General features: G+C 42.8%; 6 protein-coding genes, 1 long non-coding RNA gene and 1 pseudogene across 9 annotated transcripts in view; 4 read left to right on the top strand and 4 right to left on the bottom strand.

Annotated features, from left to right (window-relative positions):
• LOC115149146 (protocadherin alpha-C2) overlaps positions 1 to 5,485 on the bottom strand; it is a 9,083-nt gene extending 3,598 nt beyond the window's left edge. The window contains exons 1-2 of one of the 2 annotated variants that reach the window (XM_029691702.1): positions 2,677 to 5,485; positions 797 to 833 (exon numbers count right to left, since the gene is read on the bottom strand). In XM_029691702.1, the coding sequence (XP_029547562.1) occupies positions 822 to 833; positions 2,677 to 5,130 (2,466 nt within the window). In that variant the 5' untranslated portion in view covers positions 5,131 to 5,485 and the 3' untranslated portion in view covers positions 797 to 821. The remainder of the gene's footprint in view (positions 1 to 796; positions 834 to 2,676) is intronic. The other variant, XM_029691701.1, reaches the window with a different exon arrangement.
• On the top strand, positions 4,420 to 7,651 carry LOC115149147 (uncharacterized). Its single transcript, XR_003866807.1, has 3 exons — positions 4,420 to 4,492; positions 7,007 to 7,111; positions 7,310 to 7,651. It is a non-coding gene; the product is annotated as an uncharacterized LOC115149147 (long non-coding RNA).
• A 30,145-nt stretch (positions 7,652 to 37,796) lies between these two features.
• LOC115149144 (F-box/WD repeat-containing protein 11) lies at positions 37,797 to 89,180 on the bottom strand. 2 transcript variants are annotated; one of them, XM_029691699.1, is made up of 13 exons: positions 89,071 to 89,180; positions 75,209 to 75,268; positions 74,492 to 74,714; positions 68,939 to 69,125; positions 68,647 to 68,737; positions 68,398 to 68,535; positions 68,099 to 68,217; positions 67,703 to 67,952; positions 59,286 to 59,404; positions 59,023 to 59,133; positions 55,781 to 55,859; positions 55,525 to 55,689; positions 37,797 to 37,814 (listed from the first exon to the last, which is right to left on the bottom strand). In XM_029691699.1, exons 1-12 carry the CDS (start codon positions 89,107 to 89,109, stop codon positions 55,528 to 55,530), a joined length of 1,578 nt encoding a protein of 525 aa, XP_029547559.1. In that variant the 5' UTR covers positions 89,110 to 89,180; the 3' UTR covers positions 37,797 to 37,814; positions 55,525 to 55,527. The 2 variants fall into 2 exon arrangements, with proteins under 2 accessions (XP_029547559.1, XP_029547558.1); XM_029691698.1 differs by lacking the exon at positions 37,797 to 37,814 and adding an exon at positions 53,694 to 54,649.
• LOC115149145 (fibroblast growth factor 18-like) lies at positions 45,435 to 50,579 on the top strand (annotated as a pseudogene).
• Positions 89,181 to 91,898: 2,718 nt separating the features above from the next.
• On the bottom strand, positions 91,899 to 99,765 carry LOC115149143 (eukaryotic peptide chain release factor subunit 1-like). Its single transcript, XM_029691697.1, has 11 exons — positions 99,609 to 99,765; positions 99,163 to 99,271; positions 96,565 to 96,740; positions 96,224 to 96,363; positions 95,792 to 95,930; positions 95,515 to 95,705; positions 95,257 to 95,386; positions 94,929 to 95,111; positions 94,748 to 94,812; positions 94,368 to 94,515; positions 91,899 to 93,513 (listed from the first exon to the last, which is right to left on the bottom strand). The coding sequence occupies exons 2-11, from the start codon at positions 99,246 to 99,248 to the stop codon at positions 93,431 to 93,433; spliced, it is 1,341 nt and encodes a 446-aa protein (XP_029547557.1). The 5' UTR covers positions 99,249 to 99,271; positions 99,609 to 99,765; the 3' UTR covers positions 91,899 to 93,430.
• A 10,993-nt stretch (positions 99,766 to 110,758) lies between these two features.
• LOC115149140 (short transient receptor potential channel 7) lies at positions 110,759 to 128,053 on the bottom strand. The gene is made up of 12 exons (XM_029691695.1): positions 127,918 to 128,053; positions 117,943 to 118,705; positions 115,197 to 115,379; positions 114,642 to 114,806; positions 113,883 to 114,099; positions 113,456 to 113,698; positions 112,929 to 113,193; positions 112,511 to 112,706; positions 112,000 to 112,221; positions 111,799 to 111,885; positions 111,616 to 111,691; positions 110,759 to 111,470 (listed from the first exon to the last, which is right to left on the bottom strand). The coding sequence occupies exons 2-12, from the start codon at positions 118,693 to 118,695 to the stop codon at positions 111,331 to 111,333; spliced, it is 2,547 nt and encodes an 848-aa protein (XP_029547555.1). The 5' UTR covers positions 118,696 to 118,705; positions 127,918 to 128,053; the 3' UTR covers positions 110,759 to 111,330.
• Positions 128,054 to 132,780: 4,727 nt separating this feature from the next.
• On the top strand, positions 132,781 to 133,974 carry LOC115149141 (avidin-related protein 3). Its single transcript, XM_029691696.1, has 4 exons — positions 132,781 to 132,888; positions 133,073 to 133,283; positions 133,467 to 133,587; positions 133,771 to 133,974. The coding sequence occupies exons 1-4, from the start codon at positions 132,823 to 132,825 to the stop codon at positions 133,802 to 133,804; spliced, it is 432 nt and encodes a 143-aa protein (XP_029547556.1). The 5' UTR covers positions 132,781 to 132,822; the 3' UTR covers positions 133,805 to 133,974.
• Positions 133,975 to 142,175: 8,201 nt separating this feature from the next.
• Positions 142,176 to 143,408, top strand: LOC115148246 (avidin-related protein 3-like). Its single transcript, XM_029690204.1, has 4 exons — positions 142,176 to 142,283; positions 142,468 to 142,678; positions 142,861 to 142,981; positions 143,165 to 143,408. The coding sequence occupies exons 1-4, from the start codon at positions 142,218 to 142,220 to the stop codon at positions 143,196 to 143,198; spliced, it is 432 nt and encodes a 143-aa protein (XP_029546064.1). The 5' UTR covers positions 142,176 to 142,217; the 3' UTR covers positions 143,199 to 143,408.
• Positions 143,409 to 144,179: the final 771 nt, after the last annotated feature.

Genomic DNA, 144,179 nt, shown 5'->3' with positions numbered 1-144,179 from the left:
GTGTGTGTGTGTGTGTGTGTGTGTACGTGCAGGGCTAAAGGTAATATGTCTATGGAGGCCACAGTTAGTCTGTGTTAGACAGTGGCCGACAGGCATTGAGCAGCTCATCATTTCATTATTTCTCCCTGTATTGGGCCAATGATAAGATGTGGCTGCTGGGGAGCAGGGGCAGAGCCAAAATATGCAGGGATGTGTGTGGGTGTGACACAGGGGCTGGATGCAGCCGCTGCTCTGAAGGTGGTGTGCACACTGAGCTTTGGACCAAGACAGTGCATACCTTAATCCTATCCTTTATCTGTGCTAGCTAGCACTTTACCCTGAGTCTCTGCCAAACAAACCACATATTGTCATTACTGCTCTGACGTGGCAGCCACTTTGGGCCTAATCTCAGCTGTCAGTGATTGGTATCCCGCTTTAGAGAGATTTCCCAATCTAATCACAGATGCATCACAATGAAGGTCAATGGGAAGAAGAGTGTGCAGTGTGTGTCGGGGAGGGGGACAGAAAACAAATTGGGAAAGGGATAGAGAAAGAGACCAGGAATTCAACCCTCTCTCTGCATATCAATGTATGTCGGCTTTTTGCTGACATTTTATAATCCATGCCCCCTTTTACAAAGGAGACTGGACTCTGCCCACATAGAGTCAAACCCACATTAGGGGTGATAAAGTGACAATTAGACCTATCATTAGAGCAGGACAGGGACACTTGCACACAAAAAAGTGAGAAACACAATTCTAGATTGAGCTACACCAATCACAGTGCTCCTACATCATGTTACCAGCAACCAGCATACCTCCAGCTGTAGAATGGGCTTCCTTTCATTTTGAGTACTTTAGAACAGAAAAAGAGACAGGTTCAATGGTCAGAGTCCAACACACACACACACACACACACACACACACACACACACACACACACTTTTCCAAAACACAAGATCCACTAATCCAATCCAAATCTCTTGTTAGTTTTCATGTCATGTCAGTACAATAGAGAGGAGACTGTCTTGTCCCTAAGTCAGAGCTAAAATTAAAACAGTACTTCAGTTATACAAGGTTAGCCTCTTATTGGACCTGGAAAAGAAAATGCACACAGACAAACACATCAACACAAAAGTAATTAGAATAAACTAACAATGTCATACAATGTTTAGTCTACACTGGCATTCCCATTATACTGTATAGAGCTCACATCAGTCCATTATTTTCCCCCAGGTTAGTTTTATTATTACACAAACCCCCGTCCTGGTTTTTGCAATTCAACTCAGAGAGTTGTAGTGTCTGAGACAACAGCAGACAGACGTTCTTGGAAAGCTATTTTTTGTTATTAAAATTGCATGAACTGCAAGCAAAGAATGAAAGGAAGTGGCACTAACATCACTTGGGAATTAGCATGGCTCAATGACTTAAATAAGCAAACGGAGCCAAACCCCAGTAGAGTGAATGACTGCAGGGCAAATTGAAAGCAAATACGTTTTTCTGTTATGTCTGCATAACACTTATACAGTAATAGCCTAGCTGTGTTCATACACCACAGGACTGGAACAGAGCTTAAATGGATACTGTGATATTCTTGTTCTACTTACCCAGAGTCTGGTGAACTTGTGGATACTATGTTTATGTGTGCTGTATAAAGGAAGTTAGCGGTAGTTCCAGGGGCCAATGCTAACTATCGGTAGTGCAATTACTGGAACTCTACAGGTACAGGAGCAATGCTACTCACAGTATCCCTTAGCGAAACACTAGAAAACCTGCAGATATCCCATACATAGAGGACATTTCGGCAAAATACATAGAGGATTTACTTAACAAACCAAACTCAACCCTGGTCAGATAAGTAGTACAGTACTACTGTATTGGTTCATTAACTGGAGTGTAGCCTGTCAGATAAGTAGTTATAAGTAGTACAGTACTACTGTATTTGTTCATTAACTGGAGTGTAGCCTGTCAGATAAGTAGTTATAAGTAGTACAGTACTACTGTATTTGTTCATTAACTGGAGTGTAGCATGTCAGATAAGTAGTTATAAGTAGTACAGTACTACTGTATTTGTTCATTAACTGGAGTGTAGCCTGTCAGATAAGTAGTTATAAGTAGTACAGTACTACTGTATTTGTTCATTAACTGGAGTGTAACCTGTCAGTAAACATAAAAGGCTGAGAGCTGCAGTGAGGTGACACAGGGTCTACAGGCTCCTCCTCTCAGAGGAATATGATAGTGTAAAGTGGGTCAAACGGTCAGTCTGAAGGATGCACAGTGGAAACGCATAGAAACCGGCAGAGGTGTAGTCTGAAGGATGCACAGTGGAAACGCATAGAAACCGGCAGAGGTGTAGTCTGAAGGATGCACAGTGGAAACGCATAGAAACCGGCAGAGGTGTAGTCTGAAGGATGCACAGTGGAAACGCATAGAAACCGGCAAATAATGCAGAGGTGGCTCTAGTATGAAAATTTTTTTTTACAAAACAAGGCCCTGTTTGAATAGTATTTGAATGGGTCCTTCATTCATGTTATCAGTGACTACATGATAGTCTCCATGAAAGAAAGGCTACTGCTTTCATCAAGCCAACCTTGTCAGATGTGTGATTACATGAAGGAAGGAAGAGTGTGCATTTCATATAAGGAAGTATATGTCAGAGGAAAACTGCTCCGGGCCTCCATCTCAGAGGCGCACATACCTGTAGCGTGGAGGCTCTTGAGTCGCTGGTCTCTGTAGGTCCTGTGCTTCTGGGTATACTGGACACAAAGTAGCCTGCTCCCTTCGGTACTATAGGCTGTCTGACAACCACCTTGCCTTTCCTGGTTTCTGCTAGAAACAGGCTGTACCAGTAGGCATCACTGGAGATGAGGGTGGAATCGGCTATGGTAGAGCTTCTCTGGCTGATGATACTGTTTCTGCTGATCACACTGTTCCTGTTTAGACTGTTCAGATTCATATTCATAGCAGGAGGCATCTTCATGGGCTTCGGTTTCTGACACTTCAGCACGATGACCACCAATATGGTGATCAATAGCAGAAAGGACACTGAGCCCAAACCAATGACCAAATACAGATTTAAGTCTGTGAACAAGTCATATTCCAAAGGCACCTCAGTAGTTTCTGAGAATGGTGTCACCATGTGTTCTACTGTCGATATCTTGATGGTGACTGTAGCGGAAAGAGCGGGGTCTCCATTGTCTTTGGCGACAACAACCAGCCTCTGATGGCGGGGGTCCCTATAGCTGAACATTCTCGTGGTCCGGATCTCCCCATTGTACTGATCTAGACTGAAGAGGCTAGAGTCACTGATCTGTAGAAGCTGATATGTGACCCGTGAATTCTGTAATGAATCTGCGTCAATGGCGATTACTTTGGCGACTAGGAATCCTTTATCAGTGGACCTCGGTATCACCTCTTCAATAACCGAGCCCTGCGCACGCCAAGGTGACACTATGAGCGGGGTGTTGTCATTCTGATCCAGAATGATGATGTGAACTGTCACATTGCTGTTCAGTGGAGGTACCCCAGAGTCTCTGGCCTCTATGTGGAAAAGGAACTCCCTCTCCCTCTCAAAGTCAAAGGTCTTCAGAGCATAAAGGTTGCCATTCTCTGGATTAATGGAGAACAGCATGGACATAGACGTGTTGATGATCTCCTTCTCCATGATAAAATACACCAGGTACTGGTTCTCATGGAGGTCCGGGTCGAAAGCACTGAGTGACGTCAACAGTGCGCCGGGGACGTTGTTCTCCACAACATGGATTGTGTAGAACGACTGGGGGAATATTGGCGAGTTATCGTTGACATCCAGTATCTCCAAGGTGATTGTCTCATTGTCAGATAAGCGAGGTGTTCCTTTGTCTGTGACTATGAAAGTGATTTCATATCTTGGAATTGTCTCACGGTCCAGTGGTTCTGAAACATGCAGAGCAAAGTAATCCTCCGAAGACTTATTAAGAACGAAGGGTAGGGATGTTTGTTGGTTCAAAGTGAGCTCAACTTCACCGTTGTCCCCAGAGTCCCTGTCGCTAATACTGATCACTGCTATTAATGTTCCTATGGCAACATCTTCCTTGAGCGTGCTTTTGAAAGATTTAATGGTAACCTCGGGATAGTTGTCATTCAGATCGGTAATAAATACCATTATTTTACAATCTCCGGATAACGAATTTGATCCTTGGTCTCTGGCTTGAATATATATATCGAAACTGTGGCTCTCCTCAAAATCAATCACATCCTTAACCTTCATTTCCCCTGTATTCGAATTTAGAGAGAACTTTTCTTGTGTCTTCTCGGATGTATATAACGTGTATGAATATATCATCTCTGCGTTAGTGCCCTCGTCCAAGTCTGTTGCGTTCAAGGTCATTACTAGAGTTCCAATTGGGGAGTTCTCAGTTACATTAATAGCATATATCGGCTGGTTAAAAAAAGGGGCGTTGTCATTGATATCCAGAACCCTAACGATGATACTGGCTGTGCCTGAGCGTGCAGGGACCCCGCCATCTACAGCGGTTAGTATTAAATTATGAACCGCCTGTTCCTCTCTGTCTAAATTACTGTTGAGAACCAAATCTACGTATTTAGATCCATCGCTTCCCGTCTGTATGTCAATTGTAAAAGACTTGCTTTCGCTTAAATAGTACGTCTTAATAGAATTCGCACCGACATCTGCATCCACAGCGTTTGTCAAAGAGAATCTCTCTCCTGCAGCGGTAGATTCTGAAATATCCAAGTGCATTGTCTCCCTTCGAAAGACAGGTGCATTGTCATTTATGTCCATAATTTCAAGCTCAATGTTAAAAATTCGAATGGGATTTTCAAATATGACATCCATTTTCAGAAAACAAGACGTTGTCTTGCTCGAGCATATATATTCTCTATCTATCTTTTCAAGTATGAACAGGTCTCCCGTTTCTTTGTTAATGTCCAGATATTTGTTTCTGTGGATGATGTCAAGCTTTGCCTTGCGTGTTATCAGAGTGCGAAGGTCAAGTCCCAAATCTGTAGCCAGGTTTGCAACAACGGAACCCTCTTGCATTTCCTCGGGAATAGAGTAGCGATTAATGGACAAAGCAATTCCCCACATCGCGCTGAATACAAAGAGAACGGTGACGCACCTTGTCCATACAGTTGCAATGGAAAGCGCCATTATTGCAAAGAAATATGGTAAATTATATCAATACTTGAAGCAATCCGTTAAAGACGAATAACTTTACATCTACAAGCTATTGCCTACGTGAGAAACAATCCGTAGCCTTCTGTTCTGCACCGGGGAATTCATGCCGAGCTTCCACGCGCTACAACTGCGGTGCGCTGCTCTCCCAATCGTGATGACGTCGGCTGGGTAGTCGTCATTGAAAAGGAACAGCGACATGATGTGTGCTATGTAAAATGGTTGTACCTTATTATGAATGTTATGGTTACGAATGTAACGTTAATTAATGTTTACAGACGAAAATTAATATTTCGAAAGGTTATTGCAATAAGCACTGGTAAACCATGTCCTATGTGAGGCACTAACGGCTGCCTATTTAAAAAGTTTGCATGTGCACATTGTCTGAGATTCTGTGGTTGCACTCTAATTCTGTGGTTGTTCTCGTTTTTTTGACTAATGTATGAATACCAATTTAATGAGGTACAACAAATCCAACGCAAGTCCTCAATAGTAATTTTAGCACCACACAACATGCCTTCAAAAAATATTGTTTGGATGAGGAACTCTATAATGACCAGAAGTGTTATTAATATTGAAGTAGATGTCAAGCCAAAGTTATTTCCACTAGTATAGGCTATTGTGTGTCTGAGTGATGAAGGACTGGTCTATAAAACATTCAAAACAAATAGGCCTAAACAAGTCAACAAGTGAAAGTATTGCATTGCAATTATTCTGCATACCCTCATATCTTAAAAATCTGCAATTTGTGATAATCAGCACCTCAAAGCCACCACTTTACGGCTCCTGTACACTAGTGCATGGTAAATTGCTGCGTGCCGTTTCGACCGCCCAGAATGGCTCGCTTGTGGCGGTGCTGGCAGCATATATCAGCAGTTGGTTGTGCATCAAGAATAAAGCATAGCACATTTGTATGAAGGTCTGGTTATTAAATTAATAGGTTCTCCACATGGTTTGGAGAACCTTGAAGTAAGTAAATACTTTTTGAAAATATTTTTTAAAAACGATGTATTATTAGCTAACTAGCTACAGTGCAGGCTAACTAAAATGAGCTTCTAATATAGCTATTGTTAGGGTTTAACCAACTATTTGTTAGCATAACCTATATAAAATAACAGAGAAGCTATGCTACAATATTAAGTATATAAACTATGGATAATTGAGTACTGCTATATGTTAGAGGAAGTGGCTCATGTGATGGTGGGTCATGTGGACAGAATGCTGATGCTTTAAAACAGGGTTTTGCAAGAGCTTTTTGCTGAACAACAGCAATAACAGGATATGGGTGAAACGTATATGCAGGGGGGTGTAAGGGTTTTAGAGAACTGTGCATTGTGCAGTCACAAGATGAGACATCCGCCAGAGACAATAGCTACGCCAGGAAACAGGAGTGCGTCTAGAGGTTGGGACCAACCTAAACGCCAACGATAGGCTGGAGTAAGTTTAAACCACACCCAAGCCTCTACTATGACAGGCCCTCAGGGAGAGGGAACTAAGTCTGTCAAGTATTTAAAGAAGAACTTATGATGTCATTCCAGTTCTCTGTCTGCCCGGCGTGGTGTTTCAGTGAGCCCGTATATACAAACAACATACTTACCACTAAAGTGTTTGCATTAATTAAAGTACAAAGAAATTAGAAGTTACTCTGTGCTGACTATTTTGTTCTGATACCAGATTCGAATTGACGCGACCCAACACTAGCTAGCTAGCTAGCTATATAGACAACTTTACATACTGTATAGCTAGCTAGCTAAGTGAATTAAATATCACCAGCTACCTAACTTCATATTAGCTAGCTATCTTGATGTATTTATCATTGTAAAAAATAAACTCCAAATGCATTTGTTGGTAGGTAACTAACAGCCATGGAGGAGGGTGAAAGGATAGCCACTCCAACTGTAAAAGAAGGGAGAGAGTAGGATATTCTGGATAGTTGTGTAGTTCCAAACTGCAAGTGGTATGTATGTATTAATTTGTGATGCTATCCTTCATATGATCCTGCTCTCTTCACATGCTACACATGCACGTATGTGCACATGCATCTATCTATCAAATGTTATCATGATTTGTTATAAGAGATATTATACTTTAGTAATCCACAATGACCTGGTGATGTAAAATTCTAATAATGACATTATCTTCCATATTCCTACAGACTGGAGATTCCTTCAAAACGATTGCCTAAAGTTACAGTGTAGGGCACTGCACAGTTGGGTGACCAGGGCCATCTGGGACTGCCTCGTGGGGGAAATCAGGCGTGTGTGAAGGCTACCTGTGTCCTACATAACTTTATGAGGATGGACATGAGGACCAGGAGGGGATCTGCTCGCCGCCATGTGCCAGAGGAGAGGTCTGCTGCTCTGCAGGATGTTTCAAGGATGGGGGCTAACAATGCAGCACAGGAGGCAATCCGTGTGCGGGAGATATTCACCTCCTACTTTTTCAAAGAGGGTGCTGTTCCCTGGCAACACCATAGACTACACTATGTACAACCAAAGGCTCTTTTAAGAGCCATTCACATTGCAATAAGAGTATTCCTTCATTTACTTAGCTATGTCAACTGCAGTTATTCAATTCCCAGTTTCTCTCCCATTCATTTCTACTTCTCAGGTGAAGGTGCTGTTTTGGTAAGAGTGATGTCTGTACAAAAACAAAACAGGCTATTTTAAGAGTCACCCATATTGAAAAGATTTAGAACAATTAGACACCCTATAACCCACACCTATGCATTTGTGTATCAATCTGATGGATGGATTGTGTTGTGCAGTAAGCAGGCTCAGTTGTGTAACTGTGGCTCCTTCCACCTTCAAATAATAGGCAAGAGGACCAACCATGGAGAATAGTTAGACACTTCATTATTTCTATTTATATAACTATGCCATATTTTTGTTTGCCTCGTGTGCCTGTGCATGTTTTTCAGTATAAAGTACTCTGCAGCCACTGAGTGTGGACACCAGGTGAGGTCACACACACATTCCTGTTGAACAGTCTCTTTAACTACCTTATTTTCTCAATAACAGTCTCTCATCCCTCTCCCCCTTCTCCATAAATCCTCTAGGTTATATCAACTGTATTGGTGAACCCCTCCCGCATCTGAACTGGCTACATGGAGGACACAGCATGATCAGAGGTGAGAGGTCACTTGGTCGGGTCAACAGGAAGTATTATTAAAGAGATGCTTTACATTGAACTACAGATAGAGATGTAGTATTCCCAGAGTTAATGATCCAAGGTCAGTTTTGTGATGATTGATGAATTGCAGTGATAGTATGATTAAGCCTTGTGTTTTTTTTATTCTATCTGTCTCTCGTCTGCAGATATGTTTTGATGTGAGAGAGGATGCCAACCCCCAGTCTCGTCATCGCCACCTCACCCGCTCTTAAGATAACCTTCGGGCCAACTGGGGGCCCAAGGCTGGTTAGGAGACACCGCACGAGACAGTGTTATGTAATTGTGATGACCTGAGAGAATATGAAGTTTACCAGCACTGTAATTAATTAATCATGTGCTGTCTTCCCTGCTCCTCTGTTCTTACCTCTTTCCCTTTCTGTCTTTGACACTCTTTCTCGCACCTCTCTCCCCACTTTTACAGCACTCCACCTGAAGCTTGACATTGCACATGGGGATCTTAGGCTTTTGTGCAGCTGCTCGGCCATGGAAATCCATTTCATAAAGCACCCATTGAACAGCTCTTGTGCGGATGTTGCTTCCAGAGGCAGTTTGGAACTCGGTAGTGAGTGTTGCAACCGAGGACAGACGATTTTTACGCGGTTCAGCACTCAGCAGTCTAATTCTGTGAGCTTGTGTGGCCTACCACTTTGCAGCTGAGCCGTTATTGCTCCTAGAAGTTTCCACTTCACAATAACAGCACTTACAGTTGACCAGGACAGCTCTAGAAGGGCAGAAATTTGATGAACTGACTTGTTGGAAAGGTGGATCTAATGACAGAGCCACGTTTAAAGTCACTGAGCTCTTCAGTATGGGCCATTCTACTGCCAATGTCATGCTGCCATGACTTGTCCAAAAGGCAAAACAATATTCAGAAAAATAAATCTATACATGGCCATATAATAAAATAAAGGTCTGAGATCGAGTTCCTCATTAAGCCCCCCCAATCTAAAATAATTGGACGTATTTCCTATTTATTTTCTTTTCAGAACCCTTGCAGAATAAATTCCTCACCTTTTCTGGCAATGATGGGTTCATATTCCCATAGTAACCGTACAACAAATTAGCATTCGTCTCATTTAATTGAGCCTATGTAAATAGATAGTCTATATATTTCTAGTTTTCTGTATGTGATCGCATAGTCAATGCGGTTTAGTCTACAGACTAATTTAACAGGTGAACATCAAGACAGTTGATCTTTTACTTTGAAGTATGTATGCTACTACTGCATACCCAGCCGTCACCATGTCTTGAGACATTTTGAGAAATGTCTTGAGACATAAAAATGAAGACGTCTATAGACATAACTTGGAAATACCAATGTCTTGAGACATCCGTCTTAAGTCATCTCGAGAGACATTTTATAATTTGTTGTTTTCATGTTTTACTAGTTATGAATACTAATCATTCACTCTCATGCACATTCATAGCAAAAATTGTACTGCTTACCCAATCACAGTAATCAAGATTTATCCACCAAAATATCTTGTCTGGATAATAGATAATCTTTGGTATGGCCTCTATGGCGTGCACCAAGTTTATAAATCTTAAAAATTTAAGATGTAGGCTACTTATTGTTTTCAGAAATGTAGCATGCAGATATTTATTGTAAGATTTAGGCTACGGTTTTAAATGATGCACCAGAAATGTGATTATAAATCTCGATGTCGATATCAAGCCACAGTTATTTCCTCTGTCTGTATGACGATGACGGATATTCTAAAAGGAACAGCTACTATAATTTGTTTTTCAACTAGACAATGACCCAACACACCTCCAGGCTGTGTAAGGGCTATTTGACCAAGAAGGAGAGTGATGGAGTGCTGCATCAGATGACCTGGCCTCCACAATCACCCGACCTCAGCCCGATTGAGATGGTTTGGGATGAGTTGGACTGCAGAGTGAAGGAAAAGCAGCCAACAAGTGCTCAGCATATGTGGGAACTCCTTCAAGACTGTTAGAAAAGCATTCCAGGTGAAGCTGGTTGAGAGAATGCCAACAGTGCAAAGCTGTCATCAAGGCAAAGGGTGGCTAGTTTGAAGAACCTCAAATATAAAATATATTTGGATTTGTTTAACCCTTTTTTGGTTACTACATAATTTCATGTGTTATTTCATAGTTTTGATGACTTCACTATTATTCTACAATGTAGAAAATAGTCAAAATAAAGAAAAATCCTTGAATGAGTAGGTGTGTCCAAACTTTGACTGGTACTATAATATATATATATATATATATATATATATATACTGCTCAAAAAAATAAAGGGAACACTTAAACAACACAATGTAACTCCAAGTCAATCACACTTCTGTGAAATCAAACTGTCCACTTAGGAAGCAACACTGATTGACAATACATTTCACATGCTGTTGTGCAAATGGAATAGACAACAGGTGGAAATTATAGGCAATTAGCAAGACACCCCCAATAAAGGAGTGGTTCTGCAGGTGGTGACCACAGACCACTTCTCAGTTCCTATGCTTCCTGGCTGATGTTTTGGTCACTTTTGAATGCGGGTGCTTTCACTCTAGTGGTAGCATGAGACGGAGTCTACAACCCACACAAGTGGCTCAGGTAGTGCAGCTTTCCAGGATTGCACATCAATGCGAGCTGTGGCAAGAAGGTTTGCTGTGTCTGTCAGCGTAGTGTCCAGAGCATGGAGGCGCTACCAGGAGACAGGCCAGTACATCAGGAGGCGTGGAGGAGGCCGTAGGAGGGCAACAACCCAGCAGCAGGACCGCTACCTCTGCCTTTGTGCAAGAAGGAGCACTGCCAGAGCCCTGCAAAATGACCTCCAGCAGGCCACAAATGTGCATGTGTCTGCTCAAACAGTCAGAAACAGACTCCATGAGGGAGGTATGAGGGCCCGACGTCCACAGGTGGGGGTTGTGCTTACAGCCCAACACCGTGCAGGACGTTTGGCATTTGCCAGAGAACACCAAGATTGGCAAATTCGCCACTGGCGCCCTGTGCTCTTCACAGATGAAAGCAGGTTCACACTGAGCACATGTGACAGAGTCTGGAGACACCGTGGAGAACGTTCTGCTGCCTGCAACATCCTCCAGCATGACCGGTTTGGCGGTGGGTCAGTCATGGTGTGGGGTGGCATTTCTTTGGGGGGCCGCACAGCCCTCCATGTGCTCGCCAGAGGTAGCCTGACTGCCATTAGGTACCGAGATGAGATCCTCAGACCCCTTGTGAGACCATATGCTGGTGCGGTTGGCCCTGGGTTCCTCCTAATGCAAGACAATGCTAGACCTCATGTGGCTGGAGTGTGTCAGCAGTTCCTGCAAGAGGAAGGCATTGATGCTATGGACTGGCCCGCCCGTTCCCCAGACCTGAATCCAATTGAGCACATCTGGGACATCATGTCTCACTCCATCCACCAACGCCACGTTGCACCACAGACTGTCCAGGAGTTGGCGGATGCTTTAGTCCAGGTCTGGGAGGAGATCCCTCAGGAGACCATCTGCCATCTCATCAGGAGCATGCCCAGGCGTTGTAGGGAGGTCATACAGGCACATGGAGGCCACACACACTACTGAGCCTCATTTTGACTTGTTTTAAAGACATTACATCAAAGTTGGATTAGCCTGTAGTGTGGTTTTCCACTTTAATTTTGAGTGTGACTCAAATCCAGACCTCCATGGGTTGATAAATTGGATTTCCATTGATTATTTTTGTGTGATTTTGTTGTCAGCTCATTCAACTATGTAAAGAAAAAAGTATTTAAGATTATTTCATTCATTCAGATCTAGGATGTGTTATTTTAGTGTTCCCTTTATTTTTTTGAGCAGTGTATGTATGTGTGTGTGTGTGTATGTGTGTGTGTGTATATAACAACACCTGATTCCATATGTGCAGAAGGTTTGAGGTGAAATAAATGCTATCCAGCTAGTTAACATATGCTAATGTCTGCTAGCATAGCTAGCTAACCCCCAGTTAGCAGGATTAGGGTTAGGGGTCAGATTTAGAATAGGGGCCAGGTTTAGGGTCAGAATAGGGGTTAGGGTTAGGTTAACGTCAGAATAGGAGTCAGGCTTAGGGCTAGATTAGGTGTCGGTTCTCCACCGTTCCTAAAATACTTTTCATTTTTTCTTTTCAGATGAGATTTTACAAGAAAATATATGATTGTGGTGTCTATGACGAAGAGGCTCTTCGTTGTGCTCTGAATGCTATTGAAATGGGGAGGGCATTAAGGCAGCTGCCTGTACTTTTACTGTGCCACCCAAAACCCTGAGACGCCACGAGACAAGCAGTTCAAAACCCCAGGCTACAGCCATTTGGGTGGGTTACCAGTCTTCGCTGGCTCTTTCGAATGTGACCTGGTGAGTCATATCCCAAAAATGGAAAGAGCCCTTTTCGGACTTACATCATGGGGTGACCAAAAACGTGCCTTTGACCTGGTGGAGGGGATGGGAATCCAAAACACATTCAATAAAGAATGTAATTTGGCAGACAGACTGGTTTTATGGTTTTATGAAGTGGCACCCAGAATTATCCATCCTTATCCCACAAGCAACCAGTCTGGCTCGAGCTGTTGGCTTTACCCACACATGACCTATACAGTACACCTGCCACAACCACAACCTCCACCCCACAGCCTACCCAGCACCCACAGATCTCCAGTGACCTTGCTCAGCACTCATTTTCGGAAATACAGTGGCAAGAAAAAGTAATTAATTATTGTATTTGACTTGTCTATATTGAACACATAATTTAACCATTCACAGTGTAGGTTGGAAAAAGTATGTGAACCCCTAGAGTAATGACTTCTCCAAAAGCTAATTGGAGTCAGGAGTCAACTAACCGGGAGTCGAATCAATGAGATGAGATTGGAGATGTTGGTTAGAGCTGCCCTGTCCTATAAAAAACACACAAAATGGGAGTTTCCTATTCACAAGAAGCATTGCCGGATGTGAACCATGCCTCGAGCAAAAGAGATCTCAGTAGACCTAAGATTAAGAATTGTTGCCTTGCATGAAGCTGGAAAGGGTTACAAAACTATCTCTAAATGTCAGTCCACGGTAAGACAAATTGTCTATAAATGAATACATTTCAAAACTGTTGCTACTCTCCCTAGGAGTGACCATCCTGCAAAGATGACTGCAAGAGCACAGCACAGAATGCTCAATGAGGTTAAGAAGAATCCTAGAGTGTCAGCTAAAGACTTACGGAAATCTTTGGAAGACGCTAACATCTCTGTTGACGAGTCTACAATACCTAAAACACTAAACAAGAATGGTGTTCATGGGAGGAGACCATGGAAGAAGCCACTGCTATCCAAAAAAAATATTGCTTCATGTCTGAAGTTCGCAAAAGAGCACCTGGATGTTCCACAGCGCTACTGGCAAAATATTCTGTGGACAGATTAAACTAAATTTGTGTTGTTTGGAAGGAACATACAACACTATGTGTGGAGAAAAAAAGGCCCATCACACCAACATCAAAACCTCATCCCAACTGTAAAGTATGGTGGAGGGAGCATTATAGTTTGAGGCTGCTTTACTGCCTCAGGGCCTGGACAGCTTGCTATCATTGATGGAAAAATGAATTCCCAAATTTATCAAGACATTTTGCAGGAGAATGTAAGACTATCTGTCTGGCAATTGAAGCTCAACAGAAGTTAAGTGATGCAACAGGACAACAACTCTAAAAGACAGAAGTCAATCAACAACCGAATTGCTTGAACAGAAGAAAATACTCTTTCTGGAATGGCCCAGTCAGTCCTGACCTCAACCCAATTGAGATGCTGTGGCATGACCTCAAGAGACATCCCAAGAATATTGTGGAACTGAAACAGTTTTGTAAAGAGGAATGGTCAAAAATTCCTCCTAACTGTTGTGCAGGTCTGATCTGCAACTACAGAAAATGTTTGGTTGAGGTTATTGCTGCCAAAGGAGGGTCAACCTGTTATTAGGGGCAGCAGGGAGCCTAGTGGTTAGAGCGTTGGACTAGTAACCGAAGGGTTGCAAGATGGAATCCCCGAGCTGACAAGGTAAAATCCTGTTCTGCCACGGAACAAGGCAGTTAACCCACTGTTCCTAGGTCGTCATTGAAAATAAGAAATTGTTCTTAACTGACTTGCCAAGTTAAAGAAAGGTAAAATAAATTAAATCCTAGGGTTCACATATTTTTTCCAACCTGCACTGTGAACACGGTGTGTTCAATAAAGACATGAAAAATTGTAATGGTTTGTGTGTTATTAGTTTAAGCAGACTGTATTGGTCTTTTATTGTGACTTAGATAAAGATCAGAAAAAAATGTATGACCAATTTATGCAGAAATCCAGGTAATTCTAAATGGTTCAAAAACGTTTTCTTCCCACTATATATTCCCACTGTATAAATGTGGCGCCACTGAAAAAGGTTGTTCAGGTTCAAAAACCACAAAAAGAAGGGGATGCAGAATGCTTGTTCTGTAAGGAGCTCTCTTTTAGCTGTGGGGACTTGATACGGAGCGAGCAGTGTCACAGGTGGGCTCATGAGCTATGCTCAAATGTAACTGGGATGGGGTTAATTTGCTGTGTGTGTGTGTGTGAGTGAACCATTTGCTCTTGAATTTAATTTAAAAGACTTATGGGATTTAAAATCTTGCTTATCCAAATGATAATGAGTTTAGTTTAACTGTACATAATAGAGTGTAAGGAAAGGAAAAGGTAAAATTTAAAAATATAGGGACACTTCCTGGGGGGGGGGGGCATCTTACATAGGTAGCAGTGGAAGATGCCCGCTTGCTAAAAAAAAAAATGTTTTTTTATTAAATAACCAAAAATCAGTCAAATGTAGCCATTTTTTCTTTATAGTTTGTTGCCCTAAGCATGGCCATCATCCACCTACATTTATTTTCTCCAAACTCAGCAATTACACATTGATACTGGAAGGGGGGGGGGGGGTTACTGTACCTTTCAATGTCTTCTTATGTATTCATAAAAGGTGTGCATGTTCAAGATAGCATGCTAAGCTCACAGGTCCGTGGACATCTTCACAATTGCTATAATAATCTGTGCAGAATCTCAAACATTGATCAATTGCACCATGTACTTTTAATGTAATTTCAACTGCAATCCAGATCATGTGGTTGTGCTATTAGATGAAGCACAGTGATAGCATATTAAGTTGTTGTATAAATACAAAATATCAGATATTGTATTACCATTTGAACATTGTTTTGCTTTTAAATGGTTGAAAGTGCAGTGATAACACACTTAAATGACTACTACACCAAAAATAAAAAATGTTTTTCAATTGGAATTTTGTTGTACTTTATTGTGCTTTTTATCGCATTGATAAACGTTTCAACCAAATATTATCCAAATTGGCAACATTTTATTTTAAGGGTCCGTCGTAAACCACTTATTCAGTTCACCATTTATTATTCATTACTCCCACATTAAAAAAACATTTACTAATCATTAGTAAAGTCAAAAAGATAGGCATGCCATTGGTAGACATCCCTTCTGTACCTGGTAAAAACAAGCACACAACACAGAATGTTTAAGTAACTTTATATACATGTGTGAATAACTAGCTTACTAGCATTTACAAATGTGGGAGAAATTATTAATAAATGGTGAGCAAGCTGTTTGTAAATGCCTTATAATTGCGTTATAAATGGTTTATTACTGACTCTTAAAATAAAGTGTTACCCCAAAATGTCCACATAGAAATGATGTGGTATGCCCAGTGGGATGTCTCTGTGAATCCCAAGGCGACAGATAATAGAATTACTAACTTTTGATGCACTAATCATAGATGTTAATGTCACAGCAATTGTCTATGAGTAAATTCAGCACCATATTGCATGGACAGCGCCACACTGCAGGGCTACGTCCCAGACTGAATCGTAAGGCTATGTGTGTCCAGTATACCTGACCTAACCCACTGATCAAAATAAATCAGCATACATCTCTGATTGTATACATGATGGAAATGTTTATGAAGCCAAACATAAAGGTATAAAGTAAAACAATATGATATATAGTGCCTTCAAAAAGTATTCAGATCCCTTGACTTTTTCCACATTTTGATGCATTACAGCCTTGTTCTATAATTGATTAAATAGCAAAAATGATTCTGCAATCTACACACAATAGGTTTATGAAATGTTTTTTTTAATAATTTATAAAAATAAAAGTATATAAGTAAGTATTCAGACCCTTTGCTATGGACTCGAAATTGAGCTCAGGTGCATCCTGTTTCCATTGATCATCCTTGAGATGTTTCTACAACTTGATTGGAGTCCACCTGTGATAAATTCAATTGATTGGACATGTTTTGGAATGGCACACACCTGTCTATATAAGGTCCCACAGTTGACAGTGCACGTCAGAGCAAAAACCTGGGAGACTAGTCAGGATCGAGGCAAAGATGATCGGAGAAAAGTACAGAAATCCTTCATGAAAACTTGCTCCAGAGCGAACGTTCACCTTCCAACAGGACAACGACCATAAGCACACAGCCAAGACAATGCAGGAGTGGCTTCGGGACAAGTCTCTGAATGTCCTTGAGTGGCCCAGCCAGAGCCCGGACTTCAACCCGATCAAACATCTCTGGAGCGACCTGAAAATAGCTGTGCAGCAACGCTCCCCATCCAACCTGACAGAGCATGAGAGGATCTGCAGAGAATGGGAGAAAATCCCCAAATAGAGGTGTGCCAAGCTTGCAGCATCATACCCAAGAAGACTCGAGGCAGTAATTGCTGCCAAAGGTGCTTCAACAAAGTACTGAGTAAAGGGTCTGAATACTTATGCAAATGTGATATTTCAGTTTTGTACTTTTAATACATTGCAACACTTTCTACAAACCTCTTTTTGCCTTGTCGTTGTGGGGTATTGTGTGTAGATTTTAGAATAAGGCTGTAATGGTATATCCTCAGATCATTTTCACCATTATCACCACAAGTGGCTATAATTGCCATTATATCTGCACAATCATCATCATCATCACCCTTATCTTAAACTAGGATTGCACATGATATAAATTAAAAAGGATAGCATTACGACACAGACACTGCTGTATTGAGACAAAATACTATGGTTGTAAGGGGTGCGCACTGGCGGCAGAGAAGTCAGGCGCAGGAGAGCAAAAACTGATTTACAACGGGGCAGTTTAATAAATAAAACCACCATTAACAGTACAATAAATCAATGGATAAAACCCATCACACACCAGCATAACGTGCACAAGCACTACAATAAACAATTTCGGACAAGGACATGGGGGGGAACAGAGGGTTAAATACACAACATGTAATGATGGAATTGAAACCAGGTGTGTGGGAAGACAAGACAAAACAAATGGAAAATGAAAGGTGGATCAGCGATGGCTAGAAGACCGGTGATGTCGACCGCTGAAACGCCGCTCGAACAAGGAGAGGGACCGACTTCGGCGGGAAGTCGTGACAATGGTGTAATGTAAATTATACGTTCGAAAGAGCATGGATTCAAACAGACTACACATAGCCAAAATATTTTCATTATTCACAGAGGGTTATAATTTATGGGTTGTTGATATTAATAGTTAGTGAGCATCCACAGAAAATGACCTTGAATTGTATGCACAGTCTGTCCCACTATATTCATTTTGAAAAGTCACTGTTGATCAGATTGTCCTCTCTCTGCTCAAGCTTGGGTCATAGCTAGAGACGGACCGAAAATTAATTCAGTTCTCCTCTCGGCACAGGCTTCAGTGTGCAGTAGCCAGACAGCATGCCAGAGATGTATACATTGTGCTGGTAGTCAGGTGGTGGCTGTGCAGATGGAGGCTGGGTGTACCTTAGAGTCCACATACGGTTTGGAACCCCTCCTACACTTCCAACACTCCCAACTTCTCCTTCCTGGGTGGACATGTTGTAGTCTGCTAACAAAACAAATCACATAATAAAGTGTTGGTTAGTGTTGTGATTTCTGCAATAGCAACATACCCGACAGTGTGGGAGAATGTCATGGAGTCAGTTTTAGAACTATTTCTCCAGACAGCTTGTTCTGACAATGTTGGTTCTGAGGAATGACTCCTTGAATGATTTTGTGTGTGTGTGTGTGTGTGTGTGTGTGTGTGTGTGTGTGTGTGTGTGTGTGTGTGTGTGTGTGTGTGTGTGTGTGTGTGTGTGTGTGTGTGTGTGTGTGTGTGTGGTCTTGTTTTTTCCCATGCCACCAACATTTTTGTTTACCTTTTGTGTGCTGAATTTCATAGATTTTTCATCAATGTCCAGTCAATGTTCGCTTGCTTGAGCGGAAAAATGTAAACAGTAAGGTTAGCAATACAGCAGAAATGGTAGACCACATTAATTACATATAATTGCCAGAAAATAAATGTGATTCTGTGAGAAACATTACATTATTTAATATGCAGTGGATAGTTTAAATTGCTATTTGGAAGAAAGAAATACACACTAGTACTACATTGAATAGGAAAACGGGCAGTACAATTGTTTCATTCTTGCATTATTAATGCAATACACTACAGTTCATTAATATAGCTATTGCCCCCCTGCGGTACAATGGGGCATCCCTAGGAAGAGGCAGATTATCTAAAGTTGCAAGTGAGCCACCATCCCCAGTCAGTAATTGCAAATATATGTATGCAAATCTGCATTTTTTATTTGTTGATGTAGTACTTGAATTACTTTTATTCAGTTCTATTCAGATGCATTCATTATTTGATCTATAATGTATGAGTTCCACACGTCATGCACTAACTCGAAAGGCCTTGCAACGTCAGTTTATTCTTCAGCAGACAAATTGATATTGCTGGATTGTTGAGGTAATTAGCATAACTACACAATACGTTGTTTTGCTTATTACACGGAATACTTCACATGACCTCTCTCTTTATACAAGTCTATAAAATATACAATTATTTTATATTCAAATTATTAGTGGATAGGCTACCCATGAACTATCGAGGACTAGGCCCATGATTAAACTGGAGTCTCACTCGCTCTTGATGCTTTCTCACTCGCTCCTGATGCTTGCTCACTCGCTCCTGATGCTTGCTCACTCGCTCCTGACGCTTGCTCACTCGCTCCTGATAGTCGGTTATTTTCTTCTCAAATAAAATGATGCATTACAATTTTAAAATGTGGCTGTCTGCTGTGATTAAGTTTGAAACAGTATACATCGTTCGGAGTAATTGCTCCGTTGTTCACTATCAGATTGCGGAGGTCCTGTGCGTTCCAACTCGATGTAGTCTGCGCCCTTGGTGTTATTCTTCTGTGGAGTTGCAGTTATCGGGCTGCATGGCTTTAGGAACATGAAGTCGCTCTTTGATGATTCCTGGGTCAGACACATCTTGAAGTAGGATGCCTGTGAAAGGTGCCGTTGCATTTTTGCCTCATCGCAGTTCGTGGATCCTTTGGTTTGGTGCCTGTGGTTATCTGCATATTCAGGTTGGACTTCTTGATCATATCATCAGTAGACTCCTCAGATCGGAACACGCAGCATCCACTCAGAGAGAAATGAAATCCTCGAATGGAAGGTCTTTCCCTGTATGCCTTTATCCTGGCCAAAACGATAATAGCCACCAGAAACGTGAACGAGATAGCGCCCACAGACACTACTAAGCACCGCGTATTTTGGTCCAAAATAAAGACATTCACAATAACATTGTTGCTCAGGGGAGGGAAACCGGCATCTTGTGCTTGGACAAAAATGTGAAAGTTTCTTAGCTGCTCATTCTCAAAAGAACGCAGGGCGTACATATTTCCATTGTCTGAGTTTATGAAGACGTAGGTGGACACCGGCATTCCCTGTATATCACCTACCAGAATAGAGTAAGAAAGATAGGCATTTTGGTCTGAATCTGGATCCAGGGCAGTAACCGAACAAATTGAGGCTCCTGGTGCGTTATTCTCTCTCAAATATACGGTGTATGATGGCTGCTTGAATCGGGGTGCGTTGTCATTCATGTCTGACCCTTGCACTAAAATAGTTGTCCTTGTGAACAAGGGAGACGCGCCCATTTCCAGTGCTGTGAGAGTGATGTTGTAGTCAGGAATGGTCTCTCGGTCCAAAAAATCACAAGTTACCAAAGTGTAATAATTCTTAAAAGAGGAGTGGAGCTGGGACATGACCTGGAATTTCACAGTCAACGTTCCCATTTTCACCTGAGTCCTTGTCCATGACACTAATGACAGCTATATCACAGTCCCCGGTGGTCCGTCCTCTTGGACAGATGTGGACACTGATGTCAAGATCACCTCCGGGAGGTTGTCATTCACATCTATGATATTCACCAGAACCGTACAGTGCACGGCCACTGTCGAGGAGCCCTTGTCCCTGGCTTGCACATATATTTCTTGCATCCTGTCTTTTTCGTAATCTACGACCCCTTTCACTCTGATCTCTCCAGTGCGCGAATCATGCTGAAAATTACGCGCACCTGAATGGGTGCATGCCCACTGAAAGTGTATGTGATTTCCGCGTCTGGACCCTCATCCAAATCCGATGCGTTTAGTTTAATCACAATAGTGTCCTTCGGTGCGTTTTCCACAAGCTTCACTCTGTAGAAAGACTGGTCGAACACGGGCGCGTTGTCATTTGCATCTATAACTGTTATATTGATCTGTGCTGTCCTGGACCTCTCTGACGAGCTTCCATCCACAGCCGTCAGCACCATTTGGTGCGTATTCTGCTGCTCTGTGTCCAACGGGCTCCCCAGGACCAACTCCGCAAACTTACCCAGCAACCAATCCTATTGAATACATTTTGCCTACGCTCTTGCCTGCATGTATAAATAAGAATGTGTTCTTCTTGTCGATTGCGAGTTGTTGGCATTTTTTTCCCGAAGGGCGGGGTTTAGAGGGAGGCCGAGACAATGAATCTCCATTGGTCCGCTAGTATTGGAGTGACGGTTCGTCTATTTTATTTTGAATTCAATACAGATTGACCACATACCCGGGTACCGCCACCTCAGATATATCTAGGTTAAACTCGCTCCACGGAAAACTGGGAGAGTTATCGTTTACATGTAAAATATCCACCTCAACCCTGAATATTTCCAAAGGGTTTTCGATTACCACTTGCAAATGGAAAGAGCAAGAGAGACTGTTGACATTGCTCCTCTCTATCAATTATTTCGTTTACAAATAAAATACTATTTTCTAAATTCACCTCGAAGTATTTTTATTTTTTTTGCGCCTGAAACTATTCTGAACTTGCTCACAGAGTCTCTCCACGTCTAAACCCAAGCCCAGATCCTCGGCTATATTTCCAACATAAGCCACAGTTCCTCAGGGATTGAATAACGATTCTGAGCCCAAACAAAATCCAGAAAACATACGATGAGAGCTAGGCATGTCACCTGCCATGTCCCCGCCAGCCGTTTCTTCGTGTCTCAGGTCCATCTGAGTGACGCACTATATATACAAAAATGCGCAGTCCATGACCAAAACGCACCCCATAACCAAAAAGGGCTTCAGTTAGAAAATAACCACATTTACATCTATGTTATTCTGTAAATAATCATATCTAAATTGTTCTCTTTCCTTCTCAAAGTGGAGATTGCAACCTATTTGTGTTTGCCCTAGCGGAGTGTCTTTGAATGTGTGTGAGTGAAAGAAGAAGAAGAGGGAGGGGTGTGGGGTTGCTGTCTCTGATCAGCATTGTGATGCTCGCTAGCGTGTGTGTGCGACTGTTTGTGTGTGTGTACGTATGTGTGTGTTAATTGCCTCAATCCCAGTATTCCGATAGGGAGAATCGACAACTGCTCTGATTCCAGTTTGAGCACCACACCACCATAATCTTTTTCACTAACAAAATCCAGCGAAAGTGTTATTTACTCCAAATTCTACGGGACGGGAGATAAAATTACAGGCTATCATAGTTCAGTTCAATTAAACTAATTTATATATTGTGAAAGTGAAAAGACAATTAGCCTGTATTGTCCATGGGACATTTGTAATAGCGTTATTTCATATTTCAAAAAGTTTCGTTCACATTTTAGGGTTAAGTTACAAATATGGATCATGTTTATTTGATCCTCAATTTTCCAAATAGGTTGCACAGCATAGGCTAGGTCTACTGCAGCACCTTCATTCGAAATAGCCTATTAAAATGAAATTACTGGCTACAACGAATAACTATTGGAATAACATGGAAATACGATATATTTAAAGATCAAATAAGTAATATCCCACTAAAGTAAACAACCAAAACGTATATTCAAAATACTAAAAAAGAAAATATATATATATACAGTACCAGTCAAAAGTTTGGACACACCTACTCATTCAAGGTTTTTCTTTATTTTTACTATTTTCTACATTGTAGAATAATAGTGAAGACATCAAAACTATGAAATAACACATATGACATCATGCAGTAACCAAAAAAAGTGTTTAACAAATGGGATGGTGTATCGCTGTAGAATGCTGTGGTAGCCAGCTGGTTAAGTGTGCCTTGAATTCTAAATAAATCACTGACAGTGTCACCAGCAAAGCACCCCCATACCATCACACCTCCTCCTCCATGCTTCACGGTGGGAACCACACATGCGTAGACCATCCGTTTACCTACTCTGCGTCTCACAAAGACACAGTGGTTGGAACCAAAAATCTCAAATTTGGAATCATCAGACCAAAGGATAGATATCCACATGGTCTAATGTCCATTGCTTGTGTTTCTTGGCCCAAGCAAGTCTCTTATCATTATTGGTGTCCTGTAGTAGTAGTTTCGTTGCAGTAATTCACACAGTCTCCTCTGAAAAGTTGATGTTGAGATGTGTCTGTTACTTTAACTCTGTGAAGCATTTATTTGGGCTGCAATTTCGGAGGTGCACTTATAATGAACTTATCCTCTGCAGCATAGGTAACTTTGGGTCTTCTTTTCCTGTGGCCCTCCTCATGAGAGACAATTTTATCATAGTGCTTGATGGTTTTTGCGACTGCACTTGAAGAAACGGATTGGCTAAAACGCATTAAGAAGGAAATAAATTCCACAAATTAACTTTTAACAAGGCTCACCTGTTAATTTAAATGCATTCCAGGTGGCTACTTCATGAAGCTGGTTGAGAGAAGGCCAAGAATGTGCAAATGTGTTATTTCATAGTTTTATTGTCTTCACTATTATTCTACATTGTAGAAAATAGTAAATAATAAACAAAAACCCTTGAATGAGTAGGTGTAGCCAAACTTTTGACTTGCACTGTACACACACCTACACACACGTACACACACACATTTTGAAACAAATACAAAAAGTAAAGGGGGGGGATCAACCTATCTGGTCCTAATTATGGCAAACCTGTAAAGCTGCAGACGTGGTAAACCGGGGTAAAATCAGTGTAAATCCTAATCTTTAATTTCAAATTATATTTATAGAAATTCTCATCAATACTTCCAACGTTTTACTGGCTGGTAGTGTGTTACTTGCTATGAGATTACAAGTGATCGTGAGAAATGCGAGGGGGAAACGATTGTCTCTGCGCCATCTGATGTATCAAAGTCAAAAAGCAGTACAGCCTACCTTTGATGAAGGCAGCGGTGCTCAAAGGAATTTACAGGAAGGGAGGATGCATGATACAGTATTTCGTTTCAGTACATGTGGAGGCCAGTAGGGGGAGACAGAGACTTTAGATATGGATAATTAGTCTGAGTCAATGGGAAGCTCTCTCTCTCTCTCTCTCTCTCTCTCTCTCTCTCTGTGCAGAGATGGAGCAGGGTGCCACAAACAGGGAATGTCAGGATTAACACTCATGTTCAATGTATGCTGTCATGTGGCTAATGGGAAGAGGGTGTCTGAAAAGAGGAGAAGAACCTCAAGGAGATACCTTGGTAAGGAGAGAGGGAGAGGCAGAGGGCAAGAGAAGGATAGTGGGTGATGGCAAAAGCAGTGGGGAAGACAAAGAGTACAGAAGGGAGAGAGAGAGCAAGGAAGAAGGGGATAGAGGGTAGAGGACTATAGGGGCAGTCACAGCACCTGTTACTCAGTTGTGTAAACCAGAGGATTCCCACAGAAAAAGGGCATATACTGTATATAAATAGGAAAGTGCTGAGCATCTGTCTCACCCCTTCACAGTCAGAGCTCACACACGAAGTCAGAGTGTATGGTGATGGATCAAAACATGTGTTATCTAAAAGATGGCCTAAGGTCACTTTCAGTGTGAAGTACAGATGACAGCTGGGTTAGTTCATAAAGATATCTTTACGAAGTAGAAATGAGTTAATAAAGATATGAGAAGGGTTAGATAGAATATGGACAGACTTCTAAAGGACTGGCATAACGTACTGTAAAATGGTGTGGCTTGCAGAACTACAGTAGTTTTGGATGGTTGGCTAATTGATGTGCAGTTCCACTGTGTTCCTCAAAGTGGCAGCACTGATGCCTACATCAGTCTCGCCTGGCTGTTTGTCAGCAGTGTTCATTATCTCCTGGTACTCCAACGCAACTACAGTGTAGTGACCTTAATGTACTCTCATTCCAATGAACCCTGATCAAGGCCACAGATTAGAGATTACTATCCAAGGACAAATGCTCACCTGTTGTCCTATTCCCTTACTGTTGTGTGCATTTTTCCACCACACTTTCTATCCCCAGCAGCCTATGTTTTTGTGTGAAAAATGAGTATTGTTAAATGTTACTTGATTGAATAACAACCATGGTGCATCGGAGAACATGCTCTATCTATGTACATGGAATACGTCTCAAACTCCTGTGTTCAAACAAGGGCTACATGCAATAGCCCAACCGATGTCTGAGTGTGTTTCCAGTCGCAACAGTGTTTTTTTTGTGTGTTTTTACCCAAAAGCTCAACTATAATCCTTCACTACTAGGCTCATACTTCAACTGTGTCTGCACAGCAATGGTATAGTTATTGCACATGATGAAGTTGGACACAACATGGAATAAGTCACTGGAGACATTAAAGGCCTTCTATCCTATTTTATACGCCGATATTCTATTGTCTATTTCCTTATTCTCTCCTTTAATCTCCATGGTCCTGCCAATCCATCTTCTCTTTTCCTTACCTGTTCTATTTTGAGCTCATTTCAGGTAAGAATATCTTCACTGCTCTGAAAAACTACAGTGGCAAGAAAAAGTATGTGAACCCTTTGGAATTACCTGGATTTCTGCACAAATTGGTCATCAAATGTGACCTGACCTTCATCTAAGTCACAACAGTAGACACAGACAGTGTGCTTAAACAAATAACACACAAATTATTGTATTTTTCACGTCTATATTGAATACATAATTTAAACATTCATAGTGTACTGTAGGTTGGGAAAAGTATGTGAACCTTTAGGCTAATTACTTCTCCAAAAGCTAATTGAAGTCAGGAGTCAGCTAACCTGGAGTCCAATCAGTGAGACGAGATTGGAGATGTTGGTTAGAGCTGCCTTGCCCTATAAAAAACACTCACAAAATTTGAGATTGCTATTCACAAGAAGCATTGCCTGATGTGAACCATGCCTCGAAGAAAAGATATCTCAGTAGACCTAAGATTAAGAATTGTTGACTTGCATAAAGCTGAAAATGGTTACAAAAGTATCTCTAAAATCCTTGATGTTTATCAGTCCACAGTAAGACAAATTGTCTATAAATGGAGAAAGTTCAGCACTGTTGCTACTCTCCCTAGGAGTGACTGTCCTGCAAAGATGACTGCTAGAGCACAGCACAGAATGCTCAATGAGGTTAAGAAGAATCCTAGTGTGTCAGCTAAAGACTTACAGAAATCTCTGGAACATGCTAACATCTCTGTTGACAAGTCTACAATACGTGAAACACTAAACAAGAATGGTGTTCATGGGAGGACACCACAGAAGAAGCCACTGTTGTCCAAAAAAAAACATTGCTCATATCTGAAGTTTGCAAAAGTGCACCTGGATTTTCCACAGCACTACTGGCAAACTATTCTGTGGACAGATTAAACTACTTTTGAGTTGTTTGGAAGGAACACAGAACACTATGTGTGGAGAAAAAAAGGCACAGCACAGCAACATCAGAACATCATGGTTTAGAGCTGCTTTGCAGCCTCAGGGCCTGGACAGCTTGCTATCATCGACGGAAAAATGAATTCCCAAGTTTATCAAGACATTTTGCAAGAGAATGTTAGGCTATCTGTCCGCCAATTGAAGCTCAACAGAAGTTGGGTCATACAACAGGACAACGACCCAAAACACAGAAGTAAATCAACAACAGAATGGCTTCAACACAAGAAAATACCCCTTCTGGAGTGGCCCAGTCACAGTCCTGACCTCAACCCGATTCAGATGCTGTGGCATGACCTCAAGAGAGCAGTTCACACCAGACATCCCAAGAATATTGCTGAACTGAAACAGTTTTGTAAAGAGGAATGGTCAAAAATTCCTCCTGACCGTTGTGCAGGTCTGATCTGCAACTACAGAAAACATTTGGTTGAGGTTATTGCTGACAAAGGAGGGTCAACCTGTTATTAAATCCAAGAGTTCACATACTTTTCCCACCCTGCACTGTGAATGTTTACATGGTGTGGTCAATAAAGACATTAAAACGTGTAATTGTTTGTGTGTTATTAGTTTTAAATCGACTGTTTATCTATTGTTGTGACCTAGATGAAGATCAGGTCAAATTTGATGACCAATTTATGCAGAAATCCAGGTATTTCCAAAGGGTTCACATACTTTTTCTTGCCACTGTAGATGTTACCTTACAAAATTTTTATTTCAGTGTTGTGAATATATCCTGAAAAAACAATGGTGTGTGTTGGTTGGGGGTTTACAGTCTTCCTGGAGAGAGAGATGAGTGCTTACCCAGGTGGAGGCATCATAAACAACATATTGCTCAGTGCCAACAAAATAGGGGGAAAGGTATAGAGCAGGATCAAAAGTGACCTTGGGTTTGCCCAGTGTGGGTGTTTGTGGGTGTTCCTCTAAAGTTCTGAATGCTACAGTACAGATGTGAAATTAAATCATCGACCTAAGATACAGAAAATATACACGCAGTCATTCTTACTTTCTCACACTGTATTTTTTGCACATTAGCTCAGGTGGTTAAGTTGAACTGCCACATTTTGTAATGACCAGCTGCAAACAACCATCAGCATACAGTGCTTGATTAAGCTAGTACATCATGCTGTGTATATAAGAGGTGAGTGTTGTTTATATGTAGTACTCACTCATTCTTCTTTTTCCAATATTACATACCGCTAAACCGCTCCAAATGGGATCATTTGCAATGGGCTTGTTTCTGGGGAAATCAGAAACTTAATTTGCATTGTCTATTCACACTAATTTCTTTCTCATTCATCCCTTTTACGATATCCATCTGCCTACAGTATCTCTGTGTCAGTCTGTGTTTCTATGATTGTAAGTCGCTTTGGGTAAAAGCGTGTGCTAAATGCCATTATTTATTTATTTATATACATCACTCTGTGTATTGTAGTGTTGGACTACAGATGTAGGATCTTAATTTGATCACTCTTTTGTTGCTGAGAATTTTCAGCAACAAAATGCAGATGAGCTTCAGGATTTACATAAATTCACTGAAAATCTGCATTAAAACACATTTGGTTATATTAACAGTATTCCACTTTTCATGTAGCCTCCTTTCAACCAGCTAATACCTTAACCATCAATCAAGCAACATTATGGACTAAACTGTAAAATCCTGTTGCTGCAGGATTATTTTTCTGCGACAATACAGGTGAAATTAAGATCCTACATCTGTATAAAAGCCTCTGTTCTACCAAAGATCACAGCACTGGCAACAAAACAGCCCAGCACAGTCCAGCAACACAACTCCCTGAGCACACTACAACCCTAGAGGCCAACCACACAGTGGCAGAGTATTGTATTCTTTCCCAGTAGACCAAGCCCACACCACCTCCTGAACACACAGGGCAACCTTCTGCCACAACACAGGCCTTCAACACAACCCCAGAGCACAGTGCTGTTCAACATCACAGCCCAGCAGCACTTCACTTCTTCCTCTACTGGGCGGGTGCCAGCGGCCCTTAGCCAATCATGTTGTGGCTCTAATAAGATGACTGACAAAAGGCCTCTATGCCAAGACCAAACAGGGTCAGGGAATTCAAGCTGCCACGGTAGACATCCCTGTCTGAATGTTAAACACATTTCCCACAAAGCACAAAGAAACAACCCTTTTTTTTTGCAATTCATAAAATGCATATTTTCCTTCTCCTTTTTGTTTGAAGTTACTCCAACAGATAAATAGCAAATAGCAAGTAAAATCTTTCCATTAGATTGGGTTGTGTTCCTGCCGAACCGGCTGGTTTAGATCAGTCCAGCTTATTCCTCTTGTCATGGTCATGCACGGGCAAACGCACAGTTCCATACTTAGATTTCATAACATAATCTCCTATCTCTTTCATATCTCTCACACTAACCAATTTATCATTCATCTGCTGCTGATAGACTTCTCACCCCTAGTCCTGGAGTGCCAGTGTGTGTGTGTGTGTGTGTGTGTGTGTGTGTGTGTGTGTATTATGATGACAGCCAGTTAGAATTAAAGAGTTGGACATGTCAGGGAAGACAGGTATGTTAAAAGATTGTCAGTAGATAGCTAATCAATAGCTGTATCTAAGTACAAGGAAGGTGTGTTTGAAACTAGGCAGTTAATATAGAGAAGTATTCCACCAGAATAGTCAGGTAAGATAAGTCCATCTCTTTCAGCCCAATGCCTCCCCAGTCTCCTTATACCTCATTATGTCTCTCTGTCACTTCAGCTCACCCTTTCACTCTCTGTTGCTAATCTATTCCAGAGGGAAGGCTACCATGGAAAACACATAATAAGTGCACATGCTTCTCCTCCAGCCAAGAATGAAATAACACAGAGAAGGGAAATGGGAGTGGGGGACAGAAAGAAAAATGGGAGTGGGGGGCAGAAAAAAGGGTGGGAGAGATATTATTTATTCTAACTCAAAGTTTGATATTTTGTTTTGGTGGGGACCTGTCTTATATTAGACGTCTGAACTCCCTTCAAAGTCTGGAAAGACAGACTATGAGCCAAGACAGTTTGTTTGTGCACGTGTCTGAGACATTGAGTGAGACAGAGACGGAGACAGAGAGAGAGAGAGAGAGAGAGAGAATTGCCCATGTATCCCAACAATAACCTGAAACACAGTTCTCTGGCACAGGGACTTGCTGAGTATGCTGATAGAGTATATATTGATATTAAACATATGTACTGAGATGAGATGGACATCTTACTAGATACCAACAGACACATGTAAAACATAAAACTCTTCTATGAGATAGATACTGTGTTCGGCCTGACATACAGTATATGCATAATGTACACTATTCTGAGGTAACACAATGGAGAACAATGGCTTACACACTGTAACAGAAAAAAAGAGCATTCATCTTTCTTTGCACTGTGGAGATTGAGCTTGTTTAAAATGGGTCCAGTTTTCCATTGTTTTTTTTTTTTTAATCCATATTTCAACATTTACAAAAATAACAGTGTCTGGAGCGTGAGACTACTACTGAACACACACAGAGACAGACATAGGGAGAGCGAGGCAAGGGTGAAAAGTATCATTTGTTCACCGGGACAAAAGGTTATCCAATCACAGCACAGGTGTCAGGTAAAGCATGACAGCTCAAATGAAAGAAGACAGAAAGTGTGTTGGTGGTGCCAGGCCCAGTACTGTGTATCAGCTCAGTCTGACACAGGCACAGCAGCCCCATATGGAACCTTTTAAGACCATGAGTTTCTCACAGCACTCTTACACTGATGCACTAGTTCATTGGTATATTATGGCTAGTGGCGATAGAGGTGTATATCTTATTCTGCTTTTTATTCAGGACCATATCTCATCCTACATCTGAAACTGAAACCTTGTTCTTATTTAGTCAAAGCTAAAAGGCTAAATAACTGTTTCTGCAAATAGGCTAATACATTTACAATTAAGTCATTTAGCAGACACTTATCCAGAGCGACTTACAAATTGGTGCATTCACCTTATGATATCCAGTGGAACAACCACTTAACAATAGTGCATCTAAATCTTTTAAGGGGGGGTTAGAAGGATTACTTTATGCTATCCTAGTTATTCCTTGAAGAGGTGGGGTTTCAGGTGTCTCCGGAAGGTGGTGATTGACTCCGCTGTCCTGGCGTCGTGAGGGAGCTTGTTCCACCATTGGGGTGCCAGAGCAGCGAACAGTGTTGACTGGGCTGAGTGGGAACTGTGCTTCCTCAGAAGTAAGGAGGCAAGCAGGCCAGAGGTGGATGAACGCAGTGCCCTTGTTTGGGTGTAGGGCCTGATCAGAGCCTGATGGTACGGAGGTGCCGTTCCCCTCACAGCTCCGTAGGCAAGCACCATGGTCTTGTAGCGGATGCGAGCTTCAACTGGAAGCCAGTGGAGAGAGCGGAGGAGCGGGGTGACGTGAGAGAACTTGGAAAGGTTGAACACCAGACGGGCTGCGGCGTTCTGGCTGAGTTGTAGGGGTTTAATGGCACAGGCAGGGAGCCCAGCCAACAGCGAGTTGCAGTAATCCAGACGGGAGATGACAAGTGCCTGGATTAGGACCTGCGCCGCTTCCTGTGTGAGGCAGGGTCGTACTCTGTGAATGTTGTAGAGCATGAACCAACAGGATCGGGTCACCGCCTTGATGTTAGTGGAGAACGACAGGGTGTTGTCCAGGGTCACGCCAAGGTTCTTAGCACTCTGGGAGGAGGACACAATGGAGTTGTCAACCGTGATGGCGAGATCATGGAACGGGCAGTCCTTCCCCGGGAGGAAGAGCAGCTCCGTCTTGCTGAGGTTCAGCTTGAGGTGGTGATCCGTCATCCACACTGATATGTCTGCCAGACACGCAGAGATGCGATTCGCCACCTGGTTATCAGAAGGGGGAAAGGAGAAGATTAATTGTGTGTCGTCTGCATAGCAATGATAGGAGAGACCATGTGAGGATATGACAGAGCCAAGTGACTTGGTGTATAGCGAGAATAGGAGAGGGCCTAGAACAGAGCCCTGGGGGACACCAGTGGTGAGAGCACGTGGTGCGGAGACAGATTCTCGCCACGCCACCTGGTAGGAGCTCCCTGTCAGGTAGGACGCAATCCAAGCGTGGGCCGCGCCGGAGATGCCCAACTCGGAGAGGGTGGAGAGGAGGATCTGATGGTTCACAGTATCAAAGGCAGCAGATAGGTCTAGAAGGATGAGAGCAGAGGAGAGAGAGTTAGCTTTAGCAGTGCGGAGAGCCTCCGTGACACAGAGAAGAGCAGTCTCAGTTGAATGACCAGTCTTGAAACCTGACTGATTTGGATCAAGAAGGTCATTCTGAGAGAGATAGCAGGAAAGCTGGCCAAGGATGGCACGTTCAAGAGTTTTGGAGAGAAAAGAAAGAAGGGATACTGGTCTGTAGTTGTTGACATCGGAGGGATCGAGTGTAGGTTTTTTCAGAAGGGGTGCAACTCTCGCTCTCTTGAAGACGGAAGGGACGTAGCCAGCGGTCAAGGATGAGTTGATGAGCGAGGTGAGGTAAGGGAGAAGGTCTCCGGAAATGGTCTGGAGAAGAGAGGAGGGGATAGGGTCAAGCGGGCAGGTTGTTGGGCGGCCGGCCGTCACAAGACGCGAGATTTCATCTGGAGAGAGAGGGGAGAAAGAGGTCAAAGCACAGGGTAGGGCAGTGTGAGCAGGACCAGCGGTGTCGTTTGACTTAGCAAACGAGGATCGGATGTCGTCAACCTTCTTTTCAAAATGGTTGACAAAGTCATCCGCAGAGAGGGGGGGGGAGGATTCAGGAGGGAGAAGAAGGTGGCAAAGAGCTTCCTAGAGTTAGAGGCAGATGCTTGGAATTTAGAGTGGTAGAAAGTGGCTTTAGCAGCAGAGACAGAAGAGGAAAATGTAGAGAGGAGGGAGTGAAAGGATGCCAGGTCTGCAGGGAGGCGAGTTTTCCTCCATTTCCGCTCGGCTGCCCGGAGCCCTGTTCTGTGAGCTCGCAATGAGTCGTCGAGCCACGGAGCAGGAGGGGAGGACCGAGCCGGCCTGGAGGATAGGGGACATAGAGAGTGAAAGGATGCAGAAAGGGAGGAGAGGAGGGTTGAGGAGGCAGAATCAGGAGATAGGTTGGAGAAGGTTTGAGCAGAGGGAAAAGATGATAGGATGGAAGAGGAGAGAGTAGCGGGAGAGAGAGAGCGAAGGTTGGGACGGCGCAATACCATCCGAGTAGGGGCAGAGTGAGAAGTGTTGGATGAGAGCGAGAGGGAAAAGGATACAAGGTAGTGGTCGGAGACTTGGAGGGGAGTTGCAATAAGATTAGTGGAAGAACAGAATCTAGTAAAGATGAGGTCAAGCGTATTGCCTGCCTTGTGAGTAGGGGGGAAGGTGACAGGGTGAGGTCAAAAGAGGAGAGGAGTGGAAAGAAGGAGGCAGAGAGGAATGAGTCAAAGGTAGACGTGGGGAGGTTAAAGTCACCCAGAACTGTGAGAGGTGAGCCATCCTCAGGAAAGGAACTTATCAAGGCGTCAAGCTCATTGATGAACTCTCCAAGGGAACCTGGAGGGCGATAAATGATAAGGATGTTAAGCTTGAAAGGGCTGGTAACTGTGACAGCATGGAATTCAAAGGAGGCGATAGACAGATGGGTCAGGGGAGAAAGTGAGAATGTCCACTTGGGAGAGATGAGGATCCCAGTGCCACCACCCCGCTGACCAGAAGCTCTCGGGGTGTGCGAGAACACGTGGGCAGATGAGGAGAGAGCAGTAGGAGTAGCAGTGTTATCTGTGGTAATCCATGTTTCCGTCAGCGCCAAGAAGTCGAGGGACTGGAGGGTAGCATAGGCTGAGATGAACTCTGCCTTGTTGGCCGCAGACCGGCAGTTCCAGAGGCTGCCGGAGACCTGGAACTCCACGTGGGTCGTGAGCGCTGGGACCACCAGGTTAGAGGGGCAGCGGCCACGCGGTGTGAAGCGTTTGTATGGCCTGTGCAGAGGGGAGAGAACAGGGATAGACAGACACATAGTTGACAGGCTACAGAAGAGGCTACGCTAATGCAAAGGAGATTGGAATGACAAGTGGACTACACGTCTCGAATGTTCAGAAAGTTAGCTTACGTTGCAAAAATGTTTTTGACAAAAATGATTAAAATGATACAGTACTGCTGGCTGGTGAAGTAGGCTAGCTAGCAGTGGCTGCGTTGTTGACTTTGTTTGAAAGTGTAGCTGGCTAGGTAACCTCGATAGTTTCAGTGCTACACCTTATCATGATACAAAGGCAGCTATGTAGCTAGCTAACATAACACTAATCAAGACGTTCCTTTGTAATGTATTTAGTTTCTACAATGCTGCTCGTCGGTAATAGTTGGCTAGGTTTGGAAATGGCGTCGCGGGGGACGAAAATAGCTGACATATGTTCACCTAATGGAGGAACATATTAAAATTACAAAAGGGTCATACCTGATTTTGGTTTATAACATTAATAGTGCTTAGGCCTCTAGAAGTCCTTCAGTCTGTGGGTACTGGGTGGGTAGTCTTGGTTTCTGAACATCGGCTTAATGCCACCAAGCCCTGTTAATCATACAACTATGTATTTCATCTGAGGGGTTTACCATCAGAAATAACATCTGATCTACACGAATCATCTCTACTGCATCCAAACTAACTTGCAAACAAAGGCCCCGAGGACAAACATCTAAGCACAGTAAATAGAATTTGACAGTTTAGGTCTACCCCAACGAACATTAATTTGATGCGATATTGTAGCCTAGCTATTGCAAGGGGGAAATAGCAGAGATTTTCTTTTGGTCGTCTTCCCATTTCGAAATCGAATTAAAAAAAAATCCCCATAAAAATCTGTCAATTTAAACTAGAGATATGTGTTGTTTTGCATTGGATGCATCTCAATATACCACATCCACCAATGTCGCACTTCCGCATCTGCGGTGAAAACTGACAGAGCTAGAGCGGTGTTTGTCAGACTGTGAGACATCCCGAAAATTGGCCTTCTCACATAATGGTCTGTAGCGTCCGAACAGTTTGTGCTACACACTAATATGACCCCTCTGCGGAAAGGTGAGACTCTCACGAGCACGATGGTGCTTTGCTCTAGGATGCCCACAGACCTCACAAGACTCGTCTAATGGTCCCCCGGTACCAGTTGAAAAAATGAATGGAAGTATATATGGAGACTGTTTAATTCCAAAAATAAAGGGTTAAATACATGTAAAAAAAAAAATGTTTAAATTATATAATAATAATTGTTTCCTGATATTTCTTATATCTCTCAGATATAGGAAAGACACTTCAGAACAAACTTCCTTTTGATTATTTTTTTTTGGGGGGGGGACTATCTGTTGTTCCATGTTGTGAAACTATTATTCAATGCGTTTGTATGGGCTAATACTGCAATAAATAAAAGCTAATAAAAACATCCGTCTCATCCAGGACTGGACTCTACGCAGACAAGTGCAACATAGCCAATCAGAGGTACAGTAGGCTTATATGCAAACAAGCAATTTACCAGAAGGGCCTGCCATCATTCATTTTGACTGTGTGTTTACAGGCAGTTGCAACAGCACAACCTTAGATCGTTAGAACGCATTCGGCAAAAGCCACAAAATACACTTGAATGGATTTCTGCAATTATGTAGCTAAATACCATGGGAGTCCTCTTAAATTTAGGAAATGTACAGTCCTATTGATCAAACAAATCAAATCAAAATGTATTTGTCACATGCGCCGAATCCATACAACCTTATAGTGAAATGCTTACTTGCAAGCCCTTAACCAACAATGCAATTTTAGGAAAATACCAACAAAAACAAAAGAGATAAGAATAACAAATAATTAAAGAGCAGCAGTAAATAACAATAGCAGGGCTATATACAGGGGGTACCGGCACAGAGTCAATGTGCGGGGGCACCGTTATTGAGGTAATATGTACATGTAGGTAGAGTTATTAAATGACTATGCATAGATAATAACAGAGAGTAGCAGCGGTGTAAAAGAGGGTGGGGTGGGGGGTTTGGGGGTGGGGTGGGGGGTTTGGGGGTGGGGGGGGCAATGCAAATAGTCTGGGTTGCCATTTGATTAGCTGTTCAGGCTTGGGGGTAGAAACTGTTTAGAAGCCTCTTGGACCTAGACTTGGCGCTCCAGTACCACTTGCCGTGTGGTAGCAGAGAGAACAGTCTATGACTAGTGTGGCTGGACTCTTTGACATTTTTTTAGTGTTTTCCTCTGACACCGCCTGGTATAAAGGTCCTGGATGGCAGGAAGCTTGGCCCCAGTAATGTACTGGGCCGTACGCACTACCCTCTGTAGTGCCTTGAGATCAGAGGCCGAGCAGTCGCCATACCAGGCAGTGATGCAACCCGTCAGGATGCTATAGCATGGTGCAGCTGTAAAACCTTTTGAGGATCTGAGGACCCATACTAAATCTTTTCAGTCTCCTGAGGGGGAATAGGTTTTGTTGTGCCCTCATCACAACTGTCTTGGTGTGCTTGGACCATGTTAGTTTGTTGGTGATGTGGACATCAAGGAACTTGCAGCTCTCAACCTGCTCCACCCCAGCCCCATCGATGAGAATGGGGGTGTGCTCGGTCCTCCTCGTCCTGTAGTCCATGATCATCTCCTTTGTCTTGATCACGTTGAGGGAGAGGTTGTTGTCCTTGCACCACACGGTCAGGTCTCTGACCTCCTCCCTATAGGCTGTCTCATCATTGTCGGGGATCAGGCCTACCACTGTTGTGTCATCAGAAAACTTAATGATGGTGTTGTAGTCATGCCTGGCTGTGCAGTCATGAGTGAACAGGGAGTACAGGAGGGGACTGAGCAGGCAACCCTGAGGGGACCCCGTGCTGAGGATCAGCGTGGCGGATGTGTTGTTACCTACCCTCACCACCTGGGGGGCGGCCTGTCAGGAAGTCCAGGATCCAGTTGCAGAGGGAGGTGTTTCGTCCCAGGGTCCTTAGCTTAGTGATGAGCTTTGAGGGCACTATGGTGTTGAAAACTGAGCTGTAACCAATTAATAGCATTCTCACATAGGTGTTCCTTTTGTCCAGGTGTGAAAGGGCAGTGTGGAGTGCAATAGAGATTGCATCATCTGTGGATCTGTTTGGTGCGGTATGCAAATTGGAGTTGGTCTAGGGTTTCTGGGATAATCGTGTTCATGTGAGCCATGACCAGGCTTTCAAAGCATTTCATGGCTACAGACGTGAGTGCTACGGGTCCGTAGTCATTTAGGCAGGTTAGTGTTCATGGGCACAGGGACAATGGTGGTCTGTTTGAAACGTGTTGGTATTACAGACACAGACAGGGAGAGGTTGAAAATGTCATTGAAGACACTTGCCAGTTGGTAAACAATCAGAAAAAGGTAGGCTATATTTCCCTGTATACACATCAAGAACAACAAGATCAACAAATCTAACAAAGGAACATTAGATAAACCCTCTCAAACCTTTTTAGCTAGTTGGCCGTCAAAATTGCACTGATAAATGATGGGGAATAGGCTGCTCATCCTTTGTCCAAACCAAGCTAACTGGCAAAAGTTGGCTAGCTTGCTAGCTAGCTACTTCCAGACACAAATGAGAGAATACCTCAATGACCATTTTACTTGCCCTAGCAGAGTTGGTTAGGCTGTTTACACGTTATCTAGAGCTTCATGATTAACTATTACTTTTTTGCCTACGTTTACTGACACTGGTCATATTCAGCTGGTCTTGCGCGTTCGTAAATTCATCACTTATTCTGCTCTCTTGCACACTCAGACAAGACAAGATTGTTTTGAAATTGGAGTAGATAGCTAGTCAGAATGAATTTGCAAACGCAAGATATTTGATAACTGGATAAGGTCATTCAGCATAGCTAGCTAGCAAAGTGATTCACATTTCTTGCTAGCTATCCAAATGACACGTGCATCTCTAACTGTGTAGCCACTGAAAAACGAAAGAGGGGAAAAAGTCACTCACCCACTCCTCCAATGAAATTGCGTCCTCCTAGCAGCTAGCTAACGTTAGGCTCTGTATTATTAGCTTGCTACATAAATAGATATCAATCAAATGTATTTATAAAGCCCTTCTTACATCAGCTGATGCCACAAAGTGCTGTACAGAAACCCAGCCTAAAACCCCAAACAGCAAGCAATGCAGGTGTAGAAGCACGGTGGCTAGGAAAAACTCCATAGAAAAGCCAGAACCTAACAAGAAACCTAGAGAGAAACCAGGGTATGAGGGGTGGCCAGTCTTTTTCTGGCTGTGCCGGGCTAGTTGGCAGTATGGCCAAGATGTTCACATGTTCATAGATGACCAGCAAGGTCAAAGAATAATAATCACAGTGGTTGTCGAGGGTGCAACAGGTCAGCACCTCAGGAGAAAATGTCAGTTGGCTTTTCATAGCCAATCATTCAGAGTATGTCAACCACTCCTGCTGTCTCTAGAGAGTTGAAAACAGCAGGTCTGGGACAGGTAGCACGTCCGGTGAACAGGTCAGGGTTCCATAGCCGCAGACAGAACAGTTGAAACTGGAGCAGCAGCACGGCCAGGTGGACTGGGGACAGCATGGAGTCATCAGGCCAGGTAGTCCTGAGGCATGGTCCTAGGGCTCAGGTCCTCCGAGAGAGAGAAAGAAAGAAAGAGATAGGCTAGAATATTAGCCACATTATGACTGACTTGTGATCATTGCCCTTGCTAGTTTGATTGTATTGAATTTGACATTTCCAGCCTTGGTTACATTCATCCAAAATACTGAGTAACTGAAACTGAAACAGTGCATCCTGAATGGAGGCATCAAACAATGTACCAGCCCAGCTGTGATTTATAACCTGAGCAATATGTTTTGGACTACCAAGAAATGTATTGGTTAATTATTTAATCATGCATTGAAATGCATCCATCTATTCTGCCAACAATACCTTAGTGTACATCATGGAACGTTGAGTAAAATAGAACCTATTTTTAAAACCTCTTATGAAGTTGGTTTTGTAGCATAAACTGGGATTTTTTTTTGTTTACTGATATTATGATTTTATGTTTGTTTCTTAACTGCAAAGTAGTTAAAACACTGTCAGTTCCACTTTAATGCCAAGCTAAACCAAGACAGCAATCTTGAAGTTGAAGTGATTTTGAAGTTGAATAGCTTCCCATATCGCCATGTGAAATAATCAGAAAGCCTAATATGCCCTGGCAAATATTTGTATATACAGTAACCTACAACTTTATCTCAGTTTGATATGCTGCTTGAATGTATTCATTCCCATATCAGTTAAAAATAGAATGTCATCATGTTTTGGTATCTGTATCTCACAGCTGGTTTTACCAATAGCCTGGAATCACTAGTTATTACTAAAAGAAAAAGAAAATGATTTTTGAGGAGGATTCTAATAAGGCTACAATGCTGTTTGGTTTATTGTTTGAACAGTAGCTGAGGTTATCAGACGGAATTCCAATTTGAGCAGCAGCAGCTGAAAAATGAGCTCCTACAAATATTGACATTTACATGGTTTTTAGAGTGAAGTACATTGGAAAAAATCTAAAGAAAACTGCAAGACTGAATAGGAGAAAAAACAAGCAACAAACAAAGAAGATAGGCTTTTGAAAAAAGTTACTGTTTTTCATAAAATTGTAGTTATCTTAGCTAGCTGAATTGTTTACCAGTTGCTAAGCAGTTGCTAGGGACTCTTTTGGAAGAAGCTAGCTAGCTAACGAAGAATAACAAAGAATATCTAGTTAACAGAAGAAAAGAAAGAGAAAATCAGGACAGAAGAAAAAGGATATCAAAGTGAAACAGTTCTCTAAAGACACAAGAGACAATAATACAGGAAACAACACTTCTGTAGCTTGTCAACTATGTGTCTGTCTATCCCTGTTCTCTCCCCTCTGCACAGGCCATACAAACGCTTCACACCGCGTGGCCGCTGCCACTCTAACCTGGTGGTCCCAGCGCTCACGACCCACGTGGAGTTCCAGGTCTCCGGCAGCCTCTGGAACTACCGGTCTGCGGCCAACAAGGCTGAGTTCATCTCAGCCTATGCTACCCTCCAGTCCCTAGACTTCCTGGCGCTGACGGAAACATGGATTACCACAGATAACACTGCTACTCCTACTGCTCTCTCCTCGTCTGCCCACGTATTCTCGCATACCCCTAGAGCATCGAGCCAGCGGGGTGGTGGCACTGGAATCCTCATCTCTCCCAAGTGGACATTCTCTCTTTCTCCCCTGACCCATCTGTCTATCTCATCATTTGAATTCCATGCTGTCACAGTTACCAGCCCTTTCAAGCTTAACATCCTTATCATTTATCGCGCTCCAGGTTCCCTTGGAGAGTTCATCAATGAGCTTGACGCCTTGATAAGTTCCTTTCCTGAGGATGGCTCACCTCTCACAGTTCTGGGTGACTTTAACCTCCCCACGTCTACCTTTGACTCATTCCTCTCTGCCTCCTTCTTTCCACTCCTCTCCTCTTTTGACCTCACCCTCTCAACTTCCCCCCAACTCACAAGGCAGGCAATACGCTTGACCTCATCTTTACTAGATGCTGTTCTTCCACTAATCTCATTGCAACTCCCCTCCAAATCTCCGACCACTACCTTGTATCCTTTTCCCTCTCGCTCTCATCCAACACTTCTCACTCTGCCCCTACTCGGATGGTATTGCGCCGTCCCAACCTTCGCTCTCTCTCTCCCGCTACTCTCTCCTCTTCCATCCTATCATCTCTTCCCTCTGCTCAAACCTTCTCCAACCTATCTCCTGATTCTGCCTCCTCAACCCTCCTCTCCTCCCTTTCTGCATCCTTTGATTTTCTCTGTCCCCTATCCTCCAGGCTGGCTCGGTCCTCCCCTCCTGCTCCGTGGCTCGACGACTTACTGCGAGCTCACAGAACAGGGCTCCGGGCAGCCGAGCAGAAATGGAGGAAAACTCGCCTCCCTGCGGACCTGGCATCCTTTCACTCCCTCCTCTCTACATTCTCCTCTTCTGTCTCTGCTGCTAAAGCCACTTTCTACCACTCTAAATTCCAAGCATCTGCCTCTAACCCTAGGAAGCTCTTTGCTACCTTCTCCTCCCTCCTGAATCCCCCCCCCTCCTCCCTCTCTGCGGATGACTTCGTCAACCATTTTGAAAAGAAGGTTGACGATATCCGATCCTCGTTTGCTAAGTCAAACGACACCGCTGGTCCTGCTCACACTGCCCTACCCTGTGCTTTGACCTCTTTCTCCCCTCTCTCTCCAGATGAAATCTCGCGTCTTGTGACGGCCGGCCGCCCAACAACCTGCCCACTTGACCCTATCCCCTCCTCTCTTCTCCAGACCATTTCCGGAGACCTTCTCCCCTACCTCACCTCGCTCATCAACTCATCCTTGACCGCTGGCTACGTCCCTTCCGTCTTCAAGAGAGCGAGAGTTGCACCCCTTCTGAAAAAACCTACACTCGATCCCTCCCATGTCAACAACTACAGACCAGTATCCCTTCTTTCTTTTCTCTCCAAAACTCTTGAACGTGCCGTCCTTGGCCAGCTCTCCTGCTATCTCTCTCAGAATGACCTTCTTGATCCTAATCAGTCAGGTTTCAAGACTGGTCATTCAACTGAGACTGCTCTTCTCTGTGTCACGGAGGCTCTCCGCACTGCTAAAGCTAACTCTCTCTCCTCTGCTCTCATCCTTCTAGACCTATCTGCTGCCTTTGATACTGTGAACCATCAGATCCTCCTCTCCACCCTCTCCGAGTTGGGCATCTCCGGCGCGGCCCACGCTTGGATTGCGTCCTACCTGACAGGTCGCTCCTACCAGGTGGCGTGGCGAGAATCTGTCTCCGCACCACGCGCTCTCACCACTGGTGTCCCCCAGGGCTCTGTTCTAGGCCCTCTCCTATTCTCGCTATACACCAAGTCACTTGGCTCTGTCATATCCTCACATGGTCTCTCCTATCATTGCTATGCAGACGACACACAATTAATCTTCTCGTTTCCCCCTTCTGATAACCAGGCGGCAAATCGCATCTCTGCATGTCTGGCAGACATATCAGTGTGGATGACGGATCACCACCTCAAGCTGAACCTCGGCAAGACGGAGCTGCTCTTCCTCCCGGGGAAGGACTGCCCGTTCCATGATCTCGCCATCACGGTTGACAACTCCCTTGTGTCCTCCTCCCAGAGTGCTAAGAACCTTGGCGTGATCCTGGACAACACCCTGTCGTTCTCCACTAACATCAAGGCGGTGACCCGATCCTGTAGGTTCATGCTCTACAACATTCGCAGAGTACGACCCTGCCTCACACAGGAAGCGACGCAGGTCCTAATCCAGGCACTTGTCATCTCCCGTCTGGATTACTGCAACTCGCTGTTGGCTGGGCTCCCTGCCTGTGCCATTAAACCCCTACAACTCATCCAGAACGCCGCAGCCCGTCTGGTGTTCAACCTTCCCAAGTTCTCTCACGTCACCCCGCTCCTCCGCTCTCTCCACTGGCTTCCAGTTGAAGCTCGCATCCGCTACAAGACCATGGTGCTTGCCTACGGAGCTGTGAGGGGAACGGCACCTCCATACCTTCAGGCTCTGATCAGGCCCTACACCCAAACAAGGGCACTGCGTTCATCCACCTCTGGCCTGCTGGCCCCCCTACCTCTGAGGAAGCACGGTTCCCGCTCAGCCCAGTCAACACTGTTCGCTGCTCTGGCACGCCAATGGTGGAACAAGCTCCCTCACGACGCCAGGACAGCGGAGTCACCACCTTCCGGAGACACCTGAAACCCCACCTCTTTAAGGAATACCTGGGATAGGATAAAGTAATCCTTCTAACCCCCCCCCTTAAAAGAATTAGATGCACTATTGTAAAGTGGTTGTTCCACTGGATATCATAAGGTGAATGCACCAATTTGTAAGTCGCTCTGGATAAGAGCGTCTGCTAAATGACTTAAATGTAATGTAATGTAAATGTTATATTTTCTTATCAATGCAAACCAGGCTACTTTGATGCATAGCCTATAGCCTATAGATCAGATCAAGGAACCAAGCGAGATTGATTGCCAACACAACAATGCCCCCACAGCTACGCAAGGAATGATAAGGCACGTTACAATTTTCTTGTGGCACGGGAGTACGTCGAATGTTGGAGTGCACTACAAGGAGCCGCCCCTTTTGTGACTAAAATGCTCGGTAAGGCATAAATCTGCCATAAAGCAGTCTGCATAGTCTACACTACTGCAACAGAACAAGATGGCTTCTCCTATGGACCCAATATGCCTAAGATTCCAACCAAATGAGACCATGCACTGGATATTGACTTGCCAAGTTAAATAAATAAAAATAAAAATATTACAAGGATATGTTGGAATGACACCTACAGACGGGACACAGTATAGGCCAATACCTATCCTGCCTGTTTTAGTCAATGTAATGGGATAGCTTGAATATTCTGGATCTGGGAGTGCATGACATACTCACTCATTTTATACTCAAAAACTCTGGATAGAATGAAATGTGCAACATATACTCTATTGACCCTGAATTGACCTCAGATGCCAGCTAAGGGAGTTCATCACCCTTAAAGTGAGGAGGGAAAAACATGGATATGTCTGAGAGAGAGAGAGAGAGAGAGAGAGAGAGAGAGAGAGAGAGAGACAGACAGAGAGAGAGAGACAGAGAGAGAGAGAGAGACAGAGAGAGAGAGAGAGAGAGAGAGACAGAGAGAGAGAGAGAGACAGAGAGAGAGAGAGAGAGATACACAGACAGACAGACAGACAGACAGACAGACAGACAGACAGACAGACAGACAGACAGACAGACAGACAGACAGACAGACAGACAGACAGACAGACAGACAGACAGACAGACAGACAGACAGAGAGGGTGTAGTAGGGGTTAGTATGGTTGGCTGACCATATGTCTGCGGTTCTGTGGTGAATGAGGATCTGGCGGTGTTGCTAAATCCCTGAGAAATGTTCATTTTGGATCCCACTCTTTGCTTACATACCTTATGCACACCCACCCTCCCTCCCTCATTTCCAATGTTCCCATTATCTTTCCTTTTCCATGATGTATTTCATAATCTTAATGGAACTTAAAACGAAATAAGACAAACCATAAACAGTTCTTCAATGTACCCATCATGTTTGTGTAGTGCAAATGCAATGGAGGCTTACTCTCCAGTCATCACCACACTTCACACACATATTGATCTTTAAGGTCTATAGGAGAGAGGGAAAGGTTGGTCAGGTAGGCTACCAACACAACATCCGGACTATACGAGGAAGGGCACTAGTCTTGCTAACACCAGCCTCTCTAGCTCGCTGTTTAGTCACGTGGGCTGCGCGTCAGCCAGGCTAGAAGGGCACCAGGCAGGTTTCTCATTTTCACCTTTGGAACACAGGGGCGAAAATCTGATATCAACTTTGGAGGGGACAATTACATGAAATTTTCCCAAGAGCAATTCCTGAGGGGGACACCAAAAGTAGTGCTGTAACACATAGCCTACGTTGTAATATGGTAAATGTATATTGAGGAACCAACGAAATAAGGTGTTTGCCGTACTCCTAACTACCGGTACCCAAAACTACACAACTAATCACAACAGCAATACCATTGCCTTTAACAAATCTTAATTCAGTCACCAGTTTAAGTTGAGAGTGGGGGTATCCATGGCATTTTCCAATTATGTTCCTATTTTACAAGTAAAAAAAATTGAGAACCTTTCATAATGTTGCCAAACAAAGACTCAACAAACTTACCTGAGACTCCCTGTCTCTGCCAGTCTATCCCTGCATATTTGTCCCCAACTCTGCTGTCTGTGTGCCATCTGTTTCCTGCTCTGCCTAATGACATCATTGTGAAACATTTCCATTAGCATTTCACTTCTTTCTTATGAACATTTTATCAACTAGTCTGAGATATTAGGCTACTAGGGTTCTTACTTTGCGTTTTGGTGTACTGAAAAATACTCTGATGTCTGTCTTTTTTCTGCCATTTTTCTACCTGGCTGGCTACACACACACAGTATGTAGGTTATTTACAGTAGGAGATGGGCTTCTATCATCTTATCTTCTATCATTCTATATGGGCTTCGTTCTAAAAGGTAGCTAGCAAATGTGAAACGGATTGCAGTGACAAGAGTTGACAGCTGTATGAGTTCACCATTTACACAACATATGCTGCAACCTTTTGTAATTTTAATCGTTTGCTTCATATTGGCTGGCTTCCAACAACAGCTGAATTTGCAAAGCTAGCGAGCACCAATTCAGTGGTGTTTGCTATAATCTTTGCTACCCGGGTTAAATAAAGGTGAAATAAAATAAATAAAAGTTCCCTTGCGACAATTTAGCTTTTGCAACGAGACCATTAAATATATTTAAAACAATGGTAGAAGAGAGTGTAGTTCTGTTCAGTTTATCGCTAACCTTATCACAGGGACTTTGAAGCACTAACTTACATGCATGCTGATCTTGGAATAAATTTACGATAGCAAAGATTCCATCTTTGACGACGCCACATAAATGGAATAGGTACTAGCTAGCTTAATAGTTAATATTTGCACGCTAGCTCTGCAAAATCAGCTAGGGTGTGTGTGAACCCTGGTGCGATTTACTGGATTAACCTCACGTCAGTTACGTGCATTGAGTGCCTTTCAGACAGTAGATACTAACACTCTGTTACATTGACAACTAAGGAATTGGCAGTGGATCAAACCATTGTGAGGCAAACTTAAAAACGCACTATCAAGTGTCTATAATCAGCACAATTGCTTTCATTGCGTATTATTAATATTATTTAAATTACATAGTTATGTTTACAGTGATATATTGGGGGGGACAAATCATATTTTTCCCAGGATGGGGAGGTCGTGTCCCCCCCGTCCCCCCTAGGATTTCCGCCCCTGGTGGAACACCTGAAGTAAAAGTGTCTGCATTGTATTGGGCTGGTCTTCCCAGTCTATGCTGACAGACATTTTAGTACAGCGTACAGGAAAAAGGACGTCTGGCGGGGAAAGGATGTCCAGTTCACAGTGTAAATAAAAAAAATAAATAAAAAATAAATAAAAATATTACAAGGATATGTTGGAATGACACCTACAGACAAGACACAGTATAGGCCAATACCTATTTTCACCCCACCCCCACCCTCACAATCAATGGACAGTCTGCTACCCCACTGGGTTCTCTGAAAGTCGCATTGCCCTTGCTTGTGGACTCCTTGATCTACTAGGTATTTCTATGACCCTGCCAAGCGGTCTCGTCTCCCGTGGGACCAACCTAGATCATCACTTGAATTACACGAGCCGAGTATCGCCTACCCCTTCCCCGCCGCTACTCCACTCATGCCCCACACTCACTCTCTAAATACAGACTTTCCGTTTTCCGTGACACTGGGAATGGATGTTTCCCTGAACGACTATAACTGATCAATTCACATAGATTATCGGAAAAAGAAAAGTAATAAAGCCTACAGAAGAAATTAAAGAAGACAGGGGAAACTAATGGACAATTGGAATAATTAAGCCTATGTTACATGTTTCTTATATAAACATTGTAGACCTAGTTTTAGAAACAGATCAAGTAAAAAAAAGGCAAACCTGCGAACAGTTCTATTTTGCCCAACACCTGTCATGATTTCGGCAAATTGAGGTGTTGGACAAACGGGACATACCCTGCGCGTATTCGCTCACATTTTGGCTATACGATACCAGAGAAAACCCATTCCCCTCCGCCAGCATCCTAACTGATGTGCCCGGAGTGCTCTGCTGATGCCCGCAGGAATTGTTGCATTCCCCCAATCCTTTCTCCAACGAACGGATTACAGACAGTACCAGTTGCGAGATCCTGACGGTGCCCGACTTTCCCTGGCACGGGTAACTGCGCGGGATGAGAGATGAGTTACCTCCTCTCTACACTGGTGGTGTTGTAAGTTAAATGTGCAGTAACACTTGATGCGCAGTAACCCTTGATGCGCAACCTAAGATTTTCTGGAATGAAACGAGTGCAAGTAGCCCGTGTTACATGGTGTGTGTGTATGTGTGTCTGTGCACGTGTTTCTCTTCATGCATGCTCTGACTATCATTCCAGCACCTGTTAACAGGTGTGGTGTTAGACACGACAGATAGGGTCCACCTTCTCCTTTAAACATTTGATTAATGAAAAAACATGTATCTGGACAGCTAACTATGGTATAGAAATTGCATATGCATGCTTCTGTTTTTCCAATACCATGTGGTGGTGGAATCTTGTGTTTTTTATCTGTGCAATTCCTCTGAGGCTGTTCCACATGGTCAGACAGCCTATAAAACTATCAGCCAGCTCCTGCAGCATTGCTCCTCTGGTCACTCAGCCATGTCCCATAACCTCTTTTTATTCTCCCCAGACTGAAAGACCAGGCGTTTGTCACTGACTAAAGGTCTGCTAACAGGTTATGAATTAACAAGAGGAATACAGTATGACTGTACCTTATTCGTGCCTTTGATTGGGTGTTTGACAGGATTGTGATTAGTTAAGTGGATAATCAGTAACTACCTCTTCCCCAAATTGGGTCATCCATCCGCTTTAACCAAGCATAAAGCAATTCTATCAGACTTGCTAACGAATCTTCCATTTAGTGTTAAAAACGATCCCGTTTCCCTCTGTAAGTGTCCCTGTCAACCCCATTTTGGTCATGTATCTCTCAAACTTATTCTCCACTTCTCAAACAGAGAAGAGGTCAGGTTTTTAGAGGTAACACAGAGATAGAACAAAAGTAGATGAGGAGCAGAAGTGGAGCAGCAGACATCTGTGTGCAGTTTGCACCAGCTGTAGGCTGTGTTCCAGGCATCTGGACAGCACAGGGGGTATAGGGGTCTCCTAATGAGCACACAGCCAGACGGTACTGGGAGGCTGAAACAACACTCTACTGGTAACGTTTCTCCTGCTCTCCCCCCTCTTTATTTAAGATGGAGTTCATCATTGTAATGCAAAGCCATGTCAGACGCAGTCCAAGTCGACTACAGGATGACTCTGATGCAGCTAACTGGGTCAAGATGACACCTATGACTTTGTTATGACATTCTTTTGTATACCCGTTACCCAACCGGGAACAACGTTGATGACTACTGAATATAGGCTTACATTATGTGCTGTGTGTGCCGGAGAGGGATAAGAACTTGAAGTGCTTAGATAGATTGCTGGATGGATTAGTGAATATTGATATCCTGTTAGCTCACCATAGATATGAGCTGTGCTCAGCAGCTGTCCCTGGAGAGAGACAACATGGACACTGTCTCTTGTTGTGAGGGTTTGATCTAAAAAGTATCTTTTTTGGAGGCATAGAGACTGGTTTAAAATTGGTGGTGGAGGCAGGGACATGGCAGCCAGACTGCTTTTGTGTTCTTTTGGGATGAAAAATACCACATGTAATCTCAAGGCAGATCCATTCTCCCCTTCTCTCAGATCTGTCCAGGCTTTACTGGTGGTCTGCAGCCCCCTGCAGGTAAATGTGTGTATAGAATTGTATCCGTTTAGTTTTTTTATATCCAATTCTGGATAAAGTCTCTCATTATAACCACATGCCTGTTTGTTTTGTGGTGGCACAGGTCTTAGCTGTGGACAATGTTAATTTCAGCGTATACGTGGAGAATCAGACACGAGGTCGAGACGCCATGAGTCGCCGGCAGCACAGAGTGTACCAGCTGTACAGCAGGACAAGCGGCAAACACGTGCAGGTGATGGGAAGCAGAATCAGTGCCAAGGGAGACGATGGGGATAAATATGGTAAGATATAATAGTAGACTCTTAGAAAAAAGGGTTCTTTGGCTGTCCCCATAGGAGTAGTTCCATGTAGAACCCTTTGTGGAAAGAGTTCTACATGGAACCCAAAAAGGGTTCTTCTAAGGGTTCTCCTATGGTGACAGCTGAAGAACCCTTTTAGGTTCTAGATAGCACCTTTTTTTCTCCTAGGAGTGTACTTCCTATTAACATATTTAACATTCACTCAGCCCAGTCAAAACTGTTATCTGCTCTGGCACCCCAATGGTGGAACAAGCTCCCTCACGACGCCAGGACAGCGGAGTCAATCACCACCTTTCGTAGACACCTGAAACCCCACCTCTTTAAGGAATATCTGGGATAGGATATAGTAATCCTTCTAACCCCCCCCCCAAAAAAAAAGGTATAGATGTACTATTGTAAAGTGGTTGTTCCACTGGATATCATAAGGTGAATGCACCAATTTGTAAGTCGCTCTGGATAAGAGCGTCTGCTAAATTACGTAAATGTAAATGTAATTATACAGAACACTCCAATGCAAATCAGAATCAGCTAGAACCAAACAATAATTCCCTGTATCATACCTACAGTACATGGCCCTCAAATTCATAATCTATCAAATGGACAGACAAGCCCTTTGGCTACTGATGACAGCAGGGAAAGTGGTACCGGAGCGCCAAGTCTAGGTCCAAGAGACTTCTAAACAGCTTCTACCCCCAAGCCATAAGACTCCTGAACATCTAATCAAATGGTTACCCAGACTACTTGCATTGCCCCTCCCCCCCCCCTCGTCTTCTATGCTGCTACTGCTCTGTTATTATCTATGCAGAGTCACTTTAATAACTCTACCTACATGTACATATTGCCTCCGCACATAGACTCTGTACCGGTACCCCCTGTATATAGCCCCACAATTTTTATTTAACACTGCTTTTTAATTATTTGTTATTCTTATCTCTTACTTTTGTTTTTGTTGGTATTTTCTTAAAACTGCATTGTTGGTTAAGGGCTTCTAAGTAAGCATTTCACTGTAAGGTGTAAGGTGTTGTATTCGGCGCATGTGACAAATCCAATTTGATTTGATTAACAGACCCTAACATGAGAACTAGAAAGAGGAAAAAGATGGAGCAGCAGTTTCTGTGTGTTAGACTCAGTCCCACTATACGCCATTGATAAGGTCATCGGTTTTCCATTTACCCTGCTTTGTTGCTTTGTTGGAGGGGGATCGAGGGGGTTTGGGGTAGGTAGTGAGAGGGAGATAGAGAAGGAATGTATGCTATTGATTGGGTTTGACCTCTGCATTATGTTGTTGGGCTACATCAATGATCTAATTGCATTTAACAATCCCCCCATCCCGTCCTAGAGTATATTCTCAATTTCTATGCCCTCTTACAATCTGTCTTTTTTGGCCTCTGTCTCCTTCCAAGCCCAGCTTGTTGTGGAGGCTGATACCTTTGGAAGTCAGGTGAGAATCCGTGGTAAAGAAACCAACTTCTACCTGTGCATGAACCGTCGAGGCAAGCTTGTGGGGAAGGTGAGACAAACACCATTTTTATTCTGACTCTTGCTATACTTTCCTTTCAATTTGGAGTTTAACATGGAGTTATTCACTTCCATCTTATATTGACATGATCATGTGTGTGTCTCCCAGAAGGCTAGTAATCGCAGTGCAGACTGTGTCTTCATTGAGATGGTATTGGAGAACCACTACACAGCTCTGAGGTCAGCATGCTATACGGGATGGTACGTGGGCTTCACCAAGAGGGGACGCCCCAGGAGAGGCCCTCAGACACTGCCCAACCAGCAGGACGTTCACTTCATGAAGCGCCTGCCCCCCGGGGAGCAGCCCGACCTGCAGCCCTTCCACTTCACCAGTCAGCAAGAGGAAAAGGAGAGTGAGAGGGACCCGACCAACAGCAACTACAGCACCTAGATAGTCAACTGTCCTTCCCCAGTGAATAGAATGTGATTTTGCTTGGCTGAGCCCAGGTAAAGAGCTTATTGGTGGATACAGAATGTACATCAAAAGATTTGGAATTAAACAATCTGACCACATGTCAGTGGTTGGTGCTGTGGAAGTGACCAGGGAAAAATGGCCCTGCCTTTTCCCTCCCCATTCCAAAGACACGATGTTGTTTCAAAGTCTGTTGAATTACAATTTACAGTGCCAACCATTCTAGTTAGGCTACAAAAGATAGCTAAAGTCACTGTTTGCTACCACAGGGGTTAAAGATGTGCAACCAAAGATGACTGAACCAGAGTTCAATACCAAATATTCATGTTTTGAACATCCCAATGATGACGAAAACCATAACGTTCAATACCAAATATTCATGTTTTGAACATCCCAATGATGACGAAAACCATAACGTTCAATACCAAATATTCATGTTTTGAACATCCCAAAGATGACTGGTCTACCTTTCAGTAACAAACACCGGAACCACCGAAGACAACTGGACTATAATGTGTAGCCAACACAGAGGGTCAGTCATGGTTTCCCAAGACATTTCTTGTATGTTTCTCTTCATATTTGATTCAGGAGCTAATGTTGCTGCCTATTCACTCAATACAGAAAGCTGCTGTAACGTAGTTGGTACAATATCTTCAGTGACTCATTGGAAAATATTTAACAAGAAATTATATAATGGATTTTATTACAATCATTATCACAATTATTTACTCAACTTGATGGTATGACAGCTGTTTTAGACCAATGGTATTGCCTTAATTGAATACAAACATACACTGAGTGTACAAAACATTAGGAACACCTTCCTAATATTGAGTCGCACTCCCCTTTGCCCTCAGAACAGCCTCAATTCATCAGGGCATGGACTTCACAAGGTATCAAATACATTCCACAGAGATGCTGGCTCATGTTGACTCCAATGCTTCCCACAGTTGTGTCAAGTTGGCTAGATGTCGTTTGGGTGGTGGACCATTCTAGATACACACGGGAAACTGTTGAGCGTGAAAAACCGAGCAGCCTTGCAGTTCTTGACACACATACACCATCCATGTCTCAATTGTCTCAAGGCCTAAAAATCCTTATTAAACCCGTCTCCTCCCCGTCATCTACACCAATGGAAGTGGATTTCACAAGTGACATCAATAAGGGATCAAAGCTTTCACCTGGTCAGTCTACGTCAGGGATGGCCAACTTTGATGGAGGTGGGGGCCACAAAAAAACAGATATCATGAGGGGCCACAGTGGCTTGTGGATCTGCGAACCCACATCCATACACCCCAGCTTGCAAGCAAGACATTTTAGTGGCCCACCTCATGACAGAGAAAACATTTTACGTTTAAAAATTAATTTCCTGCAATTCTACACATTTTGCCATGGGGCGTAGAGAAAATGTTGCCGGTTTAAAGCAAGTCTGCAGCAATTCTACACATTTTGCCATGAGGCAGAGAACATTTAGCAATTTTATAACTCATTTCATGTAATTCTACTCATTTTGTCATGGGGCGGAGGCAAAAGTTGGCAGTTTTTAATTCTGATAATCAATAGGCCCCACCCGGTCAGTAGTTCGACCATGCTTACTAGTTTAGATTGGTAAATTAGTCTAGCGGCCAGCAATCTAAAAACATTTAGCTGATGTGGGCTAATTGAGTGACTGCTGATGCACAACCAAATTTCTAAATTGCACCTTGTGTATCCTATTATTCTAACTCTCAACAGTAAGTGGAGACCCCGACCTGAGTCCCCCCAAAAATAATTGAAATTGGTCCGCGGACAACTCATAACCTAGACATTGCTGGCACCATGCTCGGAGTCATTGCTGCTGTGTTCCATACAAATAAAAGTGTACAAGTTCCATTTGGTGGTCACTGGGAGCATCTGCACGGAACACAGAATATGTGCCAAAGCACGGGATTAAGTCAATTGATTCTTCCTTTGGAAAACGAGCTGAGCCTATGGTCTTCCCTGTGGCTCAGTTGGTAGAGCATGGTGTTTGCAACGCCAGCATGGTGTTTGCAACGCCAGGGTTGTGGGTTTGATTCCCACGGGGGGCCAGTACAAAAAATACATATAAAATAAAAAATGCATGAAAAGAAAATGTATGCACTCACTTCTGTAAGTTGCTCTGGATAAGTGTCTGCTAAATGACTAAAATGTAATGAGACTTTCTTGGATGGGATGCACCTGCCAATACATATAATCAATGATGATCAGGTTAATACACAACTACTTGAGTTGATAAATGGGAAATGAGCTTAAACAGAGAGTACCTATACATCTTTAACACACTAATATGTTAGTGTATCTACTTGTGAGCAGTGCAGCCTTCCATAACTGGATGGTGGCTCATTGAGGGCCACACCCATAATCATTTCCTGCAGCTGTGACTCTCACAGGCATGTGTGCCCTGTAGCAAATATAGTGGATAAATGAAGATGTTGTATAAATGATCACGGTTCGTGTAAGTGAGCGTTCCCTCGCTCACAGTTCCTCCATAATCTCCGGCATGCTCACGCGAGAGAGGGAACGTCCCATTTAGACAGGATTTCTTTTCAGTATGAAACTGCCCAATAACAGCCTGCTCTGGTCTACTTATTCCACCCCCCTCGTGTTCTCTTCCATCTCTGTAGTACTGAGGAGGGAGGGGCAAGAGGTACAGCCTCTCATTGCGGCAGGTAGCCTAGTGGTTAAGAGCATTGGGCCAGTAACTGAAAGATCACTGGTTCGAATCCCCAAGGTGGAAAAATCTGACGTTCTGCCTTTGAGCAAGGCAGTTAACCCCCAACAACTGCTCCCTGGGCGCCGATGACGTTGATTAAGGCAGCCTACTGCACCTCTCTGATTCAGTGGGGTTGGGTTAAATGCAGAAGACCAATTTCGGTTGAATACATTCTGTTATGCAACTGACTAGTTAAACCCTTCACTACCATAGAACATTTCCTTGAGAGAATGGGAGGATTTGATTATGCGGAGCAACGGGCTAAGGCCGTTACGTCATTGGGCGAAAGTGGGGCAGGAGGAGCTCCCTTCTCAAATGGAACAGTAATCTGTGCCGCTCGGTTAGCATGGTGCATCGTCTCGAAACATAAATTTTATGGAAAATAAATGTATGTTTGAATTTAACTCATTTTCAATGGCAGATAAAGCTAAAAAACAATCACTTTTGCATGTGAGAAAACACGCCCAGGCGAGATTAATCGAACCACCTCAATGTGTGCAAGGCAGAGAATGGGCTGGATGTGTAGAGGAATGTGGGTTCCAGTGCATTGCTGCATTCCTGACCACCCTTTTTGTGCTCCAGAATTCCCTGTCTGCAGACTAACCCATGATTATCCCCTCGATACACTACACCAGTGTTTACCAAACTCGGTCCTGGGGATCCCAGAGGGCGCACGTTTTGGTTTTTGCCCTAGCACTACACAGCCGATTCAAATAATGAACTTATCATAAAGCTTTACTTAAAATCAGCGGTGTAGTGCTAGGGCAAAAACCAAAACATGCACCCCCCTGGTTCCCCAGGACCGAGTTTGGGAAACACTGCACTACACACACCAATTCAGAGTTAATAATATATATCCTCAATTCACTAGTTTCTTGACAATTTCCAGAGGCACACTCATTAAACTCAAAATGCTACAAACAATAAGTCCCACTTCGGTCATTCTCAGACCAGGACTTTATCAGAATTCTTTTAAATAGACTAACAATGAGGTCCGCATCAACAGAGTAGTGGTTTGGTTTGGTCTGTAAATACAGTACCGATGGCATAGTTACATGATATTGAACAAACACTGCTCATACACGCTGGTTTACACTCCTTCACAGTCAAGTACTTTATTTGTATTAATGGTTTTTCTTTCTTTAAAAAAATCATTTCAATATACAACACCATTTTAGACGAGACAATGCTGTTTACAACTAATTTCCGCTCAGTTAGGGGTCATTCAGAACCTAGACAGGCAGACAGCAAGAGGACAATACAAGACAGGGAGAGAAAGTGAAAGAGGGACGCAAGGTAGAGAACTAGGGATATGAGAGGGTTAATTTGAGAGGGGTTTGGAAAGAGAAACTACAATTCTTAGTACAATGTAACAAAGAAAGCTAAATTAAAAGTCCCAAATAAAAAGTAAGTTAGAAAAACAAATAGGTCACTAGCACACGGTTGTCCCATCATTCATCCATGCAGTAAAGTCTTCAGGGAAGTAATGTACACGTCAGCTTTCTCTCTTCCAGTCTTTTTTCTTTCTTCCACCAAACAAAATGAGAAAAGAACAATATTGATACAGTCCTTGGGTCCAAGGGGCAGGCCTGAGGTATCTGTCACAGTCAGGATGAGAAGAGTTGAGCCCTGGGACCTGCCTCTTTTTTCCACTCCAGGGCATCTTTAACAGGCCATCTCCAGCCCCCTCCTTCAGCAATTCAGTTCAGATTCCTTCATGTCCAGGCCTCTGTCTTGAGGGAGCAGAGCAAGGGGAGGTGGGGCTTAGAGTGTGACCTAATAGACTCCACTCTGTGTGTGAGAGTATGTGTGTTCTTGTGATCTTCAGGAGGGGTAAGGGGAAGTGTGTTTGAGCACTGAATGGCCGATCGGGGAGGAATGACCCCTCCACATGAACACCAGGAGGACGACAGAGATGGTGCAAAGAGGATGATGGAGGAATGGGGAAGGGAGGGTGGGTCCTTTCCTTGACCTCTGACCCTGACACATTGACTTGGCAATCAGGACTGTCCTCGGACACACACACACACGCCACCGTGCCTGCCCTGCAGAGAGAGACGCACACACTCAGCACACTATTCATGTTATCTGGTAGGTGTATTAGATTTAGGTCAGTATTCCCGCCACCAAGCAAAACATGTTGGAGTTGTACATGAGCTGCAGAGCTTACCCAAACAAGTGTTGTAGACTGAAGATCAATAGAATAAATAGGATGGCTGGCTTAAAAAGGTAGAGTCAGCAACGCATAAAGTAAACAGAAATATAGAGCAGACTTAAAGGCTTTGGTCTCTGCATGCTCCGCAACTGCATCACACCCTCCATTCGAAGCCTCCGATCCCCTTTTCGGATCAAGCATAACTTGGCTTTTACGGAAATAATACGAATTGAGAGGCTGGTATGGACCCACAGCTATCATGCACAGATATTGTTTTACATCTTGCATCGCACCCATCTGAAATATCTGCAGTTCATCCTGCTGCTACTGGCAATGGCATATTGATGAGTGTCAACAAATAAGACACTCAGAAAAGCCAAATTCTATTTTTTGCGTGTGCACCCCATTTGCACTATTGATCCTGTTGGTGTGTCACTTCATTTACATGTCTGTAGGACAACATGCGTGTTAGGGATGAGTTCAAGTTTTTCAAAATGGATTAGTTGATGGTTGCTAGGGCTGATAGATTAATCTATTACATTTCAGATTATTTTTCATTTTTTTAACACATCCGGCAAAATAAAGTAAGACATAAGCGTGCATACTAGACATACGTCTTATCTATTGAAATGCCACATATTTTGAATCAGATCCAAATCTTGTTCATAAAAATCACAAATATTTTGTTTTCATCTCCAGTGTGTGTTAGTTCTAGTGAGTGTATGCAGGTGTGTACTCTACTGAATGTGTGCAAGTCATGAATACCTGCTATCTGGAGATGTATGTATACGTGCGAGAGGGCGACCGGCCCTCAGTCTGTCCATTGGTCGACACGTTCAGGAAATCCCAGATGAGGATGGTGTCGTCATGGGAACTGCTGATGATCTGGAACTCATCAAACTGTAGTCGGAATACACGCCCAGAATGCTCCTGAAAAACAACATTCATCAGTATCATCTACAATAACTATCCTTATAATCATTGCCACAATCGCCATGTTCTAGATCCAGGCTAGACTCACCACCAGTGTGCGCAGACAGAGGGTGCTGGCTGGGGCACGAGGATCCAGAGCAGCTTGCAGGTCCCATACTTTGATTTTACTACAAAGAAAGAACACAGACATACCATCTTAACAACATAATTTGAACAGCCCGCTACCAAAACCTACGGGCTCTCCTTCACCGCAGCCAACGTGAGTAAAACATTTAAACGTGTTAACCGTCGCAAGGCTGCCGGCCCAGACGGCATCCCCAGCCGCGTCCTCAGAGCATGTGCAGACCAGCTGGCTGGTGTGTTTACGGACATATTCAATCAATCCCTATCCCAGTCTGCTGTTCCCACATGCTTCAAGAGGGCCACCATTGTTCCTGTTCCCAAGAAAGCGAAGGTAACTGAGCTAAATGACTACCACCCTGTAGCACTCACTTCCGTCATCATGAAGTGCTTTGAGAGATTAGTCAAGGACCATATCACCTCCATCCTACCTGACACCCTAGACCCACTCCAATTTGCTTACTGCCCCAATCACCCTGCCCTAACCCATCTGGACAAAAGGAATATCTATCTAAGAATGCTGTTCATCGACTACAGCTCAGCATTTAACACCATAGTACCCTCCAAAATATTCATTAAGCTTGAGACCTTGGGTCTCGACCCCGCCCTGTGCAACTGGGTCCTGGACTTCCTGACGGGCCGCTCGACCCCGCTGATTCTCAACACTGGGGCCCCACAAGGGTGCGTTCTCAGCCCTCTCCTGTACTCCCTGTTCACCCATGACTGCGTGGCCATGCACGCCTCCAACTCAATCATCAAGTTTGCAGACGACACTACAGTGGTAGGCTTGATTACCAACAATGACGAGACGGCCTACAGGGAGAAGGTGAGGGCCCTCGGAGTGTGGTGTCAGGAAAATAACCTCACACTCAATGTCAACAAAACAAAGGAGATGATCGTGGACTTCAGGAAACAGCAGAGGGAGCAGCCCCCTATACACATCGACGAGACAGTAGTGGAGAAGGTGAAAAGTTGTGTACGCCGAGGAACTTACATCACGGACAAACTGAAATGGTCCACCCACACAGACAGTGTGGTGAAGAAGGCGCAGCAGCGCCTCAACCTCAGAAGGCTGAAGAAATTCGGCTTGTCACCAAAAACAAACTTTTACAGATGCACAATTGAGAGCATCCTGTCGGGCTGTATCACCGCCTGGTATGGCAACTGCGCCGCCCACAACTGTAAGGCTCTCCAGAGGGTAGTGAGGTCTGCACAACTCATCACCGGGAGCAAACTACCTGCCCTCCAGGACACCTACACCACCCGATGTCACAGGAAGGCCAAAAAGATCGTCAAGGACAACAACCACCCGAGCCACTGCCTGTTCACCCCCCTATCATCCAGAAGGCGAGGTCAGCACAGGTGCATCAAAGCGGGGACCGAGAGACTGAAAAACAGCTTCCATCTCAAGGCCATCAGACTGTTAAACAGCCATCACTAACATTGAGTGGCTGCTGCCAACATACTGACTCATCTCTAGCCACTTTAATAATGAAATAATTGATGTAATAAATGTATCACTAGTCACTTAAACAATGCCACTTTATATAATGTTTACATACCCTACATTACTCATCTCATATGTATATACTGTACTCTATACCATCTACTGCATCTTGCCTATGCCGTTCGGCCATCGCTCATTCATATATTTTTATGTACATATTCTTACTCATTCCTTTACACCTGTGTGTATAAGGTAGTTGTGAAATTGTTAGGTTAGATTACTTGTTAGATATTACTGCACAAGCATTTCGCGACACTTGCATTAACATCTGCTAACCATGTGTATGTGACAGAATTTGATTTGAACAACAGTCTCCCAAGTCTTGTCAGTGGATAATCTCATTCCCAGACACCTCTGCCCAAATGCGAAGAGTCTGGAGGACCAACGAGTCAAACTTGACCTTCGTTAGCCAATACAGAGAGCTGGGACATAGATTAAGCCAATGCCTACCACCCAATAATCTCCCACAACACCTTTACCCTAACCCTCCCCATGCGCTAGAGCACCACAAGACCAGAGCCTGCGGGACAGGTACAGGATGGCAACAACTGCCCGAGTAACACCAGGAACGCACAATCCCTCCATCAGTGCTCACTGTCAGAGAGGCTGGACTGAGGGCTTGTAGGCCTGTTGTAAGGCAGGTCCTCACCGTCAACAACGTCGCCTATGGGCACAAACCCACCGTTGCTGGACCAGACAGGACTGGCAAAAAGTGCTCTTCTCTGACGAGTCGCAGTATTGTCTCACCAGGGGTGATGGTCGGGTTCGCGTTTATCATTGAAGGCATGAGCGTTACACCGAGGCCTGTACTCTGAAGCGGGATCGATTTGGAGGGTCCGTCATGGTCTGGGGCCGTGTGTCACAGCATCATCCGACTGAGCTTGTTGTCATTGCAGGCAATCTCAATGCTGTGCATTACAGGGAAGACATCCTCCTCCCTCATGTGGTACCCTTCCTGCAAGACCGGAATGTCAGTGTTCTGCCATAGCCAGCGAAGAGCCCGGATCTCAATCACATTGAGCATGTCTGGGACCTGTTGGATCGGAGGGTGAGGGCTAGGGCCATTTCCCCCAGAAATGTCCGGGAACTTGCAGGTGGCTTGGTGGAAGAGTGTGGTAACATCTCACAGCAAGAACTAGCAAATCTGGTGCAGTCCATGAGGAGGAGATGCACTGCAGTACTTAATGCAGCTGGTGGCCACACCAGATAGTGACTGTTACTTTTGATTTTGACCCCCCCCCCCCCTTTGCTCAGGGACACATTATTCCATTTCTGTGGAACTTGTTCCATTTATGTCTCAGTTGTTGAATCTTGTTATGTTCATACAAATATTTACACATGTAAAATTTGATGAAAATAAACGCAGTTGACAGTGAGAGGACGTTTCTTTTTTTGCTGAGTTTATGAGATATATGCAATAGACTGGAGACAAAGTTATGTTACTGGATAAGCTGGAAAAGCCCTTACTCTGCCCTTTTAAAAAGTTTGACTAACAGCCTAACAGATTTATTATGATTAACTGGCCGAGACTGGGATTGAGATTGGGAGACCAAGAGTCAGATTAGCAGTGAGAGAATAACAAGGATAAACAATGGCCAAGTGCAGCATTAGTGAGGGAATAAAGCCATTCAGGGTCAGATCTCCATTAGTAGTGAGACATCAGCTCAGGCTAACGCCTGCCACAAAGGGATAAAGCCTCTCACCCATCGTAGGCTCCACTAACGATCCTTTTGTTGTCGAATCGAATGCAGCGGACCAACTCTTCATGGCCTTCCAATACGCGCAAACATGCCCCACACTCAATATCCCACAACCTGAGGAGAAAGAGAATCAGTGTTAGTTTAGTAACATTTGAGAGAACAGTCATGACAAATTATGTTCATCTCCAGATTACAGTTCTATAATAGACCAGTGTAACACACACAGCTGACAGATTTTGCCCTCATGAACAAACATACACACTCACCGGATAGTGTTGTCAGATGAGCCACTGACCACCAGTCGGTCTCTGTACTGCAGACAGGCAATGCCTCTCTTATGGCCGTTCAGCGTGCGAACAAACTCACACGTGCTGGTGCTCCACACCTGCAGGGGAGACAAGGCAAAACATGAGCGAACACACACAACCCCATGGGGCCAACACAAACAGGCATTTGGCTTACATAATCCTTCATGTGGACAAACTTCACATCTCTTGAAACCTCATCCTTCTGGTTTTACTTCATTAGAATGCATCTGTACTAGTCACTGTCTGGACACACACACTCACGTGTCAGAGAGTATGATACTGTGCTGCTGGATGAACACATTAACGTAAACATATACAGTACCAGTCAAAGGTTTGGACACACCTACTCATTCCAGGGCTTTTCTTTATTTTTACTCATTTATATATTGTAGAATAATAGTGAAGTCATCCAAACTATGAAATAACATGTGGAATCATGTAGTAACAAAAAATGTGTTAAACAAATCAAAATATATTTTGTATTTGAGATTCTTCAATGTAGCCACCTTTTGCCTTAATGACAGCTTTACACTGTTGGCATTCTCTCAACCAGCTTCACCTGGAATGCTTTTCTAACAGTCTTGAAGGAGTTCCCACATATGCTGAGCACTTGAGGGCTGCTTTTCAATCCCTCGGCGGTCCAACTCATCCCAAACCATCTCAATTGGGTTGAGGTCAGGGGATTGTGGAGGCCAGGTCATCTGATGCAGCACTCCATCATGCTCCTTCTTGGTCATATAGCCCTTAGACAGGAGGTGTGTTGGGTCATTGTCCTGTTGAAAAACAAATTATAGACGTGTTTCTTGTCCCAAGCAAGTCTCTTGTCCTCATTTGTATTTATTATGGATCCCTATTAGCTGCTGCCAAAGCAACAGCTACTCTTCCTAGGGTCCAGCAAAATTAAGGCAGTTTATACAATAAAAAAAACAATACATTCACAACACAGTGTGCCCTCAGGCCCCAACCACATGTCTACAGTACTAAATCCATGTGTATGTATAGTGTGTATGTGCCAATGTTTGTGTTGCTTCAAAGCCCCCGCTTTTCCATAAGGTGTTTTTAAAAATATGTTTTCTAATTTTACTGCTTGTGTCAGTTACTTGATGTGGAATAGAGTTCCATGTAGTCATGGCTCTATGTAGTAGTGTGTGCCTTCCAGAGTCTGGACTTGGGGACTGTGAAGTGACCTCTTGTGGCATGTCTCGTGGGGTATGCATGGGTGTCCGAGCTGTGTACCAGTAGTTTAGACAGACAGCTCGGTGCATTCAACATCAAAACCTCTCATAAATAAAGCTAGCGATGAAGTCAATCTCTCCTCCACTTCAGCCAGGAGAGACTGACATGCATATTATTAATATTAGCTCTGAGCACATCCAAGGGCCAGCCGTGCTGCCCTGTTCTGAGCCATTTGCAATTTTCCTAAGTCCTTATTTGTGGCACCTCACCACACAACTGAACAGTAGTCAAGGTGCGACAAAACTAGGGTCTGAAGGACCTGCCTTGTTAAGAAGGCAGAGCATGGCTTTATTATAGACAGACTTCTCCCAATCTTAGCTACTACTGCATCAATATGTTTTGACCATGCCAGTTTACCATCTAGGGTTACTCCAAGCAGTTTAGCTCAATTTCCACATTATTTATTACAAGATTTAGTTGAGGTTCAGGGTTTAGTGAGTGTTTGGTTCCAAATACAATGCTTTTAGTTTTAGAAATATTTAGGACTAACTTATTCCTTGCCACCCACTCTGAAACTAACTGCCGCTCTTTGTTGAGTGTTGCAGTCATTTCAGTCGCTGTAGTAGCTGACGTGTATAGTGTTGTCATCCGCATACATAGGCTTTACTAAACAGCTACCCTGGGGAATTCCTGATTCTAACTGAATTATATTTGAGAGGCTTCCATTAAAGAACACCCTCTGTTCTTTTAGACAAGTAACTATTTATCCACATTCTAGCAGGGGGTGTAAAGCCATAAAACAAGTTTTTCCAGCAGCAGATTATGATCGATAATGTCAAAAGCTGCACTGAAGTCTAACAAGACAGCCCCCCCAATCATTTTATCATCAATTTCTCTCAGCTAATCATCAGTCATTTGTGTAAGTGCTGTGCTTGTTTTGTGTCCTTACCTATAAGCATGCTGAAATTGTCGTCAATTTGTTTACTGTGAAATAGCATTGTATCTGGTCAAACAGATTTTTCCCCAGAAGTTTACTAAGGGTTGGTAACAGGCTGATTGGTTGGCTATTTGAGCCAGTAAATGGGGCTTTACTGTTCTTGGGTAGCGGAATGACTTCAGCTTCCCCCCAGGCCTGAGGTTACATGCGCTCTAGTAGGCTTAAATTGAAGATGTGGCAAATAGGAGTGGCAATATCATCTGCTATTATCCTTAGTAATTTTCCATCCAGATTGTCAGACCCCAGTGGCTTGTCATTGTTGATAGACAACAATTTTCACATTTTCCACACTGACTTTACGGAATTCAAAAGTACAATTCTTGTCTTATATAATTTGGTCCAATATACTTGGATGTGTAGTGTCAGCGTTTGTTGCTGGCATGTCATCCCTAAGTTTGCTTATCATGCCAATGAAAAAGTAATTCAAGTAGTTTGCAATATCAGTGGGCTTTGTGATGAATGAGCCATCTGATCCAATGAATGGAGCAGAGTGGCTTTCCCCCCCAAAAACATGTAATTCTTCTTCTTAAGGCTAGGGGGCAGTATCCTGAATTTCCAGATGACTGATGTGCCCAAAGTAAACTGCCTGTTACTCAGGCCCTGAAGCTGGGATATGCATATAATTGGTAGAATTGGATAGAAAACACTGAAGTTTCTAAAACTGTTAAAATATTGTATGCGAGTATAACAGAACTGATATGGCTGGTGAAAACCGAGGAAAATCCATCCAGAGTTTTTTTTCTTTTTTGGAGGAGGTCACAGGCCTTTTCAATGCAAGCCTATGGGATATACAAAAACAATAGCTCCAGGATTGCAGTTCCTATGGGTTCCACTAGACGTCAGTCTTTAGAGGGTTTCAGGCTTGTTTATTGAAAAAAAGAACAAGTTGTTGTAGTTTATCCAAGGTGTTCTCAACAGGAAAGGTAGGCTTTTGGCAAGCGTGAATGAGGGCGCGCTCTTCGTTATTTTCCTTTTCTATTGAACACTGTTTATTCCGTCTGAAATATTATCGTTTATTTACATATTAGGGTACCTGAGGATTGATTAGAAACATTGTTTGACTTGTTTGGATGAAGTTCACCGGTAGCTTTTTGGATTCCTTTGTATGCATGTTGAAGGAGTAGATTGCTGAAATCAATAGCGCCAACTAATCTGACTTTTTTGGATATAAAGAAGGACTTTATCGAACATTCATTGTGTAGCTGGGACCCTTGGGATTGCAAACAGAGGAAGATCTTCAAAAAGGTAAGTGATTTATTTTATCGCCATTTGTGATTTTTGTGAAGCCGGTGCTGGTTGAAAAAATATTTGTGGGGTGCTGTCCTCAAATAATCGCATGGTATGCTTTCGCCGTAAAGCCTTTTTGAAATCTGACAAAGCAGTTGGATTAACAAGAAGTTAAGCTTTTAAATGATGTAAGACTTGCATGTTCATGAATGTTTAATATTTTGATTTTCTTATTTTGAATTTGGCGCTCTGCAATTTCACCGGATGTTGTCACAGGTGGACCACTAGCGGTCCGCAATCCCTAAGAGGTGCCCCAAAGCTTTTTACTATCAATCTTTATATAATTTATTTGTTTCAGTGTCGTTTTCTTTTTATTTAGTTCAGTCACATGATTTCTTCAACTTGCAGTACGTTTGCCAATCAGTTGGGCTGCCAGACTTAACTGCCATAACTTTTGCCTCATCCCTCTTAACCATACAATTATTCAATTCCTCATCAATACAAGGGGATTTAACAGTTTTTACAGTCATTTTCTTAACGGGTGCATGCTTATTAGTAACTGAAATAAGTTGTTTCATAAATGCGTCAAGAGCAGCGTCTGGTTGATCCTCTTTACACACACAGACCAGCAAATATTATTTACATCATCAACATACGAATCACTACAAAACTTATTGCATGACCTCATATATACTATATTAGGCCCAGCCTTTGGAACTTTGGTTTTCCTAGATATGGCTATTATATTGTGATCACTACATCCAATGGATTTGGATACTGCTTTAAAGCAAATATCTGCAGCGTTAGAAAGATGTGATCAATACATGTTGATGATTTAATTCCTGTGCTGTTTGTAACTTCTATGGTAGGTTGACTGACAACCTGATCCAGGTTGCGGGCACTGGTTACAGTTTGAATTTTTTTCCCTGAGTGGACAGCTTGCTGATAGCCAGTCGATATTTATTTTTAAAAAAAGAAAAGGAAAAAAATCACCCAGAAAATATACATCTCTGTTGATATCACATGCATTTCACACATATTATCCAGATACTGACTGATAGCACTTGGTGGTCTATAGCAGCTTCCCACAATAATGGGCTTTAAGTGAGGCAGATTAACCTGTAGCCATATTACGTTACAAGAATGTGGTTCTGAATATAGACCGCAACACCGCCTCGTTGGCATTTCTGTCTTTTCGGTAGATATTATAACCATGTATTGGTACCACTGTATCAAAGGTATTATCTAAGTGAGTTTTAGAGAGTCAGAATATGAATGTCCTCTGTTACAAGCAAGTTATTGACTTCATGGACCTTGTTTCTTAGGCTACATATGTTAATATGGGCTATTTTTAGTGGGAAGCTTATCAGAGGTAGACTTACTCATGTTATTTACATTGGAGTTGATAGTGCAGGGTGAGCTGCATAAAGTGGTCTACCTACTATTGCATACTGCCTCAGTGCTAACAGTAACTCGTTTATAGGCTCATGATTACTGCTTACAATAGCTGTAGGATAAACTGATGTATCAGTGCAATTAGGGGTACATAAATTAAGTTACTTACATTGTGTTTGCCAATGCCCCTAAGATCATGTACATTTGATGCAGCATTATGACGACTCATTGTCACAATGGTAGGGATTAACTGAACAAGTCTTGGATCATTTACCAGTCATTGTTTCTACGCAGCCTTGAAATGCGTGGACAGAGTCCTGGAGCCAAGATGATTTAGATACTCTACAGGAATGACGGAGTTTATCTTATGTTTCCAGAAGGTGTCCAAGTTATCAATAAAACTGACTCCAGCAGAGCTACAGTAGTCTGTTAGCCAGATGTGTAATGCTAGCAGTCTGCTGAATTTTTCACACTTGCTGCCCAACAATGGTACTGGACCTGAAATTATTGGCCGTTTTTTTTTTTAAGAGTCTTTTAAAGCTAAAATCAGTTATTTAAAATCAATTTTCAAATGTTCCGAGCTAGTCCTCCTGATGTCGTTTGACTCCACATGGACTACGACAGTGTCAGCTCCTGGCATCTGCGGTAGAACAGTCGGAAGCAGCCTTGTTATGTCCTGTACTCGTGCTCCTGGGTAGCACAGGGTTTTTGCCATAGAGTTGCCTACGATGACGTTGAATGGGCCGGTCTCTCAGGCAGCCTCCCGGTCTGGTGAGGCAGGGAGCTCCGAGGATCTGAACCCGAGGTAGAAGCCACCGGAGAGGGAGACAGAACAGAGGATGAAGGTAACTCCGGATCCAATCTTGATTGGGAAGCCACCAAGGACGAAGGCGCCGGAACCTGAGGCGAAACTGTTTCTGGTCTGTGTCAGTTCCGGGCTCAACATCTACATGTAGACCCCTGTTGCCAGAGGACGCCTTCTTCAACTTCCACAGCGAGTGACGTACCTCCATGGCTGGCTGGTTGGGTCGAGAACAGTTCCGTTCTCAAAGGAAGGTGGAGACCCCGTCAGGGATGGAACCCTGCCGAGCACCGGCCAGTCGGCTGTAGAGAGCCGACAACAGCGAAACGTTCACCAGACCAGAGCAGCATTCGTCTACTGGGGTGGAAGAAAAATAAAAAGTAGGTGTGTGTGGGTTCCCAATTAGCTTATGTAGGTTTGCTACTTGCTTGCTAAGAGTAGCTACTTCGCTCCTGTATTCCTCCACAAGCAAGCAGTTGCTACATTGAAAGTCAGCATGGTCCACATTGTCCCGGAACAAAGCAAAGTAAACACAGCCCCTGTAACGTTGGAAACGTTCAATAGCGGCCTCCATTTGAGGCCGCGGAGCCAACTAGGCTAGCTGGGCTTTCGTGTCTCTCTCCCTATACGGAATCTGGCAGGATCCTGGGACAGATAGCAGCGCTCACAGCAATTTAGCACAACAGAGCCCCAGGTTTCAAAATAAAATAAAAGTATAGAAAAGCACTGTCAGCTTTAAAACCGAGGTCGTTAGTTCAGGTTTCAGCTTTCGACAGCGTGTAACAACAAAAAACATGTTGCGCTCTGATGACGTAGTGTCCTTTAGTAGTGGTTTCTTTGCAGCAATTCAACCATGAAGGCCTTATTCACACTGTCTCCTGTGAACAGTTGATGTTGAGATGTGTCTGTTACTTGAACTCTGAAGCATTTATTTGGCCTCCAATTTCTGAGGTTGGTAACTAAATTAACTTATCCTGCAGAAGAGGTAACTCTGGGTCTTCCGTTCCTGTGGCAGTCCTCATGAGAGCCAGTTTCATCATAGCGCTTGATGGTTTTTGCGACTGCACTTGAAGAAATTGTCAAAGTTCTAGAAATTTTCCGGATTGACTGACCTTCATGTCTTAAAATAATAATGGACTGTCGTTTCTCTTTGCTTTGAGCGGTTCTTGCCATAATATGGACTTGGTCTTTTACCAAATAGTGCCATCTTCTGTATACCACCCCTACCTTGTTACAACACAACTGATTGGCTCAAACGCATTAAGAAGAAAATAAACTCCACAAATTAACAAGGCACACCTGTTAATTGAAATGCATTCCAGATGATTACCTCATGAAGCTGTTTAAGAAAAAGCCAAGAGTACACAAAGCTGTTAAGGCAAAGGGTGGCTACCTTGAAGAATATAAAATATATTTTGATTTAACACTTTTTTTGGTTACTATATGATTCCATAGTTTTGATGTCTTCACTATTATTCTACAATGTAAAATTTGTAAAAAGAAAAGTAAAACCCCTGGAATGAGTAGGTGTCCAAACTTTTGACTGGTACTGTAGGTATAATAGTAATACCCATATTTTGGGTGTAGAGTAACTCACTCTCCCAAACGCACACAAATTGCAGTCCCTCAATTATTTATTGGGGAAATGTTTTCAGAGCACTGGGACGTTGTGTGTGGGAGGCAGCGCAGTACGGAATGCCTTGGCCCGTCTCCCAGGGCGATGGGTGGGCTAACTAGGGTCTCTTTGTTCCTGGCTGCCCACAAATCCACTGTCTGGAAGACAGAGGCAAGCAGGTACAGGGCCGGAGCTGGGACTAAGACTAGGGTTGTGGCTGAGACTGGGGATGGGGCTGAGGTGAGGAGACAGGCCCACAGTTTGGCCCAAAGAGGAGAGACGTCAGCTCTGAAATCTGGGTTTAGTCAGTGCTTCCCACAGCATGCATCACACGGTGGGCTAACTCCTCTATACTGTACTCTGCTAGACACGTCACAGAACAACTGAACTCAACTAGAATGAGAGGATTTGGTAGGTTTGGGTAGGAGGCTCTTCATAGGCATGGCTGGCTTTTTATTCAAGTATCTTCGGTGAATGAATGATGACAAGCAGTGATGGGGAAGGTAACTAGCTTTGGATTAAAACAGCCATGCTCATACAGAGCAGGGGGAAGAACTAAAGCCCCCCATCAATTTAACTTACAGGAAGTACCATACACACTATATGACAAGCCAAAAAAATGAAAGCCTGGTTAAATATAAGGCAGGATGTGCAGTCAGTAGACTCTGAACCATACAAAACTAGTGGCTTTAGCAGAGTGCTGGAGGATCACTAAGACACATGAACAGGGTTGACGCCAAACGGTTGTCTTTGCAAGATCTGCAACATTTACTGGCCGAACAAGATCTCTAAAGCATGTAAGACAGGGTGTAAAAATATGGCTGTTGAGATCAAGATGCACAGGATCCATTGGGTTGGACAGGTGCTGAGGATGTCTCAAGAAAGGATCCATAAAGTAGCGCACAAATGGACACCAACTGTAAAATACAAGGAAGGCAGACCAAAAAATGTGGCGACAGACAGTGGTGGCTGAGCTGGATCTCTCAGGGGACCCAAGCTATAGCAAGAGACTGTAGTGGCAGAGATCGAGGTCTTAGGTCCCAATACGGACGAAGAAGACCAAGTCTTGTGTCACCGCAAAAGTACTAGAACATATGCTTGTTGAGATGGTGACATGCTTGAGGCTCTAGTGAGCTGACCCTGGGTGTTCGGGGCAAACTTGCCTTGATGGTACGGTCACCGGACGCTGACACGATGTACTTGTCATCGAAGTCCACCACATTGACCGCTGCTCTGTGGCCGACCAGAACGCGGCGCAGACTGATGTCGGTGGGTGAGGCCATGTCCCACACGGCAATGGAACGGTCCTTAGAGCACGTCACCATCAGACCGTTACAGAACCGCAAGTGGAGGACCGCCTCATTGTGGTGGATCAGAGTGTTCAGCACCTCCCCAGTGTTCACATCCCACACCCTGAGACGGAGAGAAATCATCAATATCAAACACAATATACGACATGCATATGCCACTCTTCTCTTCGATAAAACAAGTTTTGGAGCTTCCTGGAGCACAGGTAAGAGGGCAGAGGACAACAGCAGAAGAGAGGGAGTGGTGCTGACCTGACAGTGGAGTCTGAGGAGCCGGTGACGATGACCCGCTCATCATACTGCAGGCACAACACTGAGCCTGTATGACCCGTCAGGATCTTCAGACACTCCAAAGACTGCTTATCCCAGATCTACACAGACAAGGCGGTGAGACATTTTTATCCCAAAATATGATCTATAAAAAATTGACTAGACGTTGCAATGACACTTTGTAAGGGACTGTGTTCAAAATATGGATCTTGTTTTCAAAATATCCAGTAGGCATTAGAATATTTCCCCCCCTTCAGTCAAGAATAAACAGGAACACCAACCTTAATGGAGTTGTCTCGGAGGCCGCTGATGATCTTGTCGTCGTCATACTGCAGACAGTAAACCCCCTTACTGTTCTCTGAGCGACACTGGATCCGCTGCAGATTGTGCCGACCACACCTCCAGTTAGCCTCGATCGTCTGCGTGGAGGGAGAGGGGCGTGGAGCCAGGTCAGTGAATGGGAAACACAGGAAAGATCAGTGAGAGTAAGGTTAATGAGAGTGGGCAAGGGGGGCAGCAGCAGAACTCACCTCTATGTCCTGGATGATTTTGGGGTAAAGGGAGCGGTAGTAGGAGTTTGGTGGGACTTCTGTGGTTCGATTTTTGAACAGGTACTTCTCCCTAGGAGAGAGAACACATTCACTATGATTTTATTTTTTTTAAATGCACAAATACATTCATCTCAACAACATCAATTGTCTTTTTCTAAGGTGAGGACACTTGGATACAGTTTTGGAAACAGTCTATCATGTAGGTTCTTGAGAACAAATGGAAAGATAGTAATCCATGGTGGCCCAGCCAGTGGTCCCAGTCCGCACTCACCACTGGTGCCTCTCTGACAGGCCTTTCCAGAGGGGGTCTGTACGGACCATACGCTCTATGAGTTTCTTCCAGAGCATGCCCTCTGAGATGACCCTCTGCCACTCCTTACACACCAGCTCTGCCGAGCAGAGAGAACGCGCATCCAAGAACGACAGGATGTTCTCCGCTATGTGGTCCAGACCCTGAGCTATAAGCACAAGGAGAGACAACACAGTGCAACACAGTTTAACACAACGATTAGAAGTACGTGTGTATTGTGAATGTTTGGATGAACTGAGTGTGTAAAGCGGTTTCCCTTGGAGCATGCACTGGTGCTTCGGTGATATATTATGTGTTTGTGAATTCATTTGGGGCGTTAAATACAATTATCTGTTGAAATTCTTTAGAGTGATTATTATTTTTTACTTTTAATCCCATCCATTTTTTTCCCACCCAAAAGTCTGTTTCCACACGGACCCTTTTAAGCGCAACACAATGCACTCTGTCCTCTTCGTTGGCAGTAGCTACAGTCTCTTGTGGTGCTAAAACATCCACTATGTGCGCAGCTTTGAGTAACACATTTGAAGGAAAACCTACAGAAAGTTCAACCATAAAACACATTCACAAGCATTTCTTTAGATAACAGGGGGAAAAAAAATCATTTGTACAGAAGTAACTAGTTAGTTATGCTAATGTTAGCTAGCTACCTAACCAAACGAGAATGGTTAGAATACCATGGCTGAATGCCTCTAGAGCTTCAACTCTATGTCACATGATTTTAAAAATCAGAACTTAACATTCCATTTAGCTACAGTTTTTGTTGTAGTTCTCAGGTCAAGTTTTAAGCAACTTGTTCCAATACTAGTAGCAGGCAGCAGCTTGACTAGTTCATGTTGAAGAACATGGATGAGAAGTAGCCAAGACTAGATCTAATAGTGGTATATTTTTCATCAACCTGGCTGATCTACTGTCTTAGAAGAGTTTATTTTCTGTTTTCTTCCCTTATAATCCAAATAGGTAATACCTACAAACCAACGTGATTTAAAATGGAAACATCTTTAATGAAGGTCAAATTTGAACAATAAAACATGTGATTAATCGTAGTTGACTACAGAAAACCATGGGATTAACTCAATTATTTGAATCGTTTAACAGCCCTGGCTATAATATGGTAATGCTAACAACGCAATATCAAAACTGCAGTGTGTACCAAGCCCATTCATAGACGCCAACTACCTTTATTCACGAAGGTATCTTCTAGCTGTTTTTTTTTTTGTTAAGAGCCTGAACGTTAACACACATCACGTACGATAAGGTTTTGGAAACATAAGGAATGCATCTTTCATATCAGCATGAAATAAATGTTCTAAAAACAAACGGTTAAATTACTACTAGGGCTGTCCCAGACTTAAAAAAATGCATATATTTCCATATACAGTGGGGGGGGGGAGTATTTGATCCCCTGCTGATTTTGTACGTTTGCCCACTTACAAAGAAATGATCAGTCTATAATTTTAATGGTAGGTTTATATGAACAGTGAGAGACAGAATAACCACCAAAAAAATCCAGAAAAACGCATGTCAAAAATGTTAGAAAATGATTTCCATTTTAATGAGGGAAATAAGTATTTGACCCCTCTGCAAAACATGACTTAGTACTTGGTGGCAAAACCCTTGTTGGCAATCACAGAGGTCAGACGTTTCTTGTAGTTGGCCACCAGGTTTGCACACATCTCAGAGGGATTTTGTCCCACTCTTCTTTGCATATCTTCTCCAAGTCATTAAGGTTGAGGCTGACGTTTGGCAACTCAAACCTTCAGCTCCCTCCACAGATTTTCTATGGGATTAAGGTCTGGAGACTGGCTAGGCCACTCCAGGACCATAATGTGCTTCTTCTTGAGCTACTCCTTTGTTGCCTTGGCCGTGTGTTTTAGGTCATTGTCATGCTGGAATACCCATCCACGACCCATTTTCAATGCCCTGGCTGAGGGAAGGAGGTTCTCACCCAAGATTTGACAGTACATGGCCCCGTCCAATGATGCGGTGAAGTTGTCCTGTCCCCTTAGCAGAAAAACACCCCCAAAGCATAATGTTTCCACCTCCATGTTTGATGGTGGAGATGGTGTTCTTGGGGTCATAGGCAGCATTCCCCTTCCTCCAAACACTGCGAGTTGAGTTGATGCCAAAGACCTCCATTTTGGTCTCATCTGACCACAACACTTTCACCCAGTTGTCCTCTGAATCATTCAGATGTTCATTGGCAAACTTCAGACGGGCATGTATATGTATTCTTGAGCAGGGGGACCTTGCGGGCGCTGCAGGATTTCAGTCCTTCACGGCGTAGTGTGTTACCAATTGTTTTCTTGGTGACAATGGTCCCAGCTGCCTTGAGATCATTGACAAGATCCTCTTGTGTAGTTCTGGGCTGATTCCTCACCGTTCTCATGATCATTGCAACCCCACGAGGTGAGATCTTACATGGAGCCCCAGGCCGAGGGATATTGACAGTTCTTTTGTGTTTCTTCCATTTGCGAATAATCGCACTAAAATGTTGTCACCTTCTCACTAAGCTGCTTGGCGATGGTCTCGTAGCCCATTCCAGCCTTGTGTAGGTCTACAATCTTGTCCCTGACATCCTTGGAGAGCTCTTTGGTCTTGGCCATTGTGGAGAGTTTGGAATCTGATTGATTGATTGCTTCTGTGGACAGGTGTCTTTTTTTACCGGTAACAAGCTGCGGTTAGGAGCACTCCCTTTAAGAGTGTGCTCCTAATCTCAGCTCGTTAGCTGTATAAAAAGACACCTGGGAGCCAGAAATCTTTCTGATTGAGAGGGGGTCAAATACTTATTTCCCCCATTAAAATGCAAATCAATTTATAACATTTTTGACATGCGTTTTTCTGGATATTTTTGTTGTTATTCTGTCTCTCACTGTTCAAATAAACCTACCATTAAAATTATAGACTGATCCTTTCTTTATCAGTGGGAAAACGTACAAAATCAGCAGGGGATCAAATACTTTTTCCCCCCTCACTGTATGTATGTATGTATGTATGTATGTATGTATGTATGTATGTATGTATGTATGTATGTATGTATACACACAATGTGTTTTCAGAAAATCAGCTAGATGCACTGAGCTTGTCTGGTGCTCTCAGCTTATGGTTTGATACCTCAAGGAGGGCACCAGAGATCTCGATAACCAGAAGAAAAAAAAAAAAAACTGAACTATTCACTATTCTCCTCCCCCTCCTGCTGGCTTTCACAGATTCTGCCATTACTCTCCTGAAATTGCCAGTAGTGCAGCAACCTTTCTCATGTGGAATGCCAATTTGTACCAGTCTGCGTGACAGTTATGGTTTTCATTATGCACATTTTCATGAAACAGATTTAAAATGTATAATGTCTTCATATCGAAAAATCATTGTCATGTGGTTAATCAATATTCAATCAACTATAAACCTAAAAAGTTACTTATATTGACAACTATGTAAAAATAGCTTACATAAAGCCAACAAATAATTGCAGCCTGCAGGTAGAACATATCCTGATAAAAATAAAATATCCTATAAATCACATTGTTGCAGACAGGCCATGTCTAGCCAAACTTGAAACATTGTATCAACTTAGTTCAGGGCCAAAGCTTGCAACATTGTATAAAATATTCTGGGCCCTCAAAGTTCCCTGCACCAGTGAGCTCCGGACAGACACAGCTGTAGGGTATTTGCGCAAGGGATAAGAAGCAGTTCTTGACTTGGACAGGAGCTCACCGAATCGGAGTACCGGCACCTCAAATGTTCCACTGTGAGCTCCTGTTCCTCTTTTAGAAGATTAGCTCAAAAGTATTGTGGAGCTCCTGCACCTAAATATAAAACAGTACAGGCACCCAAAAGGAGTACCGGAACCTATTTCAGTCCAAGTCAAGAACTGATAAGTCTATTTTATGACTTTCCCACTGGATCAGAGCTTAACATTCATCTCTTTCACGCTGAGTGGTTATCGAAAGACAGAGCTGGAAAGATCTTTCAAATATATTGAGGAACTATTGTAATTCTCAATGAATGTAAAAATATACTTTGTTTGCTTGGTGTTTGAGGTGAAGAAAATATTACTTTGCGAAGCTCCACAGTTCATTAGTGCGTTAAGCTAATCAGAAACGCTAACACATCCCCAAATGGCTACATTTATATGCCTACATTTGCGCGCAGGCCAGGTAGCCTATAGACCTACTTCTATGCGTGGGCGTCCTTACTCAACATTGACAGGATTGCTCCAAACAAAAAGGCAATGACTAAATTGACAGAACTCATAAATGGAATTAAATAAACCAAAACTTGTTTCTCAGAAGTGTAGCATAGGTTGTGCACTCAGCAAACAATGTGTCCACTCAGTCAATGAGTACAGGAAGACAGGAATAATAATATTGAATGCATTAAAATAAATTACTGTAACCAAAGTAAAACATTGTAGATTAGAAATGATAGGAATTAAAAAGGTAAAATGTACTACTGGTAATATATGTAATGGGGAATTGATAGGCACTAACAATTCCCACAATGAAGTTATGAAACAATGAATGTGCACAAATTGGCGAGAGAAAGCGCATTCTGGAGAGAGAAGTGCATTGTGCATCTGGGCACATGGTCAATCCGACATCTGCATTGGCCATGCAGCATTATCGGTGATATGGCCTCAGCAGAAGTTAGGGCATTCATACTTCTTGCACTTCGCAGAGCAGTGCAGAGCTGTTGTCAAGGAAGTGACTGCGTGCTCATACAAGATGTACCGCCCCCACCTACCATCAACCAATCATGTCAATGTGGAGCTATCACATTGACACAAAATTTGGGAGGCGCATGGCGATGCGGTACAGAGCTCGATTTGGCCTTCGCATGCCTCAGCAATTGCATCACACCCTCCATATGGAGCCTCAGACCACATTTTCGAATCAAGAATAAATTTGCTTTATGTCAGGCCTCCGCAATGAATTAGTTCACTGAGATGAGTCGAAATAATAAAACACACAAAACCAGTCAAGTTTGCTATTTTCCACATTGTACAACAGACATAAAAAATATGAAATATCACATATGGAATCATGTAGTAACCAAAAAAAAAGCATAAAACAAATCCAAATATATTTTATATTTCAGATTCTTCAAATAGCCACCCTTTGCCTTGATGACAGCATTGCACAGTCTTGTCATACTCTCAACCAGCTTCATGAGGTCGTCACCTGGAGTGCTTTTCAATTAAGGAAAACAGAGGCAACCACCTGTGCTAATTAGCTATCTAGCGTGCATGAATACCTATGTGTAAGCGTAACTGGAGAAGTGTAGTTCATCAGCTGGAGGTACACACAGCCGTATGGATCTGTGCAAACCTACTACAGTAAGTGTACATTTTTTATTTGAAAGATTATTTCTCACTGATATGAAAGATAAGTTCCATACGTTTCGAAAAACGTATGGAAAACAATGACTGACATTTCTAAACGTTAAAACAGAGCGTCGGGATTGTAGTTCACATGGTCCCATAAGGCATCATGGGTTCTAGAGAGCAAGTGTGTACCATACCTGGCAGTGCAGTGATGAAGTCCCTTTGGAGCATGGGTTTGAGGTAGGAATTGATGTGGCCGTGTTGGTAGTGGCACATGCGTGAGATCAGGTGTTCTACAAACTCCACCTGGTCAGCCTCAGACCACTGGTCAAACAGCTGGATGCACACTTCCTTCTCCTTCTCATAGTTCCCTTCCGATGGTCGCTTCCTTGAGCCCGTCATCGGACCGTTCGTGATCGTCTGAACACAGAGGAGGATAGGTTATAAACCAGAGCTTCAGTCTACATGGCTCTCTTGTCAAATGAGGGATAGCTTTTGGCCTTAATCCTGCTAAACAGTGTACCGAACTCTATGGGCCTGACAATCTTATTGTGCATTCTTAAGTCCAGATCTTGCCTTAATCTGTGTCTGGGAAACTCGCTTTATATGTTGAGTATGGTTTTGGTACATGTGGATTGCCTTTTCAAATCGCTGGCTAAGAAGATATTGTGCTATGAGAAAAGTGTTTTTCTGACAAAAGGCTACACTGTAGTCTAGCATTAGTACACTCACTTTCACTGAGCACTGTAAACAATGGCTAGATTGTCAAGATTGATAGCACACTTTTAAGAGAAGTATGAAGACAAAAAAGTATAGATAAACCATTAGTGTATGTGCTCTTTGAGGTGGACTAGGCTAATAAGCTTCCATTACACTTTAGTGAATGACTGTCTGGCCGTGGACAGTTTGCTCACCTTGAACACTGTGGTTTTCTTTGATCGTTCATCTGTCTGGGAGTCCATGAAAGTGGAGTTCTGAGAGCGCGAGAGCGAGAGCGAGAGAGAGACAGGCCATTAGTACATCAAGAGACACATACTATTCATTAACAGCCAGCCCAAACCTTCTGGTCCAAACTGCACAACATCCAATTTACTATGGGGACCAAATTACAATGCCAGGCTAGGAGGCTTGCCATAATTTCTCATCTGAAGAAGCTGTCAGTCAAAGTAAACTAACTCCTTGCGCTTCGGGAGCTCAATTTATGTTAGTGGATGCTTTTTGGATATGAGGGGGAGGGAAGAATCCATGGCTGATCAACAGCTGCCCCTTCTCCAGACCTGCAAAGCCATGTCAACCTGAAATCTGTATTCAAAAGATTGACATGAAATCAGACCTTGTTAGGTTGGATGTGCAAGGTAATTTATGATTTAGCCTAATAACACCAGATGGACTGATAACAGCATTTAAAATATTTGTATTGTATATATGGGGAACTGGGAAATGCTATGCATGGCAACATTTGTATCCTGAGGGGTTTCATTGCCACCCCATTTTTATGAGTGTGTGTGTCCTGGCTGTGTCTAAATGTTATCAGCCTTACTGTCCTCCTAGAAGTGTGAGGGTGTTTGTCTGGAGCGACAAATTACCTACAACTGAACCTCCCAGTATACGCGTGTTGCCAAAACACATGCAGTTGATGTTGCATACATTACTCCTGCCTGTATCCACAAAAAATAAAATCATAATAATAATTCGCGCCACCATTTCCTGGTTGCTAAAATTGAAATAGCCTTATTTCAGTTTGTGACAAAACAAGCAAGTATAATGTAAAGTATCATTGTACCATCGAAACCGCTGTGAAATACAATATTTTTGGTTACGGAAAACATTTTCAGCTGTTTGAAGCTTTGTACAAAACCAAAAGTAAGATGCAAAATGAAACTTAACGCAAAGCATAGAAATAGTGCACATAGAACAGATGTACCACTTCTTAGATTTGCTTTCATTGAGAACGACAGCTCTATAACACATTATGTGAATTTGGTCAGGTCGACCCCCAAAAAAGTTACATATTGCAACTTTAAGTGAGTGTCATATGACACTAGCCAAACATATGTCACAAGCTTAGACTGGCATGCTCTGTCCAATAGAAAAGCACAGGACTAGGCGGCTAACGTTACTTTGTAAGATAGTGCTAGTGACATATTGTGTGGAAACAGAGGAATGATCGACATGGACAAAGATTTTCTAAGGTGACAAAACAGAGAACACTGGATGGAACAAATGCACTGATGGAGGTGCATAACCACTGTCAGTAGCTAGCTATATTATAAGATACGTGGATGACAGCAATCTATGGATGGCTAAATGAAAAATATAATCTACAGGTAGCTAACTAATATTAATTACTAGCTAACCTAACATAGCAGACCTAAAATAAACTAGCTAGCTGTTACAGAGAGGAAGAGGTGAAGCAAGAGAATTAACTGGGCCCAAAATCTCTTCTCCAGCAGGCGGCATATTTCTTGCCCACCAAGTGAGAAGTTAAGGTAAAATTTGTTTTTGCATTCTGAAGTTGCTAACCAAGCAGGTTGCTCGTTAGTTATCTCCTCATGTTTTGATCCAATTCTAAATTGTATTCATTCAACATTGCCATGCTAAAAAATTAATTGTCATGTCGCTAGCTAGCAGAGATTCAAAGATGAGACAAGAATTCAATATATACTGCTCAAAAAAAGGGAACAAAACAACACAATGTAACTCCAAGTCAATCACACTTCTGTGAAATCAAACTGTCCACTTAGGAAGCAACACTGATTGACAATACATTTCACATGCTGTTGTGCAAATGGAATAGACAACAGGTGGAAATTATAGGCAATAAGCAAGACACCCCCAATAAAGGAGTGGTTCTGCAGGTGGTGACCACAGACCACTTCTCAGTTCCTATGCTTCCTGGCTGATGTTTTGGTCACTTTTGAATGCTGGCGGTGCTTTCACTCTAGTGGTAGAATGAGACGGAGTCTACAACCCACACAAGTGGCTCAGGTAGTGCAGCTCATCCAGGATGGCACATCAATGCGAGCTGTGGCAAGAACGTTTCCTGTGTCTGTCAGCGTAGTGTCCAGAGCATGGAGGCGCTACCAGGAGACAGGCCAGTACATCAGGAGACGTGGAGGAGGCCGTAGGAGGGCAACAACCCAGCAGCAGGACCTCTACCTCCGCCTTTGTGCAAGGAGGAGCACTGCCAGCGCCCTGCAAAATGACCTCCAGCAGGCCACAAATGTACTTGTGTCTGCTCAAACGGTCAGAAACAGACTCCATGAGGGAGGTATGAGGGCCCGACGTCCACAGGTGGGGGTTGTGCTTACAGCCCAACACCGTGCAGGACGTTTGGCATTTGCCAGAGAACACCAAGATTGGCAAATCCGCCACTGGCACCCTGTGCTCTTCACAGATGAAAGCAGGTTCACACTGAGCACATGTGACAGACGCCATGGAGAACGTTCTGCTGCCTGCAACATCCTCCAGCATGACCGGTTTGGCGGTGGGTCAGCATTTCTTTGGGGGGCCGCACAGCCCTCCATGTGCTCGCCAGAGGTAGCCTGACTGCCATTAGGTACTGAGATGAGATCCTCAGACCCCTTGTGAGACCATATGCTGGTGCGGTTGGCCCTGGGTTCCTCCTAATGCAAGACAATGCTAGACCTCATGTGGCTGGAGTGTGTCAGCAGTTCCTGCAAGAGGAAGGCATTGATGCTATGGACCAGAATCCAATTGAGCACATCTGGGACATCATGTCTCGCTTCATCCACCAACACCACGTTGCACAACAGACTGTCCAGGAGTTGGCGGATGCTTTAGTCCAGGTCTGGGAGGAGATCCCTCAGGAGACCATCCGCCACCTCATCAGGAGCATGCCCAGGCGTTGTAGGGAGGTCATACAGGCACGTGGAGGCAACACACACTACTGAGCCTCATTTTGACTTGTTTTAAGGACATTACATCAAAGTTAAATCAGCCTGTAGTGTGGTTTTCCACTTTAATTTTGAGTGTGACTTCAAATCCAGACCTCCATGGGTTGATAAATTGGATTTCCATTGATTATTTGTGTGTGATTTTGTTGTCAGCACATTCAACTATGTAAAGAAAAAAGTATTTAATAAGATTATTTCATTCATTCAGATCTAGGATGTTATTTTAGTGTTCCCTTTATTTTTTTGAGCAGTGTATTGAATACATTTCATATAGGCCTACATAGGCAACAACTACTGTTATCGAGTCAGAACTAACCAAGCTAGTTGGTGAGGTTAGTGACATTTCTATTGATGGCACAAAACTGGAAGAACTATCCATGGTACTGAAGCTGGTTGGTGACAGCCAGCACTCGCCTCTTCTTTGGCGGAGAACGTAATGTCCCACTAGTACCGTTGCCAGCTAAAATGGTACTCCATCACTTTCCGATCTCCATGTTAGGGGCTGCCAATAACTATTAAGTGAGCTCTAACACCAACTCAGACATTATTTCCCTTGCCTCCAGGCCCGTATCGGATACATTTTGGATTCTGAAGTTGCAACCCAAGCTGGCTGGTCGTTAGTTATTTTCTCATATTTTGACCCAGTCATTGATTCTAAGTCATTCTAATCATATCCAATAGGCCTACACAGGATGCACTGTGCTGGTTAATTAATAAAATGGAATTCTGAGTGTTTATGGTTTCTTAGGGGTAGGGGGGATGGCAGTAATGCAATATTTTTTCCAGGGCTAAAATGTAAAAGACGAAGCAACCAAACTCCTGCTTCATGTAAAATATTTTGTGCTATAGTTTGGAGAAAAATCAAATGACTCTGGGACAGTGGTTCAAACTCATAGAAGACCCAACCTCGTCCACTTACTCGTCACTTTCTCGCCTTATGCCCTTGGGGGAATCCCCATCACCATCTTGTAGGGCGGTCCAAATGATTAGCCAAGCAAGGGAAGTTTGCAACGTAAGCCCCTTAGCCCTCGTTTTTAGTAGAGTTTGCGAATGTACAATTATGTGCACTCCGGGGCCTGAAACTGCCCATAATTCAATTCGCAACAATGGAACATCTGCTAAAAAATTAAAACAACATCAATGGAGAAGTCAACATACAAGTGTAAGTAAAAGCTCATGTAAAAAAGGTTAGAAATTGTGCTACTAATGCACGACTGCACAATTACGTCTCGTAATGTTTGTTCGGTTAGCTTTCGGAAATTGTAGAAATAAAATGTTCCTTCTTCATTAGTTCCAGCTAGGCAGACCAATGTTAGTTAGCTATCATACAGTAGGAGTATATTAATAATTATATAGTAAATAAGTAGACATGCAATCATAATTGACTGTAGCACATAGAAAGCACCCACAAGCTACCAGTGGCTGAAAACACAATCATTGCGGGATGAACGAGTGACGAATTTCTGGGCAAGGGCAGTCCATTTCAAAATCATTCCTTGAGGGGGCTCAAGATGGCGGCATGAGAGGGTGTAACATTTCTAGCCGAGGAACAATTTTAGGCTTCTCTCACAGTTGCAATTTTGTCTAGCCATACAATGTAGCTATTTTGAATAATTTTGTAATTAATCAAACCATTGAAATATATTTGACGATTTCCAACAAACAAGCTAGATATCGAAAAGTTTCAGCATGTTTAGTTAAGTTAGCTAGCTAACGTCTTCATAGCTAGTATCATGGAATCAGGACATGACCAAACTGTTGCTGGGATAATGGATGTTGAAACTTCCAAGGAGAAAAGAGGCATTGCTGAAACTCACTCATATGCTTGCAGTGTAATGTGATTCATACCCGAATACCCCAACCAAGGAGCAACTTCCAAAGAAGCTGAGAAGGGAACGATCACTGAGCCAGCTACAGGACAACATCGTCCGTATCCTCAGGGCTTAAAAATCAAAGAGCACAGATGACATCATGGATTTGGTGAAAAAGAAGACTATCAGCATCATTTACCTGAAGAAAGCAATTGATTTCAATGCTGAGGAAGTAAAAACTCTGAAGCAGCAGAACGCAACATTGAAAATTCAGGTTGCAAATCAGGAGAAGAAATTCACTGAAATGGAGTCAAAGGTAAACGGGAATGACCGGTATGGTCGGAGACAGAATCTTCGAATTTATGGAATAGCAGAAAAATCTGACAAGAACATCAAAGCAAGAGTGAAGGACATTTGCAGGGCAATAGTCCTGGAGGAGGGGGCGAAACGTTGTTGCAGGTTCTCTGGATGTAGTGCACCGCCTGGATAGACAGAGACGGGGAAAACAACCAGCCACCACGACCAGTGATCATGAGATTCATCTCCAGGACAGCGAGGGATCCGACATGGAAAAGTGAAAAGAAAAAATGACGATTTAAAAACAACAAGCTGAGGTTCAAGGAGGATCTGACAGCATTTGACAAAGAAGCTTGGAATCGTCTGTGGCCGATGATTGAGAGAGCAAGGAAGGAGGGAAAAGTGCTTACCTTGCGGGAGCCAAGGATTTTGTTAATGGGAGGGAAATTCATGCTGACGCCTAGCTTGTTGACTGCTGGATTTATCAAGTGAGGTGTGCAGGACTGAGTATTATCTGCATCTGATAAAACTTTATATTTCTTGAGGAAGAGCATTGTTCGTGTGAGCCAACTGTTTATTTTTTTTATGGCAGGGAAATTCACACTGACACTTAATGTTAGCTTGATGGCTATTCATTTTACCAATCAATGGCACAAAGTTATTTGCAATTGTATGGAAATACGTGTATATATATATATATATATATATATATATATTGTTGAAATCGGAAGTTTACATCCACTCAGGTTGGAGTCATTAAAATTTGTTTTTCAACCACTCCACAAATTTCTTGTTAACAAACTATAGTTTTGGCAAGTCGGTTAGGAGATCTACTTTGTGCATCACACAAGTCATTTTTCCAGCAATTGTTTACAGACAGATTATTTCACGTATAATTCACTGTATCACAAATCCAGTGGGTCAGAAGTTTACATACACTAAGTTGACTGTGCCTTTAAACAGCTTGGAAAATCAAAAGAAATCAGCCAAGACCTCAGAAAAAAATTGTGGACCTCCACAAATCAGGTTCATCCGTGGGCGCAATTTCCAAATGCCTGAAGGTTCATCTGTACAAGCAATAGTACGCAAGTATAAACACCATGAGACAACGCAGCCATCATACCGTTCAGGAAGGAGACGCGTTCTGTCTCCAAAAGATGAATGTACTTTTGTGTGAAAAGTGCAAATCAATCCCAGAACAGCAGCAAAGGACCTTGTGAAGATGCTGGAGGAAACAGCTACAAAAGTATCTATATCCACAGTAAAACGAGTCCTATATTGACGTAACCTGAAAGGCAGCTCAGCAAGGAAGCCACTGCTCCAAAACCACCATAAAAAGACAGACTAGGGTTTGCAACTGCACATGGAGACAAAAATCGCACTTTTTGGAGAAATGTCCTCTGATCTGATGAAACAAAAATAGAACTGTTTGGCTCTAATGACCATCATTATGTTTGGAGGAAAAAGGGGAGGCTTGCAAGCCAGTGAACACCATCCCAACCGTGAAGCACGGGGGTGGTGGCATCATGTTGTGGGGGGTGCTTTGTTGCAGGAGGGACTGGTGCACTTCACAAAATAGATGGCATCATGAGGTAGGAAAATTATGTAGATATATTGAAGCAACATCTCAAGACATCAGTCAGGAAATTAAAGCTTGGTCGCAAATGGGCCTTGCAAATGGACAATGACCCCAAGCATACTTCCAAAGTTGTGGCAAAATGGCTTAAGGACAACACAGTCAAGGTTTTGGAGTGGCCATCACAAAGCCCTGACCTCAATCCCATATAAAATTTGTGGGCAGAATTGAAAAAGCGAGTGCGAGCAAGGCGGCCTAAAAACCTGCCTCAGTTACACCAGCTCTGTCAGGAGGAATGGGCCAAAATTCCCCCAACTTATTGTGGGAAGATTGTGGAAGGCTACCTGAAATATTTGACCCAAGTTAAACAATTTAAAAGGCAATTCTACCAAATACTAATTGAGTGTATGCACACTTCTGACCCATTGGGAATGTGATGAAAGAAATAAAAGCTGAAATAAATCACTCGACTATTATTCTGACATTTCACATTCTTAAAATAAAGTGGTGATCCTAACTGACCTAAGACAGGACATTTTTACTAGGATTAAATGTCAGGAATTGTGAAATACTGTGTTTAAATGTAATTGGCTAAGGTGTATGTAAACTTCCGACTTCAAATGTATGTTAAGTGTATATATATAAAATTTAGGTCAACCACTTGCGTGGTGCAAAGGACCGTTTTTATTTGCAACTAGTAAGAACTTTTGTGAGAACCCGCTTCATGTGAACCTACACAAGTTTAATATTCTTCATATAGTCACTGTAATAGTAAATGTCCATTTCTGTTTTTTCTAATGCCAGGGGAATCGGTAATATTTTGAAAAGGAAATCTTTATTTCTGTATTTTAAGGGTAAGAGTGCCGACTTCTATTTAATTCAAGAAACTCATGCCTGTTCTACAGAGTTTTGGAAGTGTCAATGGGGGAATGATATTGATACTAATCGGTCTGCATGTGTCGCTATTTTAAAAGGCAACTTTTAGGGTCGTATATTGAGTCATGAAGCAGATAATACAGGGAAATGGATTACATTATTGGTAGATGTCAACCACATTCAATTCATTGTTGTAAATATTTATGCTACCAATAACAAGTCAAGTAACTATTTTATTTAGAGACATTGAGAGGAAAATAAGTACAATTATGTCTAAATTTCCATTGGCCAAAGTAAAAAGGGTAGAGATTTGAATACAGCGTTACATGATCATCTAGATAGATGGCCTCCTAAAGATAGCAATTCTGTTTGTGAGATAAGGAATATATGTCTACGGTTAGGTGTTCTAGATATTTGTAGATATAAGAACCCAGATAAGATGATGTTTACATGGAGTACCAAAGATGTATCTATACAATTCCGTATTGATTTCTGGCTGATATGGCTGACAAGGTTGATAGACTCAATTGAACCATCGATTTTGAGAGACCACAAAGGGATCTCAATAAAGATAAATATGCATGGTTTGTAAACAAAAAAAAGTTAGTAAAGGTTACTGGGAAATGAATACAACTTTACTAGAGAATTAAGTATTTAAGAAGGATGCAGCAGGAATTCCTGATAAATACTGGAATTGTGCCTGTGTTATGAACACGTTTAGAAGTTACTGTGGGCTAATGAAATTTGATAAGGCTTTTGGCTATTTTAATGGGGAAAGAAATTGCTTGTGCCAAGAGAGAGAGAGAATGACATCATAAAGGGAATAATGGATTATACTAAAAAAAAAAAATGAACTAACTAATCAGGAATTACTGGAGCTATCATCATCATTGCAAATGCAGTTAGACTATCTACGAGGAAAAGGCCTGGGGAGCGTTTGTAAGACAAAATTGGATGGAAAAGGGAGAGAAAAAAACAAAATATTTATTTAATTTAGAAAAAAGGGCAGGCAGAAAGACTTCCATACGTAAATTACTGATCAATAATACTCCCAATGAAAATCCAAAAGAAATCTCTCAGCATGTTGCCCAGTTTTATCAGAATCTGGATACATCAGCCCAGTCAACTTCCAATAAGGATATTTTGTTAGACAATGTAGCAAACATTGCTAAGATAGATAATGATTTCAGGGATTTTTGTGATGAGTTATCTGAAATTGAGATGAGACTGTATTAAAAGCCTTAAGGACAATAGGTCCCCTGGAAATGGTTTAATAAGCGAGTTTTATAAAGCATTCAATGATAAATTGATTCCTTTCATTCTTGCTATGTTCCAAGAATCAATAGAAAAAGGGGAGTTACCAGCTTCCTTAAAGCAAGGTGTAATTACTTTGATTCCCAAACCTAATAAGGATAGTCTTTATATAGACAATTGGAGACCCATTAGCCAGTTGAATAATGGGAAATTATTTGCCCTTGTATTTGCTAAGCGGTTGAAACAAGGCTTGCATCATAATTGATGAAGAACAATCTGGTTTTATGCATGGTCAACACATTAGTAATAACATCAGGTTGATCTTAGATATGATTGACTATAATGACCTCATCATTGATGATAGTTTTCTTATGTTTGTTGATTTTTATAAAGCTTTTTACACTGTAGAACATGAGTTTATGTTCAAAGCAATATGTTTTTTGGGGTTTGGCGACTTTAAATTATTATTATATTTTTTTTAAAGAGGTCCAAACTTTATATAGTGGTTGTACTAGCTCTGTAAAATTAGCTCACGGGACATCTCAAAGATTTAATATTGGGTGTGGCATTAGGCAGGGCTGCCCAATTAGTCCATTTTTATAGGTTACTCAAATTATGGCTCTTCATATCAAGAAAGGGAATTTTCAAGGTGTTTCAGCACATGGCAATGACTTTAAACTATATGAACTGGCTGATGATACCACCATATTTTTGAGAGACAGGAATGAGGTTTCTGAAGCAGTTTCCTGTATTGAAGACTTTTCCTTAGTTTCGGGTTTGAAAATTAATATCAATAAGTCAGTCTTATTTCCACTCACGGATTGTGTTTTACAGGAAGTATATGGTATCCCAATTAAAGATAAGGTTACTTATCTTGGAATTGTTACATGCAAGGATGAAAAACAAAGGAGTGAATTAAACTTTAACCCCATTGAAAAAACAAAGAAGAAATTGAACCTCTGGTTGCTGAGAGATATTTCGTTATACGGTCGGGTTTTATTGTCCAAAGCTGAAGGGTTATCCAGATCGGTTTATGTCTCGTTATCGCTTGAATTATCCCCTAAAATTGTAAAGGACTTAGATAAGATTCTTTATAATTTTATTTGGACGAACAAGTCTCACTATCTACGGAAAGATATTCTCACTAATACCCAAGAACAAGGTCTTGAGGTTTTAGATTTCAATACTATAAATAATACTTTTAAAATAAATTGGATTCTGAAGTATATTAAGAACCAGAACAGTATTTGGAATGTCTTCACTAAGTATTTATTTGACTGTTGGTGGTTTAGAATTTTTGCTTCAAATGTAATTTTGATGTTGATAAAATCCCCCAAAAATTGGCCAAATTCCAAAAGCAGGCAATTTTAGCTTGGATGTTAGCGTATAAATACAATTTTTCCCCCTCACAGATACTTTATATGAAACAGAGATATACAAATTAAAAATAAGTCATTTTTTTCATAACTGGTTTGAGAATCAAATTATTTTGGTTGGTCAGTTACTGAATGAGGATGGATATCCACTCTCATATGGGGAATTTCTTGATAAGTTTAAAATTCCAAAACCCCGAAAGAATATGCAAATGTTTTTGATGCGATTCCGGGGGGGGTTGTATATATATTTTTTAATCCCTCTGTGGTTGATGTATCCGACCGGCGCGGTCCTCCCCTCCTGCTCTGTGGCTTGACAACTCATTGCGAGCTCACAGAACATGGCTCCGGGCAGCCGAGCGGAAATGGAGGAAAACTAGCCTCCCTGCGGACCTGGCATCTTTTCACTCCCTCCTCTCTACATTTTCTTCCTCTGTTTCTGCTGCTAAGCCACTTTCTACCACTCTAAATTCCAAGCATCTGCCTCTAACCCTAGGAAGCTCTTTGCCACCTTCTCCTCCCTCCTGAATCCTCCTCCCCCTCCTCCCTCTCTGCGGACGACTTTGTCAACCATTTTGAAAAGAAGGTTGACGACATCCGATACTCGTTTGTTAAGTGAAACGACACCGCTGGTCCTGCTCACATTGCCCTACCCTATGCTTTGACTACCCTATGCTTTGACCTCTTTCTCCAGATGAAATCTTGCGACTTGTGACGGCCGGCCGCCCAACAACCTGCCCACTTGACCCTATCCCCTCCTCTCTTCTCCAGACCATTTCCGGAGACCTTCTCCCCTACCTCACCCCGCTAATCAACTCATCCTTGACCGCTGGCTACGTCCCTTCCGTCTTCAAGAGAGCGAGAGTTGCACCCCTTCTCAAAAAACCTACACACGATCCCGCCGATGTCAACAACTACAGACCAGTATCCCTTCTTTCTTTCTTTCTTTCCTCTCCAAAACTCGAGCGTGCCGTCCTTGGCCAGCTCTCTTGTCATCTCTCTCAGAATGACCTTCTTGTTCCAAATCAGTCAGGTTTCAAGACTGGTCATTCAACTGAGACTGCTCTTCTCTGTGTCACAGAGGCTCTCCGCACTGCTAAAGCTAACTCTCTCTCCTCTGCTCTGCTCTCATCCTTCTAGACCTATCTGCTGCCTTTGATACTGTGAACCATCAGATCCTCCTCTCCACCCTCTCCGAGTTGGGCATCTCCGGCATGGCTCACTCTTGGATTGCATCCTACCTGACAGGTCGCTCCTACCAGGTGGCGTGGCGAGAATCCGTCTCCGCACCACGTGCTCTCACCACTGTTGTCCCCCAGGGCTCAGTTCTAGGCCCTCTCCTATTCTCACTATACACCAAGTCACTTGGCTCTGTCATATCCTCACATGGTCTCTCCTATCATTGCTACGAAGACGACACACAATTAATCTTCTCCTTTCCCCCTTCTGATAACCAGGTGGCGAATCGCATCTCTGCATGTCTGGCAGACATATCAGTGTGGATGACGGATCACCACCTCAAGCTGAACCTCGGCAAGACGGAGCTGCTCTTCCTCCCGGGGAAGGACTGCCCGTTCCATGATCTCGCCATCACGGTTGACAACTCCATCGTGTCCTCCTCCCAGAGTGCTAAGAGCCTTGGCGTGACCCTGGACAACACCCTGTCGTTCTCCGCTAACATCAAGGCGGTGACCCGATCCTGTAGGTTCATGCTCTACAACATTCGCAGAGTACAACCCTGCCTCACCCAGGAAGCGGCGCAGGTCCTAATCCAGGCACTTGTCATCTCCCGTCTGGATTACTGCAACTCGCTGTTGGCGGGGCTCCCTGCCTGTGCCATCAAACCCCTACAACTCATCCAGAACGCCGCAGCCCGTCTGGTGTTCAACTTTCCCAAGTTCTCTCACGTCACCCTGCTCCTCAGCACACTCCACTGGCTTCCAGTTGAAGCTCGCATCTGCTACAAGACCATGGTGCTTGTCTATGGAGCTGTGAGGGGAACGGCACCTCCGTACCTTCAGGCTCTGATCAGGCCCTACACCCAAAGAAGGGCACTGCGTTCATCCACCTCTGGCCTGCTCGCCTCCCTACCTCTGCAGAAGCACAGTTCCCACTCAGCGAACAGTTTTGACTGGGCTGCTCTGGCACCCCAATGGTGGAACAAGCTCCCTCACGACGCCAGGAGAGCGGAGTCAATCACCACCTTCCGGAGACACCTGAAACCCCACCTCTTTAAGGAATACCTGGGATAGGATTAAGTAATCCTTCTAATTTTTTTTTTAATAATTCCTTCCTCCCTCTGCAAGTGTATACTTGTCAGAGTCATCAGAAGTCTCCACTTCATTTGAGGGCTGGGGGGGATAGGGTGTCTTTTAAGTGTTTGGACTGCAGCCTGGATTCCAACATAGGGCTGTTTCCTAAAGAAGTTAAATCCACTTCCGTTTTGTTGCAGCGATACTAAATAGTATCGAGATACTGGTGTCCAGGCCCTTGGAATTATTAGTGTCACCTTCATTCTTGGGCTAGCTTGTCTACTGCAGTGGGAGAGAACACGTTTGTAAAATGATACATTGTTGCACAGGTAGGTTGAGACAAACTCAACTGTTGCAAACCAAATAGTAATATGGAAAAATATTGTGTAGACGCTTTTTTCCGAGGAAGATGAAGGTTATGAATTTCCTTTCTGGGCTGCGGGACAGTGGACATACGTCGTCGGCTGGTATGGCGGCGGAAGTTGTCCCACAAGCAACATCCACGATCCAAACAACCCTTTGTATCATTCTGAATAACGAACCCAGTTAGCCTTGCTAATTTTTGCCTGATGAGATTGTCATACGGACTTGCTACCTACCTACCTACTCGTAAAATGTAGCTGTAACTCCGTCCGTTTGCTTCAACATAACGTAGTAGTGACTTAGTTAACTGACGTTCGCTTTACCGGTAGTTAACCAACGTTACTTCCTTCTGCGCAGCTTTAAAATGCCATTTATTCACAATGCCAGATACTGAATTTCAGTGCTCGGGTGGGGAGTGTCTGTTTTAGTTAACGTTAGCAAGGAATACATTTCTATCTGGGTAGCTATCTTACCTAACAAGACAAATCGCTAGTTAGGTGCTCAATAACCGGTACATTCATCTTAAGCCTAACTTTAGGTTTGATCTGATAACGTTAACCACAGCACAAGTTAACTTGTTTGAGCCGGACAAATGGCGCTGCGGAGACTCAGTGAGATCCAATCGCCTAGTTAACTTTCCTACATAACGAGTTAAACTGGTTAACCGTAACTAGCTAGCATCTGACGGGGCCACTTCACGGCCCTCTACTATTACTTGCCGACTCTATCTTCGTCATGTCGACCTTTAAATTATCATTCGGATGATAATCACTCGCTTCCCAATCATTCCCAAAAACATTATGCTGATAACTAGAATAATTAATCATAAACCACTGGTTAATGTTAGATCACGGACATTGGGCCCTACCTCTGCTCGCTAGCCTAGGTAACTACTAGCTAACGCTAGTTAGCATCTATTTTGTCTGTCATCTCGACCCTCCGGTCGGTTCCAAATCCTTTCGATCGAAACCGCTCTCGGTTGGTACTATCATATTATGTCCTCCGACACACGTTCACATCAATACTGAGGCAGCGAGTAATCCGATTCAAAACTCACCATCTGCTCCAACGTTTTGTCCTCCATCTCCGGCTCCATATTCTTGTTCCCCGAAACTCACTCGCTGCGAAAAATGGAAACCCAGCCCTGCGTCGGCCTGCAGCTGATATGACGTCACAGAAGACAGGATTGGGGAGGGGTTCACCCAAGCACAGATGCACTTGGTTGGTCGAAACATTATGAGGGTGTTGTTGTCATGTGCTTTTTCGTGGTTGGCTCTTTTCTGCTGCTAAGCCATAGAGGTTGTGTGCTTGTTCGAGGGTCTACCTGAGCAGGGTGCTGCGCAGATTGTGTGATCTATAAATGACTTCCACTTCGAAAAGACTAGTTACAACAATCCTTCATGATGTAAAGAGTAGCGAGTCTATACTGTGCCTGGGGTTGGGGAGATGATTGATCATTAAATAAATACAAATTGGCTTAACTCTTTATAGCTATGGTAGTATAATGATGCATTCTACTTACCAATTATTATGTTGGCAAGGGCTGGACATTGATTAATATAACACATTTCCCTTTTAGCAGTGAAGAGAATAGTGTATTATTCACAGATCAGTGATGTACCAATACACTGAACAATTCCTATTGAAAACAATGCAAAATGCAATATTTACTTGATGTGTACTGAATAAGCCCTGAATCGAACAGCACACCCCTGAAGTAAACACAAGAAAGGGCTAGAGGTGTTACTACTCCAGATGGCCAATGTTCTGAAAGAGCTGCAAAATCTGGACCCCTAGAAATCAGCCGGGCTAGACAATCTGGACCCTCTCTTTCTAAAATGATCTGCCGCAATTGTTGCAACCCCTATTACTAGCCTGTTCAACCTCTCTTTCGTATCATCTGAGATACCCAAAGATTGGAAAACTGCCACGGTCTTCCCCCTCTTCAAAGGGGGAGACACTCTAGACCCAAACTGTTACAGACCTATATCCATCCTACCCTGCCTTTCTAAGGACTTTGAAAGCCAAGTTAACAAACAGATCACCGACCATTTCGAATCCCACCGTACCTTCTCCGCTATGCAATCTGGTTTCCGAGCTGGTCATGGGTGCACCTCAGCCACGCTCAAGGTCCTAAACGATATCATAACCGCCATCGATAAGAGACAATATTGTGCAGCTGTATTCATCCACCTGGCCAAGGCTTTCGACTCTGTCAATCACCACATTCTTATCGGCAGACTCAACAGCCTCGGTTTCTCAAATGACTGCCTCGCCTGCTTCACCAACTACTTCTCAAATAGAGTTCAGTGTGTCAAATCGGAGGGCCTGTTGTTCGGACCTCTGGCAGTCTATGGGGGTGCCACAGGGTTCAATTCTCGGGCCAACTCTTTTCTCTGTATAAATCAATGACGTCGCTCTTGCTGCTGGCGATTCCCTGATCCACCTCTACGCAGACGACACCATTCCGTTTTCTTCTGGCCCTTCTTTGGACACTTAACTAACCTCCAGACGAGCTTCAATGCCATACAACACTCCTTCCATGGCCTCCAACTGCTCTTAAATGCAAGTAAAACTAAATGCATGCTCTTCAACCGATCGCTGCCTGCACCTGCCCGCCCAACCAGCATCACTACTCTGGACGGTTCTGACTTAGAATAATGTGGACAACTACAAATACCTAGGTGTCTGGTTAGATTGTAAACTCTCCTTCCAGACTCACATTAAGCATCTCCAATCCTAAATTAAATCTAGAATCGGCTTCCTATTTCCCTACAAAGCATCCTTCACTCATGCTGCCAAACATACCCTCGTAAAACTGACTATCCTACCGATCCTTGACTTCGGCAATGTAATTTACAAAATAGCATCCAACACTCTACACAGCAAATTGGAGGCAGTCTATCACAGTGCCATCCGTTTTGTCACCAAAGCCCCATTTACTACCCACCACTGGGACCTGTATGCTCTCGTTGGCTGGCCCTCGCTTCATATTCGTCGCCAAACCCACTGTCTCCAGGTCATCTATAAGTCTTTGCTAGGTAAAGCCCCACCTTATCTCAGCTCACTGGTCACCATAGCAGGACCCAACCATAGCATGCGCTCCAGCAGGTATCACTGGTCACCCCCAAAGCCAATTCCTCCTTTCCTTCCAATTCTCTGCTGCCAATGACTGGAACGACTTGCAAAAATTACTGAAGCTGGAGACTCATATCTCCGTCACTAACTTTAAGCACCATCTGTCAGAGCAGCTCACTGATCACTGCACCTGTACATAACCCATCTGTAAATAGCCCATCCAACTACCTCATCCCCATACTGTTATTTATTTTTGCTCCTTTGCACATTCATCTTCTGCACATCTATCACTCAAGTGTTTAATTGCTAAATTGTAATTACTTCTCCACTATGGCCAATTTATTGCCTTACCTCCCTTATCTTACCTCATTTGCACACACTGTATATAGATTTTCTATTGTGTTATTGACTATGTTTGTTTATTCCATGTGTAACTGTGTTGTGTCGCACTGCTTTGCTGTATCTTGGCCAGGTCACAGTTGTAAATGAGAATTGTTCTCAACTGACCTACCTGGTTAAATAAAGGTGAGAAGAAAAAAAAAAACTACAGGCCCTGGTTCGATTCCAGGTTGTATCACAACTGGCCATGATTTGGAGTCGCATAAGGAGGCTCCCCATCACAATTGGCCCAGCGTCATCTGGGTTAGGGTTTGGCCAGGGTAAGCAGTCATGGTAAGTAAAAATGTTAACTGACTTGTCTAAAATAAAGGTTAAAAAAAAGGTCATATGCAGAAATATCTCCCACAATCTTAATTTTCTGAAAATATAGGACATCCACTGGGACAACCAAAAGTCTTGACACCAGACTTGCAAACAATGAGGACATTTAATACGTCTCATACAAAATGGTGACAGATGAAATCTAGAAAATGTCATAATATGGGCTTGATGTTGCAAAGTAGACTCATCACATTCATAACTAGATAAAACTGCTCACTGTGCCCCAAAAGGAACTATGGAGAACCATCACAACACCATTCTTACATGCCAGATTCAGACAATAGTCGAGGCCCTTAAAGCTTTTTTATATATATATATATATATATAGCTCACATTCAGGCTGACAATTTCTTTTTTTAGACCATGCAGGCCACAAAGACCCCCAAATAAACATCCAGTGCCTCTGACCAAAATGTTCTGTGACTTAATTTTTTTGGTAGGGAGAAACAGCTAGGCAGGAGTCTTCCAACCCAACAGTAGGGGAAAGCTGAGACAGTGTTCAGATGTTCTTGGGGGGGGGGGGCTGCACTCAACTTTTGTATTGGCAGTATCCACATTCAAATTAGTATAGCCAATCAACAAAACTCACTCAGACAATTAGAGCCAGTACAGTTCACATCCAGTACAATCATACTCAAAATAATAAAACTGGACAGGTTTCAATTGATGTCAATAGAACTAGAGGATTACTCATACCAGTAATATGCCTGGAAGTCAAGCCACACACACACACACACACACACAACTGCCTGACAACAACCACACTAGCTCTCAGATTGGTCAGTTTCTGTCACTGTGCAATTCAGACAATCAATCACAGTTAACATTGGACACAGATGCCTCTGGGGAACATGAAAGTATGCATGGTGCACAGCACTGAGGGCATGGTTCATTATACTGAATGAGACAGATTGGTGAGGGTGTGTAGTGTACAAGGCAATATAAAAACAGACGATGTAGCTGTACAATTCTAAATCTCAGCTCTGGGAAGTCTGTATGAGTAATAAAGGACACAGGTCCTCGAAATGAAAACAGGTACAAGAGAACAGTATAGGCTCAGAGTACAGCACCTGTAACAGTGGATAAATTACCAGAGGGGAAAATGGGACAAAACAAAGCAGGTACTGAATTAAAGATAGGAGGCAGGATATGGAAGTCAAGCAGTTCCAATTGAATTATTTTTTCCCTGCCCACTACATACATTTTATTTAAAAAAGAAAAACAAAATAAATCAGAATCTCATAAAACAACAGCAGCAAGTAAAAAAAGACAAAAAGATAGATAGGGAAATTGAGTTAGTAAGAAGAAAGTAGGGAGTGATGAGAAAAACAGGTTTCTATCAGTGTGGCCTTGAGCAGGCCAAGCAGGCAGGAGGAGCATGGCCTTGCTGTCAGTCACTTTGAATCCGTCATTAAGTGGAGAGAAACAAACCAAGACAAGCTCCATCCAACCAGGAGATGGAGTCACTGCTTCAAGTCAGGTATCACGTCTATCTCTTTTGTTTGAAGGTCTAGGTCTCTCTCCTGACGACTTGCTTTCCCCTCCACCAGTCTCGGTCAAATCAGGGAAAGCCTTCCAATTGATGAATTAATTTTTTTCCTCGCATCAGTCTCAACTACCTAGTAGTCATCCAAATCAAATAACTCATCGTCTTCTCCTTGGTACTCTATGGCCTGGAAATCCACCCTGTACCGCAAGATCCCTGTAAAAATAAAATAAACATAACATGTAAAGAATTGGTCCCTTGTTAATTGAGCTAAAATAAAAGATCCCAGAAATCCATACACAAAAAGCTTATTTCTCTCCAATGTTGTGCACAAATTTGTTTACATCCCTGTTAATGAGCATTTCTTCTTTGCCAAGATAATCCATCCACCTGACAGGTGTGGCATATCAAGAAGCTGATTAAAAAGCATGATCATTACACAGGTGCACCTTGTGCTAGGGACAATAAAAGGCCACTAAAATATGCAGTTTTGTTCCACAACACAATGCCAGATGTCTCAAGTTGAGGGAGCGTACAATTGGCATGCAGAATGCAGGAATGTCCACCGGAACGGTTGCCAGAGAATTTAATGTTAATTTCTTTACCATAAGCCACCTCCGTAGTTTTAGAGAATTTGGCAGTACGCCCAACCGGCCTCACAACCGCAGTCCACGTGTATGGTATCGTGTGGGCGAGTGATTTGTTGATGTCAACATTGTAAACAGAGTGTCCCATGGTGGGGTTATGGTATGGGCAAGCATAAGCTACAGACAAACACAAACAATTGCATTTTGAGATGCCCATTTTTAAGGTATCTGTATTACCAGTCATGTGAAATCCATGATTAGGGCCTAATGTATTCATTTAAATTGACTGATTTCCTTATATGAACTGTAACTGTAAAATCTTTGAAGTTGTTGCATTTATATTTTTGTTCAGTATAATTACTCTGCAGAGGTGCATTACACTGCCAATCTACACTGACATTTTTATTCATTTGCATGAACCCAGAATAAACCCACCCCAAATAGTAAAAGCATTTAGTTATGAATGTATACTTAAACCCTTACCACCAATTCCACCAAAGCCTTTGACAAACTGGGATCCTTCTTGGCTCTTGTCAGTGACAATCTCCAGACAGGCTCCAAACTTCTTATAGCTGTTGGCGAACCATTCAAGTAATGGCAAGCTCTCGATCAGCTCATGGTCCTGACCAGTCTGTAGAAATAAACCCACAACCAAAAAGTTGAACAGGAAAAATTGGAGGAGATCCTTTTGTGATGAGAATTCTCTATGTAAAAGTGGTGGATGCGAACACAGGAAGTAGATGTAATATCTCTTCAATTTTGCTTACATCCCATTTTCAGTTCCTCTAGAAAATCTGGGACCACAACAGATATTCCTTCATACACTTGTGTTGATTATGGAAAGAGAATGACTCCTCACTGACCTCTTTGTCTGTGAAGTGAGACTTGTCTTTCTCCTGCTCTGGCGTCAAATACAACGTCTTCTCATCTGGATCAGTAGAAGAGGTTGAACAGAACAGAGAGGGGCAAGAAATAAAAACATGTTAAGACAAGAATCCCTCAACTGGATGCATTTTGTAGTGTGTGTCGAGCACATTTACATACCGGTACCCTTCTCCGCCATAGCAAGTCCCTCTGCTCCGTGGCAACGTAGGATGTATCTCATGGTATCCAGGTTCTCATAAACAATCAGTATCTCAACAGCACCCATTTCCATGGCTTTCAGTGTGTCTTCCACCCCAAAGCAGTACTTCCCCGTATCCTGGCTGATCTCATCAAAGTATCGTCCTGGGAGAAAGGGTCCTCTATATTATCAATATGACAACAGGATGGATCATGTCTATGCCAGAGAGACACTCAAGCACTCATGACAGATATCAGAGTAGACATTCATGCAAATTAACAACAGATCAGCTGTACTGAATACAAGTACCTATTAGTTTCTTCTCCTGGATGAATTTGACATTGGTAAGCACTTCTGCGGACAGTTCAATGGCCTGGTTGAACCCATTCTCCCCACCATATGATATGTCAACCAGCTTCAGGATCTTAGCTTGAAGCCTCTGAATGGACATGAGTCAGACATTCATCAGTCAACAAACAGATCACATATCAGCCATATAAATGCTACAATGGCAATGCTGACAATGGCACCAGAAAGACCTGGAATGGTGGGTCTGGAGTTACTGACCGGGTCAAACATGTCTGACTGGCTGAGCTCCGTCTTGAAGTCAGCTGAACCAGCTAAGACCATGCCTGCCACGTTGACCTTGTCGTTGCACAAAAAAAGCGTGGCTGCCGTCTCTGCCACCTTCCGCACGTAGTTATGTCTCTTCTCCATCCTCAAACGAGCAAAACGCAAAGCAGACTGTCCTCCTCTGCCTGAAAGAGAACTGTTTGTTATACATGGTTGTGTGGGGACAGGCTGTAATTGTGTTCATGAGTGTATGTGAATGTAGGGCTTTTACCGTGCTTCTTGGGTAGGTCCACTGTGAACTTATGCAGCACCTCCCTGGTGTTGCCCTGTAGGGTTCCGAAGAGGGCGCCACTTCCATCAATCACAATGAAACCAAACTTGCTGTCATCTGAGAGCAATGCTGTAAGAGCCTGGAAGAGAGACAGAAAATGCATGTAATATCATTTTTTAAATCTAATTAGAAAAGGTGGTCAATATTTTGACTGTATTGGCTATGCCTAACTTCACGCTACACACACACACACACACACACACACACAAAGCCAAGTTTCTTCACCAAAACAAGCAACACAATCCTGATACCGTCAGAAGTGTTGTTTCAATAGTGCAATGCAAAACTCCGTATTTCCCAGTCAAATGGGCCAATGAGAAATATATAGTGAGGTGGGAAAATAATGGACAGAGGGGTGTTGAACAACCTTACCTCTGTGTGGAACTTGTTGTCACAGAGATACAGAGAAGTGTTGATGGGTTTAAAAGGCTCAAAGTCGATATTGACTTTTTTCTCTTTGCCCTCATCAGTCACAATGGTGCCACAGTACACAACCAAGCCGTTGGGAGGCACTGCAGGGTAAAAAAATAAGGTAGAGCTCAGAGATCAAATCAAAATGTATTGGTCACACACATGTTTAGCAGTTGTTGTGGGTGTAGCGAAATGCTGGTATTCTAGACCAATAAAATGAATGGAGAAATGGCCATAACACAGCCAGGACCACCCCAAATTACTTCATACAGGAGAAATAGTTACAACCTGACTTCACACACCTTTATGGTAGAGTTTGAGTCGCTGCTGTACAGAGGTGATGGCTCCAAGCACAGAGAGCCTGTTGACTCTGCTTTTAATGTTGGATGCAGTGCCAAACTCATCAGCCAACATCTTGGCCACTCTGGAGATCTGGTCCTTAGGCGGGATGATCAGGGATATCATACTCGTGCCATTCCTGAGAGGAGATCAATTGCATTAAACCCACTTTTAAAAACAAGGCATATTCTAACACTTCCTTTGAGTTGTTAAATAAGTTGCACAATAACTCAGGCAAAATGATGTCTGCAAGCTATTTATTGAAACTTTTACAACTTTGTAAAAACAGGGAACATGGGTCTCCCGAGTGGCGCAGCAGTCTAACGCACTGCATCGCAGTGCTTGAGGCGTCACTACAGATTCGAGTTCGATCCCGGGCTGTGTCACAGCAGGCCGCGACCAGTAGACCCATGAGGCGGCGCACAATTGGCCCAGCGCTGTCCAGGTTTGGGGAGGGTTTGGCTGGCCGGGATGTCCTTGTCCCATCGAGCTCTAGCATGCACGCTGACACGGTCGCCTGTTGTACTGTGTTTCCTTGGACACATTGGTGTGGCTGGCTTCCGGGTTAAGCGAGCACTGTGTCAAGAATGAGTGCGGCTTGGCAGAGTCGTGTTTTGGAAGACGCATGGCTCTCTACCTTCGCCTCTCCCGAGTCCGTACGGGAGTTGCACCGTACAGGAGTTGCACCAATTGGATTTCACGAAAAAGTACACACAAAAATACATAAATATATTTTCAAAAAGGAACCACAGGTTGTCTTGCTTAACCTGCCTTTCATGTAGAGGAGTCCTGTTTAACAAAGCATGTTCTTTTCATACAAGTATAGCATCAAACCCGACTGCTCTAAAGCAAGTTCTTACAACCGGTTTTCAGATGAGGAAATTACTAAAGTAGGTGAAGGGCACGCTATGACTAGCATCTACATAAAAAACTATTTTTACAGGCTTACAAATGTAATAGAGTTGGTAACAGAGTTACAAATGTTCTCAACACAAGAATGTGAGCAGTTTTAATATTTTAGGTTTCTGCAAATGCTTTTAAATCAGGTAGTTCTACACAAGGTGAACTCAACACAAGATAATTAACATCAATCAGATCAAGCTTGCAGGGAACATATCTTAGCCCAGCAGCGATTTTCCTCCTCGTCATATCTCCCACGCGTATGTACAGACATGCGCGAGCGCACATCCAGACTGACTTAATTACCAACCAGAGATTTTTTGCATGAACGATATTTTAACAATTACTTGTTAGTACTGTATTAAAGCACTAACACATACCTACAAAAACATACATAGCATTAAGACTTGGCCCTGATTGTAAAAAGATACGGACGTTTTTATAGTGAGAGTGTGACCTTGCCCAAGTAGTATTTCCACGTTGTTTTGGTTTTGACCACCATGTTGACATTACAAACTTGTTGCTGTACCTAGTAAAGAGGGTGAAAGTCACAGTAGTTTGTGCACTGAGTAAACTCATTAAACAACTTGACCCACTGGGCTATACAGAAACCACAGGCCATGACTTGCTTAACCTGCCCTATATGTAGATGTATCCTGTTTTCCCAAGCAAGCCAGGGATGTCCTTTTTATTCAACTATAGCATCAAACCCGACCGCTCTAAGGCAAGCTCTTATGGCAGGTTCAGATGAGGACATTACTACAGGCCTAATAGGAGCGTGACCTTGCCAGTCTTCATATTTCCACATTTTTGTTTTGCCCACCATGTTGACAATACAAACTTATTGCTGTTCCTAGTCAAGGGGGTGAAGGTCACAGTATTCTGTACACTGACTGAATTCATTAAACAATTTGACCCACTGGACTATATAGATAACCACCCAGGGCAAAAGAGTGCTCATGCACAGGTCTGGTGTGGAATTTAGCTAAGCGAAGTTCCCGAGTTGGATGCAGGGTCAAGCAGGTTACGCTTAAATTGCTTGACCCTTTGCTCTAAATTAAACTACATTGTCAGCTACTCTGGCTGAGTGACAGGTCTATTGCCAGCTATTAAAGGCCTATTTATGTGACACTGACTGGTAAAGACTTGGTCAGCAAAAATCTGCCTGAAATTACATCACATTTTACTTTAAAGCAGCAAAATTGCCCACTGTCACTAAATTTTTTATGTAAAGACAAGCTTGATAGCGTTGGGCATCAGCTATGAGATTGTTAAAATCAAAACAAAGTGTAGATTCAGATTGTATTATCAGCTAGCGAACTGTGAATGTCAGATACCACTAGTACGCATTGCCAGCTTGGTAGCTGAAGGTAAAGAAGTCATTCTAGTTACACAACTAATAGCAAGCTAGCTAACGTTACGGAACGTAGATCAATGCCACGTTATCTAGCTGGTTAGCTAACTAGCTAGTTATGCGTTGAAATTAATACTAAAACTATTAACGTCATTTGCTAGCTAGCTAACGTTAATTTGTATGGGCCTTGTACTAGCTTCCACATAGGTAGTAGCTAGTTAGCTACTAAGTTAGCCCCTTGTTTAGTGGTTCAATGAGACGAAGAAAGTCACTGACAACCCCATGCACTTGTCATGTCCACACGTACCCCCGAGCAGCTTCCAGACTTTTGATCAACTTCTTTATCTTCCATATCTCCACGTTCCTATCCGCTGCGTTGGGGTCGTCCGCCATTTCTTCCGTTGTCTATCCAGGACCTGGAAGGGTAGTAGTAGTAGCAGCATTAAAAGAAGGACTGCGATAACGAGTTAACACGGGCGAATTGTGGTAAGGCTCAAGACAAATATAGCAACATAAAAACTATTTCCACAACAGCAAGGACGATAATATTGGTCCAATTGATCTAGTCAGCAACCGGGTGATGTGTCTATCTCGGTTGGAAAATGTCCTGGCTTTTAAATCCTACTCAGGCCCTAGAGTCCACCTGCTCAAGTATTGCTGAATAATGTCAAAGTTATTAAAAAGATAATGATGCATATGGACCAAACACCAAATCCCCTAAATGACCACTCAAAAACACGCAACTGTACTTGCCCCAAAGCGCCGTTCTGTCTGCACTTTATCTCTCAAATGACAGCTATTTAGTAGTTGTCGTCAGCCCTGGCGTTGTTGAGTAGTAGCTCCACTCAAGCCGGTTGATTCTTGCTAGTACGCATGGTGCGATGGGCCCTCATGTCATGTTGGGGAGGCGGTTGGAATAATTCCGGTTGGGGATCACTTCCTGGAAACGCCATAGTTACGGTGGATTTGGTGATTTTTCATTGGGCGTTTCAGTGGGTGGGTGGAGCAGAGAAAAAAGCAGTACCAATACCAATGGTTTCCACTAGTTACCACAACCACAAAGTCAAATTGGCTAAGTCGAAAAGATTTTTGAAAACAAAAATGTGCTTTTTGGTCTTAATTTAAGTTTAGGTCTAGGCATAAGGTTAAGAGTAATCAATGGGCTCGTTTGTGTGGTAAGGCTGAAGCAACCGACTCAGAGCTGGCACCACAGGTTCAAAAGTGATGTGGCAAAATTCATACATCTTTTCAGGGGGCCGGAGTTTTTCCTGTTCTCTTGACCTGGTCAGGTAAAACTCTGGGTTCTATTCATTGGCTAAGACAGGGTCCAATGTTAACTGTTTTTCTCACTGTCCCAAACAACATTTCTACTGGACATGGTGTAGTTTTTAAATGCATTGGGATCATGAAGGGCCTATAGAGAGCAATATTAATGGCGTCTTTTTGTAGACACTAAATCCACCAAGGCTTCTTGGCCAAGGCCTATGTGGAAATTAATGTAGTTTTTGAAGGGTTTTTGGATAAAAGCCGAAAAATAAAGTCTGTGGTAAACACAGGCTTAGGAGATCTGATACGTTTTGATCTATGAGATCATCAGCTAACATCACTTATGTGAGTTTTGAAGCATTTGTGTAATCAAATAAAATACTAAAGGCTTTACCACAGGAGGTTGGGGACACCTTAATTGGGGAGGACAGGCTCGTGGTAATGGCTGGAAATGGAGTGGAATTAGTGGAATGGTATCAAACAAATGGTTTCTATGTGTTTGATGCCATTCGATTTGTGCCTTTCCAGCCATTATTATGAGCCATCCTCCTTTCAACAGCCTCCACTATGATTTACAATTCTTAAAGGTCATATTAGCTGACTGATATTCTCTCATAGAATAAAACATATAAGCCTGTCTTTTCGGCATTAATGCCAAACCCTATTCTTTCCTCATAAATTTTCCCTATAAGAATGGCTGAACGAACCAGAGGTAACTAATTTCCGTTTTTTAGGACTACAAGCTGTCGAGCTCTACGTTGGCATGCTTTCTCTCTATATGCAGTTATTAATAGGCTATATTTGGTTATTATGATATGTATTAGCTGTTTAATGTAATTTAGCCATTCATCTATGTTTTGAAAAATTGCATTAGTTGCATTCAGTTTTGTTTCCGAAGTATGTAATTTTGAGAATAATAGGACGCTGCCCCTTCAAGACAATTGCGATCCAAGGTATCAACCTTGCCACAGGTTTCCATTAGATAGCGCACCCACAAAGTCAAAATTGTCTATATCGTAAAAATGTATGAAAACAATTTAAGGTTAGGATTAGGCATAAGGTTAGTAGTGTGGTTAGGTTAAAGTACAATTTTAAGAAGCTACATTTTATAAATAGGCTTATTTTATAACTACTCTGTGTCTCACAAAGACACGGCGGTTAGAACCAAAAATCTCACATTTGGACTCATCAGACCAAAGGACAGATTTCCACCGGTCTAATGTCCATTGCTCGTGTTTCTTGGCCCAAGCAAGTCTCTTCTTATTATTGGTGTCCTTTAATACTGGTTTCTTTGCAGCAATTCGACCATGAAGGCCTGATTTACACAGTCTCCTCTGAACAGTTAATGTTGAGATGTGTCTGTTACTAACTCTGTGAAGCATTTATTTGGCCTGCAATTTCTGAGTCTGGTAACTCTAATGAACTTATCATTAACTCTGGGTCTTCCTTTCCTGTGGCGGTCCTCATGACAGCCAGTTTCATCATAGCGCTTGATGGTTTTTGGGACTGCACTTGAAGAAACTGTCAAAGAAATTTTCCGCATTGACTGACCTTCTTGTCTTAAAGTAATGACTGTTGTTTCTCTTTGCTAATTTGAGCTGTTCTTGCCATAATATGGACTTGGTATTTTACCAAATAGGGCTATCTTCTGTATGCCACCCCTACCTTGTCACAACACAACTGATTGGCTCAAACACATAAAGATGGAAAGAAATTTCACAAATTAACTTTTAACAAGGCACACATGTTAATTGAAATGCATTCCAGGTGACTAACTCATGAAGCTGGTTGAGAGAATGCTAAGCTGTCATCAAGCTGTCATCAAGGCAAAGGGTGGCTACTTTGAAGAATATAATATATATTTTGATTTGTTTAACACTTTTTTGGTTACTACTTGATTCCATATATGTTATTTGACAGTTTTGATGTCTTCACTATTATTCTAAAATGTAGAAAATAGTACAAATTAAGAAAAACCCTGGAATGTGTAGGTGTGTCCAAACTTTTGACTGATACTGTATGTTATTATATTTGTTTGTTCTTGCCTGTTTTGCATGTTATTTTTGCATTAATACGTGTCACATATCAGTTTGCATACAATGTAAAAAATAAATTAAACCACTGACTTAATAAAGCTGCATACAAACATGGTCTCTATTTTGCTTTCTTGAGTAAGGCAGCTCCAAAATACAGGTGTTTCAGTCTATCTCAGTTATTTCTGTGGGGGTGGAGCAGCCAGTGGAAAATACAGAGCGTAGGGGTTGGTAATGTTCTCTAGTTGCGCCGTGATTGGCTCAGTGTTCTGTCACTCATGGGGACACTATGTCAACGCAAAATAGCCCTTTGCACCCCTCTATCTCTACTTGCACATTCATCTTCTGCTCATCTATTACTCCAGTGTTAATGCTAAATTGTAATTATTTCACCACTATGGCCTATTTATTGCCTTACCGCCCTAATCTTACTACATTTGCACACACTGTATATAGATGTTTCTATTGTGTTATTGACTGTACGTTTGTTTATCCCATATGTAACTCTGTGTTGTTTGTGTCAGCACTCCTTTGCTTTATCTTGGCCAGGTTGCAGTTGTAAATGAGAACTTGTTCTCAACTGGCCTCCCTGGTTAAATAAAGGTGAAATAAAATAAATAAAGTAATGTAAGGTTTCTCCCTGTCGCTCACTCAAACTCACACATGTGCACAGTTGCAGAGAAGAGGAAGAAATTTGCGAAATACATCAATTTTTAACAATGTTTGTTGCAGGAATGATATGACAGACACAACTTTTGAACAAGACAATATTTTATTGTCTATATTGCCGCTTTACACATACCTACATTTTTGCATTTAGCTCTCTTTTATTAAGACTGCCAAGCTGTCCTCAATTGGGGGAACCTCTGTCAGGTACAACGTCCTCAGGATTAAGGAGCGGTGTGTTTGGAAAAAGTTGTTTGAATATTATAACATGTATTAGGATTAAGCATAAGGTTACTATTTAGAGATTAGTTCAAATTTGTAATTATCCAACTACTCTTCTCACTTTTAGTAGATTCTACTGTGCATTAATGTTCTGTCGTGTCCTGCATGCCCACATTATGCCAATCGTTTATTTTCTTCTCTTTTTATTCTTACAGTAAGTATCATAAAAAGTCAGAAATCTCAGGAGGATGATGTGTTGCGGGCCCTCTGGAAAGTAATAAAATATACCCCTGACTGCCGTGGTGGAGAAGGACGCAAAGTATGTACTAAGCTGCCACAACATTCGTCAACTAGTACCATGGAAATACTTTTAGCCAGCAGTGCACAAAGTTTCTTCAATAATGTCCTTTTCTAGTTTGATAAAGTTGTAATGTGCTGATTCTCTTCACTGCAGATCTGACCCATCACACAACTTTTCAAGAGGGCCACTATGCTCCAGATCGCCTTCTGTGCTCAGAGGTCCTTGATGAGTATTTACCCCATCACACCACTCTTATTAGTCATTACTCAAATAAAGCTATGGGCCTGTATATACTATGTCCCAGTCTTATTATGCATGTAATGTCAGTGGGTGAATTATGAAACAATTACTGTATGCAGTTGTAAAAAAAATTGTAAAGTAGATTTGTTTTTGCCATTGCTTGATCTATTTTAAATGTAAGAATATGTTGCAGATTAACTTTAATTGGTGACTATGAAAACCAATAGAAATGCAATGAACAATGTTTTCAATATCCAACTTTATCCTCTGCAAATTATTTTGCAGTACACTCCGAGAAAAAAAATGCTATCTAGAACCTTAGGGTTATTTGGCAGTTCCATAGGCGAACCCTTTGAAAAAACCTTTTTGGTTCCAGGTAGAATCCTTTTGGTTTCAGGTAGAACCCTTTTGGGTTCTATGTAGGACCCTTTCCACAGAGGGTTGTACATGGAAACCAAAAGGATTCTACGTTGAACCAAAAGGGCTTCTCCTTGCAACCAAAAAGGGTTATCCTATGGAGACAGCCGATGAACCCTTTTTTCTAAGAGTGTAGATAATAAGCTGTAGACAGGTGGTCATTACCAGGTTATGATGCGGTCTTAACTATGACCAGTAGGCTACATAATATAGCACATAATATAGTGGTCAGAATTATGACAAGCTGGTCAGATAGAGGTCACAGTTATGGCCAAAATTAGTTATGGCCAAAATACGTCCTATATTCTGGTCAGTAAAAATACGTTAAAAAACCCCATCCCTTTTCAACAAGTTTGCGACCAGAGTAAGACATCATAAAAAGACGTCAACCAGGTTTTGCCCAATGGGATTGGTTGACAAATTGTGCGTCCCACTAGCCAGGCGACGGCTGCATGGTGCAGTTGGTGAGAAGCAACTGCAACGACTTGAAGACGATTTCATCAAAAACTGCATAACCTTTGATCACGTTTATCAAGTTCATGCAGTCAACATGTAGGCGCAAGTCTGACAATTTTTCTCCCCATAATGCAAAACACACTTCGATGGTCACCGACTGGACAAAATGTATCCACATTTATCTTGGGAGAATGTAGATAGATAAATATGTAGGTATTGTTTGCAGCGGTCATTTTAGGCTGCCGGAAAATATATTACTCATTTAACATTTGATACACTACATATGCAAAAGTATGTGGAAACCCCTTCAAATTAGTGGATTTGGCTATTTAAACCACACCCATTGTTGAAAGGTGTATAAATTAGAGCACACAGCCATGCAATCTCCATAGACAGACATTGGCAGTAGAATGGCCTGTACTGAAGAGCTCAGTGACTGTCAACGTGGCACAGTCATAGGATGCCACCTTTCCAACAAGTCAGTTCATCAAATTTCTGCACTGCTAGAGCTGTCCTGGTCAACTGTAAATGCTGCTTATTGTGAAGTGGAAAGTCTAGGAGCAACAACAGCTCAGCCACAAAGTTGTAGGCTGCACACACTCACAGAACGGGACCGCTGAGTGCTGAAGAGCGTAAAAATCGTCTGTCCTTGGTTGCAACACTCACTACCACGTTTCAAACTGCCTCTGGAAGCAACGTCAGCACAAGAACTGTTCATCAGGAGCTTCATGAAATGGGTTTCCATGGCCGAGCAGCCGCACACAAGCCTTGCACAATGCCAAGCATTGGCTGGAGTGGTGTAAACTCCATATTAATGCCCTTGATTTTGGAATAAGATGTTCAATGAACAGGTGTCCACATACTTTTGGTCATGTAGTGTAGCTTACCTAGTTCATTACAATTTCTTAAAATTCATGTTTATTGATAGCATCAATGTCTTCATGTCTTTATTAAACACTGTGTAAACATTCACAGTGCATGGTTGGAAAAGTATGTGAACCCTTGGATTTAATAACTGGTAGACTTGTTTACGTTCTGCTGTGCGTTTTGTTGCTAACCTTACTTTGCTACCTGCCAACTTTACGGTTTTTACATTTTAATTACATTGAGATATTTTTGTGTTCTTCCCTCGCTCAACTTTTTTCATTCAACTTTTTCACTCTGGATGCTTTATCTGGACGTGGTTCGTCAGGACCTCCACCAGCCGAAGCTAAGTAGTAACATTAACATGATGCCTTCTAATTGCATTCGCTGTACTCATAATATCCAGGAGAACGATCGCCTTACGGCGAGGATAGCTGTGCTGCAAGCCCAGCTTCATACGCAATCATTAGGCAAGGGTAATTTAAGTGTAGGAAAGGATGAAACAGCGTCTGTGCCACCAGTAAGTACAGATAGTAGTATATATCCCCTCACACAGTCCCCGCAGCCGGACAACTTTCTCATGGCTTCTGGAAGGAAATGCTGTAGGAATGCTCAACCGATGTCGCTCATTCAGCCGACAGAAACTTTAAACCGGTTCTCCCCATTAAGCAGCAAGTTGGAGTCAGAGGCCGAGACTTCTCTGGTCTATACTCCCGTTCCGGGGTCCGAGACGCCGAAGCCTCCTACCATTATCTCGGACAAATTGAAAACCCCATGTCATTGGCGACTCCATTACCCGCAGTATTAGACTTAAAACGAATCATCCAGCGATCATACACTGTGTACCAGGGGGCAGGGCTACCGACGTTAAGGATAATCTGAAGATGGTGCTGGCTAAAGCTAAAGCTGGCGAGTGTAGAGAGTATAGGGATATTGTTATCCACGTCGGCACAAACGATGTTAGGATGAAACAGTCAGAGGTCACCAAGCGCAACATAGCTTCAGCGTGTAAATCAGCTAGAAAGATGCGTCGGCATCGAGTAATTGTCTCTGGCCCCCTCCCTGTTAGGGGGAGTGATGAGCTCTACAGCAGAGTCTCACAACTCAATCGCTGGTTGGAAACTGTTTTCTGCCCCTCCCAAAAGATAGAATTTGTAGATAATTGGCCCTCTTTCTGGGACTCCCCCACAAACAGGACCAAGCCTGGGATGTTGAAGAGTGACAGACTCCATCCTAACTGAGGGGTGCTCTCATTTTGTCTACGAACATAGACGGGGCACTAACTTCCCTAGCTCCACAATGAGATAGGGTGCAGGCCAGGCAGCAGGCTGTTAGCCAGCCTGCCAGCTTAGTGGAGTCTGCCACTAGCACAGTCAGTGTAGTCAGCTCAGCTATCCCTATTGAGACCGTGTCTGTGCCTCGACCTAGGTTGGGCAAAACTAAACATGGCGGTGTTCGCCTTAGCAATCTCACTGGAATAAAGACCTCCTCCATTCCTGCCATTATTGAAAGAGATTGTGATACCTCACATCTCAAAATAGGGCTACTTAATGTTAGATCCCTCACTTCCAAGGCAGTTATAGTCAATGAACTAATCACTGATCATAATCTTGATGTGATTGGCCTGACTGAAACATGGCTTAAGCCTGATGAATTTACTGTGTTAAATGAGGCCTCTCCTACTGGTTACACTAGTTACCAAATCCCCCGCAAATATTCAAATTTTTGGTGACTTTAATATTCACATGGAAAAGTCCACAGACCCACTCCAAAAGGCTTTTGGAGCCATCATCGACTCAAGTGGGTTTTGTCCAACATGTCTCCGGACCTACTCACTGCCACAGTCATACTCTGGACCTAGTTTTGTCCCGTGGAATAAATGTTGTGGATCTTAATGTTTTTCCTCATAATCCTGGACTATCAGACCACCATTTTATTACGTTTGCAATCGCAACAAATAATCTGCTCAGACCCCAACCAATGGTCATCAAAAGTCGTGCTATAAATTCTCGGACAACCCAAAGATTCCTAGATGCCCTTCCAGACTCCCTCCACCTACACAAGTATGTCAGAGTACAAAAATCAGTTAACCACCTAACTGAGGAACTCAATTTAACCTTGCGCAATACCTTAAATGCAGTCTTAATTGAGGAAAATAAGAACAATCCAAAATGTATTTTTGATACTGTCGCAAAGCTAACTAAAAGCAGCATTCCCCAAGAGAGGATGGCTTTCACTTCAGCAGTGATAAATTCATTAACTTCTTTGAGGAAAAGATCATGATCCTTAGAAAGCAAATTACGGACTCCTCTTTAAATCTGCGTATTCCTCCAAAGCTCAGTTGTCCTGAGTCTGCACAACTCTGACAGGACCTAGGATCAAGGGAGACACTCAGGTTTTTTAATACTATATCTCTTGACACATTGATGAAAATAATTGTGGCCTCTAAACCTTCAAGCTTCATACTGGACCCTATTCCAACTAAACTACTGAAAGTGCTGCTTCCTGTGCTTGGCCCTCCTATGTTGAACATAGTAAACAGCTCTCTATCCACCGGATGTGTACCAAGCTCACTAAAAGTGGCAGTAATAAAGCCTCTCTTGAAAAAGCCAAACCTTGACCCAGAAAATATAAAAAGCTATCGGCCTATATCGAATCTCCCATGCCTCTTAAACATTTTTGAAAAAGCTGTTGCGCAGCAACTCACTGCCTTCCTGAAGACAAACAATGTATACGAAACGCTTCAGTCTGGTTTTAGACCCCATCATAGCACTGAGACTGCACTTGTGAAGGTGGTAAATGACCTTTTAATGGCGTCAGACCGGGGCTCTGTATCTGTCCTCGTGCTCCTAGACCTTAGTGCTGCTTTTGATACCATCGATCACCACATTCTTTTGGAGAGATTGGAAACCCAAATTGGTCTACACGGACAAGTTCTGGCCTGGTTTAGATCTTATCTGTCGGAAAGATATCAGTTTGTCTCTGTGAATGGTTTGTCCTCTGACAAATCAACTGTACATTCGGTGTTCCTCAAGGTTCCGTTTTATTTTACCGCTTGGTGATGTCAATCGGAAACATAATGTTAACTTTCACTGCTATGCAGATGACACCCAGCTGTACATTTCGACGAAACATGGTTAAGCCCCAAAATTGCCCTCCCTGGAAGCCTGTGTTTCCGACATAAGGAAGTGGATGGCGGCAAATGTTCTACTTTTAAACTCAGACAAAACAGACATGCTTGTTCTAGGTCCCAAGAAACAAAGGGATCTTCTATTGAATCTGACCACTAATCTTGATGGTTGTACAGTCGTCTCAAATAAAACTGTGAAGGACCTCGGCGTTACACTGGACCCTGATCTCTCTTTTGACGAACATATCAAGACTGTTTCAAGGACAGCTGTTTTCCATCTACGTAACATTGCAAAAATCTGAAACTTTCTGTCCAAAAATGATGCAGAAAAATGTATCCATGCTTTTGTCACTTCTAGGTTAGACTACTGCAATGCTCTACTTTCCAGCTACCCGGATAAAGCACTAAATAAACGTTAGTTAGTGCTAAACACGGCTGCTAGAATCTTGACTAGAACCAAATAAATTGATCATATTACTCCAGTTCTAGCCTCTCTACACTGGCTACCTGTTAAGGCAAGGGCTGATTTCAAGGTTTTACTGCTAACCTACAAAGCATTACATGGGCTTGCTCCAACCTATATTTCCATTTTGGTCCTGCCGTACATACCTACATGTACGCTACGGTCACAAGACGCAGGCCTCCTTACTGTCCCTAGAATTTCTAAGCAAACAGCTGGAGGCAGGGCTTTCTCCTATAGAGCTCCATTTTTATAGAATGGTCTGCCTATCCATGTGAAACACGCAGACTCGGTCTCGACCTTTAAGTCTTTATTGAAGACTCTCTTCAGTAGGTCCTATGATTGAGTGTAGTCTGGCCCAGGAGTGTGAAGGTGAACAGAAAGGCACTGGAGCAACGAACCGCCCTTGCTGTCTCTGCCTGGCCGGTTCCCCTTTCTCCACTGGGATTTTCTGCCTCTAACGTTATTACAGGGGCTGAGTCACTGGCTTACTGGTTCTCTTCCATGCCATCCCTAGGAGGGGTGCGTCACTTGAGTGGGTTGAGTCACTGACGTGATCTTCCTGTCCGGGTTGGCGCCCCCCTTGGGTTGTGCCGTGGCGGAGATCTTTGTGGGCTATACTTGGCCTTGTCTCGGGATGGTAAGTTGATGATTTAAGTGATCCCTCTAGTGGTGTGGGGGGATGTGCTTTGGCAAAGTGGGTGGGGTTATATCCTGCCTGTTTGGCCCTGTTCGGGGGTTTCGTCGGATGGGGCCACAGTGTCTCCTGACCACTCCCGTCTCAGCCGCTAGTATTTATGATGCAGTAGTTTATGTGTCGGGGGGCTAGTCAGTCTGTTATATCTGGAGTATTTCTCCTGTCTTATCTGGTGTCCTGTGTGAATTTAAGTACGTTCTCTCTAATTCTCTCTTTCTCTCTCTCTCTCTCTCTCTCTCTCTCTGAGGACCTGAGCCCTAGGACCATGCCTCAGGACTACCTGGCCTGATGACTCCTTGCTCTCCCCAGTCCACCTGGCTGTGCTGCTGCTCCAGTTTCAACTGTTCTGCCTGCGGCTATGGAACTCTGATCTGTTCACCGGATGTGCTACCTGTCCCAGACCTGCTGTTTTCAACTCTCTAGAGACAGCAGGAGCAGTAGAGATACTCTGAATGATTGGCTATGAAAAGCCATCTGACATTTACTCCTGAGGTGCTGAACTGTTGCACCCTCAACAACCACTGTGATTATTATTATTTGACGCTGCTGGTCATCTATGAATATTTGAATATCTTGACAATGTTCTGTTATAATCTCCACCCGGCACACCCAGAAGAGGACTGGCCACCCCTCATACCCTGGTTCCTCTCTAGGTTTCTTCCTAGGTTCTGTCCTTTCTAGGGAGTTTTTCCTAGCAACAGCTGACATCAGCTGATGTAAGAAGGGTTTTATAAATACATTTGATTTGATCAATAATACAGGCAGGCCTACTCAATAATAATGATTTTATTACTAAAATTCTAAATATTTCAATAAGCATTTATATATATATATATATATATATATATTATATAAAGTAAAATATTGTCTACACACATCCCATCCTACTCTTTTACAATCAGAATGATTAATGTGAAAATATATTTAAAATCAATAGAGGAACACAACTACAAGTAGCCTACCATACCTCAATGCGGAGTGCAATCCCATAATCTAACTGTTACATCTGCTCCTGCAACGCCCTCTACTGCTCATCCTGTCTCCTTGACCTTCTGCCACTCCCCCAGTACTCTCTCCCTCTCCCTCTCTCTCTGTGTGTGTGTGTGTGTGTGTGTGTGTGTGTGTGTGTGTGTGTGTGTGTGTGTGTGTGTGTGTGTGTGTGGGCGGAGACAGGTGTGCTGGAGTCAGAGCAGATCCCCACCAGCTGCAACCTGTCCATAATCAACACCTCTACAAATCCTCAGTCCTGCCACTTCCACACTGTCAGATCGTAATCTCTACTCAGTCAGTCTACGCTTCTAGCCGTTTGTTACTATTAGATCCTGTTGTGCCCGTTTTCCTTGCCTGATGCTGTTTTCCTCTCAGCTACAGTTCCGCCCACTCTGACTCTGGTCCCTGTCTCCCGTCTCGTCATCTTGCTACTCTGTCCTGGATTCCCCACTCTACTCCCTTGGATTCCCCTCCGGACCTGCTCACCCTGTCCCAACACCTCTCGCTCCAGCCTCAGCCTCCGCACCTGATTTCCTGCAACCCGACCGAGCTCCCCCTGGCCTGCACTCCCCTTGCTTCAATAAATACCTTGGTTACTTCATCCCAGTCCCCTCGTCTGACTCTGCTCTTGGGTTCCCCTGTTCCACTCCGCGTAACACTAACAACACACTATGAATCTAAGTTTGAAGGTTTTATACAAAGCTCTTATACAGAGGACACCCCTCAACTTCCATCAAGGTTTCTTGGCGTTCTTGCTAAGCTTGTCACCAAGCTGTTGGATCAAGTCAGCTAGTTCTTCTGTGGCCTGAGACTTCTCTTCCAGAAGCTCATATCGCAGGCTGGAGATGTCCTGCTTGATCTCCTTCAGCTCCCCTGCAAGGGATGCACCACAGGTTATTAATGACTCGATCCACTACAGCTCCATGTCACGGCCTTGCAGTTGTAAGAATGATCAGTCTTCCGTTAAGAGGGCACAACAGCTTTCTGATCTTACATATGGATATGAATCATAAATCACCTTCATTGATTTCGTCATTTTCACTGTCAACTTGAGCCTTTAGCACATATCGCTTAATGAGCCTCTTCATCAGTTTCTGTCAAGAAAAGAGAGAATCTTAAGAGACAACAGTTCAAAATGTAGCACTTCTGAGTATCGTCTGATCTTGCTAATTAATCAAATTGACTGGTATGGAGGAAGTACCTGGTATCGAGTAGGATGTTTGATGGTTTTCCTAATGGTGAAGTCATCCTGCCCTGGTGTCCTCGTTTGAGGTCTGTACTGATTGATCTGAAACAGAACAGAAACCACACACCCATTAAAAAATCCATTAAAGACTGACAACATCTAACGAGGCAGATATACAAATCGGCTACAGCCACTCCCTCAAAGCCGACTTCTGACCTTAAATCGCAAATTGATCATGGCCATCTCCCGTTGGTTGTCTTGGAGACAGGCTTTGGCCTTGCACAGCCTCACCAGACAAGCCCTTGTGCGCAGGACTAGGTAGTAGAAGGACTTGGGGCTGGGAACCAGGTTAAATGGTGGGGGAAGAGTATGCCCCTCATCAAAGTAGGACAGCCAGAGTTTAGCACGGGCAAACTTCCACTCCACATCGGCATCCTCCTGTTGAGATTGAGACAGACCACCAGGGAGTGCATAATTGGAGAGTGATAGGAGAGAGGCAATGACTCATTTATTTTAACTCATCTAGTATGGTCTGATTATTTTACCAAAACTGCTCGCAACATTACTCATAAAATGGTACATGAATACAACATGAACATAACAGTATAATACTCACACATACTCTAAATGGACATTATTCCCCTTTGAACTCAAAACAGTGATTATTGACTTTTGATTTCCCGTGAATTCCCTAGTGGTGTTTAGGCCTATTGCTTCCTAGTCTCACCTCAATCTCCTGATAGGAGTGATTGATCATTGCAATCAGCATGTTGAGCAGTACGATTACCATGGTTACATTGTAGACGCCAAAGAGAACATAACCAATGTTCTCTATGAACTTATGGTCATACTTCAAGACCACAGAGATAACTTCAGACAAGCCGAAGATGGACCAAAATAGAGTCTTAAAGCTCTCCTCCACTCTGTGAACACATATAAACACAAATAATCAAACACAACACACACACACACACACACACACACACACACACACACACACACACACACACACACACACACACACACACACACACACACACGGTATACGCATGGACACAGACATTAATAAATAACACACAAATGAATAAATACACATACATCTCTACTTAAAACATTTCATTTACAATAGGCAGGAGGGTACTTACGTGGTGAAGGCAGGGTTGTACTTGGCACCAAGGTAATAAGAATATAGATTGAACATGCCAATCATGAAAGCCAGGAAGACCATTATGAAAATGACCATGAACTTGACGATGTCCTTGACCGTCCGGCCTAGGGAGATTTGAAGTGGGCCGAAGCTCTCATTGGCAGGCAAGATGTAGGCAATGCGGGAGAAACTGAGCACCACTGCAATGGAGTACAAACCCTCGGAGATGAGCTGAGGGTCGGAGGGTAACCACCTGTTCCTTGCTGAGAGAGTGAGAGAGAAACGGTGGCAGCACTTGTTCGTTTTATGACACTAAGGTTACTGTAATACTACATACACACTGTTAGCCTGTAGACAGAGTTGGACCTATGCTATTATTATAATCATCTTTTAAGTACAAAAAAAAAAAAATGCATGAAATGAAATAAAATGTATGCACTCACTACTGTAAGTCGCTCTGGATAAGAGCGTCTGCTAAATGACTAAAATGTAAAATGTTAATAATAACGTATCACTTGCACTGACCATGTGTGTAATATGCTACATTTGGAGGCAGTGAGGCGTTGCTCAGGTCTATGTTGGGCATGTTGGGAACATACATGTCCACATACAACTGGGCCTCAGAGGCCCTCAGGAAGGCCATGAGCCGAGCCGTGAAGGATGCCACGAAGATGGACAGCATGCCAAAGTCTAGTACGTTCCACAGGTGCATGATGTACTCCCTTGGCCCATCAGCCCAGATCTCCTTACACTCTGACCAGATCATCCCTAACAAAGAGAAGAGTGCTTTTCAATGCAAATCTGTTTGGAGCATACGAGTGACATTATTTCAGTACATTCAGATTTCATTCAGATTATACCGTGTTAAAAGATATGAACAAGGAGATATAAATAGACTGGATAATAATGTCTCTCCCACAAAAGCAGCTGTTTGTAAATCAGAGTAATTTACCAATCACCCAATTCATGATGAGCATCTCAGTCCAGGAGAACTGACTGGTTTTGACCCTGAACACCTGAAGAGGGTGGTCTGTTATAGTCTCGTTGGGAAGGTTCTTTACTCCCTCGAAGCGGTCCGAGGCATTGATTACCAGCAGTCCAAGAAAGATGGTGAATGAAACAGCATGGGCCACAAACTTCATGAAGGGGCTACGGAGAATCTGACCGAACTGATACAGAGGAAATCAACCACATAAACAGCAACCATCAATCTCATGATATATACCAACATCAAATCAAATTTTAATTGTCACATGCACCGAATACAAAAGGTGTAGACCTTACAGTGAAATGCTTACTTACAAGCCCTTAACCAACAATGAGGTTAAGAAAAATAAGTGTTAAGAAAAAAAAAAAAAACAATTAAAGATCTGTAGCGAGTGGATTTACAGGTGATACGGGTATAGAGTCAATGTGCGGGGGCACAGGTTAGTCTAGGTAATTGAGGTAATATGTACATGTAGGTAGAGGTAAAACATATATTTTTTAAATATTATTATTATTTTTTGTTTTGTTTTTATTTAACTAGGCAAGTCAGTTAAGAACAAATTCTTATTTACAATAACGGCTTACACCGGCCAAACCCGGACGACGCTGGGCCAATTGTGCGTCACCCTTTGGGACTCCCAATCACGGCTGGATGTGATGCAGCCTGGATCATGTGTTAAGGAGTGATTCTGAGAAGACAATAGAAAGAGGATTGTGTGTGTACCTTACTGCAGGGCACTATCCAGTATGCGATTGAGAGGAAAGGAAGGCCAATAGCCACTCCCAGGACTATCCAGCATTTCACCCCAGCAGACTGCTGCCTAAGTCCAGCTAGGTTCTCATACCACAGGGTCAGGAGCTGTTGCTGGCAGTTAGGATGGGCCACAAACTAGAGACATAATGAAAAATAACTTTGACATACTACAACATTGATAACCAGAGGCAGAGGTTGTCTGTTTTGTCATACCTTGCATATTATTGAGTTGTAGAATCCCTACATTGATGGTTGTTAAACAGTTGTAAAACACCTATTTCATTTAGGCCTCATTCCAGTTTTTCTTTATAATAAACCCTTTATAGGGGACGGGTAGAATGGGAAAATGTACTCAAAAGTGTGTTTCTCATTGTGCCCTTGAGATTGATTGCTTTTCAAATGAAGACTACTGAGTGCTGTTAAAGACAATTACAGACACGCACAAACACCAGAGGGAGATTAAAATTTAAAATGGCCATTTGAAAAAAATATAATGTTTGATTCAGCTTGAGTGATTCAGCTAACCTTCTTGACCTCGTACTTAATGGCCAGTTTGACCCGACTGAGGCAGGGTCGACTGTGATCGCCGGGCAGAGCTTGGTCCACATCCCCATTCAAAATGGCCTCCACCTCCTCCGTGTCTCTGCATAGGTCTAGCACTCCCACCACAAAGTCCTTACACTGCATGGACAGCTTCCTGTAGTCATTCTACACAGAGAGAAGAGAGAGAGAGAATTCTGTAAGAATGATTGAAAATGATGCAAGCTCCAGGGGTCACAACCTTTGATGGATTGCTATTATGTTTCAGTCTCTCACTTTTTGGTCTGCATGTGAAATATTCTAATAGAAATCTGGAACACCACAGATCAACCATTTCTGCACTGACAAATACTGCATATATTATCTTCTCTCATGAAGGTAGGGTGTGTGAGAGTTGGAGTTTGAATGCCAATGTTTGTCACACATTTTGGTTTTTCATAATGAGCATAAATTGTGCATTTGTGCGCACACATTTCTACATGTCTTTCTGAGGCTGTTCCTCAGAAAGAGGAGATACTGTATGTGTGCTTATGAGTGTGTGTGTCTTTGTGACTAAGTTCATACCCATTCATACCCTCAAGCCAAAACATTTTTTGTTTTGATTAGCTTGATTACTGATTGGTCAGTAGTCAGGAAAAAATAACAAAAATATTAGACAGAACTCTCTGTGGATTACTTTTAATTAACAGCTCGCTCATACAATAACAGAAGGATTCACAGTCGGCCCTAGGCATAAGCGACTGCTTAGGGCGCCCAAGCCGCTAGGGGTCCTCCGACCATTTGTTGTTGCAAAATCTCTCCGTCCCATGGAAAAATGTGTAGAATTGCAGCAAACTTGCTTTAAAAAAATCACTTAGGGCCCAAAAAAGGCTCCCTGCCAGGAGTCAACAGACTGGATATGAAAATCCTTGATTAATATTGTTCTTCTCTCACTGATTCTCAGAAGTGACTTCCCCTTTGAGTGCATGTGGCTTATCTACAGGCACGTGCACAGATACAGGTCTAAGGGTGCCTGAGCACCTGTTCTTTTACCCTCCTACGAGAAAAGTGCCCTTCAGATTGGTGGCATTTTAAAATTATTACATTTTTATATCACTTATAATCTATTTTCTCTCTTGTTAATTAAATACATTGGCTTTCAAACTAGCTATAGTTATTTCATATTTTTTAATCTTGGAGTGCCCACAGGCAGATGCTACCGGCGATGAACAATAGTGTAGTGGCTTATACCTTTTAAATTGCGTGTCATCTCAGTCAGGAACAGGGAAGGTTTTACTTTGACTGTTTGTTAGTAGGCCTAATAGGCAGATGTCAGTAGCAGAACAAATTCCAATCACTGACCCCAGGAAGACTAGCTGTCGCCATTGGCATCGGCTAATGGGGATCCCAATAAAATCTAAAGACTAGTTAGATTGTTTCAACAGAATAGATAACTAGCTAGCTACATTTGCTTGGATCAGCTTATCAGGCCAGATCAGCCCACTCCTGTTTTCCCTCTCTTTGAGCAGTAGGCAAATTTCTAACCATGTCACAAGGTCAATGACTGATTTGAGTGTGTTCACAATTTTCATTTTCTCAGAGCGGGTTCCAATAATATAAGAGTGTTTAATTTGCGGGAGTGTACTGTACATGAACTACATCTAGAGAGAGAGAGGGAAAGGGAAAGAGATATGTGAGAATTATTGAAATGGGCCACATGTGTCAGTCTCTCCCTTTATGTTCCGCATGTAAAATATTCCAATAGAAACCTGGAAACCCAGAGACCAACCTTTTCTGCACTGACAAATACTCTGTATATTTTCTTACCTCATTAAGGCAGGGTGTGAGAGTACGAGTTTGCATGCCAATGTTTGTGTTTGTCACTCATAATGGTTCTTTATCATGAGCATGAACTGTGTGTGTGCGTCTGTGTGTGTTGGCGTGCATCTACGTGTTTGTGTTCTGTGTGGCTCAGTTGGTAGAGCATGGAGCATCCAACCCCAGGGTTGTAGGTTCAATTCCCACAGGGGACCAGTACAAAAAGAAAAAATGTATTAAAATGTATGCACTCACAACTGTAAGTCACTCTGGATAAGAGTGTCTGATTAAAATGTATGAGGAGATACTGTATTTGTGTGTGTCTATATTCATACCCATCAATTTTAAACCTCAACACAATATTTGGAGAGGTCAGTAATCAGGATAAAATAACAGAAAGATTAGACAGACCTGCGGAGTATTTTTTATGAACAGCTCCAACAATACCAGGAGTCAACAGAATGGATATGAAAATCCCTGATTAGACTTATTCTTGAAAAAGCTACATGAATATGTTGTATGTTGAGGGTGGGTAGTATGTTGCAAAGCCTGACATACAGTACACTCAGATATTGCAATAATTTCTAAACATGTCACAAGGTCAATGACTCATTTGAGCGTGTTCCCAATCTTAATTTTCTCAAAGCAGGTCCCAATAATATAAGTGTGTCATCACTCCAATAATATTTGAGTGTTGTGCACGTGTATTACCTGATTTGATCTCTGCCCAATTAATCATGTCTGTGTGATCAAAAGACTGAAATCAGCTCTTTCTGAAATATCTGCACAAAGCTTTGAGCCCATATTATTAAATTAGTGAGAGGGTGGAGAGCATATGAGAGAGAAAGCAAGCCAATACATTACACAGATGAAAATATTCTTTAGCAGTAAACCCCTTCTTCCAATCCTCAAGCTTGGTCTTTGTGTTTCTCACCTTGAACTCAGTCTCGATGTTGGCGAGGCGAGCCAGCTCGTTGCTGAGCTCCAGAGCGGTGAATACAGGGTCCTCACTAGACAGGGACAGGTAGGCAGCACTGGCCAGCCCTTTATAAGCATTCATCCTGGAGCGGGAGTGGCTGAACGAGTCACGGCACTGCTTGTCATGACACTCGCTACACTTACAGAAGTAGTCATGGGGCTTCTCGATCCGGGCTCCCTTCATCAACAGAGTGTGCACTATCTCGTACTCCTGGCAGTGTGCAGCCAGGATGACCGGGGTCACGTCATGGGAGAAACGCGTGCCGTCTTCGTCGTAGGCATAGAAGTCATCATCTCGTAGCTCCTGCTCCAGGGGACTTAAAGTGAGGCGCAGCCCACCTCCGAATGCAGGGTGGGCCAGGATAGCCTCTACGATACGTACATAGCCCTTACTGATGGCCAAGAGGAGGCCATCGCCCACACGAGCTAGACCCTCCTTCTTCAGCAGTAGTTCTGTCACTTCCAAGTGCTCATTACCCACGGCCAACTGCAGTGCATTCTGGCCCATGTAGTCCACACAGTTGATGTTGAGGGTCTTGGACTCTTCCAGCATCTTACGCACCACTGGGATGTTCCCATACTCAGCAGAGTCTAGGAAGCGCTCCTCCTCTGAAGTGAGACTGGTGCCCCGCTCACTGAACATGTAGGCTGGTCCACGGATAGCCTGCCGACGACCCTTCTCTCGCACAGTAGTTTTTCTATGGTGCATGGTCTCAACTCTGAATGGAGAAAGACGGTGACAAAAACTATTCAGAGCAGAAGGAAGATCACAGAAATTGAAGAGAAAAGTGAGTAGAAAAAAACATAACATTCAGAGCAGATGTTTACACTTTTCAAAATGATAGTCAAGGAGTGCTTGGATACTTTTTGTTTTTTACAATGGCATGATTATGGAATTTCAGCATGTATAATTAAGCAACGTAATTAGAGTAGTAAAAATAAACGTTTTGTCGTACCCATGGTATATGGTCTGATATACCACGGCTGTCAGCCAATCAGCATTCAGGGCTTGAACCACCCAGTTTATAATACACAACATCCTTGGTCTGCTGAGTTGTTTTATTGAGCAACTGGATGACAGGTGTCGGTCTCTCTATGGAGAGAGGTGTGATCGGCATCTGTTGAAATCTGACGGCTTTGATTGAAAGTCAAACATTTGCTGTACAGTACTAGCTAAGCAAAATATATCCTGAAGTCCTGATGGGGACTTCTGTCTCAATCCAGTCCTCTCTATATAGGGTTCATATGCCCAGTTAAATAAATGCAGCCTCATGGTGTTCTTTAAGTAACCTACACTCAGAAAGCTGTACAATCTGTTTTAGTCCAATGACAGCTGCCCAGCTACTTGTAAAATGAAGCGGAAGGATGGGCCCGGGGAAATGTTACCACCGTTCATAGCCCCAATTCATAAATGGGGCTATGAATGCAAGGCCTGACAGTCCATGTGATCAACAGGATACAATAGTTTTACACATATTTGGCTATATTATGTTTGTTTGCAAATGCTCAAAATGGGAGCATTATAAATAATGTATCATAAACAGGCCTACTCATAATTTGGATTATATAGGAGGTAAAACAGGTGTAGGAAGATAGTTGTACTAGACTCATGAGCAGTGCCGACACGTCAATCAGGGCAGGTGGGGCTACAAAAAATATATACACAGTTGAATTCGGAGGTTTACATACACCTTAGCCAAATACATGTCACGACTGTCGTATGATGAAGGAGCGGACCAAAGCGCAGCGTGTGTATCGTTCCACGTTTTATTATAACTGTGAAACTATGCAAGACATACAAATAAACTAATAAACAAACCGTGACGAAGAGGTGCAACATACACTAACTCACAATAATCTCCCACAAAACCTAGTGGGAAAAACAACAACTTAAATATGATCCCCAATTAGAGACAACGATGACCAGCTGCCTCTAATTGGAGATCAACCCCCAAAAAACATAGAAATACAGAAACTAGACCCACACAACAAAGAAAATATAAACTAGACAAAACCCCCTGTCACGCCCTGACCTACTCTACCATAGAAAATAAAAGCTTTCTATGGTCAAGACGTTACATTTAATACATTTAAACTGAGTATTTCACAATTCCTGACATTTAATCCTAGTACAAATTTGTTTTAGGCCAGTTAGGATCACCACTTTATTTTTAGGATGTGAAATGTCAGAATAATAGTAGAGAGAATGATTTATTTCAACTTTTATTTTTTTATTTCTTTTATCACATTCCCAGTGGGTCAGAAGTTTACATACACTCAATTAGAATTTGGTAGCATTGCCTTTAAATTATTTAACTTGGGTCAAACGTTTCGGGTAGCCTTCCAAAAGCTTCCCACAATAAGTTGGGTGAATTGTGTCCCACTCTTCCTGACAGAGCTGGTATAACTTAGTCAGGTTTGTAGGCCTCCTTGCTCACACACGCTTTTTCAGTTCTGCCCACACATTTTCTATGGGATTGAGGTCAGGGATTTGTGATGGACACTCCAATACCTTTACTTTGTGGTTCTTAAGCCATTTTGCCACAATTTTGAAAGCATGCTTGGGGTTCCTGGATGGGATGGATTCATTGTCCATTTGGAAGACCCATTTGCGACCAAGCTTTAACTTTCTGACTGATGTCTTGAGATGTTGCTTCAATATATTCACAGGATTTTCCGTCTTCATGAGGCCATCTATTTTGTGAAGTGCACCAGTCCCTCCTGCAGCAAAGCACCCCCACACCATTATTGCTCCCACCCCCGTGCTTCACGGTTGGGATGGTGTTCTTCGGCTTGCAAGCCTACCCCTTTTTCCTCCAAACATAACGATGGTCATCATGGCCAAACAGTTCTATTTTTGTTTCATCAGACCAGAGGACATTTCTCCAAAAAGTACGATCTTTGTCCCCATGTGCAGTTGCAAACCGTAGTCTGGCATTTTATTGTGGTTTTGGAGCAGTGGCTTCTTCCTTGCTGAGCGGCTTTTCAGGTTATGTCAAAATAGGGCTCGTTTTACTGTGGATATAGATACTTTTGTACCTGTTTCCTCCAGCATCTTCACAAGGTCCTTTGCTGTTGTTGTGGGATTGACTTGCACTTTTCGCACCAAAGTACGTTCATCTCTAGGAGACAGAATGCGTCTCGTTCCTGAACGGTATAACGGCTGCGTGGTCCCATGGTGTTTATACTTGCGTACTATTGATTGTACAGATGAACGTGGTACCTTCAGGCATTTGGAAATTGCTCCCACGGATGAACCAGACTGATTTCTTTAGATTTTTCCATGATGTCAAGGAAAGAGGTACTGAGTTTGAAGGTAGGCCTTGAAATACTACCACATGTACACCTCCAATTGACTCAAATGATGTCAATTAGCCTATCAGAAGCTTCTAAAGCCCAGACATCATTTTCTGGAATTTTCCAATCTGTTTATAGGCACAGTCAACTTAGTGTATGTAAACTTCTGACCCAATTGTGATACAGTGAATTATAAGTGAAATAATCTGTCTGTAAACAATTGTTGGAAAAATTACTTGTGTCATGCACAAAGTAGATGTCCTAACCGACTTGCCAAAACTCTAGTTTGTTAACAAGAAACTTGTGGAGTGGTTGAAAAACGAGTTTTAATGACTCCAACCTAAGTGTATTCAAACTTCCGACTTCAACAGTACAGTGCTTTCGGAAAGTATTCAGACCCCTTGACTTTTCCATTTTTTGTTACGATACAGCCTTATTCTAAAATTGATTTAAAAATATAATTCCCCTTTATCAATCTACACACAATACCCCATAATGACAATTCAAAAACAGTTTTTTGGAAATATTTGCAAATTTATAAAAACTCAAAGATCACATTTACATATGTATTCAGACACTTTACTCAGTACTTTGTTGAAGAACCTTTAGCAGTAAATACAGCCTTGAGTCGTCTTGGGTATGACGTTACAAGCTTAGCACACCTGTATTTGGGGAGTTTCTTCCATTCTTCTCTGCAGATCCTCAAGCTCTGTCAGGTTGGATGGGGAGCATTGCTGCACAGCTATTTTCAGGTCACTCCAGAGATGTTCGATCGGGTTCAAGTCCGGGTTCTGGCTGGGCCACTCAAGGACATTCAGAGACTTTTCTTGAAGCCACTCCTGCGTTGTCTTGGCTGCGTGTTTATCGTCGTTGACCTGTTGGAAGTTGAACCGTCACCCCAGTCTGAGGTCTTGTGGCGCTCTGGTGCAGGTTTTCATCAAGGATCTATCTGTACTTTGCTCTGTTCATCTTTGCCTCGATCCTGAGAAGAACAAAAAAAACAGCATGATGCTGCCACCACCATGCTTCACTGTAGGCATGGTGCCAGGTTTCCTATAGACGTGACGCTTGGCATTCAGGACAAAGAGTTCAATCTTGGTTTCATCAGACTAGAGAATCTTGTTTCTCATGGTCTGAGAGTCTTTAGGTGCCTTTTACCAAACTCCAAGCGGGCTGTCATGTGCCTTTTACTGAGGGGTGGCTTCCGTCTGGCCACTCTACCATAAAGGCCTGATTGGTAGAGTGCTGCAGAGATGGTTGTCCTTCTGGAAGGTTCTCCCATCTCTACAGAGGAACTCTAGAGCAATGTCAGAGTGACCATCGGGTTCTTGGTCATCTCCCGGACCAAGGCACTTCTCCCCTGATTGCTCAGTTTAGCCGGGCGGCCAGCTCTAGGAAGAGTCTTCTTCAAAACCTCTTCCATTTAAGAATGATGGCGACTACAGTGTTCTTGTGCACTTTCAATGCTGCAGACATTTTTTTGGTACCCTTCCCCAGACATAATCCTGTTTCGGAGCTTTCCGGACAATTCCTTTGACCTCATGGCTTGGTTTTTGTTCTGACATGCACTGTCAACTGTGGGACCTTATATAGACAGGTGTGTGCCTTTCCAAATCATGTCCAATCATTTGAATCTACCACAGGTGGACTCCAATCAAGTTGTAGAAACATCTCAAGGATGATCGATGGAAACAAGATGCACCTGAGCTCAATTGAGTCTCATAGCAAAGTGTCTGAATACTTATGTAAATCTGATCAGTTTTTTAATTTTGAATAAAATAAAACTGTTTTGACTTTGTCATTATGGGGTATTGTGTGCTGATTGCTGAGGATTTTTTATTTATTTAATAAATTTTAGAATAAGGCTGTAACGTAACAAAATGTGGAAAAGGTTAAGAGGTCTGAATACTTTCCGAAGGCACTGTATTCTTCTTCTTCTGTTTTGCATGTTATTTTGGCATTGATACGTGTCACATACCAGTTTGCAAACAATGTTAAAAAATATATCATTGAGTTAATAAAGCCGCATACAAACATGGTATTTTTTTTGCTTTCTTGATTAAGGCAACTGCAAAACACAGGTGTTTCAGCCTAGCTCAGTACTTTCTGTGGTGGTGGTGCAGCCAACGTAAAATATGAAGCGTAGAGATTGGTAATGTTCTCTAGTTGCGCCGTGATTTGGTCAGTGTTCTGTCACTCATGGGGACACTATGTCACCACAAAATCTATGGGAGAGCTCGAAAATTTAAGCCCCTTGGGTGATGCCATAGAGTTACATTATAAGTGCCCATCCAAGAAGGCTCAAGATCATTGGCCTCAGATAAAATGATGATTATATCTACCGTAGCTTTGATTGGGCTGATCATGTTAACATCATACTTTCAAAATCTTAGCTAGCAAGCTAGTCAAGCAGTCGTCATCATGAATCAAGTTGACAATCTACTGGCAAATCCTTTTCAATCCTTGTCATATGAAGAGAAATTATAGATAAAACGTATCGGTGCTAATCGGCCATTGGACATAAATATTACACAAGTTGGAAATCGCAAATTCAACAATGAGTGGGTTGGAAGGAATCAGTGGCTAACTGCAAGCATTGCAAAGCAATCACTAGCTTGCTATTCAGTGGAGTGGGTGTTTGGTCCAAGTCTGGGTTTAAGGGTCTCTTTTCCAAGTTTAAAAGGATAAACATTCAACACCATGGGCCAGAAAAGTTTGAATACATTGGCCATGCTGTCAATCCAGCATGACTTCTGGCGCATTCAAAACAACTGGAAACTGGGAAATCTCAGACTTCATTGAGGTCAAGACAACTGGGAACTCTGAAAAAACTAGCTCTGACTGGGAAAATATGTTTCGAATGGTCATCCAACTCAGAATTCCAAGTTGAGAACTCTAGAGCTCCAACCTGAAGATCACTGACATGATTCGACCTTGTCCCCCCCCCAGAATTCCCAGTTGTCTTGAAAACACCATGAATCCAGAGAATGCCACACTTTGATGACAAAGATATGTATAGTGTAGCTAAGAAAGGAATACTAAGTGTATGTTGTGTAGTAAGCTGTTAGTAACCCATGTGCCTCACAATAATAATTTGGTCCCTTTCCACCTCATAATTTAGCCTACTGTTCTGACTTGGTGGTGCACATGTAGCCTATAGCCTGTTTTAGAGAAATGTAATCATTGAAAATTGTCAGAGCTGTCATTGTCTGCTTATATGCCTCCTTTGTTTATCCTATGGTTCTGACTTGGTGTACAGAAGAATACTGTAAGAACGGCCCATGCTCTGAATTTTGTTGCTGTACATTTCCAAATTGCTGAACAAATAGTTATTGACTACGTCCATCTTAGCTCGTTAATTAATGTTGTCATCGAAATTACGGATTGCCTATTATCCGCTCATCGTCCCCTTATGCCATAGTTTGTATATCTCAATTGTCAGTAGAAACCCCATTTGTTTAAGCAAGTCAGCCATATCTTTTTAAAAGCCAGTAAATGAGGCTGAATGAACTCTCGCTGCCAGACAAGGCTCCGCTGATAGCCAGGTGTAGCAGTGGTAAAGATTCACTCCAAGGTGCTGAAAAGATAGCTATGCTGTTGGTACAGCTTTATGTAGGCCCTAACAGTTTGTGGGCACCGTTATAGTGCAATTAATGTATTGTTCAGTGTTGTGTAGTGGTGTGACGATCGTCGGAAGGTGCAGCGTGTTGAGTGCTCATGATAAATATTTATTATACTCAGAACACTAGACAAAACAATAAACAAAGGAAAAACTAATGTCACGTTCTGTAGGCTTCATTGAGCAATACAAAAACAAGATCCCACAAAATCAGGTGGAAAAAACCCTACTTAAGTATGATCTCCAATTAGAGACAACGAGGACCAGCTGCCTCTAATTGGAGATCCTCCCAAACAAACCAACATAGAAATACCAAAACTAGAACCTAACATAGAAAACATAGAATAAACCCCCCGTCATGCCCTGACCTACTCTACCATAGAAAATAACAGCTTACCATGGTGAGGATGTGACAGTACCCCCCCCCCCCAAAAGGTGCAGACTCCGAATGCAACTAAAAGCAAAAAAAACTAAAACTAAAAAAACAAAAGGGAGGGTAGGAAGGGTAACCACTGTGTCTATGGCGGCTCTGGTGCAGTACCCAGAACCTTATCATCCAGCGAATGCTTCAGTAGAGGCGGCGGCTCTGGTACGGGGTGTAACCCCCGCTCCGCCCGCTGATCCCACTGCTTCTGTGCCACCAGACCGTGGGTCATCTCCGGAGGTTCCGGGCTGCAGGCCGCCGCTGGAGGTTCCGGCCTGCAGGCCGTCTCAGGAGGTTCCGGGCTGCAGGCTCCATGCCATGGATCATCACTGGAGGCTTTGTGCCATGGATCATCACTGGAGGCTCCGGGCCATGGATTTTCACTGGAGGCTCCCGTCCGTGGAATATCACTGGAGGTTCCGGGCCATGGATTATCACTGGAGGCTCCGGGCCATGGATTATCACTACAGGTTCCGGGCCATGAATTATCCCTACAGGCTCCGGGCCATGGATCATCACTGGAGGCTTCGTACGTGGAGCCGGAATAGATCTCACCGGACTAAGGAACGTCGCTGGAGACTCCGGACTGGGGAACGTCGCTGAGAGTTCTGGACTAAGGAACGTCGCTGGAGGCCGGGTGCGCAGAGCAGGCACAGGGTATACTGGGCCTTGGAGGCGCACTGACGGTCTGGAGCTTATGACTGGCACAACCTGTCCTGGCTGGATACTTATTTTAGTCCGGCAAGGGCGGGTCGCTGGCACAAGACAAACTGGGCTGTGCAGGCGCACTGTCGACACAGTGCATAGAACTGGCGCAGGATATACTGGGCCGTGGAGGCGCACTGGAGGTCTGGAGCTTATGACTGGCACAACCCATCCTGGTTGGATACCCCCTGTAGCCCGGCAAGCATGGGGCGTTGGAACAGGTTGCACAGGTTTGTGCTGGCGAACTGGGGGTACCGTGTGTAGAGCTGGCGCAGGATAACCTGGGCCGAAGAGACGCACCGGAGACCAGGAACGCTGAGCAGGCACAATCCTTCCTGGCTGAATGCCAACTCTAGCACGGCAACTGTGGGAAGCTTGCACCGAGCGCACCGGGCTGTAGCTGCGCACTGGCGACACAGTGCGCATCCCCGCATAACACGGTGCTTGCTCGATCACTCACTCCACACGGTAAGGACGGGGAGTTGGCTCAGGACTCCAACCTGACTCTGCCAATCTCCCCGTGTGCCCCCCCCTCACAAAAAAAAATTGGGGGCTGCCTCTCGCACTTGCCTCGTGGTTGGTATAGTGCCTCATAATAACGCCGCTCTGCTCTTGCTGCCTCAATCTCCTCCCTCAGGCGGCGATACTCCCCAGCCTGACTCCAGAGTCCTTTCCCGTCCAGAATCTCCTCCCATGTCCAGTTGTCCTGTCCATGCTGCTTGGTCCTTTTGTGGTGGGATCTTCTGTGACAATCGCCGTTAAAGAGTAGACCTAAGTGCAGCATGTTGAGTGCTCATGATAAATATTTATTATACCCAGAACACTAGACAAAACAATAAACAAAGGAAATACGAACTTCACGTTCTGTAGTCTTCACTGAGCAATACAAAAACAAGATCCCACAAAACCAGGTGGGAAAAAAAACCTACTGAAGTATGATCTCCAATTAGAGACAACGAGGACCAGCTGCCTCTAATTGGAGATCATCCCAAACAAACCAACATAGAAATACCAAAACTAGAACCTAACAACATAGACATAGAAAACATAGAATAAACCCCCTTGTCACTCCCTGACCTACTCTACCATAGAAAATAACAGCTTACCATGGTCAGGACGTGACAAGTGGCTTTGCTGGCATGCATTTAAAATATATATTTTTTGGTTTGCCCCACCAAGATTTACATACTAAAATCGCCACTCCTCATTAGAAATGTTTATGTTATTATTCAGGAATATATGTCTATACTATATTACATTATAAGACCATTGAACAGCTTGACATATCCCAGATTGTGCCTTTTATTAATATTCAGAATATCAAGAAGGCAGTGTAGCCTGATGTAAAACAACCAAGAAAAAGTTTTCATTTAAAGGTGCACGATGTAGAAATCGCTTCGCCATTTCCTGGTTGCTAAAATTTGAATAGTTTGCTTAATTTCAGATTATGTGAAAAAACAAGCAAGTGTTGAGAATCATTGTACCATCTAAACCGCTGTGAAATATCTTTCCATAACCAAAAATATGTTTTCAGCTGTTTGAAGCTGGCATACAAAACTGAAAGTAACAGGAAGCATAGAAATAGCACACATAGAACACATATACCCCTTCTTAGACTTTCGATGAGAATGACAGATCTATAACAAAAATGTCTATGTGAATTTGGTTCTGTCACCCAAAAAGTTACATATTGCAGCTGTAAATATTGGCATTTTGCACATTATAAAAGGCAAGCTTGTTCCTTTGATTTGATATCAAATGTCGAACAAAAATCAAAGTGACTTCTCCACTGACTCAACCTGAAGTATAAGCGATACTCTTGCTAATAAGACATAATGTCCCGATACTATTATGATGGTGATTTATCTCCCAAGTGTCGCACTTACGTTTTCTGAGGGAAGTTTCTGTGATCGAACTCAGAATGATCCCACTGACTTTCGAAATCGTGCGCCTCGACATCTGAATTCCTAGGGATTTCTTCTACTTGAGTCTGATATACACCGTTGTGGTCCTCATATGTATTCATCGAAACGATTTGTTGGTCGTGATGGTCGGCGTCGCTGTACACCGTGTTATCATACCACTCTCCTCTCGGATTCTGTCGTCGTCTGTACAAAGCATCCGGAAGAAGAGTCATACATCGGGTTAAAGATGGGGGATTTAAAAGCGGAGTATCATCAACAACAGTTGATGGCAACCGTTGGGGATCAACCTCCCACTGCTCAGGTGCGCTCTCATGACCTTCGTCTCTGTTGGGTGGGGAGGAAACCGCGGCTGCTCTCATCATGAGTGTGTGGCTTCAGGGTGGTTCCAACAGTCTTTTCCTAGTCTAGTCCTGGTTCTGAAACAAAAAGATGCACCAAATAGCTACCAATACATCACTCTTGAGCAGTCACAATAAATTGGAGGGAGCAGATCTGATGTAAACTGATGTAAACTGAAATCCAAATAAATTGAGATACGTGTGTCTGTCAGCTAGTGGTAATCAAAGCGGGTTTTCATTTTTTCATCAACTCATCTCCAAAAAGGTTGACATAAACTCAACTACTGTGTGATCTATAATGGAGAAGGCCCTTTTAACATGTCAGACTCTATCCCTGTTGTGAGATCTAGTGGAGCAGGTACCCATATATAACATGCCAGGTGCAATTATTGGCGTCTGTGAACTGCCAAATCTTCCATGATGAATTGGGGCTGTCTGTTGAATCCCAACATCCTACTTTTGGGCTTTGGTCCACTTCAAAAGCAAATAGGGCTATCAAGACTGGGGTCTTCTGTAGTGCAGCAGGTAGCGCATTATACTAATCTAATGTGACACTATCCACGCAAACACAATTTTGTCTATGCCAGAGAATGTTACTCATTTGGCCCGACAGGTTTCTCGTTTCAGCATTGAGCATTGAGAGATATTTCCTTACCGAAGGTTGTATGTAGATTTATTACTTGAATGTTATGTGCTTGGGCACTGTTCTTGTCTTGTGTGAGAATTGATAACAAATCATAATATGTATGCAATCTTGCTTGCACCCATCGGTGGCATATCACGCAGTTTCGCAAGGCCCCGCAAGGTTTTTGTAATTTGTTGTTTTTGCGGAAAACAGCTAACTACCTGCAATTATATACATTATAAAATGTTGAGATGTATAGCTAATTTCCTGCTAATCTATACATTTTGCTATGAGGCTGAGAGAAAATGTTGCAGTTTTAAAGCTAATGTCCTGTAAATCTAAACATTTTGGCATGGTATATGACGTGTTCATATTGGGGAGGGGCCCGACGTTCAGGGGACCCTAACAAAAAAACAACTAATATATATATATTTATAGTATTAGTGGTAAGTCAGTGGCACCCATTCATGTCATTATTTTCAGTGGATTAGATTACAATAACAAATCTGTGCCTATATGGGTCATATTTGCAGCTTTAACAAATAAAAATCATTGAAGTTGACAAAGAAAATAGGAACGCCCACACCGCTCAATGCTGCTTGATGGAGAGTCCTCCGTGCCTGGTTACCAAGGTGCTCTGGCAACTGTGGAGCTCCAGGAAAACATTTCCCACAAAATTAGAGTGAAAATTTGAAGTTTATGAATTTATCATCGTCCATAGCTAGATTTCCATACAATTGGCCACAGATTATTATGCGAATATGCTAATATCCACATGAATAAAACGTATATTTTCACACCATAGACGTGTTTCCATCAAATGGACTTGTTGCGGATATAAGTCTGTGCGTGATGACATAGAGCACATAAAATAACTTTTGTGGTTAAATTCCCATGTAGTGAATAAAAACAGCTAACTACCTGCAATTATATACATTATAAAATGTTGAGATGTATAGCTAATTTCCTGCTAATCTATACATTTTGCTATGAGGCTGAGAGAAAATGTTGCAGTTTTAAAGCTAATGTCCTGTAAATCTAAACATTTTGGCATGGTATATGACGTGTTCATATTGGGGAGGGGCCCGACGTTCAGGGGACCCTAACAAAAAAACAACTAATATATATATATTTATAGTATTAGTGGTAAGTCAGTGGCACCCATTCATGTCATTATTTTCAGTGGATTAGATTACAATAACAAATCTGTGCCTATATGGGTCATATATGCAGCTTTAACAAATAAAAATCATTGAAGTTGACAAAGAAAATAGGAACGCCCACACCGCTCAATGCTGCTTGATGGAGAGTCCTCCGTGCCTGGTTACCAAGGTGCTCTGGCAACTGTGGAGCTCCAGGAAAACATTTCCCACAAAATTAGAGTGAAAATTTGAAGTTTATGAAACAGAGTATCATAATATAAATGGAGGCTACTTAACATATGTTATATCACTGAGATGTATAAAATGTATAATGAGTAATGGTGGTATAGGCCTACATGCTGTAAACATGGATAGACACAGAATGCCTGATATTTAAAATTAACTAAGACTCATAATGAATCTGTTGAAGATCGTCTTTGAGTATCGAAAGACAATGTAACTAAACTACCACACAAAAATACACCAAAAGCTCAGTATTCCAGCTTCACACGATTCTGTAACTACAACACTGATAATAGTGCTGTTTCTGTCTGTCTGAGAGGAACCTGTCTGGCACACCCTCCCTCGCACGCACAGACGGACGGACGCACGCACGCACCCACCTAAAGCAATAAAGTTTGATCATCATAATAAAATACTCATTAAAATATATAGTTTTTTTTAAAGCAAGACCATAAAATCATAGTGTGTAATTTCCATCAGTTAAATTAAGACAGGATATTGAATGTTAGTGTAAATATCCAATTACAACCCATCAAGCCCAAAAGAATCACCATCTATTTCAAATGTCACAGATGTTGAGGTGGGGTAGAATATGCCTAGTCATGGTAAATTCTAAATAGCTTAAGCCATCCTACTGCTCAAAGCCCATTGGAGGATAAGGTCAAAGGGGCGGGACCTCTGGCTTTCTCATCGAATGGGTTTTGAGAATGAGGCGAGGCGAGAGGAGGCTAGGAGTATGCAATTGAGATTCTCTCATGGTGTTGATTGCATAAGGTGGCAAGTCTTTATTGCTTTCACAATGTGCTCACTGCTCTACTCTGACTGACATATTTACCCCTCAAGCCTTCAGTAGAATATAACCCAACGGAGAGTGTCTGGTATGGGGTTTATTAATGAAAAAGTGAAAATCCATTTCGAAAAATGTTGATATTGGATAAGCTGTCCCAAAATAGTTAAACACATCACCACACGATTAACCTCATGTTACTGGTGAGGTGATGCGACCAAGGAATGTATCTGAGTTGGTCCATTTACCTGTGAATCAAAATTGCATCGCTGTAGTGGCCTACCAATTTCAAAGACAGATTTCAGAATGATATATCTATGTGAGGAAGATATACATACATAATGTTAGTCCAGTCATACATTCACTAGGGCACATGGTTCTTTACAGTTTAATGAATGTTTGTTATAGGTTGTTGACAATTATGCTTTCCAGCTCTCATGGAGTGATGGAGTAACCTTGTTCAAGTCCAATAAAATAGCACCCTCTATTGATCAACACAACACATTGTTTTCTGTATCGACTGAATTGATGATACATATCAAATATGTGCCCAGGATGATATAATGCTGAATTTATCATCGTCCATAGCTAGATTTCCATACAATTGGCCACAGATTATTATGCGAATATGCTAATATCCACATGAATAAAACGTATATTTTCACACCATAGACGTGTTTCCATCAAATGGACTTGTTGCGGATATAAGTCTGTGCGTGATGACATAGAGCACATAAAATAACTTTTGTGGTTAAATTCCCATGTAGTGAATAAAAAATACAAGTTAAATGGGTTTCCGTTGCATTTACAACTCTACTGATGGATTTGTCACAAACATATTTTTGCGTTACGTAGCCAATCTGCCCATTCTGGTATTGGCACGTGCGCTCTAGCCAAAACGATGACATTATTATGGACAAAAGAGGGATATTATTTGTATTTGTCAAATGTTAGTCAATATCACCAGAATAAGACCCTCGATATTTATTGGAAATGAGCGTCAAGCACATACCGTGCACTTTCACCACCCTGTGAGGTTCATCATACTGTATTTCATATGCAGCCTAATAAAGTGCATGCTTCCCCGACGAGTAGTAGTGGGAGGACCACACACCGTATCATCGCGTGATTCCCAAGTTTACTTCGATATGATGGTTATTTTATGAATATTTTCGCATAAAGTCGTTTCCACAAACATTGATCGCATAGTTCATTTTACCGGCACAAAAGATCCACCATGTCTAGATTATTTTGTTTCGTGGACATTGTGAAAGTTTACCGACACAATGTTCTGTTTCCATCAGGCCTGTTATGACATTTTCTATCCGACGTACTTTACTTACATAAAAAGTTAGGATGGAAACCTGGTTCATGTTTTAGAATTGTCGAGACGGGTGTACATTTCATTGGCCAATCGGTTAACCTACAGCCAATAAACTAGAAACTCTTGTGAGAGGACTTGTGTTCGTAGAGAAGAAACACCGGCTGCAAATGTTCAAATTAGGGGTGAATTTCAATAGTCCTCTTTTCCTCTCCTTTCCTCAATCTGCATTGACTTTTACCTGCTGGTAAGAAGTGACAGCTAGACTATTGAGATCTACACCCTGTTCATTAATTAAGTCTTGTTAGAAAGGGCAGGTGCTGATTGGTTTGGGGGAGTGTATAGTAACTTGGTAAATCAGTATAAGAAGGGAATGAGCTGCTCAGCAAAGCAACTTGAAATAATCAAACATGATGAGTTTTGTTGCAAAGTATATCAGTGTCTATGCTGTGATTTTGGGACTGCTGCTACCTCAGGTAAAACTACAATTAGTCAGTGGGCTCCACTATTACATTTTGAGCAGTGTAACAATACAGATCACGTAGTAGATAGAAATCTGAGACTTGCTTTTACTTCCTGTTTTAAATATACTATGTCATGAAGTGTATCTGCTGTTATTGACACAGTAGTGGTGACCTTATTTTGCATGTGTTCTTCCAGGCAATCCCATGCAATGTGACGGGAGTGTGGCGAAATGAGCTGGGCTCTGTGCTTGCTATTGAGGCGGTTGGTTCTGAGCTCAGAGGCCTTTATCAGAGTGCAGTGGCGACTGCTCCAGGAGTCACGGGTCCAGAACAGGCCAAGCTACTGGGTGTGACTGGTAATCAGGGTCTGCAAACCTCTGTGGCTTTCTCTGTGTTATGGGAGGCAGGTGTGTAAACCCTGGGATGTGTTCAGCAAGGCCTAATGTTGTGTAATGTTTAGTTAGGAAATGCATTGTGTCGCACTTCTCTCCAACCTTCCACAATGTGGCTCTTGTCTCAATCTGATTGACCTTGACTGGCATTTGACCAATGTTATGACGCAACTGCATCATATCCCCCCCCCCCCCCAGGTTCCTGTAGCTCTTGGGTTGGTCAGTGTTTCGAACTGCCTGATGGGAAGCGAGTGCTGAAGACCCTGTGGATGCTGCGCTCTGTGGCTTCATGCCCTGCAGACAACTGGAAGAGTACCAGGTAGCCTACAGTTCCTCACTACTTAGCATATGTTGGCAGGGATGTTACTGTAGAACGCAATTGCCCATCACTAAAAGCCTACTGACATGAGATCTACAGAGGTAAAACCCTTAATGTTTTTAGAGGTAATTCCTATATGGACATTGAGCATATTTGTTTTTTAGACTTTCTTTTTTTCATCAGGATGGGAGAGGACACTTTCGTCTTCATTTCCTGAAAGCAGAATGTACTGATCATCTGGCAATGCTGCATTTGGTTTGCTGCCCTCTACTGATATTTCTGAGAGTTCAAAGAAAAAATCTGTTTTAGTACTCTGGGCTGCTCTCTCATCCATGCCATAAATTATGAAACGTGTTCAATTCATGAATAAAAATGTCATTTACCTTGTCTTGCCTGACATAAATAAAAGTTTCAACTCAGCTGGGGATATGTTTGGGTTTATTCTCCAGTCTGTCAAATGAACATGGGTGGGATAAACTATTGTTTCAGACATTACAGAGCACTGGTGCATTAGGCTTAGGTTTCTATGCCAAGGTAATGACCCACTTTTACATGCGCACCAACTTCCTGTACTGTTCAGGGTACTTGGGTAGTCTACTTGAGTGACACATATGAACATTTCTTGTGTTCAATGACCTGAAAAGGCTTGTTTCCCGATTTAGATTTTTTTTTTTGTGGGGGGGAGGGACTGGCTCCTGTGGCATGTACAAATCTTATCCAGTTTTTATATTTTTCAGGCCCAGTTTTGCATATCATGGGTGCTGTGTGATGGCCAAATAAATCACTTAAAGTAGGCTACCTGTGCAGGTCAATCCATAATTTAATTTGTGGATACTCTGTACTGGACTGTGACTACCTTAAGCCCTAATTTAGGGAACTTTCTACTTATTGAAATTTCAGGTAGGCCATATTTCTGACATTTGTCAATTTTAGTCAGGCTTACATGTAGCTTCTCTGTCAACTTGTTGCCCCAGAAGACATGAGTGCTCACCAGAATGTCTTGCATTGATAATGCATTAGTAATCACAAGTAAAGTTGTTTCGTTTAGGCACCGGGGAGAAAACACACAGTGGAACGGTTGGTCTTGAGCAAAATGTCCATGTCAACTGTTTGACCGGTTTTGGGGAAATAAAAATAACAAATTGTCTTGGGTGGATATTTTGTGGTTGAGATACTGTCTATGGAATTGTCAACACATTACACATGCATTTTCCCGGTGCTGAAAAATCATTTCTCCACTCAAGTTCCCAAGATGAATTAACATTTTAATGCCAAAAAAGCATAATTCTGCAGGAGTAAATAAATGCTGTATGTGAGATGTTATAGGCCTACAGTCAGTGTTCATATTTCAGTTACTATTCGATTTAGCCCATATGAACTTAAGAGGAATATTCTGTTTATTCAGAGTTACTAATAGCGGGAAATCAAAGGTGCGTGTAAACATCGTATCCTGAATAAGAGCTTAAGCGGGATATGAGCTATTAACTGGAATACTGTCCGCATGTAATCGTGGTCAATGATTCCGGTCCCTACACACTGCATAGGCTATCTCTATCCACAATAGTGGAGGTACACTATAAACCTCTAATTACATGGTGACTGTCATCTTCAGTCTTTGTTTTTATGTCGCTTTTAACCACTCTAACTGAAATAAATTAGGTTTTTAAATACTATTAGGTTTGCAATAGATAAACCAATGTGCCACTGGATTATTTGTCAGCATTTTGTACAATCAAACAACTGATTTCAGGCACTTCAACTTGTCGATGCAAATCTTTATTTAATTTTCTTCAATGTACTGTCACGTCCTGACCAGTAAAGGGGTTATTTGTTATTGTAGTTTAGTCAGGACGTGGCAGGGGGTGTTTGTTTTATGTGTTTCGGGGTTTGTGGTTAATGTTCTATGTTAGTATATTTCTATGTTTGTTCTAGTCTTTCTATTTCTATGTGTAGTTTATTGGGTTGACCTTCAATTGGAGGCAGCTGTTCCTCGTTGCCTCTAATTGTAGGTCCTATTTAGTAGGGGTGTTTTTTCATGGGTTTTTGTGGGTAGTTGTTCCATGTGTAGCAGTATGTCGCACAGGACTGGGTTTTTTTCCTGTCGTTGTTTTGATTAAGTGTTTAGTTTTCTCATTTAATAAAAGAAGATAGGCATTCACATTCCCGCTGTGCCTTGGTCCCATCTTTACGCCGGACGTGACATGTACTCAGTGACTGTGATACAACTAAACATGCAACTTTTGATAAAACATTTATTGACCTTCCAAAAACCTTCAGGTGTTCTCATGAACAAACACGCTCAGTTCTCACATCTCCGTGCTCACCTCGCAAAGAACAGGAAGCCACTGAATGAGTTATGGTTATGAGTATCATCATAGACTTTCTTAGGACCCAAGCGCATGTTGACTGTGTCCCATTTCTCCAGCTGTAGTGTGATCCCACTGGAGAAATGATCAAGGCCTGTGACTCTCTCATTGTCTAAAATATACATCATCGTAGCAGTGTTCTTAATAACTGATGCACCCCTGCTGGATACATTGTCAGCCCCTGCAACAGTAAATCTGAAGTAGTATGCTCCTCTCACTGGTGCGGTGAATTTACCTGTATCAGAGAAGAGACATAATCACCAAACTTAATTCAACAACGTGGGTTACTGTGCTATACTTTCATGTGCTGTAATTGAAAGTCCAGTGCCTCTGAAGCTCATTGTGGTGGCTCTAGATACTCATCTGTATAGGTCCTTATGAATAAATGATATGCTGTGTAGATTATCCCAAAGCAAGAAGATATGGGCTAATATTTTATAAAGAATTAAAATGATGCAATATATTTGCTGTATAAGAAACACTTAACAATGGAATGGGAATATACATATGAATGCAGCAGGGTACCTGTGGATGTACTGTAAGCATCTCGGATGTTTACATGTACTCTTCTGTAGATCAGGTCATAATAGTAAATATCTTTGAGGAAGGGTCCAAAATAGCCACCAATTCCTAAAGATGCAGAGAAGGACACCTTTGGTGTGTCTGTGAGCACAATGTCATCACAAGGTAAAAACGTTGTGGCACAACTAATTATCGATACACGGATTGTTACATTACTGTAAAGTCAACAACTCAAAGCACTATATGTAATAATGGCTAATGTGTAATGTGTACACTTCGCCGTACATGAACTTGATGTCTTCAGCTCGTCAACCTCTCCTCTAAGCTCTACCACCTCTGACTCCTGCTCTTGTAGCTGGATCTCAGTGTTGTTTGACCTGGTAGTAAGGGCCTCCAGTTCCCGGGCTTGAGCTAAGGGCAAGATATCACACTACCTCCCATGACAACATTACCAAATAACATCTGTGTAATCATGTATTGTCCTCTTTAGCAGTACCATATACCTTTTTTGTATGACAGAGGTAATTTTTGACTTAAATGTAAAATAGCACGTACCATAATGCTCCCTCCACAGTGCTACTACTTCAACTTCCTTCAGGTTAACCACCATAGATCTCAGCTTCCCCACTTCTGTCCCATGCTCGTCTAGCTGGTTCTCAGTGTTGTTTGACTTGGCATTAAGGGCCTTCAGTTCCCGGGCTTGACCCAGAGGAAATACACTGCTCAAAAAAACAAAGGGAACACTAAAATAACACATCCTAGATCTGAATGAATGAAATAATCTTATTAAATACTTTTTTCTTTACATAGTTGAATGTGCTGACAACAAAATCACACAAAAATAATCAATGGAAATCCAATTTATCAACCCATGGAGGTCTGGATTTGGAGTCACACTCAAAATTAAAGTGGAAAACTACACTACAGGCTGATCCAACTTTGATGTAATGTCCTTAAAACAAGTCAAAATGAGGCTGAGTAGTGTGTGTGGCCTCCCTACAACGCCTGGGCATGCTCCTGATGAGGTGGCGGATGGTCTCCTTGGGGATCTCCTCCCAGACCTGGACTAAAGCATCCGCCAACTCTTGGACAGTCTGTGGTGCAACGTGGCGTTGGTGGATGGAGCGGGACATGATGTCCCAGATGTGCTCAATTGGATTCAGGCCTGGGGAAGTGGCGGGCCAGTCCATAGCATCAATACCTTCCTCTTGCAGGAACTGCTGACACACTCCAGCCACATGAGGTCTAGCATTGTCTTGCATTAGGAGGAACCCAGGGCCAACCGCACCAGCATATGGTCTCACAAGGGGTCTGAGGATCTCATCTCGGTACCTAATGGCAGTCAGGCTACCTCTGGCGAGCACATGGAGGGCTGTGCGGCCCCCCAAAGAAATGCCACCCCACACCATGACTGACCCACCGCCAAACCGGTCATGCTGGAGGATGTTGCAGGCAGCAGAACGTTCTCCACGGCGTCTCCAGACTCTGTCACGTCTGTCACATGTGCTCAGTGTGAACCTGCTTTCATCTGTGAAGAGCACAGGGCGCCAGTGGCGAATTTGCCAATCTTGGTGTTCTCTGGCAAATGCGAAACGTCCTGCACGGTGTTGGGCTGTAAGCACAACCCCCACCTGTGGACGTCGGGCCTCATACCACCCTCATGGAGTCTGTTTCTGACCGTTTGAGCAGACACATTCACATTTGTGGCCTGCTGGAGGTCATTTTGCAGGGCTCCTCCTGCTCCTCCTTAAACAAAGGCGGAGGTAGCGGTCCTGCTGCTGGGTTGTTGCCCTCCTACGGCCTCCTCCACGTCTCCTGATGTACTGGCCTGTCTCCTGGTAGAGCCTCCATGCTCTGGACACTACGCTGACAGACACAGCAAACCTTCTTGCCACAGCTCGCATTGATGTGCCATCCTGGATGAGCTGCACTACCTGAGCCACTTGTGTGGGTTGTAGACTCCGTCTCATGCTACCACTAGAGTGAAAGCACCGCCAGCATTCAAAAGTGACCAAAACATCAGCCAGGAAGCATAGGAACTAAGAAGTGGTCTGTGGTCACCACCTGCAGAACCACTCCTTTATTGGGGGTGTCTAGCTAATTGCCTATAATTTCCACCTGTTGTCTATTCCATTTGCACAACAGCATGTGAAATTTATTGTCAATTCCTAAGTGGACAGTTTGATTTCACAGAAGTGTGATTGACTTGGAGTTACATTGTGTTGTTTAAGTGTTCCCTTTATTTTTTTGAGCAGTGTATATCACAATTAATACACTAACTCCAAACGACAACATTACCAAAAACCATGGTGTTGTTTTTGAGATTAATCCTTTCATTTGTTCTCTTCAGCAGTAACAGACTTTGTATTGTCACTGCCAGAGGAGATTGTAGACCTGTAAACAAGAGGCTCTGCACTGTGTGTACGTACCAAAATGCTCCCTCCACAGTTGCACTACTTCTGTTTCTGACGTGTCAGGTCCTTCTTCTGTTCCCCGATCTCAGCCACAGTGCTGTTCAGCCTGACATCAAGGACCACTCGTTCCTGGGCTTTCAATTATACACATTTTGCCATGGGGCAAAGAGAAAATGTTGTGATGTAAAGCTAATTTCCTGCTATTCTATTCATTTTGACATGAGGCTGAGAGAAAATATTGCAGTTTTAAAGCTAATTTCCTGTAAATCTAAACATTTTGCCATGGCTTACGACGTGTTCATATTGGGGAGGGGCCCGACCTCCAGGGGACCCTAACAAAAAAAACAACTAATATATACATATATATTTATAGTATTAGTGGTACGTCAGTGGCACCCATTCAATGTCATTATTTTCAGTGGATTAGATTAGAATAACAAATCTGTGCCTATGTGGGTCATATATGCAGCTTTAACAAATAAAAATCATTGAAGTTGACAAAGAAAATAGGAAAAGTACAGAATAATGTGCTGGGCAAAACAGAGAAAAACAACAAGAGTTCAGAGTCCAGGTTATTATGGGATCCCTCTTGTTTAGCCTAATCAATGGCCTTGCATGACCCTTAGATGCCAGGATCAATGGCTTTGATTAATGGAGGAACACCTCTGGCATGAGTGTCGAACGCCCACACCGCTCAATGCTGCTTGATGGAGAGTCCTCCGTGCCTGGTTACCAAGGTGCTCTGGCAACTGTGGAGCTCCAGGAAAACATTTCCCACAAAATTAGAGTGAAAATTTGAAGTTTATGAAACAGAGTATCATAATATAAATGGAGGCTACTTAACATATGTTATATCACTGAGATATGGGAAAATGTATAATGAGTAATGGTGGTATAGGCCTACATGCTGTATACATGGATAGACACAGAATGCCTGATATTTAAAATGAACTAAGCTGCATTATGAATCTTTTGAAGATCTTCTTTGAGTATCAAAGACAATGTAAATAAACTACCACAATAAAATACACAAAAAGCTCATTTTTACAGCATCACACGATTCTGTAAATCCATCCCTGTTTATAATGCAGTTTCTGTCTGTCTGACAGGAACCTGTCTGGCACACACTCCCCTCCCACGGCCCCCCCACACACACCTAAAGCAATAACATTTGATCATCAAAATGAAATAATTTACCCCATGTGAGGCCAGTCTAATGTGTTTCACTCATTAAAATATATCGTTTTTTTTAAGCAAGACCATAAAACCATAGTGTGTAATTTCCATCAGTTAAATTAAGACAGGATATTGAATGTTAGTGTAAATATCCAATTACAACCCATCAATCCCAAAAGAATCACCATATTTTTCAAATGTCACAGTTGTTGAGGTGGGGTAGAATATGCCTAGTCATGGTAAATTCTAAATAGCTTATGCCTTCCTACTGCTCAAAGCCCATTGGAGGATATGGTCAAAGGGGCGGGACCTCTGGCTTTCTCATCCAATGGGTTTTGAGAATGAGGCGAGGTGAGAGGACGCTAGGAGTATGCAATTGAGATTCTCTCATGGTGTTGATTGCATAAGGTGGCAAGTCTTTATTGCTTTCACAATGTGCTCACTGCTCTACTCTGACTGACATATTTACCCCTCAAGCCTTCAGTAGAATATATCCCAACGGAGAGTGTCTGGTATGGGGTTTATTAATGAAAAAGTGAAAATCCATTTCGAAAAATGTTGATATTGGATAAGCTGTCCCAAAATAGTTAAACACATCACCACACGATTAACCTCATGTTACTGGTGAGGTGATGCGACCAAGGAATGTATCTGAGCTGGTCCATTTACCTGTGAATCAAAATTGCATCGCTGTAGTGGCCTACCAATTTCAAAGACAGATTTCAGAATGATATATCTATGTGAGGAAGATATGCATACATAATGTTAGTCCAGTCATACATTCACTAGGGCACATGGTTCTTTACAGTTTAATGAATGTTTGTTATAGGTTGTTGACAATTATGCTTTCCAGCTCTCATGGAGTGATGGAGTAACCTTGTTCAAGTCCAATAAAATAGCACCCTCTATTGATCAACACAACACATTGTTTTCTGTATCGACTGAATTGATGATACATATCAAATATATGCCCAGGATGATATAATGCTGAATTTATCATCGTCCATAGCTAGATTTCCATACAATTGGCCACAGATTATTATGCGAATATGCTAATATCCACATGAATAAAACGTATATTTTCACACCATAGACGTGTTTCCATCAAATGGACTTGTTGCGGATACAAGTCTGTGCGTGATGACATAGAGCACATAAAATAACTTTTGTGGTTAAATTCCCATGTAGTGAATAAAAAATACAAGTTAAATGGGTTTCCGTTGCATTTACAACTCTACTGATGGATTTGTCACAAACATATTTTTGCGTTACGTAGCCAATCTGCCCATTCTGGTATTGGCACGTGCGCTCTAGCCAAAACGATGACATTATTATGGACAAAAGAGGGATATTATTTGTATTTGTCAAATGTTAGTCAATATCACCAGAATAAGACCCTCGATATTTATTGGAAATGAGCGTCAAGCACATACCGTGCACTTTCACCACCCTGTGAGGTTCATCATACTGTATTTCATATGCAGCCTAATAAAGTGCATGCTTCCCCGACGAGTAGTAGTGGGAGGACCACACACCGTATCATCGCGTGATTCCCAAGTTTACTTCGATATGATGGTTATTTTATGAATATTTTCGCATAAAGTCGTTTCCACAAACATTGATCGCATAGTTCATTTTACCGGCACAAAAGATCCACCATGTCTAGATTATTTTGTTTCGTGGACATTGTGAAAGTTTACCGACACAATGTTCTGTTTCCATCAGGCCTGTTATGACATTTTCTATCCGACGTACTTTACTTACATAAAAAGTTAGGATGGAAACCTGGTTCATGTTTTAGAATTGTCGAGACGGGTGTACATTTCATTGGCCAATCGGTTAACCTACAGCCAATAAACTAGAAACTCTTGTGAGAGGACTTGTGTTCGTAGAGAAGAAACACCGGCTGCAAATGTTCAAATTAGGGGTGAATTTCAATAGTCCTCTTTTCCTCTCCTTTCCTCAATCTGCATTGACTTTTACCTGCTGGTAAGAAGTGACAGCTAGACTATTGAGATCTACACCCTGTTCATTAATTAAGTCTTGTTAGAAAGGGCAGGTGCTGATTGGTTTGGGGGAGTGTATAGTAACTTGGTAAATCAGTATAAGAAGGGAATGAGCTGCTCAGCAAAGCAACTTGAAATAATCAAACATGATGAGTTTTGTTGCAAAGTATATCAGTGTCTATGCTGTGATTTTGGGACTGCTGCTACCTCAGGTAAAACTACAATTAGTCAGTGGGCTCCACTATTACATTTTGAGCAGTGTAACAATACAGATCACGTAGTAGATAGAAATCTGAGACTTGCTTTTACTTCCTGTTTTAAATATACTATGTCATGAAGTGTATCTGCTGTTATTGACACAGTAGTGGTGACCTTATTTTGCATGTGTTCTTCCAGGCAATCCCATGCAATGTGACGGGAGTGTGGCGAAATGAGCTGGGCTCTGTGCTTGCTATTGAGGCGGTTGGTTCTGAGCTCAGAGGCCTTTATCAGAGTGCAGTGGCGACTGCTCCAGGAGTCACGGGTCCAGAACAGGCCAAGCTACTGGGTGTGACTGGTAATCAGGGTCTGCAAACCTCTGTGGCTTTCTCTGTGTTATGGGAGGCAGGTGTGTAAACCCTGGGATGTGTTCAGCAAGGCCTAATGTTGTGTAATGTTTAGTTAGGAAATGCATTGTGTCGCACTTCTCTCCAACCTTCCACAATGTGGCTCTTGTCTCAATCTGATTGACCTTGACTGGCATTTGACCAATGTTATGACGCAACTGCATCATATCCCCCCCCCCCCCAGGTTCCTGTAGCTCTTGGGTTGGTCAGTGTTTCGAACTGCCTGATGGGAAGCGAGTGCTGAAGACCCTGTGGATGCTGCGCTCTGTGGCTTCATGCCCTGCAGACAACTGGAAGAGTACCAGGTAGCCTACAGTTCCTCACTACTTAGCATATGTTGGCAGGGATGTTACTGTAGAACGCAATTGCCCATCACTAAAAGCCTACTGACATGAGATCTACAGAGGTAAAACCCTTAATGTTTTTAGAGGTAATTCCTATATGGACATTGAGCATATTTGTTTTTTAGACTTTCTTTTTTTCATCAGGATGGGAGAGGACACTTTCGTCTTCATTTCCTGAAAGCAGAATGTACTGATCATCTGGCAATGCTGCATTTGGTTTGCTGCCCTCTACTGATATTTCTGAGAGTTCAAAGAAAAAATCTGTTTTAGTACTCTGGGCTGCTCTCTCATCCATGCCATAAATTATGTAACGTGTTCAATTCATGAACAAAAATGTGTCATTTACCTTGTCTTTCCTGACATGAATAAAAGTTTCAACTCAGCTGGGGATATGTTTGGGTTTGGGTCTGTCAAATGAACATGGGTGGGATAAACTATTGTTTCAGACATTACAGAGCACTGGTGCATTAGGCTTAGGTTTCTATTCCAAGGTAATGAACCACTTTTACATGCGCACCAACTTCCTGTACTGTTCAGGGTACTTGGGTAGTCTACTTGAGTTGCTGTGTATAAACATTTCTTGTGTTCAATGACCTGAAAAAGCTTGTATCCCAGTTTAGACTTTGTATTTTTTTTGGGGGGGCTACTGGCATGTACAAATCTTATCCAGTTTAAAAAAAATTTGCAGGCCCAGTTTTGCATATCATGGCTGCTGTGTGATGGCCAAATAAATTCTTCAAAAAGTAGGCTACCTGTGCAGGTCAATCCACCATTGCCTTTTTTTGTTTAGACTCGGTACTGAACTGTAGCTTGCTGGCTACCTTCACCCCTAATTTAGACAACTCTCTGCTTCTTGAAATTTTGGTAGGCCATGTTTTGACATTTTGTCTACTTATCAGGCTTACTTGTTGCACCAGAAGACAGGTCTCACCAGAATGTCTTGCATTGATAATGCATTAGTAATCACCAGTAAAGTTGTTTCGTTTAGGCACCGGGGAGAAAACACACAGTGGAACGGTTGGTCTTGAGCAAAACGTCCATGGCATGTTTGACCAGTTTTTTTATTTTTTTTATTTTTTAAATGAAATTACATTGGCTTGGGTGCATATTTTAGTTGAGATACTCTGCATAAGTGTCAACACATGCATTTTTCTGTGCT

This window comes from Salmo trutta, chromosome 15, assembly GCF_901001165.1.
Source record: "Salmo trutta chromosome 15, fSalTru1.1, whole genome shotgun sequence".
Lineage (NCBI taxonomy): Eukaryota > Metazoa > Chordata > Actinopteri > Salmoniformes > Salmonidae > Salmo > Salmo trutta.
This window is presented reverse-complemented; position numbering and strand designations above follow the sequence as displayed.

What these genes read in the sequence shown, in the direction of transcription:
- LOC115149144 (XM_029691699.1), bottom strand. Translation starts at nt 89,109, where the DNA reads ATGGAGCCGGAGATGGAGGACAAAACGTTGGAGCAGATG. An exon ending in AAATCATCCAGGACATAGAG is followed by an intron (nt 68,536 to 68,646) that starts GTGAGTTCTGCT and finishes CCCTCCACGCAG; the next exon opens with ACGATCGAGGCTAACTGGAG. An exon ending in TCTGTCTGCGCACACTGGTG is followed by an intron (nt 55,690 to 55,780) that starts GTGAGTCTAGCC and finishes GTTGTTTTTCAG; the next exon opens with GAGCATTCTGGGCGTGTATT.
- LOC115149143 (XM_029691697.1), bottom strand. Translation starts at nt 99,248, where the DNA reads ATGGCGGACGACCCCAACGCAGCGGATAGGAACGTGGAGATATGGAAG. An exon ending in GGACCTACCCAAGAAGCACG is followed by an intron (nt 95,706 to 95,791) that starts GTAAAAGCCCTA and finishes GTTCTCTTTCAG; the next exon opens with GCAGAGGAGGACAGTCTGCT. An exon ending in CCAGGAGAAGAAACTAATAG is followed by an intron (nt 95,112 to 95,256) that starts GTACTTGTATTC and finishes CCTTTCTCCCAG; the next exon opens with GACGATACTTTGATGAGATC.
- LOC115149140 (XM_029691695.1), bottom strand. Translation starts at nt 118,695, where the DNA reads ATGCACCATAGAAAAACTACTGTGCGAGAGAAGGGTCGTCGGCAGGCT. An exon ending in TTAAGTACGAGGTCAAGAAG is followed by an intron (nt 114,807 to 115,196) that starts GTTAGCTGAATC and finishes TTATGTCTCTAG; the next exon opens with TTTGTGGCCCATCCTAACTG. An exon ending in GGATAGTGCCCTGCAGTAAG is followed by an intron (nt 114,100 to 114,641) that starts GTACACACACAA and finishes CCTCTGTATCAG; the next exon opens with TTCGGTCAGATTCTCCGTAG.
- LOC115149141 (XM_029691696.1), top strand. Translation starts at nt 132,823, where the DNA reads ATGATGAGTTTTGTTGCAAAGTATATCAGTGTCTATGCTGTGATTTTG. An exon ending in CTCTGTGTTATGGGAGGCAG is followed by an intron (nt 133,284 to 133,466) that starts GTGTGTAAACCC and finishes CCCCCCCCCCAG; the next exon opens with GTTCCTGTAGCTCTTGGGTT. An exon ending in GACAACTGGAAGAGTACCAG is followed by an intron (nt 133,588 to 133,770) that starts GTAGCCTACAGT and finishes TTTTTTCATCAG; the next exon opens with GATGGGAGAGGACACTTTCG.
- LOC115148246 (XM_029690204.1), top strand. Translation starts at nt 142,218, where the DNA reads ATGATGAGTTTTGTTGCAAAGTATATCAGTGTCTATGCTGTGATTTTG. An exon ending in TGGGACTGCTGCTACCTCAG is followed by an intron (nt 142,284 to 142,467) that starts GTAAAACTACAA and finishes GTGTTCTTCCAG; the next exon opens with GCAATCCCATGCAATGTGAC. An exon ending in CTCTGTGTTATGGGAGGCAG is followed by an intron (nt 142,679 to 142,860) that starts GTGTGTAAACCC and finishes CCCCCCCCCCAG; the next exon opens with GTTCCTGTAGCTCTTGGGTT.